Genomic DNA, 135,957 nt, shown 5'->3' on the forward strand with positions numbered 1-135,957 from the left:
AAGAGACGGAGAGCAAGCAGCAAAGTGAGTCGACATTTGAGGAAAGATTCCTCCGTTTATGGGGAGCTCTTAAAATTGGGGGCTAGAGAAATACACCAACGTGGCAGGTAAGGTAGAAGCATAAGGGACTCCAGCTGTGAGAATCGCAAGCTCACGAAAGAATAAGTGACAGAATGGCTGTGGTTAAGAAGTGTGCAGGAAGCATCCACTGTAAGTGGTCTTTCAATGCAAACATGAGATCCTACATCGAACTGTGATCAAAGCACAGGAAAGTCTCCGTCTAACTGACAAATCAGTTTTAAGCAAGCGGAAGGCCTGCAAGTTTTTTCCAAAACATGGGAGGACGGTTGATAAGGAAATTATGGAGTTTAAGGAAAATAGATATAATTTGGTTTCAAATATGAGGAACTCATCGAAATGACTCAGACGATCAGGCATACGCTGTCTCAAGCTGTATGCACCTCGCACTGCATACCTAGAATATTGGAGGGTGTGCCGTTCGAAAGTCTATTTCCTAAACCTTATGAGAACCAGATTGCATTTTTAAGTGGAATACTGTTTGCATTTCCAGTCCCTGGGAGGTCAGGACACTTGTTTCTCCCCAGTCTGTTTTGCCTATTAGGCTGTGAGCTTCTGGAGACCCAGGATTTTGTGTTCTGACCTCCTCTTTCCATGGTCATATTAGTGAAACTTGCATTGTAAACTTTCTCAAGAAAATTTTCATGAGTGAATGAATAAAAATGGAGAGATTTGCAGTAAAAATGAGTGAGTTAAGTTAAAAAAAAAAAAGCACAATAAGCGTATGTTTGTATCCACCAAAAGAACGTACAAGAACCATCAGAGTGGCTTTATTCCTAATAACCCCGAACTGGAGAAATCCAAACGTCAGTAGATGGGCCATCAGCGGCTGAACCATGAAAAACCAACTACCGTTCCCCGTACATCGTGGATGAATCTCATGGACATGTTATTGAGTGAAAAAAAAAAAAAAGTTGGATGCAGAAGAAGATGTACCCTGAGTCCACTTAGAGGAAGTTCAAAAAAAGGCAAAGCTGGTGTGGTGTGAAGGCCAGAGAAGTGGTCCCCTTGGGAGCGCGCTGAGTGGCACAGGGGTGTCCAGTGGGGGCACGGAGAACGCGGTTGTTTACAGGGATGTCTACACAAGTAAAGACTATCTAACTGTCCACTTAAGATTTGGGCGGGTACTGCGTGTACAGGATACCGCAATAAAAGTGCGTTACATGAAGAAAGAAACAGCATGCTTTTTAGCACGTTGCTACTCATGTAAGTTTGAAAATCACACAGGAAACAAGATTAAACATTTTTTTTAACCAACATGAACACTTTATCCTGGGAGCGGCCGAGGCCGGGAGGGACTCCGGGAGGGGCCAAGGAAAACGATGGAGGCGGCGGCGGCGTTGGGCACCCGGGGGGCGCTGCCCTAGCCCTGCGGCCACTGAGGCCGGGTCACCCCCTCTGCCGCCCCTGACCTGACCCCGCTCACCTACCTGGCCATCCCTCTTTCTCTCCAAACTCACCGGGGCCCTGGGTCCCTGAACTCTCGTCTGGCCTCCCTGGTTCCCCAGCCCGCTCGCTCCTGCGCAGGTAGGGGGCAGCGATCCGCGCCGTCCCCGCCCCCGCCGTCCAGGCCACCGCGCCACGCCCCCCTCCCCCCGCCCCCTCTCGGAGGACCCGACCTCGCGAGAAGCTGCGGGCAGTTCCCCCCCCCACCACGAGGGATTCCCACCGCACCTGGGACCACCCGAGACAGGGCCTGGGGCACGCGGAGGCGCAGGCGGGTCCAGAGACCCCAGAGGGAGCGGCTCTGGTGATGGCTCCGGAGAGAATCGAGCAGATGGGGGAGCCCGGGGCGCTGGTGTGTCCCCACACCACCAGGCCTCAGCCCCGGGCTGCCCGGGCTCCCGGCGGGCAGAAGAGGAGGAAGGGGCACAAGGCAGGCTGGGTGTGGGCACCGGAGCTGCCTTGAGGACACCACCCCGGCCCCTCCCCCGGCACACGAGACCGTTGCCGGGTCCCCACCCGCACCTGGCCCGGGGCTAGCTCTCCGGGTGCCCCCTGGCGCTCCTCCAGCCCTGCCTCCACCCACCGGCGGGCTGGGGTGGGCGGCCGGCCCGAGGGTTCACCACAGGCCCGTGCTGGCCGCTCCCAAACCCTGGTCACCACCCCCCAGGCCTCTCTGCCCCTCGGGTTCCATCGAAGTGCCAGAGCTGAGGTGCCCCCGGTGCCCTCTATCCTTCTCCGTCCAGCTGCTACCCAGCCCCGGGCACCCTCCTTTCCTCCCTCCCTCCACCGACCGCCGAGGCCTCCAGGACTCGTGGGGGCGTCCAGGACAGGCCCCGCCTCAACTCTCCCAACCATTCTCCGCTAAGTGCACAGAGCAGCCCTCCCGCGCGCAAACCCGACCGGGTCGCGCCTGCTTAAATCCCCCGTGCTCCCCCATTTCTCCTAGGACCCCCCCACACACAGTTTAGCCCCCGTTCACCCCGCTCCTCTCTGGTCACCTGCAGCCCCAGGACTGCTGCTGCGCCCGGGTTGGGCGGGACCGAACGCCTGGGCTGCCGGTGTCTTGGCAAGTGCGGCCCCCGGCCCCGCCCCCGCGACGCCCCGCCCCTTCCCGGAGAACTGGGCGCAGCCTCCCAGCTCTCCCCGCGTGAGCGCCCCCCGCCCCCGCGGACCCTCGCCGCCCTCTCCCACCCCTCTGGCCCAGCGCGGGTGGACGCCGGGCGCCCCGGGTCTCCACCCCCGGATCCTGCGACCCTCCCCTCCCCGCGGGGCGGGAACCCAGATTCCACCGGCGTCAGCTGTGTTCAGAGGGCTGCGTTTGCTCACAGTTCTGCGCTCCGAGGGCCGCGGGTTAGGGGTTTCCGCGGAGAAGCGCGTTAGCGGCAGGGAAAGAGGGGAGGCCCGCGCGGGGCGCTATGGCGGAGCGACGCCGCCAGGTGGCGCGCTGGTTGCGGGAACCAGGCGGCGCTGCCTCTAGAAGCGCCGCGGAATGCTGACGGCGCCCCCCGATGCTGAGAGCCCTCCCTCCGGGATGCTGAGGGCGCCTGAGCGCCGCAGGAAAGGGGCCTCTCCATGCAGACACCTGGTTCCAGGCTGGCGCTCCTCTGCGCAGAGCCAGAGCGCAGGGTTGGCCACTCTGTGGCCTGAGGATGACTTGGGACGCCCAACTTTCTCAGTCCTCACAACTTCCCAAATAGACCAAATCTTTCGCTCAGGAGCCCTCATTTGGAAACTTTAAAGCCCTCAGTTTACCCTGCAGGGCTTGGCTGAGTGAGCCCTCGGGGCGGTGCCCGCCTTGGCCTGAGCGAAAGAACCGAGATCCTCCAGCCTCGCCGCAGACGCCCGCGCCCAGCCCTCCCTCCAGCATCCCCCCTGTACTGCTGTCCTGCTCTATCGCAGCGGCCCCCTCGCTGTCCCCTGCTCCTTCCGTCTTTGCCCTGTGTGCCGTCCACACAGCAGTTGATGCAGTCAGAATCCAGCGGATTGAACCCTCCAGAGGCTCCCACTCAAAGTAAAAATCGAAATCCCTACAATGGCGGCGAGGTCTCTGTGCCCTTCCCTGTCCGCCCCCCCCTCAGCTCCAGACACACTGGCCTCCTTGCTGCACCCGCAGCACACCGACGGTCTCGCCTGTGTCTCTCCCGCCTCTGCGCAGACGTCCCGGGGCAGCCAGCCAGCCCCGCACCTCCCACCGACATGCCCACCTGGCACCCCAAATATTTACCTTTCTATCTGCTTATTGGGCCACGGGATCCTGCCACCTGCCTTCATGACTCCCACCCAGAAGGGCCCTGGGGGCATCCTAGAGTCCCCTGGAGTCCCCAGGTGAGCTTCCCCAGGAGAGCCCAGACCATGCCCCAGAGTATACCTGCACCTCTTTCTTATCTGTGCCTCACCTCTGCCCCCAACCTGGCCCAGGAGAAAGCTGCCCCCCTCCTGACTTCTCAGCCCATCGACAGGTCACTGAGTCAGGCATGAGCAGAGGGTAGGGGGGAGCAGACGGGGTAGCAAAGTAATCCACTGGAGGACGTGATCCAGGTTTCTGAACCTCCCAGAGCTCTCAGGCGACATCCCTGGTGATCCTGCATCCACCCAGTCATCTTCCTGTCCATCCATCCATCCCAAACATCCACCTGTATCAGTTCTTTTGAGGCATCTCAGTCATTAGGGTGTAATGAGCTGTCTCTGTCAATCCCTGTGCTCTGTCCAATCCCCCCTTTCCCTCCCATAATTACATCTCAGGCTCAGGCAGGGTCCACAACATCCAGGCATCAAAACAGCCCGGTTAGTTTAAAATACCCATCTCATACCCAATTTCAACCCCGCTTCCCTCCCTAATCCCTCACTGCTGGCCACACCTGTGACTCACTGGACCTGAGTTGGGCGGGGGGGGGGGGGGGGGGGGGGGGTCAGCTCACCTGCTCTAGAACCTGGGCTGAGGAGAAGCGCGATGGATCTGCCTCTGGAACAGGCCTTTACCTCCCTCTCCCGGCTTCTGGTCCGTCTTGTTTGGGGGCGAGGAGGTGTGGCGGGCAGCAAGGGCCATCGCAGCGGGGACACATCCCTGCTCTTGCCCCTGCCCGGCCTTTATTATCCCTACAACTTGACGTCTCCGCAGTAGTGGGGGGTCGTTTGCGGTTGTCCTGGGGCAGCAGTCAGCTTCAGCCGGACCCGTCCGTTGCTGAGCCCCCAGAGGGCAGCTGTGTGTCCCGTGGGCCCCAGCAGCAGTCCCTGGCTCCAGGCCCTTCTCCAAGGTGGCAGCCCCCAGCCAGCTGACCGCCTGGGTGTCTCATTTCCTGGCCTCCCTTTCACCCCTCACTGGAGCCTCTACCCTGCTCTGTGCCCTGGGAGGCTGGCCCCTGTGGACGGCACCAATGCAGGCTCCCACACCAGCCGGCTTCTGGCGGGTTCAGCCCTAGGGGAATTCTTTGGTAGTTTAGGTAATCTCTCTGAGCTTCTGCCCAGCATGAGTGCCAGGTCTCCGGCAGCAGCCATGCCCCTCCATGACAACAGCCCCTGGGCAGCCCTCCTCCATGGGCCCAGCTCCTCGTGGGCTCTGGAAACGTTAGCTGCTACCCTTATCCTTTCGGCTCGAAAGGTGGTGACGGTTTCCTGACTTTGAGAGGCTCCAGTGCCTCTCTCCACCTCCCCTTTGCTTCCCGAGGCGCGCCCACACCTCCATAAGTAGCACCTTTTGTAACGTTTCTGCATTCAAACTGTCTGGGACGAAGACAGCTTCCTGACTGATCCTGGAAGCAGTGCTGGTTACAGGAGTGTCCCCAGGAAAGAGACCTTCCAAATGGACCTCGGGACTGGTGAAAGCGCGGGCTCCCATGAAGGGGACACGGGGCGCTGAGACTCCATGCCTGCAGTGACCTCAGTTACGCAGGTCATTGCCACAGGTGAGTAAGATGCAGCTGCCTTTCTGGAGAAACGGGCCTGGCCTCCTGACCATCCCTCAATAACGTCCCTGGGGTGGACAGTCACCTACTTCCCTGCCTCACCACTGTCACTGCCGTCCCAGCACACCCCAGGGGACCACTGCAGATGCGGTCCAGGAGGAGCTAACGGGACACCAGGTGAGTTACCAGAGCTGCCTAATTCACATCGGCAGGCACTCCGGAATCATTCTGTCCATGAAAGGATGAGACCAAAGGGCTGAGGCCAGGGAGGGTGGAATGCGACACTGGGTGGGGCCCCGTGGGTGCTCCCGTGGGTGCACACAGGCAGAACTGGGATTTGCCATTGCGGCTGAGCTGCTGGGAGAAGCACTGAGGGTTCGCTTCGTTGTTGGTTGAAGCAGAACCAGGCTGGGGATTCAGGACCCTCCCCCAGCTCCCCCGCGTGCGTCGGGCCATAGACCCCAAGCTCCGTGATTGGAAGGGAGGCCGGGTCCCTCTGAGGAAGAATGCTGCTGTGAGGTCACACGTGTCTGCCTCAAACCTTTCTCCAGGCCTGTCCCAGAGGACCGTGGCCACGAACCACGTGAGCTGGGGAAGGAGAACAGCCTCTGGGAGTGGCCACATACTGGCTCTGAACTAGCCCCTTGGGCCTCCAAGTGCCACCATGTCAGAGGGGAGGCTTAGGGAAGTCAAGTGATAGAAAAAGTTTGACCCAAGTCCATCTCATAGTGAGGCCAGCGGGCCGTGGACTGTCCCGGTCACTTCCCTGCTCCGGATGTATTGGACTTAGACAGACGTGGTACAGGAGTGATTTCCATATTGGCTCCCTGACCTATGGGATAAGAGCTAAGAAACTAGTTTAGGGGAAACTCATTTCTTCTCACAACGCTCTGGACCCCAGGTGTGGGGTTTTCCCACACTAAGCACCCTTCCAGTTCTCAGTGGATACCCACTGGGTGTCCTACAGTTCAACTCAATTCTGAAACTATCTGCCTGGAAATAGCACAGATCCCACAGGTTGAGGGCTCAGTCCCACAGGGCTGCCCCTTACCGTACCAGTCGCAAGTCCACGCTGTCACCTGTGCTTCTGACTCAAAGGCTGTAAGTTGGGGGTCCCACGATGCCCTCCTCAGGTTCAACAATTCGTAGAACGGCTCACAAACCTCAGGGAAATGCTTGTGTACACTTACCAGTTTATTGTAAAGGATACAGGAGAAAAGCCAGATGCAGAGGTCCAAAGGCTGCGGTCCAGAAGCGTCTTGGGCACAGGAGTTCCCATCCCCATGGAACTGGGGTGCGCCACCCTCCCGGCACCTGGATGTGTTCCCGACCCAGAAGTCCATCGCATCTTGTTGTTGGAGAGTTTTCATAGAGCTTAATCTGAAGCACCCCTCCCCCTTCCCAGGAGGTCAGTGGGTGGGGCTGAGCGTTCCAACCCTCTGCCACTGGCTGGGCCTTTCTGGTGACCGGCCCCATCCTGAAGCCATCTAGGGGCCTCAACCCAAATGATCTCATTAGCATAAATCCAGGTATTATCAAAAATGGCTCCTTAGGAAGAATAAAAGACACACTCCTATCACTCAGAAAATTCCAAGGGTTTTAGGAGCTCTGGGCCGGGAACGGAGACAGAGACCAAATACATTTTTTATTATTCCGCGGGTAGAAAGGGCCGAGCAGAACATCCGAGGCTGCACTCCAACCTCGCCAAAACTGTGACACAAACCCACAGTATATCCCGGAGGGGAAGGAAAGGAATGTCACCGTGAAAGTCTTGAAAAACACAGGGGTGGTGATTCTTTGAATAATGGTCCCCCAAAGGGGTCCATGTCCCAATCTCTGAAACCGTGGAACCTGAGGATATGGGACCTTACGTGGTAAAAGGGACTTTGCAGTGGTGATTAATGCAAGGATCTTAAAATGCGGAGATGCTTCTGGGTTACCCAGGTGATCCATAGCAATCACAAGGGTCCTTACAAAAGGGAGGACGGGGGCTTCCCTGGCGGCGCAGTGGTTGGGAGTCCGCCTGCCGATGCAGGGCACGCGGGTTCGTGCCCCGGTCCGGGAGGATCCCACATGCCGCGGAGCGGCTGGGCCCGTGAACCATGGCCGCTGAGCCTGCGCGTCCGGAGCCTGTGCTCCGCAACGGGAGAGGCCACAACAGTGAGAGGCCCGCGTACCGCAAAAAAATTAAAAAAAAAGGGAGGAGGGGGGATCAGAGTTAAAGGGACCAGGGGTTAGGCGGTGCCTTGAGGATGGAAAAAGGGCCTTGAGCCAAAGGATGCAGGTGCCTCGAGAAGCTGGAAAGGACAAGGGGATGGATCTTTCCCTCAGAGGCTGCGGAAGGAACAGAAGCCCTGTTAGGCTTCTGCCCACCAGAGCCGTGAGAGAATAAACGTGGGTTATTTGAAGCCCCTGCTCACCACAAACTAACACACATCCCATTCGGTGTGTTTATTCCCCCTCTGCATCTGCAGGTTGGGAGTGAAGAACCACGGGATATTGTGATAATTTTAATCCGGTGGCGACATCTGCAGCTTTTCCAGATGTTGTGTCTTCATGGAGCAAACCACTGCACCCTTTGCACCCAGCACGCGGCTAGTGACCTGTCTGGTGTTCTGGTTTGCTTTCCCCTCAATCCCGACTAGCCTAGAAAATCAGAAGCCGTCTGCTTTCACTTGGCAGGGGTATCAGTGAACCCTGCTGGTCTCCTCATGGCACCGTCCCCCCCACCCCCTGCACCTGTCCCGGCGTGGCTCCCGGGGAACTGGGTCACACTGACGTGCCACAGTTGATACATTGCCCTGTGCCCCTGCGCTGACTGTATAACCCTAACTGGATCCAGTATTAGGAAGCGGTAAGGACACCAGCTGCCTTGGTAAGACGTGTGTCAGAGGGTGGGAGGTGAGCCTCGTGCAAGTACAGGTGGTGATGTTTCCAGGGTCTGGTGATCTGGAGTGTGGTGGTCAGCCCTCCCTGCAAAGTGAAAGACGAGACGCTATCATGTGTGCCGCTCACGTCGAAAAATGGAGCGCCGTGCTTGGCCAGCCGCGCCTGGCGGCTTCAGGATCTTAGTTCCCCGACCAGGGATGGAACCCATGCCCCCTGAAGAGGAAGCGCAGAGTCCTAACCACTGGACCGCCTGGGAAGTCCCGTGGTGAGTCATTTTGGATTTTGGAGGCAGCACGTACCCTGTTTGGATATGTTTCCCCGACGTATTTACTGAGTGACACGTGGGCTTCCAGGTTTGGGTGGGGCTCAGAGCGGGAAAGAGAGCTCTCGCATGGGGCCAGGCATGGTCCAGGCTGTCCTGCCATCTGGGGCTTATGACTCCTTTGGGGTTAGCGCTGCTGAGGGGCCCGCAGAAGGTGGAGTTCTGTGGGGAACCTCTGGCGGCTCTAACAGGAGAATCACAGGGAAGACCCCGAGATGTCTGGAGCGAGGTCGTGCTCCCTTCAGCTCATAGCTCTCCGTGGGAGAGGCTCCTGGTGAGCTGCTGGGCCCGGGAGATGAGACCGCGGGCCCTGGGGTGACTGCCGCGCTGCCCTCGCTGACCGTCCCTCCACACAAATGGAAACTTGAGCATGCCTCGCAGTGTGCCCATCCTTAACTGAAGAGAGTGGACGTGAGCCCAGGCCCCCAGATCCAGAAGGCGAGAGTGTTTGCCCGAGACGGCTGCGCCTCCCGAGACGCTGAGGCCGCTGCTCAGCCTCCGCCCTCAGGGTGTGTTTGTGGCCTCACGCGGTGCCCAACTGACGGGTTAACAGAAGAGAGAAGACGGGAACGAGCTGACATGGGGTCTGAGCGGGCAGCCGCCCTCACAGCGCTGCAGCCCCCCAGGGAGGGAGGCCCTGGAGGACAGTGGTGAAGCCATTACCAGACAGGTCACAAGGACAGCCCGGGGCACAACTGCCCTGGTTCACGAGGTGGGGCTCACGAGTGGGGTGGCAGGCGGCGCGGAGGGTCGGCGAGAGGTGTCCTAAGGAACCACGTGAAACGGGCAGAGCCTGACGACACCTGTGTTCTGTGGAAACGCCCCCAGAAGCATCCCATGCCCAGGAGACGCTCGAAGATCAGGTCAGCAGAATGGCCCCTTCTGCGGTGTCGGTCCCCTCGTCACCCTCGCACAGCGGGCTCAGGGCGGCAGGCACGGTGGCCGCAGCCTCCACACTCGGCCAGCCCCTGCCACACCCCTCCAGCGGCCCTCACCCCCAGGTGCCCATCTCATCAGCAGAGAGAGGGTCTGAGCCACTGACGTGGCTCCATCCCCAGGGGCCGCCTAGCTTCCTGGAAGCAGGGGGCGTGCCACGGGCCTTCCCGTCGGGGAGGGGTCAGGGCTGGTTGTGCCCCAGGATTGTGTGTTTCCCACCTGGACAGCTCCCCCGCGCGCTGCCATCGCAGATTTGCAGGGTGCCTCACTTGCTATCCTGGTGAGGAGGACTGAACATCTGTGTCCCCCACATCCAGATGTTGAAATCTCACCCCCAAGGTGATGCATTAGAGAGCTGATTAGGTCTGGAGGGCGGAGCCCCCAGGAGTGGGATTAGTGCCCTCATAAGAGAGCTCCCGCAGGGCCCCCGGCTCCGCCCACCACTTGAGGGCACAACAAGAAGACACAACAGGAAGTCGTGAACCAGGAGGCAGGTTGTCCCCTGCCAGCACCTTGATGTGGGACTTCCAGCCTTGAACTGCGAGACATCAGTTCCTGTTCTCTGTAAGCCACGCAGTCGCTGGCATCTTGTTACAGCAGCCCGGATGGACTGACACTTGCATTCTACAAACGGCACTTCTAATCAGGGGATTCATTTCAGAGCGAGGACGTGTGGCAGTGGCCTCGTGTCCACGAACTTCTCTGGGCTTGTCCCACGCCCCTCACCTGACACAGGTGGCCTGGCCTCCTGGGGGCCCAGTGATGCTGAGATGCGTCCGGCAGGACGGAGTACAGTCTCACAACAGGGACCAACGCGTGACGTGTCTGGGAACCACGGGGCAGAGGCAGCACGGCCACTCACTGTGACGTCTAATAATCTAGCAGAGGATCTTTTCCTTCCGTCCTGGCCACGCAGGATCCACAGGACTGGAGGTCCCGGTCCCCAGGCGTCCAGGGAACGTGGACTGTCCTGCACGTGGAGCAGAGACTGCCCGGGGCCGCTGGCGTCCTCCTGCTGTGGGACCAGCGGCTGGTGAAGGGGCTAGTGTGCCAGCCAGGGGGTCAGTCCTCATTGCCAGGGAAATGTGGGGTGGGACAGAGCCCCGCGTCAGGGACCCAGGGCCTCGGGGGCCGCACGACAGCCTCCCGCGTGGTGGTAAAGGGCCGTAAAAACCGTGGGACCCGGAGAGAACCACTGAGGACACGGAGCTTCGCGAACGAGGGTTCGGGTCCCACCATCTGGTAAACACCCCAGCCGGCTGAGTGCCGGCAGCCAGAGAAGTACGCGGCACCTGGCGGAGAGGAAAGAGGCTGTGATGGGGAGACTCGTGCCCCCAGGTCATAGGCTGCAGTGCTGACCCCGGCACCTCAGCATGTCGTCTTGCTTGGGAATAGGGTCCCTGCAGACGAGATGGGTTAAGACAAAGTCGTACTAGAGCGGGCGGCCCTCATCCCACGTGACTGTGTCCTCACAAAAGGGGACATCAGACAAGGACACGCACAGGGAGAAGCCACGTGAAGACTGCGGCAGAGACCAGGGTGGTGCTTCTACAAGCCAAGGAAAACCAAAGACGCCACAACCACCAGAAGCTCAGAGGGACGCACGGGACAGTCTCCCACGCAGCCTCAGAAGGAACCAGCCCTGCCGACAGCTTGAGCTCAAACTTCTGGCCTCTGGGACCACGAGAGAAAAAGCCGTAGCTGTAAGCCACCCAGCGTACAGCACTTTGTTACGACAGGCCTAGCGACCCAACCCAGAGCCTGTGGCCGACAGTGGCCTCACGACCAGCTTCTGAAGTGTGGACTGTGCAGCCGTCGGGCCCAGAAGCTGCGGCCCATCGGGGCTGCTCACTAGAGCTGCCTGCAGCCGGGGGATGTGTCCCTCACGGCCCATCCCCCTTCCTGCCCGACAAGGCACTGGTACCTGGGCCCCGGAACTCCAGCCCAGATGGCCCGAGCTGCTCCCCCGGTTGCCAGGCCCTTCTCTGGGTCTGGCCCAGGGTGGGGGGTGCTCTGGTGTGTGCAGGCGGTGACAGGCTGGGGTGCCGACACTCTTCTTGGGGGACCTCAGGGTGCAGGTTGGGACAAGGCGAGCGCACACACAGTGGGACCTCCCATCTGTGCCTGGTCCCGCACTCAGCAAACCTTAGGGCTGAGCCTGGCGGGACGCAGGCTTTAAGGTCAATCTGCTGTTTCTTTCGACGCCCTCTCTCCCCCCACTTCCCGAGGAGCCGGCAGTGGAGGCCAGCACTCAGCTGAGGGTTCAGTTGCGCGCGTGGCCTCGCTGGCCTTGCCTGGTGACTTCGCTTCCTCCTGCTTGGTGGGGGGGACTTCAGCCCGGCAAGGGGCGGGAATGGCCACACAGGGCTGGGCCTTGCTGGGGCTCTGTCCCTCCCTCCCGCCCCCCGCCCGCCGCCCGCCTGGCTCCCTGGCCGCTGGATTCCCGCGGGTGTGGCCAGTGGGCCTGACGAGCACACGTTTCTGAGCTCTTCTTTAAGAAAAGAAGTCTTTTTAATATATATATAAAGAATATATAAAGATGCAGTTATAGCTGTGGGCTGAATTGTGTGTCCCCCAGACTTAAAACATTCATTGCTGGAGCCCTAACTCTGAATGTGACTGCATTTGGAGATAGGGTCTTTACACAGGTAATCAAGTTAAAGTGGGGTCACTAAGGTGGGCCCTACTCCAGTCTGACTGGTGTCCTTTATTTTTTTTCTTTTGGCCACACCGCGTGCCTTGTGGGGTCTTAGTTTCCCAAGCAGGGATGGAAGCCGGGCCCTCAGCAGTGAAAATGCGGAGTCCTGACGACTGGATGGCCAGGGAAGTCCCAAGACTGGTGTCCTTATAGGAGGAGGAGGTGAGGACACAGACACACACAGAGGGACGACCACGTGAGGACCCAGGGAGGAGACGGCCGTCTGCACGCCACGGAGAGAGGCCTCAGGAGACGCCGTGCCTGCTGACCCCTTGAGCTCAGACTTGCAGCCTGGAACAGGGAGACAACGGATTTCTGTTGTTTAAACCACCTAGTCTGTGGTACTTTGTTTTGGCAGCCCAAGCGCATACAGATATACATAATATATAATGTATATATCTATACGTACACACACACACACATATATATCTTTCATATATACTTAGATTCATTTTTTATACAGCTTTTACAAACTTTCAAAAACATGTGACAATGAGAATGCATTTCTGGGGTCCCTCCCAAAGCCGTGGAAGGGCTGGTGGGGGTGAGGCCCCTGAGGCTGGAAGCCCACTGCCCTCAGAGCACAGCAGCCCAGCTTCTCCGGCCCCTCCACAGAGGGGCCCCCCACCCCGCCCTGCACCCCTATGAACCGCACCCCGACTGCCACCTCTGCATCTGAACCTGCAGAGTGAGCTGTTTTCTGCGGCCCCCGGGGCTCCCCGTGGCCAGGCCCACCTCCCACCCGTTGGGTGCCCTCTGCTCTAAGGGGCCTCTCGCTCTCAGAAATACTCCGGGGAGTGGGCACTGTGTCCCGGAGTGCGGCCCGCCTTCAGGGAGGGTAAACCCAGCCCCTGCGGCTGGCTCTGCTCCGACGGGGTGGGTGCCGGAGGACTCCGTCGCTGGAGCGAGATGCCCGTCTGTCGTGCGGGCACTTTGGACCGTGGAGCCCTCGCCAGGCCCTCGCCTTGCTCCAGGGCTGATGGGAAGCAGGGGCGCTGCCTCTGCCTGGACGCTGCGCGGCTCCCCCCACCCCACCCCGTCTTCTCCGGGCTCAGGCAGGACAGGCCAGGGGCGGGGGCGCGTGGCAGGAGGCCGGCGGCCCTGGGTGGCAGCTTTCAGCGGAACTTGCTTTGAAAGCGCAGGGAGGGGAGTCTGGGTCAGCTGCTCCAGCTCTCCTCAGGGTGTGGGGGCCTCACCGCTAACAGCAGACCCCACCACTCATACCTGGTTACACGTCCATCCGCGGCCCCCGCTCCACTCACCCGGTCACTGTTGCTCGGACGATGGGCTGGGGTCCTTACCTGCTGTATGCGTGTCCTAGGGCTGCTGTAACAAAGCACCCCCCAGCAGTTTATTCTCTCGCGCTCTGGAGGCCATAAGTCCAACGTCAAGGTGTGGGCAGCGCCGTGCTCCCTCTGAAGGCTCTAGGGGAGCATCCTCCCTGCCTCCTGCAGCTGCTGGGGCCGCTGTCAGCCTGGCCTTCTAGGGCCCGAAGCCGCAGCCCCTCCATGTCTGCCTCTGCCGTCACATGGCCTTCTCCCCTGGGGGTCTGTGTCCAAATTTCCCTCATCCTATAAGGACACCAGCATATCGGATTGAGGCCCACCCTAATAACGTCTTCGTAACTTGACTACATCTGTAAAGGCCCTATTTCCAAATAAGGTCCCATTCGCAGGCACCGGGGATTGGGACTTCAGCGTAGCGTCTGGGGAGACACAATCCAACCCATAACAGTTGTGGATAAAGGAATCCACTCTAGCTTGTTTAAGCAGATGTGGATTTATAAGGGGCTGTGAGAGGGCTCGAAGATCTAGCTAAGCTTCCAGGAACAGTACCCAAAACCCCTGCCAGGACTGGTCTGGGTTCAGGCTCTGCTGCCCCCACCACGCCCAGAGCTGCTGTGTCGGCAGCAGCAAGAAGCTGACACCACCCCCCGCCCCAGAAATAAGCTGCCTTTGCTGGGACCAGTCCCGCAAAACGGTCGCCCCAGCAGCCCACTGGGGTCCTGGTGCAGCCACCCTCTCCCGGGTCAAGTCAGACATCTGCCCCTAGTGGTGAGGGGGGGCTGACCAACGTAATCCTTCTGGATTCTAAGTGGGAAAGAATTCACGATGTGGGAACTACCAAATTGCAGAGAGGATATTCAAAATATCCTGGGCGGTCGCAATGCCAGACGTCCGCCACAGTCATAACTCCACGCTCTTCCGCCCTTCTCTCTTCCACTGTAGACACCGGAAAAGCTTAGTGCCCACTCCCCCAGCTGTGCTGCAGTAGCGCTGGTCATGTGACACAGTTCTGGCCAGTGAGATGTCACCGCCGGAAGCGGAATTTTGTTTCCATGATAAAAGAGATAGACATCCCTTTCACTATCCTTTCCCCTCTTTGTCCAGCCTGGGACATGGATGCGGTGTCTGGAGCTGTGGCAACCCTCTGTGAGCACAAAGGAAGCCTGGTATGATTGCAGAGATGCGGGTCTGACATGACTGGGCTGCCGAACTAACGCAGACTTGCCTGTCTCCAGGATTCTTGTTATGGGAGAAAAATAAACCCCTATTGGTTCAAACCACTGCACTTGTCATAATCTCTGCTACTTGAAGCTAAAAGTGCTTCTAACTGATATACTAGCCATCCATTCATCCCACGATCCATCCATGTATCTGTGAAAATTAATCATGGGAAGCCTCACTCAAATGGAATCAGGAGGCCAGACAGAGGAGCTCACACACATGCACCACTCAATACATGTACCACATCAACACAGATTCGGACAGGAGGAGCGGTACCTTCATCCCCAGCAGGAAGTGACACCGCTTTACCACTAGCAGAGGAAGGAAGATTTTTCTCCTCGCCTGGCAACAGCTCAGCCAATAAGAGACAGTCACAATCTGGCCAATGAAAACCCACCATACTCTGATCTCCCAGTTTCCTCCAACAGACTTTTTTTTTTTTTTCTAACAGCCCATCCCAACTTCCCCTTCTCTAGAAAAGAGTGTCCTCTCCTTTGCCTTGCCAGACTTTCGTGTGGTTTGCCATAGTCGCAAGTCCTGAATTTCAATTCTTTACTGCTCCAGAATAAACTTGTTTTTCTGGTCAAGATAACTGGCTATTTTATTGTTTTTGGTTAACATAGCCAACCATCCATCCATCCACCTAGAGTTAACAATGGTTTTAAGGAAATGAGGGACATCTGCTTAAATTTACTTGAGAGACTTGGAGGAGACAGGAGGCATAGACACCAACCGGAAGTTAGAAGTGGGCATGGAGTAGGAGTTCATGCCAGGGATGTCCTCTGTAGCAAGTTGTTTACTGTTAGAGGTAAGATTAGGGAAATGGAAAGTTTTGAAGAATTCCTAGATTTGTACAAAACCAAGCTCTCCGATGGGGATACCACTTGCACTATAGCCCTCTAAAGTAGTGGAGGTTTTTCTCCTAGAGCTCACTTATCTCAGGCTTTGGAGATGGGTCAGAATTCCCCTCCATCCCATTGAGGCCTCTAACATTCTTTTGCCTCCTGGAGAGAAATCCACGCTCCACCGCAGCTTCCTGCAAGCTGGTTCCATCACCCAACCGCCCTGGTGAGCTCTCGGTGAGCCCAGCTGGGGACAAAACCAAGATGTCTCCCCAAAGCCGGGCCCAGTCAGGCCGTGGAAGGGTTCCCATTTAGAGACTTGGACTTGGAAGTAAGAAATGCAGACTGCCTTGCTGAGAGTCAGGACAGAGCTGCCCTGCCCCTGTGCCCCAGGGCTGAGCAAGGACCAGCAGGACCGCACGGTCGCTACTCGTCTGTAGGGTTGGAGCTGCACACGGGAAGCAGGAGGGCTCAACAGGGGGTGCGAGGCCTGAACAAAGCCCTAGACTCAGCAGATCCCATCCGTGGGTAGGCTTTCGGTCTCTCCTCCAGTCACCCAGGACAGGCATTGGCCTGTCCCTTTCTGTCCTGCTGTCCCACGGGATGGCCGCAGCGTGCGTAGGGATGACCCATCTACCATGCCCCCTTATTCACGCCTCCAACATGAAGTGACCGTGCCGGACACTGATGGACAGGCCGGACAAGGCCGGCCACCGCCCGGTCAGTCGGTCAGCGAACGACTGAGCCTTCACTCCCGCAGCCGCCCACACTTAGCTTGCAGAACGTGCCGGGCACGGCGGGAGCCCAGCGGACGGTGGTGCTCAGACCACACACCGCGGCTCACAGCGCCGCGGACGGGCCGTGAACAACACGTGACCTACCGCCCACTGCAGCCGGCCGGAACCCGCCGCCCAGCGGCTCGCGTTTCCGGGGGAACTTCCCGGTGCGACTCGCGCGCCGTCCCACGTGACGCGCGAGCGCCCCGGGGGAGGGAGCGAGCATGCGCGGCCTGCGCCGGTCACTTCCGGGCGGGCTGCGGGCGGGGGCGCCCGGTCGCTGCTTCCCGGGGCTCGCCAGGCCCACTGCCAGGCCCACTGCCCGCCCCGCCCGCCCCGGCTGCTCCTTGCTGTTCTCATTTGGACTTGTCAGGGCGGCTTCTCCAGCCGCCCGCCTTTCGTCGCCACCCGTCTGGCTGCAGGGTCAACTCGGGGAGGGGGGCGTGGCGAGTTGTCCCCTCTCGAACCTCCGCAGGTGGCATCAGAGGACAGGCAGGTCGTTCGTAATAGAGAGTGAGGAGGCAGCGGGTAACGTGGGACCTGGGGGGCGAGAAGGAGCGGGGTCCGCGGGCCCTCGAGCCCCAGTCCCCGGACCCCGGATCCCAGACCCTGGGCCCCAGACCCCCGGTCCCAAATCCCAGTCCTCGGACCCTGGATCCCAGACCGCGGACCCCAGCCCCCACCCCGGCCACCCGTGAGCCGCTGCCAGGACAGCCATCCCCGCCAGAAAAAAACCCAGCCTGGCAGGAAAGCACCCAGCGCGCTTAGGACCTGGGCCTGGGCTGTGACGCCAGGCCTCAGAGAGGAAAGGCTCCGGACGATGCTGGGAAATGAGGTCAGAGGGAGGGCAGGGGCTTGGTCACTCGGGGAGGAAGGAGATAGAATGTCTTTGCCAATGCGATGAGGAACCAGCGGGGGATTCTAAGCCACGGGGGGGATTGTGTGGAGGATGTTGGCGCCTGGAGTAGGGTGTTGGCAGTGGAGGAGAGAGATTGGACCTCTGTTCTGCGGACAGGCTTCAGAACTCGCTCTGGGCCGGGGGGAGTGAGGCAGAGGAGGGACCCAGGGGTGACATCCAGGCTCTCAGCTCGAACAGCAGGCTCGCTGATGCCCTCATTTACCGAATGGGGGCAGCCGGGTGAAGAGTGGGTTTGTGGGGGAAAGTACAGGTCTCACTTTGTGTTCCTGGAAGGCACTCAGGAGTTGTGTGGGTGTTGCATATGTGACTGGGCTCAGAGGGGAGCTCGTGACAGGCAGCGTCAGTTTAGGAGGCCCCAGCAAGACATGGCATCCCGCAGGTTGGGAAAGGATGAGATTCCCTAGGGAGGGGGCACTAACCGTGGCGGGGCCAGGCGTGGTGCCTAGGAGGGCTGCTGAGGAGAGCCAGCACGTGCAGAGAGGGGATCGGGGTGGAGAGCAGCCAGGGAGGAGGGTTGGGGGATGGTCAGCCGAGCCACGCGCTGCTGAGAAGTTGGTACAGAGCACAATGACAGCAGGGCCTCTGACCTGGTGACCTGGAGTTTCGGTGGTGTGTTGGGAGAGAAGCTGTTTGGAGAGGATTACAGAATAAATAGCAGCTCTTCTCCCTGAACTAGATGAGCTGACTTGAGAGTTCAGTGGAAAATGAACAGGCAAAAATAGCCCCTCCCCCCAAAAAAACAGAAAAAAAGAGAAATCGGAGACGCTCGCCCCGCCAGATATAAGAACACGTGACGAGGCCCGTTCAGTCCAGCCCTGGAGCTCGGCTGCGGGGACTGTGGGGTGGGAGAGCAGCGGGAGGGGACAGACCTGGACGCGCGTGGGGATCTGTGGAGGGGCCGCTCTCCAGTCAGCGAAGGGGAAGGTGGACACTGCAGTAAAGTGTTGCTTATGTGAAGAGTGAGAAGGTTGGATCCTCAGCTGAGCATGTACCAGTTAAAGCGAAAGTATTGATCAAAGATATAAGTGTAAAAGAAGTGAAACCGTAGAAATGCTACAAAGGACTGGGTGCATTCCTTAGCCTTGGGGTAGAAATGCCTGTGGGAACGTGGGCAGAGGGGCTGAGCACAGGAAGGCAGGGAACCTCACATGTAACAAGAGAAACGCAAATAAAACGAGTCCGAGAGGCTGCTTTTCACCTGTCAGATATTTTTAAATCCCAAAGTTTGATACCACACCGGGCTGGCAAGGTGGTAGGGAAGCAGGTGCAGGGGGTGAAGGTAGGTGCGACCTCCACGGAGGCAGTTTGGGCCTGATGGGATCATAGGTGCTTTTACCTACTGGGAGTGTACTCCGAATACCCCCTGTGCAGAAGGGTGCACGATCAAGGTTATTAGCCGAAGCGCTGCTTGTGACACCGAAAGCCACTGACAAATAACAGGGTCAAGGAAATTTTTGTGTGCTGACCCGGGAAGGTCTCTATGGTCCTTTTTTAAGTGAGAAAAGAAAAAAAAAGCAACGTGCAGAACAGCATACATAGTATGCCACTTTTGGGGGGTGATAATGGGGGGAAAGAATATTTGCCTGTATTTACAAAAGAAACAATGGAGAATACACACAAGAAGTCCCCTGCCTCTGGACATTTAAGCCGTTTCCAGTGTTTTGCTACATTGAACAACGCTCGGATAAATACTCTTATATACATAAGTCGTCGGCACATATGTGAGCCTATCTGTAGGATAGCTTCCTAGAACTTCTGGGTCCAAGCACTCATTGCCATTGTGACGTGGACAGCAGTTGTCAAGTCGCCCTCCACATCGGACACGTGCCAGCGTGCGCCCTGCCCGTCATGCCCACAGCCTCCCCAAGGAATGGTGGTACCAGGCTGTTATCTTCGGCAGGCGGATGCAAAATGTATCTGTATTTTTTTTACTCTGAACATGTATTACGGGGGACTTCCCTGGTGGCGCAGTGGTTAAGAATCCGCCTGCCAATGCAGGAGACACAGTTTCAAGCCCTGGTCCGGGAAGATCCCACATGCCGCGGAGCAGCTAAGCCTGCGCGCCACAACTACTGAGCCTGCGCTCTAGAGCCCGCGAGCCACAACTACTGAGCCCGCATGCTGCAACTACTGAAGCCTGCACACCTAGAGCCCGTGCTCCACAACAAGAGAAGCCACCTCAATGAGAAGCCCGTTTACCACAAGGAAGAGTAGCCCCCACTCACCGCAACTAGAGAAAGCTCGCACACAGCAACGAAGACCCAAGGCGGCCAAAAATAAAATAAATTTAAAAATTTGAAAATAAACGTATTACGGAAAGTTTCAAATACACAAGTGTCTTTTAAGTACAATAAACTCCCTGTACCCGTCAACCAGTTTCAGCGACCACCCTCTTTCTGCCATTCTAGTTGTGTCTAGACCTTCACCTGCTCTTGTCCTCCTGCAACTGCTTTCGTCTTGACAGTACATGCGTTGAAATGCACAAAGCTTAATTGTAACTCTTGACAAACGCTACACCTGCACAGCACACCCCCAATAAGCTCTAGAAGTGTCCGTCACCCCAGAAGGTTGCTTACATCCTGCCCAGTCCGTCCTTCCCCTCCGCCCAGACCCCCTTGGACAGCTGTTCCTGCCCTCAAGCTTCCTGCCGTCAGTGTGCGTGGCCGGCTGCCTTCTCCCCTCCGAACGGTGACGTTCACCCACATGGCGCCTTACTCGCTGGTCCCCTTCGGGTCCGTTCTGTGCCGTGGTGTGAACGTGCTGCCATCACGTTCACAGACATTTGGGCTGTTTCTAGTTTCCAGATAATAGGGAAAATCCACTGTGAACATTGGAGTCGGGTCCCTTTGTGCTCACGGGTGTCAGTTCTCCCGGGCTGCGCCCTGGAGCAGAGCTGGCCTCGGTGAGAAACGCGATCCCTTTTGCACGCAGCGTGGGAGCGTTCCGGAGGCTCCAAGTCCCCCACCCATGCTTGGTGGTGTCGGTCGTTGAGTTTCAGGATGGGCGTGTGGTGATGGCTCGCTGTGGTTTTATTTCACACTCTTCCACGTGCCTCTCAGCCATTTATGTGTGTAACTTCCCTTGGGACGTGCCTCTAGACCCTGCGGCTACAAACGCACATGTCTGGCTGGTTGCAGCTTCTGTTTTTCAAGGATGGGCTCCTGTCCAGTTTCTGCCTGCTTCACTCACTCTCCAGTGCCTTCAAGGTGTTATTTAAAACATATATTTTTGTCCAGCATTTCTGACTGTCGTCAGTGGGGGTGGGCGGCAGTCCAGCCATGGTCCGCCAGCATCGCAGACGCTGTGAGATTCATTTGCATGTCTCTCTGTTACGATACCGTTATGAAGGAGGTCAGGCAGAGCCATCAGGCCTGCCTTTTCCCTGGACTCCACAGCGAAGGGAATGTTTACAGCCGTCCAGGTTCTGGTTTTGCCCAGGAGTCTGACAGAAAAAGAGGGCCAGTGACTCAAGGTCTGTGCAGGGGGAGTGAGTAAAGAGGGGGGCAGGGCGGGAGACGTGGTGAGAAGATGGGCAAGGTCAGTGGGTTCACAACCACGAGGCCGAAGAATTATTACTGAGAAGCTTGATCAGGTCACCGGGGAGCAAGGGAGTCTGATGTTCAGATCCCAGAGCAGATGCTGTTGTTGGTGGTGACGGAGCCAGGAGTGGGCCTGGGGGGCGATGGAATAGGCCTGGGAGCCCAGGGCAGGGAAGACACTGCGTTTCCTGCACAGGGTTGAATCTCAGAGGCCTTGGCAACTGGAGAGGGAGATGGCGGAGGGGAGACAGGCAGAGGTCCCAGAGGGGCAAGGATGGCACGAGCCTCCAGAGGGCTGGGGTCTTGTGAAGGGCGATGGGGACACATGTGCTTCCCTTCCTGGCCCGGCTGGTGGGGGCTGATGGGAGAAAAGGCTCATCCGTGCCCCCTGAAGGAAAGCAGAGTCTGCGCGGGATGCTCAGGTGGGACCAGGCGAGGGACCGCCCTGGGGAGGAGGAGTCTGCCCTGCGATGGAACGAGGGCGATGGCGGCCCCTGTTGGGGGGTGTGGGCAGAATGGTGTCAGGCCTGCAGGCTTTTGAGGAGGGCGATGTCCCCAGAGCTGTGGCTCTGAGTGCCAGGCGGCCCACAGCCCATGGGTTGGAGGGCAAAAATGGAAATATCAACAAATGTCACTGACAAAAAAACTGCAGTGACAAAAAAACTGCAGTGACAAAAAAACTGCAGTGACTCATCTGGATCCGGGCAGAGCCAGGCTGGGATCTGGGCCTCCCGGCTCCTAGGCCAGGGTCCTCCGGCCTCCATGCCCTTCTGAAACACCAAAGGTGCGGGTTGGACTTTGTCCCCCAGCTTCACATGTAGAAGCCCTGACCCCCGGGACCTCAGAACGTAACTGCATTTGGAGATGGGTTCTTTACAAAGGTAATCAAGTTAAACTGGGGTCACTAGGGTGGGCCCTAATCCAGTCTGACTCACGACCTTATAAGAGGAAGAGATGAGGTCAGAGACACGCACAGAGGGACGACCACGTGAGGACACGGAGAAGACGGCGTCTACACGGCACGGAGACAGGCCTCGGGAGAAGCCAGCCCTGCACCTCCAGGATCTGGGATTCCAGCCTCCAGGGTATCAGACAGTGATGCCTGTTGTCTAAGCCCCTGCCTGTGGTGCCGTGTGACAGCAGCCCTAGCAAACTAGTACCACCAGTGAAGAAACCAATGACAAGCTGTGATATTATGGTTTATAATAAGAAATACAGGGAATTCCCTGGCTGTCCAGTGGTTAGGACTCTGCACTTTCACTGCCGAGGGCCCGGGTTCAATCCCTGGTTGGGGAACTAAGATCCCCCAAGCCACGCAGCGAGCGCAGCCAGAAAAAAAAAAAAGAAATACATATTTGGTCTTCGTCCCTGTTTCTGGCACAGAGCCCCTAAAACCCTCGGCATTTCCTAAGTGAAGAGAGTCGTCAAGGTGTCTTCTGTTGTGTGAATGAGGTGACTGGAAGCACCTGAGGGTGGGGACTGCTTGCCAGGAGAACCAGCCACGTGATGACAGGGGTGGAACTGTCAGTCCCCACCCACCCCACCCCCCATCCCTGACCTCTGGGGAGGGGAGAGGGGCTGGAGGTGGAATCAACGGTCAATGGCCAGGGACTTCCCTGGTGGCGCAGTGGGTAAGACTCTACGCTCCTAACGCAGGGGGCGGGCTCGGGTGAGATCTCTGGTCAGGGAACTAGATCCCAAACGCATGCCACAACTAAGGAGCCTGCGAGCTGCAACTAAGGCCCGGTGCAACCAAATAAATAAATATAAAAAAAATCAATAGCCCATGTTTGCATCAGTCATGCCCACACATGCAGCCTCCATGATACCCCAGAAGGGTGAGGTTCGGAGGGCTTCCTGGCTGGTGAGCCCGTGGAGAATAGGGGAGAGTGGCTCATTCAGGGGGAGCCTGGAGGCTCACACCTTTCCCCACACCTCGTCCCGGCACCTCTTCCGTCTGGCTCTTCCTGAGTTATATTCTTTTATAATAAGCCGGTGATCTAGTAAGTAAACTTTTCCTGAGTCCTGGAGCCACCCTAGCAAATTAATCAAACCCAACGAGGGGTCGTGGGAACCTCTGCTCTATAGCCCAAGGGTTAGAAGCACAGGTGACGACCTGGCGTCTCAAGTGGGTGGGTGGTCTTGTAGGGCTGAACCCTTAGCTGTGGCATCCGAGCTTTACCTGGATAGATAGTGTCGGAATGGAGTTGAATTGTAGGACGCCCAGCTGGTGTTAGAGAATTGCTTGCTGGAGGAATGCGAACGCCCCCCCCCAACACACACACACACACACACACACACACACACACACACACACACACACAGAATGGAATTGGGTCCAGAACCTAACTTTCAAGGCCTCAGCTGTCTGCTCAAGGAGGCAAGGGAACAGGTTTCTCTTTACACAGATTTCTGTTCAAATTGGTGAAAACAAACCCATCTGGGTCCAACTCAGGGAGGCGAGGCCCTGCCCCCGGATTTCGCGAGATCCCTCAGGTCACTGACTTCTCTGCAGGGCTACCCGCTAACCTGGCCGGAGCCGGGGTCAGGGGGCCTGGACACTGTCAGCCCAGCCAGTTTCCTCTCTGAACGGCCCCTGCCCGGCCCCCGCCCTCCTGCCAGCTGTCCTGGACTCCTCGGTCCACGTCGCCCCCCCCCTCCAGAGCCCTCCAGGGGCCGAGCAGGGACAGCTGCGGGGGGTGCATGCGGGGTGGCCCAGGAGGCCTGGGGCCCAATGGCGACGCTCCTCCAACTGCCCTCCCGTCACACTACGACGACCCAGCATGGCCAGCACTCCAGGGACTGGCTTGCCTGCTCCGTGGGGCACTGTGGCCAAGCCCTCCACCCTCCGCCCTGGGTGGGCATTGTCAGCAGCAGCGCTGCCCGTGTGCCCATTGGACGGTGCCCCAGACTCCCCTCAGCAGCTGTCTGCCATGCCTCGGTGCCTGTTCTACAAGTGAGGACACGGAAGGGGGGAGAGGAAGGGACCCGGGGACGGGGACCGAGGAGGGCTTCTCTCCGTGCTGGTGCTGGGAGGCCGGGTGGCCTGCGTCGGGTGGGGAAGGCACAGACATCTTCCTTTCTGAGAGGGGGGTGGGGGGTGGGGGGGGGAGGGGGAGGGGACTGAGAAGGTCCTGGAACTTGAGGGCGCAGGAAGCGGGGCGCAGATGCTGCGGCGCCACTGGGAGGACGTCACCGTCTCCGCCACTTCTCGGCTTGTAGATATCGAGCACCGGGCCCTCAGCTTGGAAACTGGCTTAGATGAAGGGTAGTTTCCGTGGGGACCCGCCACAAAGGCAGTGGTGGTGGTGACCGTGGACGTAGGGGAGGAGGGGGAGGGGAGGTAGAGTGACCATGACAATGACAATGGCCGTGCAGGGTCGGGCGTTGAGAAAGGAACCACGCGGCTGCCGTGGGAAGAGGAGTGCCAGGGGACCAGCCGAAGCTGGGAAGCAGGGCTGGAGCCGTGTCCGAAGCCTGTGCGTCTGTCCTCGGGTGTCTGAGGATGAACCTCCCTCAGCAGCGGGGATGAACCCAGGGAGGGGCGGGACCAGGTGCGGGGGGAGCGGGCAGCTGGCTGAGCCCCCTGCGCAGGATGGAGGAAACTGGGGAGGGAGGCCTGAGGCTGGCCAGAGCTGCCCTGGCCTCTCCCTGCCTCAAAGCCGGTGGCTTCCCCGGAGCGCCCCGGCCGTCACAGCCCTGCGTCCGCTCGCACACGACCCCTCGCTCTGACGCCCCTGCAGCGGCGGCCCTCGGCCTGGAGCACCCATCTCCGCGTCCACCTGGAGCGTCCTGAGCGCTCACCCTGCCAGGGGGCCTTGGGGAGCCCATCTTGCCCCGGAGTCCGACCCTCTGTACTCTCCGTGGGCTCCTCCGTACCGGGGGCCGCGTCCAGCACCGCCGGTGTTCCCGAAGTCTGTGCAAAGAGGGCCTGGCTTTGGGACCGCGGGCCAGCGGGCCCCTCCACGAGCCTCCCAGGGGCCAGGCTGGATGCCCTCCCCCCACCCCAGGAGCGGGGGCGACAGCTTCGGGGGTGGGCGTGTCAGTGCGCAGAGTGCGAACGCGGCTGGGCAGAGCCGCCGGCGGGAGGGGTCCCGGAAGCCCCTCCCTAGTCAGCTCTGCGCCCAGGCACATTTTGACTGCCCTCTGCCCCTGCCCGGCTGGCACGGGGCTCTGAGAAGGCCTGGGCTGAGTCATGGGCCCAACTGGGAACATGACAAGGCCTCCCTGCAGGACAGTGGCTTAGGTCCAGAAGGGAGGCTCCTAGGAGCCAGGCTGGGCCAGGGAGGGAAGGTGCCAGGTACAGCCTCCCAGAAGCAAGGCCTTGCACTTGGGGTCAGGACTGGGGCGGCCTCGAAGCTTGGCCCAAGAACCAGCAGCCCTTCTGGCACCAGCTCAGCTCGGGGCAACTTCTGGGGACCTCTAGGAAAGCAAGGTCCCCCCGCCCTGCCCTTGGGGTCTGTCTCAGCTCTTCCTGGAGGGTGTTTGGCCAGGACTAGGCCTGGGACACACATAAGGCCATCTGCCATCTGTCCCAGGCCTGGTGAGGGAGGCACAGCTCCCAGGAGGCTCAGGGAAGCACCAACTTCACGCCCCTCCATGAAGCCGCGGGGTGGGGGGTGGGGGGCCCTGGAACACCCGTACACACCCGCCCATCAGCCCGGGCACCAGCTGGGCTGGCTCAGGGATCCTGGAACCACCAAGGGGCCAGGCCCGCCCAGCCACCCAGCCAGCCTGACCCCCCGGCCCTCTAGACATCAAGCTGGGCTCCACGGGGTGGGGATGGGGGGCAGCAGGCGCACAGCCCCCTCCCAGGCCTGCCCACCTCTTGTGAGGACCCATCCCGCCCAGAGGGAGGTAGAGGTACAAATGAGGTGTGGAGGGAGGGGAGAGGGCACAGGGTGGGCTCGGGGAGGGGAGGGGGGTGGGAGAGGGCAGGGGAGCTGGGGCTGCCTCTGAATGCAGGGGGACAGGAAGACCCAGAACCACAGGACTGGGAGCCTCAGATCTGAGTCCCAGGGCCTGCGGGTGCTCAGAAGTCACCCCAAGCGAGAAGCCACGAGGCCTCTCACCAGGTCCCAAGCCGCACCCTGCTCCCCGGGACTCCCCTCCCCCAATTCAGGGTTAACGGGGTACAAATCTGGGGAAAGAGTGTCTGTCACCTGTCCACGCCCTGCCCCAGTCCACTCCACCCATGAGACACAGCAGGTGGCATCTGGGACGGGGCGCCCCGACTGCCCACCACCCCCACCTGGGTCCCCCGCAAGACTGGCAGTGCCCCCAGTTCCCACATGCACTCCTGTCCCCAGGAATAATCACGGCCATCTCCACCTGGGGTGGGCTTTATTACCACTGTCACTGAGACGATGATGAGAACATGGGAAGACAGCACTGATTTCCAGACCTTCACAGCAGGCGGGCACGTGCACACAAAAGCTCCCGCGGAACGCTAGGCATCAACTGTCCTCTGGGCACCCAGAGCCACCCCCCAGGGGCAGGACAGCAGTGACCGAGGGGCGGGAGGCTGGGCCGCCCGGGAGGACCCCACACAGCAGGCTCCACCCGAAATGCATTTACACACGTCTGTGCTACACGATGGCACGCGATTAGCGTCTTAAATATACTTGTGTGTGTATGTATATCTATTTTATCTGAACCGCGTCACCTATTAAATGTAAAACTGACCACTTCTCTGTACATTAACTTCACAGTAACTGTTTGCAAAAGACAGTGAATCCAGTGTTGATAACTCGGGGCAGGCTTCCTGCCCCAGGAAAATCAATTTCTTCCCCGGTGGAAACTCCTTGGGGAAAACCAGGCCCGGTGCTCACCTCCCCGCTGCCTGCTGGGGTGGGCGCGCGGCTGCTGGTCCGGCTCAGGCCCCGCCTTCGCTGGACACAGGTGCCCACACAGGCAGACTCACACACACACACACACACACACACACACACACACACACGGAAATCCGGTCATGAAGCACATGATGCCAAGCGTGAGGTCCCACCAGCCCTTCCAGAGGTGGGGGGGGGGGGCGCAGGACAGGCAGAAGCGGAGGTCCCCTTCCCCCAGCTCTCTCTCTGGTCCGCAGGCCAGTTGCCCACACACCGGGAGAGCCGAGGGCTCGCAGGGAGACGGTCCCCGCCTGTCCACCTGCTGCAAAGGCCAATGGTCTTCTCACTCCAGACCAGGCAAACAAATAAATACGACATCAAGTGTTGTCAGGGGCCGAGAAGATCACTTAAACTTGAACTCTGACCTCAGCACCACTTCCAGTCACAGCAGAAAGAGCCCATGCAGCCTGGGGAAACCAGGAGCCCAGGTGGCTCTGCCACCTGCGGGACTCCCAGAAGCTGGGGCAGCCCCACCCCTGCCCACCCCTTTGGGTTCCAGCAGCGAGCCCTGCTGGGTGAGCAGGCAGGCAGGGCGGGGTGCTCCCCACCAAGCACGGATGTGGTGGCCTTTTGCGTTTTAGGAGCTTCAGCCCAGAGGCCCCCCCGCAGCCCCTCCTCGCGAGACGGCTGCTCTCACCCAGGCCCCGCCGTAGGGAAGGGAATCGCTGCAAACATGGCTCCTGGTAAAGACAGCAGCCTTCGGCCCCCCTGCTCAGTGCTCTGGAAATGACCAGCAGCTCCAGGGAGACCCTGAGCGGGCGAAGTGACCTTCGAGGTCAGGCCTACCGCTGGCCTGCGGTACTCAAGGCGGGCAGCTGCGTTCCCAGCCCCCTCAGTCCCGCCCTGGGGAGACTCAGAGGCGCCCTGGTGAGCGGCATGGCCCATCACCCACGGGCAGACATCTGGCAACCTCCGGAGGCTCCTTCTGTATCTAAAGAGAATCGTTTCCAAGTCCCCACTTTCTCTGCCCTGCGATACGCTGCGGTCAGGGCCGAAAGCTCTGGAGGGCCGACCTGCCACCCCAGCGCCGGTAACTCGCAGCTTCTGCTGCCCTGGGGACCCTGCTGGGGCCTGCACCCCCGTCACACCAGCTGTGCCCTGCTGGCTCTCACTGTGCCCGGGGCCTCCCTCGCGGGGGCTTCCACTGCCACCCACCAGGAGTAGCTTGTTCCATCAGAGCTCCCTGTCGGGGTCTCCCACTGGCAGCAGCTGTGAGTGTGCATCCATCACCGAGCGTGGTGCCAGGCTCGCAGGGTACCCCTGAGCCTGCTGGGGAGCTGGTCCGGAAAGCCCCGGGTGGAGGGTCAACGGGCCTGCTCGAGCTGGGGACACGCCTCGGGACTGGCTGAGGGGACGGAGAGGAGGACGGTGTCTGGTCAGGGCACGGCCGGGAGCAGAAGTGAGTTGGCGGAGGCACAAGGCTGGAGAAGAGCTGTCCGTGGGGCTCCCAGTCGGCCCAAGTCTGAGGCCGCGCTCCCAGGGAAGCAGGGCTCTTTACCCCCGGCGGGCCCAGCCTCAGGGGCTTCACCCGCTGAGCTCTGGCCCCTCACACTCCATCCTCACCCCTGCAGCGAAGGTCACACCAGCAGGGACTTGACCAGGCCACAGTGGAACTTGCGGACGTGGCGGTAGAGGTCCCCCGACTGCGTGAAGCGGCGCTCGCACCAGCGGCAGGCGTGGGGTTTCTCGCGCGTGTGCACCACGGCGTGGCGGCTCAGGTTATGCGAGTACTGGAAGCTCTTGCCGCACTGCACACACGTGTAGGGCTTCTCGCCCGAGTGCGTGCGCTCGTGCCTCTTCAGCGTGTAAGTGCAGGAGAAGGTCTTCCTGCAGAGCGGGCAGGTGGGCGCCGCGCCGTCGGGCGAGAGCCGGGCGCGGCCGCCGTCCCGCTCGCGGAAGTGGGCGCTGAGGTGCAGCTGCAGCACGTGGGCGCTGGGGAACAGCTTGCCACACAGCGGGCAGAGGCAGAGGCGCCCGCCCGGCCGCAGCACACCCTCGATCGCCCCCCGCTCTGCCTCCAGCTCCAGCTCCCCACTGCCCACTTCGCTGACCGCCAGCGGCTCCAAGCCTCCGGCCAGGCGCTGGGCTGCAGGAACACAGGGCGGCTGCAGGGGGCTGTGGCGGCACCGAGGGCTTCTGCTGTCCCCTTGCTCGGACAGCGAGTCTGACTCGTCCTTCACGATCGGCTGGGCCCCTGGCTGCATCCGGCTGCAAGGGGGTGTCTGGAGGACGCAGGGTGGGTGGATTGGCTCCCGCCTCGGGCCAGGCTTCAGCGACAGGTCCAGGGCCCGGTCTGACTCTCCAGGAGCCTGCCAGGGGGGAGGCCCCCGTGCCAGTGGAGGGCGCGTGGCCTTGACCCCAGCGGGAGGGAGCCTGGCCTTCTGGGCGGCTGGACAGAGTGCAGGGGACCAGGCAGACAAGGGGCCTGGGGGCTGGCCAGGCAGCTCTGCCCCAGGGGCAGGCGTCTCCAGGGGCAGTGCGCGCTCCTTCTCCCTGAGCCTGTTCTTGCAGACCTTGACGATGTCGTACATGTGCAGGTAGCTGGCCGCGGCCAGGACGTCCTCGATGGGCAGGCTGCGCAGGTCCAGGCGGCCCTCGTACATGAAGTCCAGCAGACGGCCGAAGGCGGGCGCCGTGACGATGTCGCCGTTGAGCCGCACCGTGTCGCGGCTGCCCGCGGGCCGGTCCCTGTAGAAGAGATGGAAGTAGACGCTGCACGCGGCCAGCACGGCGCGGTGGGCCGGGAAGTGCGCGTCGCCCACCAGCACGGTGCAGTCGCACAGGAAGCCCAGCTCACGCTGCTGCCTCAGGCGGCCCAGCAGCCGCCCGCCGTGCTCCGGGAACTCCATGCCGCCGCGGTCATCACCTGGGCACAAACGGGACTCCCGTGAGCGCGCCTGGTGACGCCGCGGCCGCCGCTCACCCCCAGTCGCCCGACCAGCCCCCAGCCCTTCCCGGGTGCGGGCAGCGCGGGGAGAGGGGCGCGGGGCTCCGCGCGCAACTGCCCGCCTGGAGCCGCCCTGGGCACCTGCCCGGAGCAGGAAAAACTCGATCGAAAGTAAACAGGAGCCGCTCCGCCGCGGGGGCGGGTCCCGGGACGCGGGCGGAGGGGGCCGGAGTCGCGCGAACCTGCGCGCGTCCCCGCCAGGAGTGCCCCTCCCCGCCAGGGCGCCTCTGAACTTCACTCCCGGGCGGCCGCCTGCCGCGTCCCCCGACGCCCGAGTCGCCGCGCCACCGCCACCCCCGGCCCGCGCCCCCGCGCCGCCTCCAGCTGCTGCCCGGCCCGCCAGATGCAGCCGCCGCCGCCGTGGGCCCCATTTATGGCAGCGCGGCCGCGGGGAGCGGGCCGGCGGGCGGGGCGGGCAGAGCCGGGCGCCCGCCCCCCGCGCTCACCTCCGCCGCCCCGAGCTCCTCTCCGGCCGCTGCCCGCGCCGCACGCCCTCCCCGGTGCCGCCCCGGCGCGCGCGGAGCTGCGGGCAGCGCGCCCCGGCGGGGAGGGCGCGGGGACGGGGAGGGCGCCGGGCGGGGCGCGCTCCAACTTGGCTGGCCGGGCAGCACCCGCCGCTCGCCCCGCCCCGGAGAGAGCGAAACTCTGGGCGGGGGCTGGAGGGGGCGGGCCGAGGCGACTTCCCGGAGCGGCGGAACCGCTGAGGTCACCCACGCCACCCCTTCCCTGTCCGCCCCGCCCGGCCGGGCCCCGCGCGCCGCCATCTGGGGCGCTGGGGTGGGAGGGGACGCGGGGCGCGGCGCGGGGGGGGGGGGGGGGACGCGGGGCGCGGCGCGGGGGGGGGGAGGGGGCTCTCTCGCGATACTTGCCGTCTCGTCCTCAGGGTACCCCCCCCCCGCATGGGGTCCCAACTGCGCCCGTCTGTTAAGGGACCCCTTCCGAGGACCAGCTCCTCTCCCGGCCAGCGCTGAAGCAAGTCACCCGAAGGCACAGACGGGACACGGCCTCCTGCCACCTCGCGGGGCGCCTGCCCTGGGATGGAGCAGGGGGAGTGGGGGGTCGTAAATATGGCAAAGATGACACCCCCTTTTCGTTGAAAGCCTCGTTTTGAATTCAGGTTAATTTAGCTGGGACCCTCTTCCAAACACTCAGCCGGGTTCTCGACCTTGGAGTCTTGAACAGAGAACTCTCATCTCGTCAGCCCACCCAGCAAAGCCTCTGCTGGGAGCCAGGCGCTGAGTGGTGTATTGGGAAAGCATTGGGGGCTGGGCACGTCCCAGAAGAAGTGATGGGGGTGAGGGGACCATCGCGGTGATGGAGAGAGAGGAATGTGCACCCAGACCCCAGAGCCAGCGGGAAAGCGTTCAGGGAGAGGAGACGCCTTGGAGGGGCTGGGTTGGCGTCCCCCGGGGCTTGGTGATTCAGGTGCAAGGGCACCGTGAAGGTGTGAAGGGACACCCAGATCTGCTGTGTGAAGGAAAGAGCCCGAGAAAAATAGAAGTGGCTTTGGAGAGGTTGGGGCCCCTGGGAGGGGTGTGCTGTTGGTGGGGGTCTTTTCCCAGCCACCCCGGGCGGGCACTGTGGGCCATTGCTCAGCTCTTCACAGCAGTCCTGCTAGTCAGGTGCTCTGATTAGGACACCTGTTTAGGTGGAGGTTCGCTAAGGTGCCCAGGGCCACACAGCAGGCAGCAAGTTGTTGAACCAGGATTCAGATCTGGCAGTGTCCTCAATTCTCACCTGCATAGCCCAGCAGCCGGGGAGGAGTAGAAAGGGGGCCTTGACCAGAAGTGGGGGTGGTCTTGGGGGAGGGGCTGGATTACAAAGGCTGGGACCCCACTGGCCAGGTGTACCAGGGCAGAGGAAGCAGCAAGAGGTGTGGGGAGCCCTCCAGCATGCCCCTGCAAGGCTGGGACCCCTGGGAGGAGGGGGTTCCTGGCTGTGAGATGGGGTGGGAGCCCCCAGGGATCCTGTTCAAACCCTGGTGGGGTGGGGGCCTGAGGAGTGGCCAGAGGCCCCAGGGCCCACCGCAGTTAGGACCGAAAGTCTGAGGGAAGGAAAGCCACATTCTTATACTAAAATACTCTTCCTTATCTACCTGAAATTCAAACTTGACCGGACAGCTTGCATTTTTATTTCCTAGGTTCGGCGGTCTCAGCTTGGAACCCTGGACTCACACTGCGCTCAGAGCCACAGAGGCTGCCCTGGCTCCCATGGCCCAGGCGCTCTGGGGATCCCTTCCTGAGGAGGGCCAACCTCCTCCTCCACACCCACGCCCCCCACCCCAGCGGGGGGAGCTGATTTCAAGTCAGCTCAGAGTGAACCCGGAGGGGACTGCCTCCTGCATCAGAGCCCTGCCCCTGCCCCCTCCCAGCCTTGGGCATGACCCTTAACCTCTTCAAACCTTAATATTCTCACCCGCAGAATGGGTAGATTAACTGCGGGGCCTGGCACACAGCAGGACTCCAGGCCCTTTCACGGCCAGTCCTCAGGTTCCACACTCTTCTCCCCGGAGAGCCCTTCTCGGCTCCTCCCCAGTCCTGTCTCTGCACCAGCGTTACCCCCTGGGAGTGGTCCTTCCTGATCACCCCCGCTCAGGTCCCCCCAAACCCACAATCTCCTCTGTGGCCTTAGCCTTCTCCAGAGTGCTCCCCGTGTCAGTGTGGCCTCGGCACCCCCCACTCCCCGCTGTATCCTCGCTGCTAAGAAGTTGGCGTGGCACAAAGTGTGGGTGCAGTTGTGTCTCTTGAGTGAAAGCGGGGCAGAGGCATCTGTGCGGGATGTCCACGGGTGCCACCAACCTAATCCCACCTCCCCAGCCAGACGAGGAGTGAGGCCCTGGGGCGGGCAGAGTGTCCTGGCCTGCCCTGCTTGGCTGGTGGGACAGAGGGCTCCTTGGGGCCCTGACAGAGGTTGTGGGGCATGGACAGGGATCGCAGCAGCAGCAGGGGACGCTGCCAGCAAGAGGCTGGGGTTGTGCTGGGTAGGGATGGCTAAAGGAGGAGAAACCTCACTGGGAGGAGGGGATGGGGGAGAGAGGCCCCTGCATTTTTCTGGTCGGAAGGTCTTAAGTCTTCCTGGAGTTAAGTCTTCCTTAAGGCCCAGGAGGGGCCATCCCAGGCAGCCCCGAGATGGCACTCGGCAGCTAGCAGCCCCCCGGCTCCCAGATCCCCTCTTTGGCCTGGTACGGTCTCGGGTACAAGGATGACAGGAGGCTGTCGCAGTGGTGGGGGGCACAGCTTCCCTGAACGCAGCCAGCCAGGCGGCCATCTGGCCCGGGAGCTGCCTGGAGGCCCCGCCCTGCAGCTGCTGCTGAGACTGGGCAGCCCGGGGCTCCGGCCCCTGAGTCCTGCCCGATGGCCGGCAGCTGCGGAAGGTGACAGGGCCGGAGGACCCTGTGCTTTAGGAGGGGGCAGGTGGCCTTCCTCCCCAGGGGCCGGTGCAGCAGTTTTTGTTGCAAACATCTGTTTAAGGGGCTCCCCCGCGGCCTGAGCCTCAGCCACGGTGGCCGGTGGGTCTGGGTCCTCTCCTTGACATTCTGTCTGGGGGGGGCAGGCAGGAAGTGTTCTAGAGAGGGACTCTGCTTTACCTCCGGAGGCCAGAGGAGGGCGCTGGCCCTGCCCGAAGAGATGCCCCAGCCACAGGGCAGGCTCATGTAGGCGCTGCACGGAACGGGGTGTGGGGCTCACCGCAGGTCACGGGCCCTTGGTGGGCGCACCAGGCAGGGAGGCCTCCTGGAGATGGGCCAGTGGTGAGGAAGCCTGGAGGTTTTGCACCACCGTGATGACACCTCTGTCCAAGACGCTGTCTTCAAATGGCCAGCAGGCCCGAGGACAGCCTGGGGAGTCACCACGTTATCCACGAGAGGGCGCCCTCCCGGGGCCCCCAGTGGCCCTCGAGGCCACCGGGCCTCCTCTGCCTTCTCCTCAGCGTTGCCAGCGCAGGATGGGTGGTGGGTGCGGAAAACCCTCCTGGGAGAACGGTGGGTGGGTGGGATGGTCCCAGAAGGGGGTGAGCGACGGCCAGGTGCCCCCGCAGCACGCGCCAGTCGGGCCTCTCCCCTGGCCCCTGGAGGTGGGGCCTGGGGGTGCACATTCAGAGCTCACGCAGCTGGCTGGGGTGGGAGGGTGGGGTGCCAAGGGGAGAAGCCCAGAACGGGGTGTCCTCCCCCGGAGGAGCGAGTGTCCCCCCGAGCAGGGGAGGCAGTCCTTCCCTCAGGAGCGGCCTTCTCTCGGTCAGCCCCAAGAGGAGGGGACGGCGGAGCCCCAGTGCCGGCTGCGGACGCTGTCCTGGGTGCTCAGCTGCTTCTACCTCTGACCCAGATGAAGTGTCTATACCCCCCCAGGCTGAACTCTGACCCTGGACGAGGAACAAAAATGTCCTCCTCCCCCCAAATACATACCAACCCCAGAAAGGTAGCCCACAAGTCTTCCTTTTACAAAAGGCTTACCATCAACTTGGAGGCCTCAGGGTTGGGGGGAGGGGCAGCTGTTGGAGAAACTTGCGATCAACAGGGCCCAGGGAGGGGTCAGGGTGGGGAGTTGTCTGCAGTGTCCTGCTGGCCCCTTAGCTGTCCCCCAGTGGACCGTGAGTGCCTGGGGCCCAACCAGACATTAGGGAGGATCCTGGGCTGCCTCAGCCGTGACCGCTCTTCTCTGGAGTCTGCCCCCTCCAGCACCCCCTCTGGGTGTCTGTGCCCGACTCAGGGCGGTCACTCCAGGCCAGGTGTGCTGGATGAAGCGGTGCCAGTTGGACGCCCCTCCACTGGCCCCTGTGGCCCTCTTCTCCCTCTGTCACCACATGAAGTCCCCGTCCACTTTCGCAGCTGCCAGGTGTCAGTATTTTCCTTTTGGGGAAGGGGAGCTCCTGGCAGACCCCAACCAGGGAGCAGGCCTCGCACTGCCGGTCACTCCAGGGCGAGACCCACAGTAGGCCTTCAGCACACAGACAGATGACCGATCGCCCACCTTCCAGCCAGCCTCCTGCACGACCCCCAGGGGACCTGCACTAGTTAGGGTCCTTGGATTGGGTCTTTTAGGACCATCTCGGCCCCTGCAGCCCTCAGCTCCCGAGCTTCAACTACCCACTTGGGGCACATTCTAAAAGTCACACTAACCTACACCCCAACCCCACCCCCGCCCGATGGAGGCAGAAGCCCAGAATTCGTCCCAGACCGGCCCTTTGAACAGAGTCGGGGCAGTCCTGGGCCGAGAAGTGCGGGCTCACCGGACAAACTGGGAAACCAAGGCCAGAGAGGACGTGGCCGGGGGACAGGCCCCGCGGAGGAGCGCAGCGGTCCCCGTCCCCGAGGGCCGCCCGCTGCGCGCTCCCGCTCCCGGCGCCGCGCCCTCGCTCGGCCCACGGTGGGGGCGCCCCGAGCGGCGGAGGCGGATGTGGGCGGGCGGCCGGGCGGGGCGGGCGCGGGGCGGGGAGAGGGCGGGCCGGCGGGACCGAGCGCGGCGGGCGGGCGGCCGGCCCAGCGCAGCAGCGCAGCCAGCGCAGCCCGGAGGAGCCAGCCGGCGGCCGCGCACGAGCTCCGGGTCCGGCGGCGCGCGAGGCCCGCCCGATCAGCGCCCGCCGCGGCCTCCAGCCCGGCCCCGGCCGGCCGGCCCGCGGGGATGCGGAGCGGCGGGCGCCGGAGGCCGCGGCCCGGCTAGGCCCGCGCTCGCGCCGGACGCGGCGCCCGGTGAGTCCCCGCCCGCCCGCCGCCCGCCGCCCGCCGCCCGCCGCCGGGGCCCGGATTTCCTCCCTGCGGCCCGGCCGCTTTGTTCGCGGCCGCCGGGGCCGGGGCCAGGGCCGCGCGCGGGTGGAATGGAGGAGCGGGAGCAGGAAGTGGCCGAGCGCGGCCTGGGCGGGGAGGGCGCGGGCCGCGCCGGCGCTGGGGGTGCGTGCCTCCGGCCCCGGCCTCCCGCATGACCTTGGGGAAGCGGCTCCGCCGGGCGAGGCCCGGGCCGGAGCGGAGGGGTGCGGCCGCGCGCGGGGGGCCGGGGGGCCGGGGCACCGTTGCGGCCGGGGGCTGCCCGGGCGCCCGGCCAGGGGGGCCCCGGCGCACAGTAGGTGCTCAGGGGGCCGAGGAAAAGGCTCTCCCCGGCCCTTGTTGAAGTTTGTGGGTGGACCCTTGGAAGGGACCTCATTTTCCCATAGACAAAAAGTTGTCCATGGTGGCTGGGTGCCCAGGCCCTCCCACAAAGGACTGCAGCCCTCCTGGGTCCTGAGGCTTGTTCCTGAGCTGGGTGGGTTCTGGAGGTGCTGCCCACCCAACCCGGAGGCCCGGGGCAGCTGATGAACTTGGTGGGTGGGATTGGTTCCCGAGTATTGTCGCGGTGGACAGAGCTGGGGCCCTGGGCCTGTGCTCTGTGGCCAGAGGGCCCCCGACATTCACTCCTGGCCCCCTCCCACCTTGCTCAGGCCACCCCTAACTGCTGTGAGCTCTGGTCCAGGTGGAGGGTGGGGTACACTTGTGGGGCTTGGTTCCCTGCCCCCCAGCTGAGCATCCAGTTCATAAACCAGTGTTTTGGACGCAGGGGGAGGGGGCCCTTCAGAGCACAAATTATTCTTATTTTTTTAAGGTTGTGACTTAAGTAATAATAGCAGTAATTCACCTTTGTGGTGAAGTCACTCACAGGACAGAAGCGGCGGGAAGCAGAGGTCCCGTCCGGGCCGCCCACCCTGTGCCCAGAGGCAGCCCGGGCCTTGGCTCGGCGCGTGTATTTCTGGGCACGTGCACACCCTGTGTGTGCGTAGATACACTTTTACACACGGGGCCGTCGGCAGCTGTCTGACTCTGTCAGCACCAGGCCCTGCTCAGGCCCCAGTGGGGGTAGGGGCACATCCAGAGGTCTTTGAGTCCAGCCCTCTGCCTCCAGGCCACGCCTACTCAAGTGTCACCAGAGCCCCCTGTGCCTGCCAGGTGGGGCTCAGAGCCCTGTCCTTGGTGGTACCTCTTCCAGTCTTACTTGCCATCCCTGCCTGTGGGCTTGCTGAGTGTGTTGGGCAAGGAGCGTCTTCCCTGTCCCAGACACAAGGCAGTGAGTGGCTCTTCCTGTCCTTCCAAATTTAGCCCAAGACAGTCAGTGCAAAGCGGCCTTCTCTTGGTGCTTAGCCCATGCCTCAGGAGGCCAGTAGGGTGGGCTGCGGGAGAGTGTCTAGGTGGCTGTAGGAAGACCCATGTTGGAGGTACTCAGGGTCTCTGCCCGGCCTGGGTGTCCCCGAGAGGAGTCTTTCCCGGCCTGCCCTCATGAGTGCCCAACTGGAAGGGTAGCAGAGGACTGCTCATGGGGAGAGTGCTCTGTCCCAGGATGCTCGGAGCTGGTGATGTGAGAACGGGGTTTTGAGGGATGCCTAGGAGTTCATCCAGCAGGGGAGCATTGGGGTGGGCCACAAAGGATCAATGGCCAAAGTGTCCGCTCAAGAGAAGGCTGCTGGTGGGCCTCCAAAGGGCGGGTGCCAGTGCCTCTGAGTTTGCACAGTCCTCCCCATTTGTTGCCTCCTGGAAGCTGTAATTACGGGTCTGTAACCACCCTGGACTGGGTACTCCTTACAGACGGGACTCGTCGGAACCCCTCTTTGTCCCCAGTGCCCAGCACTGAGCCTGGCAAAACCAGAGATGCCCAGCACATATTGGCCGAATGAATGAACCAGATTCAGACCGGCGGGGGCGCTGTGGTTTAGGAGGGGTTCGGCGTTTCTGTGGGATGGGGGTGTGTAGGGGGTTTTCATGTCACCCTGGAGGGCTCCGGGCTCTCATTTGTACCAATTACCTGCACTCCTGCCCCTGCCTTCTTGAGACGTCACGTTTGAATTTCTCTCCTTTCCCAGTCTGGGGCAGGGAAGAGGAGCTCTGGACTCTGCCTGGGAACCCCAGCCTCTGGGCAGGAACACCATGGACAGGGAGAACTGGGCACCCTCACCAGGGGATTGGGGAGGCTGAGTGGTGTGGGCTGAAGCAGTCAGAGGGGCTGCCTGGAAGAGGTGGCCTCCGCTGGGCCGGCAGGTTAGGGAGGCTGGGATATACCAGGAGGGCCTTTTGGGGACAGGAGTGATTTGTACAAAGGTCAGGGGAGGTGGGAATGGGTCGGTAAGGGGGGCAGTGAGCTCTGAGGGCTTGGGGTTCCAGGAGGGGTGGTGGCAGGGGCTTGAAGCCCAGGGGGAGGGGAGGCCTGGGCCCAGGGAGCAGTGTGAGTGACTTTGTATCAGGTGCCGTGGCGGGAAGGCAGAGCGGGGGCCAGCGGGGGCTCTGGATGCTAAGAGGGCACAGGTCGTGTGGGAAGGCACACCCGGGCTGAGTCCCCAGGCGCTACGGGCCTCCTGGGCTCACCTCGAGGTCCGAGGAGTGTCCCCAAGCCCAACACAGCCTCACACTTCCCTCTGCTTCTTCCAGAGGCTGTTGACAGCCCGCTGGGCTCTGGGAGGACCCTGCTAGAGGCGTGTGAGCGAGGTCTGGGCCACGCAGGCCTGCGGGAGCCCCGGCACCATGAATGACGTGGCCATCGTGAAGGAGGGCTGGCTGCACAAACGAGGTCAGTGCCCGCGGGGCCGGCCGGGGGTGAGGGTCCCAAGTGGGCCTGTGGCTCCTCAGTGGCTGGGGGCGGCCTGGGCCGTGGCTGCCGGGCGAGCGAGGCCTCCCTGGGCTCCTGGACCCTCCTGGGCCGGCCCGGGTGCGCTTTGGGGCCCAGTGTCCCCACGGCCTGGAGGGCATGGCCTCGTGGGACCTCCCGGGCGGGGACGTGTGCCCTGGGCCGGCGTGTAGCCCATGAGTGGCTGCCTGGCTGGGGCCGTGGGCAGGAAGAGCCACCCGCTTTCCTGGAAGGCAGTGAGGACGCTGGGGCCGGTCCAAGGCCTGGCGCATTAGTGGCCCGGGGCGCTGCCCGAGGGCTCCTGAGGGCAGGGCAGGGCTGCTTGGCCTGGCTGTAGGCGGGAGGGGGCTCCGTGCCACCCAGTGGCCCAGCTCGGGGCGGGTTTACGCTGGAGCTGCTGAGCCAGCTGGCCTGGAGCCCCCTCAGCCTCCCCTGTGCTCACTCATATGGCCCTGTGCCCAGGGAGGGGCTCAGTGAGGAGCTGCTGGGACGGGAGCTCAGGCCTGGGCCCCTCACCTTCCGGCCCTGCCTGCCCCACGGCCCTCTGGTGCTTAGGGGCCGGTGGTTGGGGGCTGGACAGGCCTCCTGTCCAGGTGCCTGGGTAAGTCACTCCCTCCTGCTCCAGGGCGGGGATTGGCCAGTCACCACCTGCTCCCCCAACTTGCTCTTCCTCCAGACCTGTTCCCTCCTAAAGCTCTGGCGATCCCATGCTAGCTAGCCACTAGCCACGCCACTCTTCATGCACACCCTCTGGTGAGGGTGTCCCCGTCCCCACCTCGGGATCCCACGGGCTGTTGGGAGGGGGAACCTCAGACATAGGTGGAGCACACAGGGAGGCACGGCAAAAGTGGGTGTCACGAGACTGGGTTTTGTGGGATGCATAGGAGCCTCCCAGCAGAGCAGGCTGGGAAGCTGCAGGAGCTGCGGTGGGCAGCACAGGAGTGACGGAGCTGAGACCTCAAGGGGCTGCAGAGGGCACGAAGCAGGGGATCAAGGATGTGGTCTGCTATGTGTTTTTAGAGCTCACTTAGGCGGCTGCCGGGAGGACAGTGCACTGGGCCTCAAGACGGAGGTGAGGTGGCCGCAGGGGCCTGTGGTCCGTGGCGAGCTCCTCCAAGGTTTCCGGCACCCAGCGGCCTTCTGGATCCCCTCCCCCAATGTTTACCCCTTCCTGACCCCCAGGAGTACCACTTCTTGTGCCTGGAGCCTCCCACCCCCGCTCCCCATCAGGTCCTACTCTGTCTGCCTCACCTCAGCCCTCTTTGGTGGCAAGGCTGCCCTCTCTGACCCTGGTCCCCGTCCTCCCCTCTGTGCCTGGTGGCAGCACAAGAGCACACGGGGACCGGTACCCCTTAATCCTTGGCAACTGTTTGTTAACTGTTCGATTAAGGATTGACCTAGGAGATGCCTAGGCCTCAGGGCTGCCAGGGCTCCTGTCCCAGTTACCGGGGCATCCACTGGCCAGCCAGGCTCGGGTGGGAGTGCCCCTCTCACGCTGGGTAAAGTTTAGAGTGCCGCCCTGGGTGGGTGCGCTGGGGGCTCGGGGTGTCGGGCCCAGCGGGGCATCCAGGGAGCTGGGCTTTGACCTGACTCGGCTGCCCCATCCCTGTGTCCTTCTCCAAGGGCAAGTCTGTTGACTCCGTGGGCCTTGGTTTCCCTATGGGTACAGTGGTGGTGGGCAAGGGCCTGGTGGGGTCAGCCCTGGGGCAGAGTGCAGCCAGACTTGGGCCGGGACAGAGGGTCCTATGCGCCCACGTGCCTCCTCTCTTCTTTCTCCAGCCCACGTGCCAGCCCAGGCGGTGTGTGGGGCGGCGATGTGGCCCTGGCCCTCTTGTAGCCCGGGAGGGGCTGTGCCGTGTCCCACCTCCACTGCCTGCCCTCCGCTCCCCGTTCCCAGTGACCCCGTGGGAAGCTCTGTGTGTTGCAGGCTCACCCCACCGCCCCCACTGCTGTCTTGTTCTCTCTGTCCTCTTGTCCGTCTCTCAGTCCGTCTTTTACGAATCTGTGCTTTCCCACAAACGTGGGCTCTTCCTGTGTGCTGGACTTTGGGGTGACTGGGTGAAAGGAACAGGGGTCATGTGGCCGAGGGGTGGGAAATGGGTGGGCTTGGGTTAGATGTTGGGGGATCGAGGAGGACCCCGATTTGGGGCTGGAGGTACGCAGCGGTGCCATTTCCTGAGACTGGGGTGGGGAGGCTCGCGTACCCTTCCTGGGTGTGGATAGCGTCCTGGCCTTGGTTGTGCGCGGGCGGACGTGCAGGCCGAACCCCGCGTCACGGGCAGGAGGGTGGACGGTTTGAAGATGCTTCTGTGTACGTGCTCCGCTCCCAGAACCCTCCCTCACCTGCAGCGTCACACCCACCCCCTGGCCCCGGCCCCGCCTCTCAGGACTGGCTGGAAGAGGGAGCCGGGCCTCCTGTGGGGTGGCTCTGGGTAGAGCTGGGGGGTCCCTGGGCTGGGAGCGGGCGGAGGGCTCCTGCAGCAGTGGTGTCAGGTGCCACCGCCGCCCTGCCCCCTTCCCCCACCGGGGGTCTGATCCCCAGGGGGGTTTGGGGAGCTCTGGCTGTCCTCCAGCTCCTCGCAGACCCCTGAGGCCCCCCACGCTCTTGCTTCTTGTTACGTAGGTTGGGGGGCTGTTGTGGGATGAGGGCCTGCATTGCCCACCGTGCCGTGTCTGCCCTGCGTCCAGCCCAGGGCCTGCACGTGAGGGGCGAAGGAACCTTCGGGGCTGAGTGGGTGTTGAGAGTTGACCCAACAGCCCGTTGGCCAGGGTCAGGGCAGGACAGACCCCCGGCCCCCAGCTCCTTCTCCCGCCCCTCAGGGACATGGGCTCCCTCCCTCCCATCTCTGGGGAGGGCCCGGGGCTGCGGCCCTGGTGTCCTGATGCGTGTACTCTGGGCCAGAGCCGCCGAGGGGCAGAGGAGAGCCCGGGCTGGCGGCTGACGCCACAGCTCGAGTCCCAGCGTGGTGCTGCCCTGCGGCACCCAGCAGGCCCCCTGGGCCTCGGTGTCCCCGGCTGTCCCCAGGAGAGAGGGGTCCAGCCGCCCAAGGCTCAGAAGGTGGTGAGGAGGGCTGAGCCAGGTGGGGCCGCAGGGACCGTGTGCAGATGTCCTGCGAGACGGGTGGACAGCCCGAGCTATGGGTGGGTGTCCCCAGAGGTGGGCAGCCTTCCTGATGAAGCGGGACGTTCTGAGTGAGTGACGGGCAGGCATCCCGAGCGATGGGCAGCCCCCCCAAGCTGTGGGTGGACAGCCCGCGTGGTGGGCAGCTGCCGTTCAGCTCCAGCCGCGGGTGCCGGGGGCCGGTGGGCTCGGTGTGGCTCAGAAAGTCGCCTTTCCAAAGGTTTGGTCTGTTACGTGCACTCTCCTGACGTCTGAAGGCTGACAGTTTAAAAACCTTTCCTCCTTCAGGATGCGGGTCTGGCTGGGCTTGGCCTGCGGCCTCGGGTTTTGTCTTTAGGCTGTGTGCGGTGCGCGAGGCCACGGGCCTGAGTCCGTGCAGCTGCTTTGGGACGTGTCCCCAGGGCCCCATCGTCCCTGCCCACTTGCCCTGGTGCCCGCCGGGCTGTGCACCACCTCGGCTGCAGCCCAGCCCCACCCGCGGGTCCCACCCTTGGAGCCCGTGGAGGGCGCAGGGTCTGTGGGCGTCCTAGTTGTCTCCAACCCATGGACGCGCCAGCTGGGCCACATGGGCCGGGAGAAGGGAGGACGGCAGTGAGATGCTGTCCACGGGGTGAAGGGAGGGGCTGAGGGTCTGGGTGGGGGTGGGGCACCGGCCTCGGGGACCCCTGGGCTCACGTGGGCCAGCTGCTGGCCTGGCCAGGAGGGTCCGTTAGGGCAGCCAGCACGCCGCAGCCCGGCAGGGGGGTGCTGAGGGCCGGGGTGCAGGAGAGCTGGGCTGTGGGCACGGGGTCCCCCGTGCAGGACCCTCCCTGGACGTGACCCCAGGTGAGGTCTGCCCGGTGCGTGCACACGTGGGAGGCTAGCGTCTGTGCGTCACCCTAACTACCCCTACCCCAGGAGCGGCGGGCCTGGTGGTGCCACGTGTTCACGGGGCTCGGTGGGGCTGGTCCCTGGCACGTCTCAGGCCTGGCTGTGCCCCCACCCACCCACCCACACGCAGCCCATTTCTGGCCCAGACCCTCCCCCCCGTTCCAGGCCCTCGCCATCCCGCTGTGCTGGTCCCAGGCGTCCTGGTGGGGGGCGGGCTTCTGGGCTGTGGTGGCTCCTCCCCCCTACCCTCCCTCGGTCCTGGCCAGGTCCTGCTTCTGGCTGCGGCCCTGGGCTTTACCTGCCCCCCCGGTGGCTCTAAGCTGGGGAGCTGGTGGTCCCACTTGCTGACACAGACTCCCACCCATCCCCAGTCCTGGGCTTCCCATGGGGCGGGGCCGTGGGGGTGCAGCCCGGCTCCCCTCCAGAGGGGGCGACGGCTCTGCTGAGCGGACAGCAGGGGCCTGTTGAACCCACTTCTGAGCACAGCTGCCTGGGGGCCTGTCGTTGTGAAGCATCTGTGTGCACGGCCCCGGGCCACTCTGCCTGGGCAAGGGGTCACGGGACCGGCCGTCAGGGGAGGCAGGCTGCTCCCTTGGCCCCGTGCCCCAGGCTGGAGGTTGGGGCTGTCCTGGGCCCTCCGCCCCCGGCACCGCAGCGTCCCTGGCGCAGGCGAGGGGTGCCCAGGTCCCCTCCGGGTCTCGCTGCAGCGGAGGTCCACTGAGGCAGGTGCGTGCAGGCGGCCAGCCCAGGGGTGGGAGCAGGTGCGGGGGCCTCTGCTCCGTAGGACGGTGCCTGGGAGGGGGGCCCGTTCCTGGAGGGGGGCCCCTGAGCCCACGGGCGGTGGCACGAGGCTGAGGCCGAGGCCTGCCGGCCTGTGTGGGACTAAGTTTCCTGTTTTGTGAGCCGGTTGAGTTTTCCCTTCAAAACAAACAACGAAAGAGGAAGCTCGGGCGTCCTTGCGCTGGGGGATGAGGGGTCACCGCTGCCCCGGGCCTGAGGGGCCCTGAGCGGGCCGTGCTCCTGTCCGCTTCCTGGCCCTGTGGTGGCGAGGAGGGGGCCGCTACCGGCCGCCCAGCCACCCCAGGGAGCTGAGTGTGCGCCCTGTACGTGGAGGGGAGGGGGGCCTGGGCCGGGTCGCGTCAGGCCAGTTCCTAGAAGTGCCGTGGGAGGGTGGGGGCGGGGGCGCTGGCGCGGCTGGCATCCCCTCTGCCTGGGCGCACCCGGCCAGGCTCGCTGCCAGCGCCCTCCCCGTGGGCCCTCCCCGCGGGCCCTCCCGTAACTGGAGCCGGCGGCCGCCTGCCGCCTCTGCACCCGTAGCGGTGGGTGCCCCGGGCCCCCGTCCACTCACCCCCACGGGTAGGCCCCCAGCCCGGCCCGGACCTGGCCCCCAGCAGCTTGGCAGAGGGCCGCGTGCGCTCACCCGGCCACGCCCCTGCTGCCTTTCTTCCTGTGTCACGCGGGGCTCCTTAACCGTCCGAAATAACGCTCGTGTTTCAGGAATGTTGGCACTGATGGGGGGTTGTCTGGTGCCTCTTCTGCCGCCCCTGGGGGCCTTGGGGTGCGGTCCCCTGGGCACTTGGTTTGGGCGCCCGGATCCCAGAGCAGGCCCAGGACCACAGACCCCCGGCCCCCAGCCTCCTCCCGGCTGGTTCCGCCGGCCCAGAGGCCTCAGCCGGTTGTTCCTGGCAGGGGTGGGGGCCCCATGCTGGCGCTCCACCCCGGGCTGGGGGGGCGGGGTACGCTGTGAGCTGGAGTTTGGGGGCTGTGATGAGCTCGATCGGGGCTGGGGCCAGGGTGGGTGTGGCCGGGAGCATGAGGTGACAGGGCTGGCAGCTGGGAGGATGCAGCCTGCCACCGTGTCACCGTGTCCCCACCACGTCCCTAGCCAGGTCTTGCTGTCCTCACGGCTGTCGCACCACGACGTGGCTCCCAGTTAGGGAATAAGTAAATAAGAGCTGGGCGGCTGGGAGCTGGAAGGCCCCCTCTCTGGAGGGTCCCCCGGACCTGTCCCTCATTCCCTTGCCCCCTCCCCTGTGTAGGTGGTGCTTTTTCCTGGGGGAGGTGGGGTTGGTGCTTGGAGCCCCTCGTCCCCCGGGGAGGGCCCTGGCTCACGGAGGCTGGGGGTCACTTAGACGCCAGGGTCTTGCTCTGCCTCTTCTGAGGGTCTGCAGGGAGGGGGTCTGGACAGGGCCGGTGCCCGCGGGGCTCTCCTTTCCTGTAGCTATGTCTGCAGGGAGGGGTCTGCTGCCACCCCACCTGCTCTCCCGGGAGCCCGTGCTGCCCGTCTGTGCACTCTCGCCCCCCCCACCCTCCTCCTTGCCTCTGCCTTGCCCAGGGAGCCCCGACACCTCCCTTGGTTTCATTGGGTTTATCCTGGGCTCTCAGCACAGGAGTGAGAGGCGTGTCCCTAGGGAAACATTCTGGAAACCTAAAACTTAAGTGCCGTGTGGCTTTGGGCAGACGCTGCCTGAGGGCCTGGGCCAGGACCGGTGGTGGCCAGAGTCCCCTCTGCCAGGGCCTGTGACCCAAGGGGCCAGCAGATGGGGGGAAGCTGGTAGACTGACAGGCCTGGGGGCTGCCTGCCCTGCCTTCCAGGCCCACCCGGCCTGGAAAGTGTAGGCCCCAGATGCCCCTGCAGGCAGAGGTATGGCTGTGGCTGCCCTGAACCCTGGACCCAGCCCAGCTCTTTCCAAGCAGCCCCCCTGAACCCTGCAGTGGTGAGGCCAGGTGCACGTCAGGGGGAGAGCGCGGGGGAGGTGGGTGGCGGGGCGGGCTGGGGTCAGGGGTGGCCCCTTTTTCTGGCCTGTGATGTGTGGTGCCCAAGGAGGAGGGTTTCCGAAGATGGCCAGGAGGGGGGGGGACGTCCAGGCCCAGGTGATGTGCGGGCAGCTGCAGCGAGAGGGGCTGTCGGTCGTAGCTGGTGAGAGGCCTGAAAGCTGGCACCGTCCTGGGGCAGCAGGAAGGGGCAGGGAGACCCCAGGGCCACCTGCTGCACCTTGACGGAGGGGGGCGGGGGCACAGCGCTGCTCCCTGACTGCATCCCTCCCTCTCACCCCGTCTCCCCACGTTCCTCTTGAGTCTGTGTGCACTGGGCTGAGGCCTTGGGCCCCTGCCTGCTTGATGGCAGAACCAACGACCTGCGAAGAGTTCTCGGTTTGTGTCGAGGAGTGAGCCCCGCCTGGGCAGCCGGACCTGGGACTCTGGCCACCATCTGCCTCTCTGTGACCTTGGGAGCCCTCTCCCTTGGGCCTCGTTTTCCCCCAGGAGTGACTGGTCGTAATGATCCCACCTTCTCGGCTTGCCAGGCAGCTTGGGGGCGGCCCAGCTGGGCTCGGGGGGCTGTGTTAGGGGAACCCTCGTCCTCCACCTGTCCCCCCGCTGCCGGGCCGGGAGTGGCCACCTCTCCTCTCCTTTTGTCCACACTGGCCGTTCGTGCCCCCGTGAGGACCCCGAGAGAGCTGCCCTAGGAAAGCGTCCCCAGGAGCAAGAAGCAGGCGGCGTGGCTCGCCCGCCAGACCTGGGCTCCGCCTGAGTGGGCGTGCCCCCTCCCGGCACCGGTTCTCGGGCTTTTGCTGACTGTCCGTGGTCTGGTGTCCTGCCGGTGGGACAGGGACACAGGGACGTGGGGACACGAGACGAGCCAGGCCCGCGCCCGCCCCACGTCGCTCGCAGCGCCGGAGGGGGTGATGGCGTGAGGCAGCTGTCCATGAGCGATGGATGTGGCAGTGGCGGGGGACCAAGTGGTGGCCGCCGTCAGCTGGCACCCGCTCCCCCGGCCTGCTGGGGCTCGCTTCGCTGTGGAGAAACAGCTCAGCGCCGCCTGGCTCCCTGCCAGCCGCCACCTGCCACCGCTGCGGCAAAGCGTTTATCCAGCAGTTTCCCCAGGAGCTGGGGACTCTGACCGTCCATGGAGCTCAGGGTGTGGCAGCCAGCAGCCTGCGCTTGGGGGCTTGGAGGGGCTGAGGTGCCAGGCAGGGGAGGACTCGCGGGTGGCAGGCCTGGGATGCGGGGAGCCTGCGCGCTGCGCCCCTGGGGCCCCCAGCGGCTCGGGTCCTGGCCTCCGCGTCTCCTGCCGGGGGTGCCCTGACCCACAGCGCGGCCTGGGACCCGGGCTGGGAGGTGTAGAGGCACAGGCTGTCAGCCGGCACCCTTCCTGTCCCTGATCCTGGCTGCGTGGCCCCGTCAGGGTGATTTGGGCTGTGGGAGACAAGTGATGCTGGCGAGGAATCCCCCTTCCTTGAGGGTCCTGCAGCCCCTTCCTGGGGATGAGCTGGGATGGTGGAAGGGCCCTCCCGGTGGACGACACACGGGGACGCTGAGGGGGCCGGGGCTGGGGGCTGGGAGTCCCGGGGGGCAGGAGGAGGAGGGAAGCCCTGCCCTGGGCATCCCCCAGCACCCACCCCACCCAGGGCAGTTGCCTCCTCATCTGGAGCCTGGGAGGCAGGTGGGCAGGCCTGGGCATTCGGGGTTCAGGGGGCGTGGTCCCCTTTCTGGTGGCCGGGTGGGGCGCCAGTGTCTGGGAGGGGTGGGTGTGGTGCCGTAGGGCCCCTCCCCTGCCCCGGCCCAGGGCTGGGCTTCTGAAAGAGCCCCCCACCTCGGGGGGCACTGAGGATGGACCCTCCAGGTGGGGGTGGGCACCAGACCACGCGTGCCTCCAAGTGCCCACCCCCAGCTCCGGTCTCCCGACCGGGGTGCTGCCCTGCCCTGCGCGGAGGGGAGCTGGGCCAGCTGTGACGTGGGGCTCCAGGGCCCCGGTCTGAAGCGTTCGCTCAGGTGGGATGGGGTGGGTGGGAGTCCTGGGCTGGGCTTGGGCGGGAGTGGCAGGGACGAGGGGACCCGACCTGGGCCCAGGTCCAGGCCAGTCCCTGCTGACCCCTGGTGTGGCCACTGCTGGGAGGCCACCCGGTGGTGGGCGGTCATCTGGCCCCAGAGACCGGGGACACCCCTCCCCCCCCACCCCCCCAGTTTACGGCGTGGCATCTGAAGAGCAGACTTGGGCCTTCTCGCCTGTTCCCAGCATGGGCTGTTTGTGTCTGTGCTGCTTCATTCCCCTCGCTGGCCCACAGGTGTTGCAGCCGAGAGAACAGAGCACAGCCGTGGCCAGGCATAGGGCGGCCACCTCCTCCCCTCGCCCCTCCTGTGTACCCCCCGTCCCTGGGCCGGCCGCCCACCGGCGTCCTGTCCGCACTGAACTCGTTCAGATGGAGGCCACGGCCCAGGTTGCGGCTGGCGGTCACTCGGGGGCCTGGCTGGATGTCTGCAGGCGGGAGTGCCCCAGAGGCTGAAGAAAGGGGTCTGTGGGTCTCAGCGCCGTGGCCCTGGCCGCCCCGGCCTCCCCCGCCCGTTCCCACCCCCCGCCCGCCCCCGCAGCGGTCCTGGCTTCTCCTCCGGGGGTCTGGATGCCGGCTGCTGAGGGCCAGGGCCCGAGTGAGGCTGCCTCCCCGCCTGTCGCTTCCACCCGTGTTGCCCGGCTCCCGTCGCCTGGCCCCCCTTCAGTGCCCTGGGTGGGCTTGTGGGGTGAAAGCTGGAGGGTGGGTGCAGGGTCATGTGGCTGGGGGCGGGTCCCCCTCCCAGGGCCTCAGCCACAGTGGGGTCCGAGGCCCAGGCTGGGGCGTGCAGGTCCTGCCGAGCGCGGACGCCTCTGTGGGCACACACGTGCCGACTGCCCGCGTGGGGTGCGGCGCTGGGGGGCCGCCGTGCTGGGCACGGTGGGGGCCGCCAGCAGTTGGTGATCAAGATGGATTCTCGGGGCTGCACGGATGAGGCGCTCATCACTCTCCCCGCGCACTTAGCGTCCCGGGGAGCGGCAGCTGGCGGGATGGGAGGCACTCCATCAGGGGCCGACAGCTCCAGACTGGAGCGCAGGCGGGTGGGAGCGAGCAGCGGGCGCCCGGGATGGAGCGGGGTGGGCCGCCTTCAGCCCCCGGAACCAGCTCTGCTCCACCCTGCACCGGGCGGGGGAGGCTGGCTGGGACCAGTGGCCAGGGGGCGGTCCCCGGGCCCAGGACGGGAGGCAGCATTCAAAGGTGGCCTCACCACCTTCCCAGCCCACGTCCCCAGGAGTCTGGGGGGCTCAGACCTGGGTGGAGACCCCGCTAAATGCTGTCGGGGTGAGGGCAGGTTACCGGCTGACGCCCGGGTCCTCCCTGGCCCAGTGGTGTCTGGCCCGGTGGGGACCCCTGCCTGGGCTCCCTGGGGAAGGAAGGGAGTGGCTGGAGGCCCCGACTGCCCAGCATCCCCCAGAGGCCCTGGGTCGTGCAGGGTGGGAGCTGGGCGGTGAGGCGGGGGGAGAGGCAGAGCGGACCGAGGCGCGGGGCGCTGGGCCTTTGCTCGCCTTCCAGGTGGCTGCGTGCGGGGCCCAGCTCGTGGGGAAAGTCCGGCCCCCTCCCCTCCTGCTGCCCGGTGGCCCTCTGCTGAAGCGGGCACCTAATTAGTAAGCTCTTTGGTGGTGTTCAAACTCCTGGCTCGGCAAAATGTAAATGAAGCGTTTTTTCTGGGTGTCAGTATGAAAAATGGCACCGCTGGCACGTCGCAGAGGACATCTGCTCTGATTCCTGAGTGCGAGCGCCTGTTCGTGGCTGATGCTAGAGCTTCAGGGAGAACTTTCCTGGGCACCTGGGTGACCCGTGGGTGGGATGCGGGGGCCCAGGACGGCAGGTCCCAGCCCGAGGACCACACAGCCGCCTTCTGGGTCTGGCTTCACAACAGCGCTCAGGGCCCCTGGACAGCAAGTGTTGTCACACGGGCAGAGGGGGCTCTGTCCCGAGTGCCCATCCTGGGGACGTGCTGCAGGTGGGCTCGTGTCTGCCAGGCAAGCCCCCGTGAGTCGCACTCTGAGTGTGAGGCTGGCCCCCTCACTGCTGGATGCTAGCTAGGCTCCATCCTCTTGGCAGGGGCCAGCTGCGCTGGGCAGCCCAGTCGCCACGGTCATCACAGTAGCTGCCGCGTCCACCGCCTGGCGGCACCCAGGGTGGGTGGGGAGGCCTCTTGGCCCTGAAGCCCCTGGCGGGTGGCTGTAGCTGGTCCCCACGCTCTGGTTGGAGACCCGCTGGTTTGGCACCACCTCCTCCAGGAAGGCCCTCTGGATCGGGCCGGCCTCCTCTCAGTTGTACCGCTTCCCCCAGGTCCAGGTTCAGGGCTGGCACTTCATCAGAGGTGATGCTTTCATACAGTGAAACCTGTCTGCCCACCCACCCTCTGCCTGCCCCAGGGGAATCGGGGTCAGTGCCCGGAGTTGGGGCATCCTGGGCGCAGCTGTCCCGGCACAACCAGCTGTGACTTACCCCGGGGAGCGGGCTGTGTAGGGGGACGGGAGCGTGGTCCGGCGGCTGCAGCCCCTCAGTGCCTGCCCGCCCGCCTGTCCTCAGGTGAGTACATCAAAACCTGGCGGCCCCGGTACTTCCTCTTGAAGAACGACGGCACCTTCATCGGCTACAAGGAGCGGCCGCAGGACGTGGAGCAGCGCGAGTCGCCCCTGAACAACTTCTCCGTGGCGCGTAAGTGTGCCGGCGGCCGCCCTGGGTCGGGATGAGGGCGCCGGGCTGGTGGGCGGGGCGGAGAGAGCCCTCTGGGCCCAGCGGCCCCACGTGGGGTCCCCCCGGCCGCGGTGTCTGGGGCCAGCAGCCCTCCGGGGACCAGGCTGGGCCAGGGGACCGCTTAGTGGTCGGCTCCGGCTGCCAGGGACCTCCGAGCCGAGCCCGACGTTGTTCCGGGTGGGCTTCTGGAGGCCGGAGGGCCTGGCCTGGGGCAGCCGGCCGACCTGGGCCCCTCCTCCAGTGGGGGCCAGACGAGCCCACCAGGGCCCTTTTTCCCCAAAGCCCCCGGCAGAGGCAGGAAGAGAGTGTGGGGGTGGGGGGCAGCCCGCTTCCCGGGGCCTCCGTCGCCCCAGCACGAGTGCCCACCACAGGTTTTCAGAGACCCCAGCCCACCGTGGCAGTGCGTTTGTTCCCACCCTCAGCTGGGGTGCCAGGGGGGTGGGTGCAGCACTGCTGGCCTGGGGCGTCTCGGGACGCTGAACAAACTTGCACGTTTTCTAAACCAAGTGCTACTGTGGCCTCGTTACGTACCTGCAGGGGGACGGCAGGTGTGACCCTACCCATGGTGGGGGGCACCCAGGCATGGGGACGGGTGGGTGGGTGGGATGCTGGGCCGGGCGGGCCTTCCGGCCTGGTCCCTGTTCCCGGTGCTCTGCCCGGGCTGGCCCGGGACACGGGCCTGATGGGTGAGTTAGTGATGGGCTTGTCGACCAGCACACCCCGGGGTCCACCTGGGCTGCTGTCTGGGGTGCAGAGCACAGTCCTGGCCCCACCCCGGGCTCCTTCATTCAACCCCCACCCTCCGGCTGGCTCTGCCCTCCCTGCCACGTGCCTGGGAGCTCGGGGTCCTCTGGCTGCACAGGTTCTGGTCCAGGGTCTCAGGAGGGGGCGTAGCACAGGTGGCCCGTCCTCGGCTGACGGGGAAGGATTCCCAGCCTCCACGCCTGCAGATCTTCTGAGGTGGGGGCCGTCCTGCCCACCCGCCAGTGTGCCTGGCCCCGTGCTGCAGGGCTTCTAGTGGGAGGAGCAGAGGCCCCGCGCCACAAGGGAGGCTCCCTTGGGGGTGCTTTAGCAGGGCCTGGTTCCTGTGAGCCCTGAACCCCCTCCCAGGCTCCTCAAGTCTCAGCAAAGCAGCAGGTAGAACGGGGGCCTGGGGGTGAGGGGAGGCCAAGGAGGCAGACCCCCGTCCCCGCAGCCTTGTGGCCGCGTGGGAGCCTCACTGCAGTTTGTCCGGCTCCCCGCAGGGCCTCCTGGGTCAGCCTGGGGGCTTCCGGGCTTGGGAAGGATCCTCGGCCAGGGGGATGCTGCCTTGCTGGGGGGCTGAGGCCCCTCGGGAGTGTTCCCCAGGCTGAATGCAGGGGAGCACGGTGGGGGGGGGCTCTCGGGAGGCGCATGGGAGGTGGGCACCGCCCAGAGGGGCTTCCTGAGCAGTGGGTGGGACTGGGGCCCTGACCCGGGCATTAGGCCAGCAGGGGCTTCAGACGCAGGAGCAGAGGCGTGCGGGAGGGGGGAGCGGCTGTGCGGGGGCCTCTGTAGCAGGGGCTCTTCCTTGGGGATGGGTTCCAGGGTGGAGAGATGAGAAGTCAGGCCCTGGGTGGGTGTCAGGCGCCCGAGCCCTGGGGGCTCCCGGTGGTCTCCGATGGGCTGAGCGAGTGGGAGGGGGCGTGTGGGGACCCGGAAGGCTGGCCGCACAGGTTTTCCTCTCTCCCCTGCCCCGTGTAGACACAGGCCGCCCTCCGCATAAGGCTGGGCCCCCAGCCCCCTCCTGGCCCCGCGGCCTGGCAGACCATTCCTCGCTCCCTTGCACTCGGCTGAGGCCGGCCGGGGCCCCTCGCGGTTGCCAGGGCCTAGACGCTGGAATGTCGGAGACCCCTGCGCTGGCCCCGCGGCCCCCTCCCGCCTCATACAGGCTGGGCTGGAATCCAGCCCCTCTCCGGGCCTGGGGCACCTCCACGGTTCCTCGGCTGCAGGTGTGCGTGTTCCAGGTGTGCATGTACCTGTTTTCACTCCCGTGTGCACCTGGGGGCATGGGCAGCAGTGTGGGGAGGGTGCAGCCCCAGTGGCCTCGGGGGTGGACAGGCAGCTTCTCCGGAGGGTGAGTCACTATCCCTCTCCGTCCCGGGACTGGCCCTGCGCCGCGAGGGGGCCGGCAGAGCTGGTCATCGTGAGGCTGGGAAAGCGGTGGGATGGTTCTGTTCGGGGAGGGCGAGCTGCCCTCGCAAACCCCTCACCCTCCGGCTGGTTGAAGGCCGTGTCCTGGCTGGCAGGGGGGCTTGGAGACCTAAGGAGGGACCACGGAGGGTTGACCGGCCCCCAGACACCCCCTGAGGGGCGCTGCTGAGCTCTCTGAGCAGGGTCCCAGCTGGAGTGGGGGTCCTGGCCCCCTTTTACAGGGCGGGAGACCGAGGCTTGGGGAGGGCTGGGCTGTGGCGGGTGGGCCGGGGCTCAGTGCAGACAGATGCTCGCCTGCCCCCAGAATGCCAGCTGATGAAGACGGAGCGGCCGCGGCCCAACACCTTCATCATCCGCTGCCTGCAGTGGACCACGGTCATCGAGCGCACGTTCCATGTAGAGACCCCCGAGGAGCGGTACGCGCTGGAGACGAGTCCCGGTGCCCCAAGCCCAGGGACCTCGGAGGGGGAGGCCCCAGACCTGGGCGGGGCTGGGGCCTCAGCCGACTGACTGCCCTGCAGGGAGGAGTGGACAACCGCCATCCAGACGGTGGCCGACGGGCTCAAGAGGCAGGAGGAGGAGATGATGGACTTCCGGTCGGGCTCGCCTGGCGAGAACTCAGGGGCCGAGGAGATGGAGGTGGCGCTGGCCAAGCCCAAGCACCGCGTGGTGAGGCCCGGCCCTGCCCTTGGGGCCCTGCCCCGCCCAGCTCCTCGCACAGGAGTGAGGGAGGGACGCCAGGTTCGGGAAGGCCCCGGGTGCCGTTGCTCCCACCGTCCCCCCGAACCCCAGGGCTCCAAGTCGGGGCGCACAGCCCCGTGGTCTCCCACGAGTCCTGGACCTCTCGGGCCCCACCTGTGCTCGGCCCCGAGGCTGGCCGCGGTGGCCCCGGCCTCTGGCACCCCTCACCACTGTTGGGCCTCCAGCAGTCACCATGCTGCCCCCTGACCCTGGTGCCTGCCCGCTACCCGCAGACCATGAATGAGTTTGAGTACCTGAAGCTGCTGGGCAAAGGCACCTTCGGGAAGGTGATCCTGGTGAAGGAGAAGGCCACGGGCCGCTACTATGCCATGAAGATCCTGAAGAAGGAGGTCATTGTGGCCAAGGTAGGGGCCGGGGCCGGGGCCGGGGCCGGGGCCGGGGCCAGGCCAGGCGGGGCGGGCGGCTCAGTGGGCCCTGTTTTCCAGGACGAGGTGGCCCACACGCTTACGGAGAACCGCGTCCTCCAGAACTCCCGGCACCCCTTCCTGACGGTGAGTCCCCTCTGGACCCCGGGGGACGGCTCGGGCACCAGGTGCTGGGGTCGCGCGGTCACTTGCACCAACCCCTCCTCCCCTGTGAATCTGGTGGGCTCAGGGCCCCGTGGACGGCGGGCGGGCCTCCAGGAGGGGCGGGTGGAGGTGCGTGGTGTGGGGTCGCTGGTGCACAGAGAGGGCAGGAGGCCTGGCCTGCCCTCTGGCCCGCTGAGACCCTGGGGGGCCACGCTCCCCATGCCCACCCTTCTGCACGGTCTTGCACTGCTTCCCCTTTGAGGCTCACTCCGGGGGGTCCCTGTCCTGGGGGAACCCGGGCCAGGAGGGGTGTATGGAAAACCCCTGGCCTTCTGGAGCAACAGGGAAGTGCCCGGAATTAGGCTGCCAGGCCCAGCCAGCTCCGCCCCCAGAAGGTCAGCAGTCAGGCGGATGGGGCTCAGGACTCAGGCCTTGGGCGACCCGGCGCCGGCCTCTGACCACCGTGGGCCCGTCCCCTCCGCTCAGCACAGCTGTCCTCGCTCCAGGGGACGGTCTGATCCGAAGCAGGGGCAGAGCACTGGTCAGACTTGCAGCGATGTTTTTCCTGACACGTTTTCTTATGAGAAACATGACTTCAAGAGCAGACATCGTGTTTGTTCGTCCAGACGTTACTCGTTACCGTGGCTTTGCCTTGTCTGCTTCATTTTGCTCTTTTTCCCTCTGTCTGGCTGGAGGATTGTGAGGAAAAGGCCAGGCAGGCTCTGTCGTGCCCTCCACCCTCCAGTGGGTCCCTGTACGGGACGCTAACGTCGCATTCCACACATTCCCTGGTCGGTGCGGCCGGCCTGGCCGTGCAGGAGCCCAGAGCCGGGGAGGATCTCCCGTCCGTGTTTCTGTGAGCAAGCAGTCATCAGCGGGCCTTTCTTTTAAAGCGAGGCCGCCTGTGGTTTCAGGTGTGAGGGCAGCAGGGCCGGCCCTAAAGGGGCGCCGCCTCTCGGTCCCTGGACCTGCAGCCACTCGGCCTCGGGCGCGGCCGGTGGGGCAGCAGGGTATCCCCTGCCCTGAACAGGGCGAAGCTCCCGCCCAGCTTGAGGGCCGGGTTCCAGCTCTGCTTCCCTCACAGGCCCTGAAGTACTCCTTCCAGACCCACGACCGCCTGTGCTTCGTCATGGAGTACGCCAACGGAGGCGAGGTAGGGCCCGGGTCCCGGGGCGGCCCTTTCTGAGCCTCGGGTGTCTGGGTGGCTGCCCTCCCCGCTCCCCGCCTGGTTAGGGTCTCCGCCCCGTGACCCTGGCCCAGGTCACCGGCCCCGCTCAGGCTCCCCGTCCCGCAGCTCTTCTTCCACCTGTCCCGGGAGCGGGTGTTCCCCGAGGACCGGGCCCGGTTCTACGGCGCCGAGATCGTGTCTGCCCTGGACTACCTGCACTCGGAGAAGAACGTGGTGTACCGGGACCTCAAGGTGGGCGGGGCCGGGGATCTGGGGCGGGAATGGGGGCGGGGCGTGGAGGCGGCGTGGAGGCGGGCTGACCCGGAGGCCGCCTCCTGCAGCTGGAGAACCTCATGCTGGACAAGGACGGGCACATCAAGATCACGGACTTCGGGCTGTGCAAGGAGGGCATCAAGGATGGCGCCACCATGAAGACCTTCTGCGGGACGCCTGAGTACCTGGCCCCCGAGGTGCGCGTCTGCCGCGCCCCGAGTCCCCCTCCCCCCTCCCGACCCCCGAGTCCCCGTGTCTCAGGTGCCCTCTGAGCCCGTGCCCTGCAACCCCAGGTGCTGGAGGACAACGACTACGGCCGGGCGGTGGACTGGTGGGGGCTGGGCGTGGTCATGTACGAGATGATGTGCGGCCGCCTGCCCTTCTACAACCAGGACCACGAGAAGCTTTTCGAGCTCATCCTCATGGAGGAGATCCGCTTCCCACGCACGCTCAGCCCTGAGGCCAAGTCCCTGCTCTCAGGGCTGCTCAAGAAGGACCCCAAGCAGCGGTGAGCCCTGCCCTGGGCTGCCCCCCGGCCACCTGTCCCCCGAAACCCCCAGGGAACGACCGTGCTGGTGGCCGTGTGTGATGTCCCGGGCGGAGGGCCTGCTCACACCTGCTCGGGAAGAGCCGGCCCTGCCGGCAGCTCCTGCCCACCCAGCACCCTGCACCTGCTGCAGCTGCCCGGGCCGCTGCCTGTGGGGGGAGGGGGCTGAACCTTGGGCCCGGCGGGTGGCGACCCCGTCACCGCGGCCTCCGTCTCCCACAGGCTCGGCGGGGGCTCCTGCCCACCCAGCACCCGGCACCTGCCGCCGCTGCCCGGGCCGCTGCCCGTGGGGGAGGGGCTGAACCTTGGGCCCGGCGGGTGACCGCGGCCCGTGGGGGAGGGGCTGAACCTTGGGCCCGGCGGGTGACCGCGGCCTCCGTCTCCCACAGGCTCGGCGGAGGCTCCGAGGACGCCAAGGAGATCATGCAGCACCGCTTCTTCGCCAGCATCGCGTGGCAGGACGTGTATGAGAAGAAGGTGCGAGGGGCCTGTGTACGCCCCTCCCCCCACGCCGCTCACACCCACCTGCTCACACACCCCACAAGCACACGTGAGGGGCCTCGGCAGCTGCTTCCTGCACGTGTGCCTCTGCACTTTGCCCTCGGAGGGACCTGGGAGCCCCAGGCCTGGCCCGTGCTGGTGGGGTGGCCAGCAGGCTTAGGACGGTTGCCCCTAGGCGTGCTGGGTGCCTGTCTCCAAGCATGCTTCCACCCGGTTTCCAGCCCGCCCCTCCCCTGCAGGCCACACATGGCCGGCTGGGCCTTTGTCCCTGCGAGACAGGGCTCTCCACCCTGCTCTGCTCCAGCCAGGGTCCTGCCGCCTCCTGGGCCTCCCTCCAAGGGCTCTAGTCCCAGCCCCGACCCGAGAGACCCCCTGCTAGTTCCCAGGCAGCCCTGCACCCGGGCCCGGGGTCGGGGGAGTGGGGGTCCTTCCTCCCGCCAGCCTGTCCCTCTGCAGTTGCCCTTGCATCCTGCGTGGTGGTGAGTCCTCTCTGTGGCCTGACGCTGCCGGGCCACTCTGCCGTCCGGGGGCCCCGCAGGTGGATGGATCCCTGAAGGGCGAGGCCCCAGAGGGGACGTGGGCAGAGGAAGGCCTGGCCCCAGCCTTGGCTCCTGGGTGGGTCCTGAGTTGGGTCCAGGTCCAGGTCCAGGTCCAGGTGTGCCGGGCAGTACAGGGCGAGACCTGTAACGCAGCCCCCTTCCTGCAGCTCAGCCCACCCTTCAAGCCTCAGGTCACGTCCGAGACGGACACCAGGTACTTTGACGAAGAGTTCACAGCCCAGATTATCACCATCACGCCGCCCGACCGAGGTGAGGGGCCCTCCCTGCAGACGCCTCCCTCCCCCCAGGCAACAGAACTGCGCGCTCAGCATTGCACTGGGAAGGCCCCTCACGGGTGGCCGTCGGGGCGGGAGGGCCCCCGGCGCCGGGATCGTGGGGCGGGGGCTCGCTGAGGCTGGACGCGGAGTCTGGGAGGCGAGCCCTGGGGCCGGAGCTGAAGCGCCCCTCCCGCCCGCAGACGACAGCATGGAGGGCGTGGACAGCGAGCGGAGGCCTCACTTCCCCCAGTTCTCCTACTCGGCCAGCGGCACGGCCTGAGGGGCCAGCCGGCACGCTTGGGACGCCGCCGTGGGCAGCCAGGTGCTCCGGACGAGGGCTTGCAAGACTCGGGAGGAAGCCTCGCACGGATGATCTGTACTTAGTGTTTCTTATTTCCGGATGCGTTTGGGCGGAACCATTGCCGTCCTCCAACACGGATGGGAAGACGCCCCGTGCTGTGGGCAGGGCTGCCCGCCTTGGGGGCGGTGTCCTTTCCGCCAGCCCGGCCGGGAGGAAGACATCCTGCGGTTTTTCTTAATTTATTCATCCAGTTCTCCAGACGTGGCCGCGGCCTTCGGAACAATTAGATTCGCGTAGGAAAACGTTGAGGACTTCTGCAGCCAAGTGCAATCGGGCCTGGGTGGGCCCTGCCCGCGGCCCCTCCGTCCCTCTCGCCGGCTGTCCCTGGCTGCCCCTGCCTCGGCCCGGCCCGCGGGCCCCAGAAGCCACCTTGCCGTGGTGCGCTGGCCTGGCCCCCTCTCGCTCTGGGTGGGGCACGCAGCAGCCCCAGCACCGAGGCTGGAGGAGGGTGGCCCCTGCAGTGGGGTTGGGCCGGCGTTCGCCGGCAAGATAGAGGAGCCAGGTGACATCTGTTGCCGAGTATCGCGCTGTTCGCGTGCATGCTGGGGCTTCTAACCTCAGGAGAGGGCCCTCGCTCCGCCCCCTTCCCCATTGGGACGGTCTCACCCGATGGCTTCCCCTGGTAGCACCTGTCCTCGTAGAAGCTTCACGCCTGCTGTTGCCCTGGCCCCACCTGACACCCTTCGGAGGGGCCGTCGCTGCAGCCCCGTGTCTCCCGGCCGGACGCTGCGCTGCAGCGTGGCGTTTTTTTATACTCAGCTTTAGTATTTTTACTATTATGAGACTTTCCCTCCAAATTCTTCAATAAAAATTGCTTTTCAACTCTGTGGCTTGTTTTGCTGGGTGGCACGTGAAGGAGCATGTAGCCGGTCCGCTTGAGGGGAGCGCCCTGTCCTTCCTGCCCGGAGGCCCCAGGGATGACCTTCGAGGGACGATGTCCCCCCACCCCACTCCGGCGGGACTCACCGGAGCGGGGGATGCCCTGGCCGTCCCTGTCTCCACCTGGCTTCACCCCAGCCCCATGCCCCAAGGAAGCCACCCAGACTGCACAGCCGCCTGCCTACCAGCTCTGTCCGTGCAATGCCGCAGACCCCGACCACCAGGAAGCTGGCCAAGGCCGAGACTCGGGTCACTGCCAGGCCCTAGGGCCCGAGGAGGACCGAGAGAGCGGCCTGCCGGCGGTCACACCGCAAGCCTGGGACAGCCGGGAGTGGGTCCGGGGCGCCCGAGCAGCCCAGCGGGACGTGCCGTGGGCGCCACCTGGTGGGTGCGGGGAGGAGCCGGCTGCCGGCGCTGGCCCGCGCGTCGGCCTCCAGGCGCCTGCCCAGAGAGGGGTGGGCGGAGCCTCAGCTCCTCCTGTCTCACGGGGACTCAACCCCGCAGGCGTGGCCGGGACGGACCTCTCGCTGGGCCTGGCGCCTGGGCCCGGGGGAGGGGGCAGAGCAGCCTGCTTCTCCGGGCTCCGGGGCCCGTGACCCCGACGAGACATTCCTTGGGGCGGGGTGGCTGCCCCTTCTGCTGGAAGGGGCGCCTGCGCGGAGCATGAGGTGGGTGGGGTCAGTCAGGCCTGCGGGTGCCTCTCTGGGCGGTGCCTGATGGCTCAGTTTTGACAGGCTCCCACAGCTTTTTTGGAAACCACAAACACACCAAATGTTACCTGCTAGATGATGCTTTGGATCCAGATTTCAGATACGTAAAAACGTCCTTCAAATTGGAAGCCTGTGCGCTGTGGGTAGGAATGTAAAATGGCTCAGCCTCTGGAAAACAGTATGGAAGTTCCTCAAAAAGATAAAAACAGAACTACCACGTGACCCAGCAGTTCCACTCCTGGGTACACATATACCCCAAAGAGCTGAAGGCAGGGTCTTGAAGAGGTGTGTATTTTAACACATAAAAAAAGGAAAAAAAATGTATATTGTAGACACCAGAACCTACAGCAGTACCTTTCCATTATCCTCGAACTTCGAGCAAACGGTACCCCAAAGCGCCAGATGTGGTGTGGAAAACCGGGAGGTGCCTCTGAAGCTGGAGCTGGGGCATGTTGGGGGGGGGGGTGGCGGCCAGCTGGCCGGGCGGAGGGGCACGAGCTGCGCTTTCTCGTGGGGCCTCCCTGGCTGATGATGGGGGGATGGTTGGGGGATAACTGGGGGATGCGGGTGATGGCCTTAGGGACGTTCCTTGGCCTGGGACAGGCTTCAAGGTCATGGGCATGGACATGAGCACAAACTTACCCTGATGGTGTGTCCCATCCGGGTGGGTGGGGCCGAGAAGGAATGAGCCGAGGCCGGAGACCCCAGAGCCTCCCGGCCTCCGCGGAGGTGGGGCTGCGCAGGCGCCTCGGGGCGGAGTGGTAGGGGTGCAGGGAGACCGGCACTTCGGGGAGGAAACTCCTGGGCGCTATCCGGTCCCGGCCGCAGGGCCAGAGCAGAGCCGGAGGGGCCTGGTGAACAGCGGCCTGGGGCAGCGAGGACCAGCAGGGTGGAGGTCCCACGGCCTGGCCTGCACGGGGGCCGAACGCCCTGCCATGTCGCACCCGGCCCTTCCAAGCAGCAGGCCGGGCCTCCGGAGGGACAGCAAGACAGGAACAGAAGTGCCTTTAGCACCTGTAGTGCCCACGTTTCAGCAGGCATGGCTGGGTGCTGGAGGCCCTGGGGGCTGCGGGTAGGTCGGCAGCTCCCAGCAAGGGGCCAGCCAGGCTGGGGTGTCGGGACGGCATAGGGGCGGGGTCTGCCTCCCAGTAAATGCCACTCCGGGGATGTCTGCTCAAAGACGGGTCATCATTCAACAGATAGTCTACCCTGTCCCTTTGAATTTGCTTGTGTCTTCATACTCAAGGTGAATTTGTTGCAGACAACAGAGTTGGCTGGGTCTCAACTGTTGTTTTGACGATCTGTGGGTCTCCACCCCTCGGGGGTGCTTAGGTCACGTACAGGAGTGGGATCTAGACGTGGCTGAGCTTAAACGTCGCCTTGCTGTTCCCCTGTGCGTCCCTTTAGTTCTTTGTGCCTTCCTTCCTCTTTTTCACCCTCATTTTGGATTAAATAACTACTTTTTATCAACCCATTTTATCTTTTTAAAAACATTTTTCTTCATGTTTTTGGCCACGTCAGGTCTTAGTTGCGGCACGTGGGCTTCTCTCCAGTTGTGGCGTGTGGGTTTTCTCTCTCCGGTTGTGGCACTCGGGCTCCAGGGCGCGTGGGCCCCGTAGGTTGCAGCACGTGGGCTCTCTTGTTGAGACGCGAGCGCCAGAGTTGTGGCGCGCAGGCTTAGTTCCTCCTCAGCATGTGGGATCTTAGTTCCCTGACCAGGGATCGAACCCACGTCCCCTGTATTGGAAGGCGGATTCTTCACCCCTGGACGACCAGGGAAGTCCCCCATTTTCTCTCTTTTATTGGCTTATTTCGATTTTACCAACTCTCTCACTGATGTTCCTTTTCTGTTCCAGGATCCTATGTGGAACTTAGAACAAATCTCTCCCGAAGGAACGACTGTAGCCACGGCCTGTCGGATGTCAGTCCATAACTCACTCAGCAGCCTGCCTTGGAGTGAAATTCAGCCCTTCACACGCACGGTCCTCAGAACACACACCTCCACTTGCCGTCTCCGTGCTGTGGTCACTTTTGTTTCCACATGTTCAAAATCCCCAACACACATTATTAGTTTTGCTTTCAACAACTGTCTTTTTAACATTTTAAATATTCTTACTTGGTAGAATATATGTAAAACTTACCGCTTTAACCATTTTCAAGTGGCCAGTTCAGTGGCATTAAATGCATTTACGTGGCTGTGGCACCAGCACCACCATCGTCTCCAGAACTTTTCATCTTCACAAACTAACTCTGCTCCCGTTCAACACTCACTGCCCCTCCCCCGGCCCCACCCTTCCCCTGTCTGTCTCCGTGAACCCCACGGCTCTAAGGACCTCACAGGAGTGGAATCACACAGGACCTGTCCTTTGTGACTGGCTACTTCACCCGGCCTGACGTCCTCAAGGTCCATCCGTGCTGCAGTCTGCGTCAGGATCTCCTTCCTTTTTAAGGCCAAATCATATTCCATCGTATGGATGGACCACGATTTGCTTATCCATTCATCCCTTCGTGGACAGGTGGTTTGTTTCCACATTTTTACTCTTGTAGACGCTATTGCGATGAACACAGGCGTACAGACATCTGCTCGAATCCCTGCTGGGTATTTGCCAGGAGTGGGGTCGCCAGGCCACGTGAGCTCTACTTTTCAGTCTCTGAGGAACAGCCATTCTGCTCCAGAGGCCGCGTCACCCTGCATCCCCACAGCAGCGCACAGGGCTCCCGGGTCCGCACGGCCCCGCCAGCACTTGTTCTCTGTTGGACAGCAGCCCCCTGCCGGGTGTGAGGCAGCATCTCCTGTGTAACTGAGCTGTGTTTCCCTGAGCATCTCTTCACATGCTCACTGGGGTCGTGGTCTGCAGGTGGACACTGGGACGGAGGCCCAGGGCCTCTACAGGAAGCCAGGAGAGAGGAGGTGACCCCACGATGAGGGCTCGTGCTGCTCTCACACGGCCGAGCCGGAGAGGCCTCTGAATGTTCTCAGCTCAGGAAGACCCATGGGGTCACTTGCAGCCGCCCCCAAGACCTCATGCCTCCCTGTGGCCCACCCCCGCTCCTGCTTCAGGGGTCCTAGGCTCTGCACTTGGGGGCAAACCCCAGCCTGGCCCAGCCCCCTCCAAGAGTCAGTCACTTGACCCACCAACAGTGGGTGCCCCCGCTGCCCACCCCAAAGAACCTCTCTTCTCCTCCAGGGTTTCTTGGAGGGGCTGGGACTGACTACCCACGGATTCACCCTGAGGGCCTGGGCCCACGGCGCTGCAAGGACCCCGCGCGTGGGAACCGGGCCCGAGACCCAGGTGAGGAGGCCCCGCGCAGGGCTGCGCCCCTCCCTTCCCCCTCTCGTCCACTCCCCTCCCTCGGGCCACACGGGCTGCACCACCCAGACGGAACTGACAGGCAGGTCACCCGGGGCCCGGCCACCCAGACAGCGGCGCATGACAGTGGCATTTCAGGGACAGCCTGGGACGCGGCCCCACCCCCGAGGGGCACTGGAGCCCCACCTGGGCTCACACGCTCTGGACTTCAGTGTCCCCACCTGTCAACGGGGCGATTGGCAGCACCTGGCATGGAGCTCAGGGCGCTGCCAGGTGGGAGCCGGGCAGACCACGGGCCCCAGGGGTGCTGACGAGTGAGTCCTCTTGTCCAAATATAAAGGGTTTATTCTCTTCTGTGGTCAGGAGAAAAAAATACAAAGTAGAAAGGCTGTCCCTTCCCGCCCCTCCCCCCAGTCCCTCAGCGTGGACGGCGGCGAGGTCGTCCAGGCAGGGCTGCCGTCCTCTCCTGGCCTCAGGCCTCGAACATGGCGCAGCTGGCGCACAGCACTTTCTCGTGGAGGTCACTGCAGCTGCGACAGCGCGAGGTTGGGGGAGAGGAGCTGGCATTAGGGCTGAGTTCCACGGGAGCTGCCGACCCCACCTGGTCCCTTGACTTTATCTGGAGGCGGGGCCGTTGGCCCAGACAGAACCAGTTAAGGAGAGGCCCCACTGCCGCAGGGGGCCGGGCCCACAGGGCCGGGTCCTTGGAGAAGGACACCCGCAGAGGGGGGCGGTTCGAGGGCCCGGGGAGAGGCTGGAGCACGGAACCCGCAGAGTGCGGGACTCCAGGAGCAGACCCCCGCGGCCTCCCTAGAACCAGCCCCCCCCGACAGGTATCTGCCTCGAGCACGAGGGTAAACGTCTGGGGTGCTTGCTGGAGCCGCCCTCACGGACTGACAGCTAAGGAGCCCCCGGGGCTCAGCCCAGGTCTCACGGCGGCCAGGTGTGCAGTAGGGTTGACTGGCCCCGGATGGCTCACAGGGGCAGCAGCTCAGGTAGGGTAGGGACATGGCAACTCAGCGAATGGCAGGGGACACGCGTCGGGAGACATGCTGAAAGGAGACGGCAGCACGCCTGAGGTGCAGCGGCAAAGGGTCCACGTCCAGGGCTAGGAGCTTGGCTCCAGCTCCTGGTGGCGATGCCCCACCCGCGGCCGTGCCTGACCCTGGGGACGAGGCAGCCACCAGGTGCAGGCAGGATGCCCGCTTCCAGGGTGGCGCTGAAGCTCGGAGGCCTGAGGCGTGGCCTCCAGAGGGGACCCCGAACGTGTCGTCTGTTTCTCACCCGGGTCAGAGAGCCCCACCCGCCGGGGCCCGAGAAACAGGCAGGTGCGCGGCGGGCTCTGCGGGCGCTTGGGGGCCAGGCAGCAGACAGCAGGGGCGGGGGAGGCTGCCACGGAGTCCCTGAGGATGCGGACGGCCCCGGGGAGGGAAGCAGCTGCCAGTAGGTGGGGCGCCCACCCGGCCCCTCAGCTGGCCCTTGTGCTGTGCTCAGCTCCCCCTCCAGGGAAAAGCCACTGGCAAGGCCCTGCCCGTCTCAGCTTACATATAAATAGGAAGAAAAGAAAAACCGAGTTGGCAAAATCAATAGAAAGAGTCTTCCACACTCATGACTCGCCCAGCACCTGACCCCTGAACTGGCCAGCACGGGAGGCCCACGCCTGGCCTCCGTCCTTCTGTCCAGCGCGTCCCAACCGTGGAGCAACCCACCTCTCGGGAGGCGTGTTTTTAACTTTCCACGGTTGGGGTTGGTTTTTTTTGGCGGTGGCGGGGTGAGTTGGTTTTAAAGGCCATTGGGACTAAACTGGTTTGAGATCTGCAGAACTTTTCTTACGGGGCACTGCCCATCCCCACCCGTCAGCCGGGAGTGGCGCTGGGACGAGGATAACGCCCGAAACCTCCCGGGCAGGGATGGGGCCCACCGGCTGTGGCGGACACGCTCACCCAAGCCACAGACGAACGCTTGTTTTCTGCCCTCACCTGTCAGGTGTCCTCTGCTAATGAGCGCGCTACACAGGAAGGCCACGTGAGGCTTCCTGATGGCAGGGCTCAAAGGACTAGAGCACAAATGGTCTGGGACAGACCACAGACAGCGCAGAGCTGACCTACAAGGTCTGGACTTCCTCCAGAAAGGATCTCAAGGTCTTGGAAAAACTCAAGCTGAGCAAAGCATTTACTGGCATCACATCGTCCCACCGGGCAATGTGGGATGGGCCTGCCGCCCCCACTCCCCGACAGGGCCCGCACTCACTCCACGAGGGCACACAGGGCGCAGGCCACTGCCCCACAGCCGCAGCAGGTGCGCACGCAGCGCCCGCACAGGGCCCGCTCGCACTGGCCGCACGCCGCCTTCCCGTCCACAGCCCGCACGCACGACGAGCAGGCTCCCGACGCCGCCATGGCTGGGTCTGTGGGGAAGAGACACCCATCAGCCCGAAGGGGACCTGGAGCGCCGGGGCTGGGGGCCACCCTCCCTCCTGCGCCTGACTGGCCACTAGGTCCTAAGACGATAACCTGTGCATAAGCATGGCACCCAGCCCCGTTCACCAGGGAGAGATCCCAGCGGGCTTCCGTGACTCCCACCTACAATTCCCACCACCCAAATGTCGGTACCTAAGGGTCAGCCCTTCTCCTGACCGCTGCATCAGGAGTCGCTAGGCCTTCGTCCCTTGTGTGTCTCACAGCTGCGTCTCAAAGCGTGGTCCCTGCATCACGGGTTAACACAGGGGTCCCTTTGCCCCACCCAGACCCGGGGGCGGGAGAGTTTTTAACCAGCGACACAGGTGACAGTCTGAGACGCACACCACGCTGCACAGGGACCCGAACGGGCTTTTCCCACCCAGCCAGGTGGGACTCTGTGGGAGAGCTTCAGGTGGAAAGCAGGCAGGACACCCAGAAGGGTCACCCAGAGGGGTCTCTGTTCCTTTCTGATCCAACAGCTAGAAGCTGTCTGCAGCTACCAGACGTGGATGGTGGTGACAGCAGAGCCTAATGTCAGGAGCCTGCAGGCCCTCGCCCCGTTCATACTGTCAGACTCGGGCCCGGCCCCCTCCAGCCCAGGTCCTTAGCACACAGCTGGGAAGCGCCTGCCGTGGGCCTCACTCACCAGCTTCGGAGGCCTGGGCTCGACTCCTGGTCAGTCGGCCGTCGGGCCCGATCAGCATCTGCCCGTGCGCGGCCCGAGGGGCTTCTGTGGGGCCAGGCTTCGGGGACTCCGGGGTGTCGACGATGGCGCAGCCTTCCTCCCACGCGGGGTCCATGCAGGCCTGGGCCCCGCGGAAGAGGAGCTGCGTGGTCTTTTCTGCGGAGGCAACCATTTCCCCGCTTATACCGCTGCAGCACGGAAGCACCTGCATGGCCACCTCGTCCCTCGAGCTGCGCGTGGCCGGGCCTCTGGTTACCCAGCCACCCCAGAGCACGCTGCTCCCTGGTGAGCTGGGTCCCACCCTGACCTCCTGCCCGGGCTCAGCGGCCACCTCCACCAGGGAGGTTCTGGACCCTGCAGCCCCACCTGGGCTCCCTGTGCTATCACTCTGCTCATTTTCCACGCGTGTGGCCTCACCTCCTTGCCGTTCGTCTCCTCCCCAGCACCCACAAGCCGGCTTTGTCCAGCAGACGAAGCTCTGCGCTGTGGAGTGCTAACTAACGCACAGCCAGAGACTCAGAGCTGAGCCCACACCCCAGGCCAGCACGCACCCCTTCACTTACCACAGAGCTGCTAGCAGAAGGCGTGGCAGCAACCAGCTCCGAACAAGGTACCCCAGAACTTTCCAAACCTCTGTGGGCCCTGGATACCCCCCCCACCCCCTGACCCCAGAGCTGAGGTGGTTTCTCAGCAACCAGAGCAGTGGCTTTCCATCAGGGCACTGGGGGCTTTCACAAGGTCAAATGCCAGGCGCCAGCCCCAGAAATGCTTTGTTTGTGGTGTTCTGCCCTGTCCCAACAGAGCCGGGGTGGAGACCTTAGAAGCTGTTGGTGCCAAGTGAAACCGACAGAAACACACAGCTGGGTAACTCAAATGGAGTGGCTGATGACAGCCCCGTCACACCCAGTTCCTCCTCCTCCAACCCCCCCCACCCCCACTTATAATAGGGTGGGACTCGGGGGAGGTCATGTGGTGAGGCTAAGACTTGCCTTCAAGGGCCTGTGGTCCGTTCAAGATAAAGAGACCAGGGTTCAGGCTTGGAATTCATTACACACGAGCTCACGCTGGCCTATGTCCTGCCCTTCTTAGATGCCCAGGGAGCCTCGCACTCCCTCTGTGACGGGGCCCTGCGAAGGACAAGCCCCTGCAAATGCTCCAGAACATCGTGGTCAAGAGCTAGACTGACTTAGCCCCCATTTATTTTTAATTCTTCTGTCTGCAGTGTTTACATTTTTTGAAGGTCCTGAGAGGATAACACTTGCAGTCTGGCCACAGTACTCACAGCTTCACTCATTTTTATCACCTGCACGGCCTCGAAAGGCATTTGCATTTGCAACCCCGCATGTGCAAGAAAAGAAAGGGCACAGCAGCTGCTGATGGGGGCAGCGGGGTGGGGAGCAGCAGGACAAAGAGAAGCAGGGTCTCCCCAGGCTAGGCGCTTCCCCACATCCCTAGTGCACGGCAGCACCACTCAGTCACAGACACCCAGGTAACCATCTGACTCTTCCACACGCACAAACCTCGTGCCTCCAGCCACTAGTTAAGGTAAATTCCACTCTGTAGTTACCCCAGGGTATTAACCCCACCAAAGCGATGATCAATAATATCAATGCGCCCAAAAACCTGCATGAAGAAGCCAGTGTCCTTACATCTCTGGAACTGGACACTCCAGCCACAATGAACCGGACAGCACTCTCCGGCTTCCCGGCTTTTGCATAGGTTGTTCCCTCTGCCTGGAATTCCCTTCCTCTCCCTCTCTGCCTGCCTAACCCTGAAGGATTCGCCTTCGACCCTGTTCCTCCACGAGACCTCTGACAGCCTGCAGGTGGTCCTGCAGCGACCCGTGCCTGCCCTGATGACTTCTGGAGAGTCCTTCTCTGGCTGGCCCCCCAAGTAGACAGCAAGGCAGGGTCTCCCGCAGCCGCAGCGCCTGGCAAGGAAGGCGCGCTCCACAAACGCCTCTCGGGTCAGAACGGGTGCTTCTACCGGCTTATTCCACAGGGACATCCCACTCCCCTGCCTCTCGCTGGGCTGGTCAGACAAGGGCTGGCTCCTGCGCGAGTCCAGCATTCCCAAAGGACAGAGCCACGCCTCGGCCCCAGGCGGAGGCCGCCTGTTTCGGGAAGGTGGAGGGCGCGGACAGCTCGTGGACGCGGGCGCATTCACAGCGCCCAAATTGCTGCTCCCAAACCCGGCCGGGCGGCTGGCCCCGGCCCCCGGCTCCAGGGCGCGCGGCCTGCGGAAACCGCCTGCCCGACCCCGCTACCCCTCACTCACCGAAGATTTCCCGCGTGAGGCGCTCGGCGCACACGCCGCGACTCAGCTCCCTCCGGCCCACACGCACCTTGAGCTGCAGCGGGGCCGCATCCGCGAAGGGGCAGCCCCGCTTGGGCATGGCCGCGGCCCGCAGCGGCGCAGCTCCGCGGCCGCGCCTCGCCTGCCCGTGACGTCACAGCCGTGCGCCAACCCCTGCGCGGGGCGGGGGCGGGGCTGGTGCGCGGCGCGACGCGGGATAGGCCCGGGAAGAGGGCGGGGAGGGGCGGGGCTGCTGCACGGCGCGACGCGGGATAGGCCCGGGGAGGGGGCGGGGCTCGTGTGCCGGGAGGCGGGACTCGGAGACGCGGGAAAGTCCGGGAGAGGTCAAGGGTCGGAGTGGGCGCCCCGGGGGCGGGGAAGCGGGAAGGCGGTGTGGTGCGCACGCGCCGCAGCATGGGCTGGGGGCGACATCGGGGGCGGGACTCGTGTGAGGGGTGGCTCGTGATAGGTCAGAGGCGACATGAGGGCGGGACTCGTACGAGGAGGTGCGGAAGGGAAGGGCGTCTCGGCTGTTTTATTTTTTTTTGCGGTACGCGGGCCTCTCACTGCCGTGGCCTCTCCCGTTGCGGAGCACAGGCTCCGGACGCGCAGGCTCAGCGGCCATGGCCCACGGGCCCAGCCGCTCCGCGGCATGTGGGATCTTCCCGGACCGGGGCACGAACCCGCGTTCCCTGCATCGGCAGGTGGACTCTCAACCACTGCGCCAGCAGGGAAGCCCTCGGCTGTTTTAAATTTTGCTCCCCCAAACAACTCTCGAAACTGGTTATACTTCTCCGTTTAAATCACCAGAAGTTCGCGGATCATTCACTTTTCTGTAATTCTTAATTTGGAGGACTGCCCCGCCCTCACAAGTGGAGAGTACCGCATGAACGCACTGGATACACGTCACGGGCCGGGTTTCGGGCCCTGCTGGGTCATGCGGGGCAGGCCTGACGTAATGTCGGGCTCTGACAGAGCCGTGCGGCTCCGGCCCCACCTCGGCCTCTGCCGGCCGCCTACCCGCCCGACCCTCGTCCTGTCCGCTGCCCCCGGGGTCGTCCAGCCCGTTCCTCTGTCGCCTGAATTTCCGCAGACAAGCCGAGGGCCTCCGTCTTACAGGCCACGCCCCACGCGATACACCCCTCACGTGACACCACCCCACGTGATGCACATCACAGCCCAGGACACCCGCAGGGATGGGGCACAGGGCCAGCCTCCTGTCCACCTGCATGGCGGGTCTAGGGAGACCAGGCCGAAAGTGGGGCTTCGGCCAGCGTTTCTCCTGTTGCGTGACCGCATGATCGGGTACCATACCCGTTAGCGGTCTGCAGTCACTGTGACAAAAAGACGCTTGACTGGTTTTATCCCAGAAATAGATGAAATTCCCAGGAGTATTGTTTTTAATCTTACAGGTCTTGGGAATTTTAAAAGACTTCTTTGCGTTCGGATTTAAAACTGCCTTAGGATCTTTTAAGACACAGTAGATAGATGCAAAACATTGTGATTAAAAGAGAATCTTGTTAGCTCTTCTTTTTCAACCTAATTTTAATTTAAGAAATATTTGTTGAAGGCCCAGTCAGTGCTGGATTAGTTTTCTAGAGGTGCCATAACAAAGCACTCAGACTGAGGGCTTAAACAATAGACATTTATTCTCTTACAGTTCTGGAAGTTGGAAGTCCAAGATCAAGGTGTGTGCAGAGCTGGTCTCTCCTTGGCCTGCAGACAGCCGTCTTTTCCCTGTGCTCACGTGGTGGTCCCTCTGTGTCCTCATCTCCTCTTCTGATAAGGACGCCAGTCAGACTGGATTAAGGCCAACCCATATGACCTCTTTAAAACTTAATTACCTCCTGGTTCCTCAAAAAGTTGAAAATAGAACTGCAATGTGATCCAGCAATGCCGCTTCTGTGTATACAAAGGAATTGAAATCATTATCTTGAAGCGCTATCTGCACCATGTTCCCTGCAGCATTTTTACAATAGCCAAGACATGGAAACAACCTAAGTGTTCATCAGTGGATGAGTGGATAAAGAAAATGTGATATTTGCAATATACATATAATGAAATATTATTCAGCCATAGAAAAGAAGGCCATTCTGCCAGTTGCAATAACGTGAATGAATCTGGAGGACATTTTGCTAACTGAAATAAGTCAGAGAAAGAGAAATACAGTACTGTATGATATCACTTATATGTGGAATCCAAAATCATCAAACTTGGGACTTCCCTGGTGGTCCAGTGCATAAGACTCTGTGCTCCCAATGCAGCGGGCCTGGGTTTAATCCCTCGTCGGGGAACTAGATCCCGCGTGCACGCCGCAACTAAGAAGTCCGCATGTGGCAACAAAGATCTCGCATGCCGCAACTAAGACCCAGTGCAGCCTAAGTAAGTAAGTAAATAAATAAATATTAACCAAAAAAAAATCATCAAACTCATAGAAACAGAGTAGAATGGTGGTTGCCAGAGGCTGGGCTTGGGGGAAATGGGGAGCTGTTGGTTAAAGGGTACAAACTTCCAGTTATATGGTAGATAAGTCCCAGGAATCTAATGTACAGCTCAGTGACTATAGTTAGCAAGTATTGTGTACGTGCAGGTTGCTAAGAGTAGATCTTAACTGTTTTCACCATAACAACAAAATGGTGATTATGTGAGGTGAAGGATGTATTATCTAACCTTATTATGGCTTGCAATATGTATGTGTGTGAAATCATCACACTGTACACCTTAATGTTGTAAAAATTAAGAAAGAGAAACCCCCTTTAAAATGGAGTCAGAGGGAATTCCCTGGCGGTCCAGTAGTTAGGGCTTCGCACTTTCACTGCAGAGGGCTTGGGTTCAATCCCTGGTCGGGGAACTAAGATCCTACAAGCCGCACAGTGTGGCCAAAAAAAAAAAGAGTCAGGAGGCCAGAAGAGGGAGCAAGCATGCCCTACTGAACTACGTTAATTGCGGACCCAATGGAAAAAGAGTACCTTGCATCTACAAAGAAGAAGGTTACTACTTTACTACCCAGCAGGAGGAAGAATTTCTCCTCGCCCGACAACAGCCCAGCCAATAAGTGTCTGTCACAACTCAGCCAATGAAAGACCACTTACATGTCAAACTCCCAGTTTCCACCAATGGGTTCTTTGCTCAGACTAGCCCCTTCCATCTCCTCCTTCTCAAGAGTTCTCCCTCCTTTGTTCTCCAGACTTGCCTATGGTTAGCCATAGATTACACGTCCCGAATTGCAATTTTTTGCCGTTCCCAAATAAACCCATTTTGATGGTCTCTTTTATTGTTTTAGTCAACAGTGTACAATTAAGGTGTACATTATATGTCAATTATATGTTCTATATCAATTATATCTAAATATATGTCAGTTATACCTCAATAAAGCTTCGGAAAAAATGACCTCTTCAAAGTCCCTACCTCCAAATACAGTCCCATTCGGAGGTACTGGGAGTTGAGGCGCCAACATGTGAAGTTTAGGGGAACACAATTCAGCCCTTAATAGATACCGCGCTCTGTGCTAGGCCCTTAGGGGTGGTGTGGAGCAGAGCCAGCGGGGTCGCTGCCCTCTGGTGGGACAAATGTCACAAAAGGGGAAGGACGGGAGCTGTGGAAGCAGAGTAAGGAGAACTGCCTTGCCCGGGGCGGGGCGATATCCCAGGAAAACCGAACTCATGCAAAGCATTTGCGGAATGGCATAATTTGACCTTAGAAAGTTGGACATTCTGGAAGTGAATATGTGTCAGACGAGGAAGGAACACGCTTTCTGTTTTCCCACGAGAAGTCCAGCAAACTTCCCCTCCAACGAATGCACAGTGGGTAAGGCCGGCAGGAAACGTATTCATTAATGTGTTTCATCAAAGTTGCCTCAGGGTCCTAAAATTGTGAGTAATTGTCATCTCAGTTATGTAAGATGGTTGTATGGTTACTTTGAGTAACTTTTAGACTGGGGTATAGTTTACTTACAGCGCGGTCGTGTGTCTTTCCACCAGTGGACTGCCCAGATGGTAAATGTATACAATTCTGCCAGTTACGATGACCCCGTCGCCCCTCCCCCGCCCCGGGCAGAAGTGACCGTTGCTCTGTTTTCATCCCTACAGGGACGCTGCCGTCCTAGAACCTCACAGGCTCGGTCTTATTCTGCACGTGCACCTTTGTGTCTGGCTTTTTCCCTCAGTTCGCTCCGAGACCGGCCACCGTCCTGCACTCCTCAGTGGTCCATTCCTTTTGTTGCTGAGTGTATTCCGTGTGTGGATGGACCACAGTTTGTTCACCTGTCAACTGACACCTGGGCTGTGCCAGGTTTTGGCTCTGATGAGGGCAGCTGCTCTGAACGTTCTCGTCTAAGGCTTTTTCTGTACATTCGTGGTCATTTGTTGTGGGTCGGTGCCTAGGAGTGGAATGGCTATCTGATGGTAGGGTAGATGAATGTTAAACTTCTGAGCAAACCAGCAGCTTTCCAAAGTGTTTGGGAAAACACTTTTTTGTTGTTTTAGTTTTTTTTACATTTTGGCCGCGCCCCGCGGCATATGGGATCTTAGTTCCCTGACCAGGGGTCGAACCCTTGCCGCCTGCAGTGGAAGCACAGAGTCTTAACCACTGGACCGCCAGGGAAGTCCCTGGAAAAACACGTTTTATCAAACAACGTTATCAAATCACTTACTTGTCTTTTATCCATGCATTGACCTGAGACCACTGTGAGCTCGTGTACAATGGGGCTGTGTTATTGGTGCAAAGAAGAGAGGGCACCTTATTATAATTACTCAGACCCTCACAACATCTGATACTGAGAAAAAGGGGGCTGTGTGTTCTAACCCAACCCAGAGGACAGAGCCTCCCATCCCTGGGCCACACGGGAGTGAGGAAGCTGGGGCCGGGAAAGAATGATTTCCCCTCCAAACTGGTGTCTTTTCACCTTGTGTAACACCTGCAGATACTCAAATACATCGCCTGAGGCTGCCTCCCCAAGATTTTGTCCAGAGATCAAAGGAAAGGACAACTCGTATTCGGGTGGAGAATTTAGCAGCTACTAGTAATACAGCGGCTTTGTGCAGCTTTGTCATTTATGCAGGTTGAACTTGCCAAGCCAGGGTTGCAGCTTTTCATGCAGAATGAAATGATTTCTTTGGAAAATGCCCACTCTGGTTGATGGCCCAAAGCGTGCATCCCTCTGTTGTAGCAGAATGGTCATCTGGTCAGGAGAAGCACAGTATCCCCGGGGGCAGGGAGAAGAGCTGGGGCCCACCTCCTCTTTCCTTAAGAACTCACCCTGCCTTCGGCCTCTCCCTTCGCCCCTCTTGCTCTGTCGAGGAAGGAAATAATTCTTGGGAAACGCCAAGATGAGCTTCTGCTGGCGCTTCTCACCTGTAGCCCTGCTGCCCGAGGAAGCTGGTCCGCACGCATGCCCCTGACATCTTTCAAACCACTGAAGGCTGTTCTCGGCACTCTTTGGAAAAGTTCGCTGGCAGGTGTGGAGCCACACACCCGATCTGTGGCCCTTTCACCCAACATGCTGTCACATGAGTTTGGGACTCCGTGGTGCAAGCTGGTGACACCGGACCCTGCGGAACTGCCCGGGGCCGGCAGGGCCCATGGGAAGCAAGCTGAGTTGGCAGCGGCCCAATGTCAGTGAACCCAGCTGGCATCCTCAGCTCTAAAAAGCTAGGATTTAGGGCTTCCCTGGTGGCGCAGTGGTTAAGAATCCACCTGCCAACCCAGGAGACACAAGTTCGAGCCCTGGTCTGGGAAGATCCCACATGCCGCGGAGCAACTAAGCCCGTGCGCCACAGCTACTGAGCCTGTGCTCTAGAGCCCGTGCGCCACAACTACTGAGCCCGTGTGCCTGTGCTCCGCAACAAGAGAAGCCACCGCAATGACAGGCCCGCGCACCGCAGCGAAGAGTAGCCCCCACTCGCCACAACTAGAGGAAGGCCGCGCACAGCAACGAAGACCCGACGCAGCCAAAAATAATAAATAAATAAATGAATCTATTAAAAAACAAAAGAAAATGTGTGTCACCCAGACTGCTGATGTGGCGAAGTGGCGCCTTCCAGCGTTCAAAAGTCAAAATGACGACGACAGAGTCAGAACAAAACATGCACTGCTCACTACCGTTCAGCGGCAGTCGGATTTGTTTATTACTAAATGGCTCCAACCGGGCATACAACCATGTGACAATTCACGTGCCATAAAAGGTCTCTGTTTTGAGCGCTTCGGCTCACTGGAAATAGCAGATTTTAAAATGTACCCAACACTGGTTTTCAGATGTTTCAAGCTGTAGAAATCAGTGGGTGGAGCTGAAGGCTTAAAGAGAAATACAAAAGTACAGAAAATGGTTTTCAAATCTCTGTCTGTGGCATTGGTTCTGCTGGCTGGGGAAAGGACGCTACTGTGGCCACTGGCGTGGGCGTGGCCTGACGGGATCGGCTCTGTCTTGGTCTAAAACAGCTGGATCATCGAATCTCTGGATTTGCCAACGCCAACCCATTTCACTGAAAGGGAAAGGGGAGGTTCAGCCCAGGGCACGGCGGGGAGAGGGGGCAGCCAGGGCTCAGGGCACCCACCTGCCACTCCAACGTGGTTCTCCACAAACCGGATATAGCTCTGGGCCTGCGGGGGCAGGTCCTCCCACTTCCTGGCGCCCGTAGTGTCCACCTTCCACCCAGGCAGCGTCTCATACTCCACCTCCACCTTCTGCAGAATCTCCTGGTTGGCTGGGGACACACAGGGCGGGGGTGAACCACGTGCTGTGGACAGTTGCTCGGCCACGGGGCCGGGACCCCCAGCCTGGGGTCCGCTTGCCCCAGGGCTCAGAGGCGGGAAAGGCAAGCCGCCCTGCTTGGTTTACTCAGGGGGTGGGGGTGGTTCTTGGACACTGGCTGTACCCCTTCCAGCCCAGGGGACATGCCACCCTGGACACGGACTCACTACGCACTCTGCTGCAACATCCACAGCGATCATCAGGGGAACTCTGAGGCCCCCGCTTGGAAATTCTAAGGGGGTCTAGGGTCCTGAAGGATCTATATCCCCCTCCTCAGGGCAGGGACCCCACTTGGCGGGGCCTCCAGGGCTACAGCAGACACCAGCCACCCCTTATCGTCAGAAGATGCTGCAAGGGGCCGTCCACTGCAAGGGCCCTGGATGCACTCCAAGTTCGAATGCTCCCCTGAGCCCTCTCGAAGCTCAGGGTCAGTAGGGCTGGGGCACACTGGCCGAGAGGACGCACGGGGCTCCCACAGCCGCCGGTGCTGGCGGGTGTACCCACGTGCTGGGGGTGGGGCAGCGGGGGTCAGCTCGCCCATGGCCACTGGTGAGGGTGGGGTCACGTGTCCCCGGTGCAGATGCACAAGTAACTGTGACCCCAGGAAAACAGCACTGCCTTTATGCTTTTTAAAAGAAAGGATGCTTCCTTGGTCACAGAAACTCCAGTTAGAAACTTAAGGAGTCTAACCAAAAATGTATGTTTTCTTAGGTCAAAGTCATCTTCCTATTATTTGCCCAGAGCTTTGAGCGTCCAGACCTGACGTCGGGTATTTCAGGTGAGTCCCCAGCTACCGGGAGGTGGGCCTTGACCCCAGGCTCCTGAGGGTCCCCCAGGGTCCCGGGGTCAGGCCGGTCCCTCTGAGCCCTTCCCAGACCATGGATGCCTGGCAACTGCCCCAAGGCCCGGCCAGGCCTCCCATCGGGGTGAGAACCTGCCACAGACAGAATCGGGATGAGTCTCCCAGACACGCACTGACCCCGCGTGTTCAACACGTACACCCTGTCCCCTCGCCCCAGAAACCACGGGTCACGTCTGTTCCCAGGTCCCGCGAGACAGGCCAAGGACAGGAAAGCCGCCATGCTCGCACCTGGGAAGTAGGGGATCCGCTTCCCGCTGAGCTTGTACGCGATGCCGACTTTAATCTCGTCCAGGACGTCCAGGATGTCCAGCTTCGTTAAGGCCAGCCTGTCCAAAACCACAGCGAGAAGCCGAGCGGCGCTCAGCTACGCCGTCATTTCTCCTGTCGGGTTCCACCCCTCGCTTCTCCTCTACTTGCCAGGAATCGAGAGGAGGATGGAAAAGGCCGCCTATGGCCAGGCTGGAACCCAGTTCCAGCCACCTGGCCCACCTGGCCCTGAGCACCCCACGGGGACCCCGATCTGGTGGCCTTGTCCTTTCTGCCCTTCTCACGGCCGCGTTGAGGGTCTGGGCATGTGAGCCTTGTGCTCGTCCATGCCCCTCTGACCCGGGAGACCCTGAGCCCGGGCCGAGACCACTGGTGCCCATGACGTCGTCCACCCCTGAGGGTCTCCCGCACCGTCCGCCCAGGGCCAGGGAGCCCGGGCTTCATGCAAGTTTCTCCCTTTCCTTTCCTCATCTCTGCACGGCCAGGCCTCAAGGGCCTCTGGGTGGGTGTCCCTGGGCTTCCCGAGCCCACGTGGGTCACCGTGCGCAGCGCCACTGCCCTGACCCGGGCTGGGCTGTTACCCTCGGGGCCCCGGGAGGCTGCATCTCCCCGTTTTGCACACAAGGACTGCGGGCCGGGGGCCTCGGACCCCGTGTCCTCGGCCACTTCGTCCCTGTGCCTCCCGCGGACGGACGGCCCCCACACACCGAGCGCGGCTGTGGTTAACTCGTGGGCCGTGCGCTGTGACAAGCGTGCACCTCGCACCCTGGCCCGTCTTTCTGGGGAGGAAGCAGGAAGTCCTCCGTTCGCATGAAGCCCCTCATTTCCCAGGGCAAGGTCTGAGCCGCCGGAACCACAACCATCACCAAGAGCAGCCCGGCTGCCTGGCTGGTCTCGGGGGCACTGTGGGGGGCCCGCCCTGCCCCCTGGGGGTACTGCTTCAGAGGAGGGGGGCTCCTGCTTCCGGCCCCCTCGGGGTCATCTTCCTGTCCACAGCCTCACAGACCGGGGCCCCAGAGCCGGGGGGACCTGCGGAGGCCCCCGAGGGGCTGTAAACCCAGCTGGCCGCTCTCCAGGACCAGTGCAGGCTGCGTCCCCACGGCCGCCTCTCTGCGGGGTCTCGCAAGCTTCAAGCGTCGCCTCTCCTGCCAGGGGTTTGTTCTGCCCCCTCCTTAGGAGCCCAGTGTCACCCTGGGGGTTTGGGGGAAGTGAAGCGATGGCGTTTGCCGCTGGCACAGCTCGTGCGGGAGCCCCAGCCCTGTCTGTGCTCAGGAGGACATGCACGGCTGGCCGCAGGGCCAGCTCCAAGGTGCCCCGCGTGGGCCTCCACGTCACCCCACTGTGGCCACGCCGTGGAGAAGGGTCTCCCTCGGGTGACATCACCCTGCGTGGGGAGGTGGTGGCCCTGAGCCCCGAGGCCCAGCTCCCCTGCTCCCATCGTGTCTGGGGACTCAGGGTCGGACCCCGGGGTGGGCGGACCCCGGGGTGGGCGGGCACCCAGTGGGCTCAGTAGCAGATGTGCCGGGAGTGCCACTTACGCGGTGAATCCGTTGACCATGTGGGCGTATCTGAGGGTCATCAGGTCCAGCCAGCCACAGCGCCTCTTCCTGCCCGTGGTCACGCCCCACTCGTGGCCGCGGCTCTGCAGCAGGTCACCGATCTCCTGCGTGGGGACAGAGAGGGCCCCGGTGCCACAGGAAAGGGAGCATGCGCGCGGCTGCCTGGCGCTCACAGCGCCTCCCCTGCCCTCCCCTCCGACCCCCCTGCAGCCCCTGACGATAACCCCCCACGCCTGCTTCCCTGGTCCCCGGCACACCTGCCCCAGCTGAGGCCCCCACGGGTAGGGCCGCGCCGACCAGCGCCTACTTCTTGGGCCTCGTGGGCAGGTGAGGGTGGATGGGCCTGGCCCTGCAGCTGAGCATCGGGCAGGTGTGTGTTTATTTCTCAGGGGTCCTATCCCTGTCCCTGCACCTCATTCAAGCCCCTTCCCACTCTGGCTCTCAGACATCTGCCCAGGACAAGAGTCTCGGGTGCTCGCCGGCCATGAGGGCACAAGGCCAGGTGAGAGGAAGGCCGGCGGTGTCCTGAGCTTCCAGAAACACCCACGAGGCTGGAGAGCAGCTTGCTGGGCGGGGTGGGGGCGGTGCTTCTGGCCCTGCTCTAGCTTGGCTGAGACCAAACCCAGGCGGGCTCAGGCCCCCAAGGACGAAGGTGGCCTGTGTCGCTGAGAATGGAGCAGAGACACAGCTCTCGGTGCCCTTCCCGAGCCGAGGGGCTCCACTGTGTACGGCCACGGCGCGGCAGCGTCCTGCACCTCATTAGCCTCCCCAGGCCCCTCCACCAGGCGCCCACGCGGTCCCGCGGGGCTGGGGACTCACGTTGATCTGCTCGGTGGGGAAGGCGCCGATGCCCACGCGTGTGGTGTAGGCCTTCACCACGCCGTAGACCTCGCCTATGTTCTGCGGGGGGATGCCCAGGCCGGTGCATACGCCGCCCACCGTGCAGTTGGATGACGTCACAAAGGGGTAGGTCCCTGTGAGACAGCCAGTCAGGCCCCCACCCCGCAGATCACCTGCGCCCAGGGGTCCCCCTTGGCAGGGTCTCTGGGGGGACCATCCCGGGGGAGTGGCCGGCACAGGGCGCGGTGGGTATGAGCTGGGGGGGGAGGGGAGGGAGAGGGTCGCTCGGGTTTGGACGGTGCGTGCCTCCCCTGCCTGCGCCTTGCGGCCTCGGTGCTGGTGTGTCCCTGGGTCAGGGACAGGGTGGACAGAAGCCCACGTTGGGCAGTTGGGGCCCTGCCGGTCTCTCTCGCCCTCCCTCCCTCCCCTCCAGCCCAGCTTCTCCCTTCTCCTCTCTCGGCTGAAGTTAGGGAAACGAGGGCAGTACGTTTCCGGGGCACGGCCGGCAGCGCGGCCATGGAGGGAGGCCGCACCACGCCTGTCTCTGAAAGGCGGGGTTTGTGGGGAAGTGGCCGGGACGTACCAAAGTCAATGTCGAGGAGGGCTGCGTTGGCGCCTTCCACGAGGATTTTCTTGGGGGCGCCGTGGAGCGCCTCGTACATGAAGTAAACGCCGTCTCGGACCATGGGTCGGATCCGCTCAGCGAAGCCCTGGGGGAAGGGGGAAGATGCAGGAACTAGGGTGTCCACCCAGCTCTGGCCTCCTCCCCACAGCCTCTCTTTTCCAGCAAATTCCCGCCCAGCGAGGGGCTCGGTCTGCAGGTGTCCCCGCTCGTCCCGCCCTGTCACATTTACAGCCCCAGACGAGGGTGGAGGAGCTGGGGTCCCAGCCCTGGAAACTTCCAGAAGGGCTCTGCGCTGACATCCTCCTGTCTCCCGCCTGCCCCTGCCCCAGACAGACAGGGTCGGCCTCTGTCCCCCAGCACATCTGGGGCAGTTTCCTCAGAGAGGAGGCGAGGGCCCAGGCCAGCAGGTGAGCCCCCGGTCTGCTGAGAAGACCGCCATGAGCACGGCTGGCCAGGAGGCGCCCACGGGAGGCCCGCAGCCCCCAAGCCCAGGCGACCTGTGATAACGCGACAGGTGCACTGCACGAATGTGCACGGACGGTCGGTGGGACGCGGACCCTCGGCGGGGTCGGCCCTGACGCCGAGGTGCCCGGCTGTACCTTGAGCCTTTTGAGTTGACCTTCAACGTCTATTTCCAAAGTGGGGAACATGGACTGGTGCTGATGGGCTAGATTCTTGAACCTGCAGAAGCGACAATGACTGAGACCCCCGGCTCCCTGGAGCCCTGCGCCCACCTCCCTGGCCAGGCTCCCCTGGGGTCACGGACAGGTCAGGTACCGGGTGGAGAATTCGTCAAAGTCTGACAGGAGGTCACAGATACGGAGGCCCGTGCGGGCCGCTTTGGATGAGTAGGCCGGTCCAATCCCCTTCCTGGTGGTGCCGATGCTAAAAGACAGGCCACAGGCTGTGAACTCGGGTCGCCCAGGCCAGCCTGCCCGGGGCCTGGGGGAGGAGCCTGGGAATGCGGGTTCCCTGGCCAGCCCCTCAGGCCTCAGTTTCCAGCCCCAGAAATCAAGGTCGAGCTGGGTGGCATCTGAGGGTCTCTCCCGGCAGCAGCACCCGGGGGTCTGGGACGGCCATGAGAACCACGGGACATCTCACGGGGCCAGCTTCCAGGGACCCGGGGCTGTGGTGGTGGCACCGGGTCTGAGTCCCAGCCCTGACCCTCCCCTACCCACCTCTGAGGCCCAGTGCCCAGTGGTGCCCTCCCCGGCCTGTCTGCCTTCTGCCCTGGCTTCCCTCTCGCCTGGCACGGAGGCTGCTGCTCCGGGACTGGAACCCAGCTGTGCCCATCCTCTACCCTCTGCCCGCCACAGCCCAGCCAGGCTCAGCATTGCCACCTGCATGTGGCCAAGCCCTGTGTGTGTGCGTGCATGTTTGTGGGTGCATATGCTCCTACGGGAGCGTGTGCCGTGTGTGGTGCAAGCACATTTGTGTGCAGACACGCGTGCACCGGTGTGTGTGTGTGTGTGGTACATACATGTGTATGTACGTGTGCGCTTGTGGACGCGTGTGTGCACGTGTGTGTGAGAGGCAGTACTCTGGCCTGCTGCATCCCGGTCCCGGCTTTGAGAACCGTCCCCGGCCCCTTCTAACAAATATCTCTGGAGAACCAGTGAACGGCCACCGAGAGCTGGTGGGCAGGACGGGGTGCCGTGACGGAGCTATGGTCAAGGCTGGCTTGCGATCCCAGCAGGGGTGGGGGGCGCAGCAGGCGACAGACAGCACGGGCACTCCGCGGGGTGGAGGCCGGGGAGGACGGCGCGGCCCCGGGGAGAGGCGGCTCACTTGGGCTTCAGGGCCAGCGAGGCCTGGGGTGAACCGACGGGCACCGTCCTCGGGGGCTTCGGGTGGACGCACGCTCCCCACCCCACACGCCCCCAGCTCTCCATCCATGGACTCGAGGGCCATGAGCTGAGCACACGCGCTACTCACTTCTTGCCCTCCTGGGCCTGCCTCTGCACCTCCTGGAGCCCATCCACCGCCTGGTGAAAATCGAACACTGCCGGCCGGGCCAGCGGGGGCGCCACGAGCGGGAGAGACAGACGGTTACAGGGCCTCCGGGGATGCACTGGGGTCCCCCGGGCCTCAATCTCCCCATCTGCCAGTGGGGGCAGTGATCCCGACCTGGCACCCCCGGAAGCCCTTGGAGAAGGCCTGGGGAAGCCCCAGGCCATGGTGGGGATGGGGGCGTCATTCACAGGCGGGCAGGGAGGGCCTGAGACTCACCGAGGTGGGCCCGGTCAGAGAGGATGAGCCTCTTCTCCCAGTCCTTCAGGCCTGCGGACACGGCACGTGGTTGGCCACAGGCCACAGAGTCACCTCCAGTCAGCGGCGGGCCCTCCCCATGGTGGCCTCTCTGGGGGGGAGTCCTGGGCCCTCCCCCCAGGGACGTCCACCCACGTGCCCACGGGCGAGCCTGTCTCCCTGTGGGGTCTCCGTCCCGGCACCTCCAGGTGCCCACGTCCCAGGGCCAGGGTCCCACTCGCTCTTTTCATGCCTGCGCTGAGCCCTGAGGCTGAGGCTATGCTTCCTCCACGGCATCTCAGGGCTGCTGTGTCATCATCTTGCCTCTAAACAGCCACTGAGGTCCCACTTGCCCAGATGCCTGGCTGGTGGCCTCGGTCACTGCCTGCCAGCCTCCTGCCCCTGAACAGCCCCCAGAGACCACATTCTTCCCTGCTTGCATGGTCGGTCCAATGGTCCCCAGTCTCAGCCGGACATCAGGGACATATTCCAGGTTCCAGGGCTCCTTCCTGGACAGCCTGGTCTTTATCTCCCAGTGCCACCTGTCCCCAGTGTCACGAAAGCTCCCCTGTGACACTGAGGCTGTGGCCTGGAGCCAGAGTTTGGGGCCGCTGGACTGCCCGCTCCCGGCTTCCTGTACAGGCAGAGCCAGCAGGCCCAGGCAGGGGGCCAGCCGTGGAAGCCGCCCCACCTGCCCACCTGCCGCCGCCCTCAGGAGAAACCACATGGCGAGCCACCCGGCAACTTGGCCGCTGGGAACATGCACATGTCCTGGGCGGGGCGGGTCTGCGGGGACACGGGCCTACCTTTCTTCTCATTCTTTTCTGCTTCTTCGAACAAGCCTGGTAAGTGGACAACCACTCCGTTGCCTGCAACACAGACACAAGACTGAATCGCATCACGGACGCGGGGGCCTTACGTTTAAAACAGCACGGGGACTTCCCTGGAGGTCCAGCGGTTAAGACTTCACCTTCCAATGCAGGGGGTGCGGGTTCAATCCCTGGTCGGGGAGCTAAGATCCCACATGCTTCATAACCAAAAAACCAAAACATAAAACAGAAGCAATACTATTAACAAGTTCAATAAAGACTTTAAAAGTGGGACTTCCCTGGTGGCGCAGTGGTTAAGAATCCGCCTGCTGATGCAGGGGACACGGGTTCGTGCCCCGGTCCGGGAAGATCCCACATGCCGCGGAGCGGCTGGGCCCGTGAGCCATGGCCGCTGAGCCTGCGCGTCCGGAGCCTGTGCTCCGCAACGGGAGAGGCCGCAGCAGTGAGAGGCCCGCGTACCGCAAAAAAAAAAAAAAAAAAAAAAAAGACTTTAAAAGTGGTCCACGTAAAAAAAAAAATCTAAAAACAAAAACAGGGGCTTCCCTGGTGGCCTAGTGGTTAAGAATCCACCTGCCAACACAGGGGACACGGGTTCAATCCCTGGTCTGGGAAGATCCCACATGCCGTGGAGCAACTAAGCCCGTGCGCCACAACTACTGAGCCTGCACTCTAGAGACCGCAAGTCACAACTACTGAGCCCACGCACCACAACTACTGAAGCCTGCACTCTAGAGACCGCAAGTCACAACTACTGAGCCCACGCACCACAACTACTGAAGCCTGCACTCTAGAGACCGCAAGTCACAACTACTGAGCCCACGCACCACAACTACTGAAGCCTGCGCGCCTAGAGCCCTCGCTCCGCAACAAGAGAAGCCACCGCGATGAGAAGCCCACGCACCGCAACGAAGAGCAGCGCCCGCTCGCCGCAACTAGAGGAAGCCTGCGCACAGCAGTGAAGACCCAACACAGCCAAAAATAAATTAATTTCAAAAATAAAATAGCCTATTTTTAAAATAAATAAATAAAAACAAAAACAGCATGAAATTCGCGCTCCCACATTCATTGCAGCATCGTTCAAAACAGCTAAGATGGGGAAGCAACCCAGGCGTCCATCAACAGACGGATGTGGTTCATCCACATGATAGGATATTATCCAGCCTTAAAAAGGAAGGTAATTCTGACACAGGTGGTAACATGGATGAGCTTCGAGGACAGTATATAAAGTGAAATAAGCCAGACGCTGAAGGACACATTCTGTGTGATCCACGTGTATGAGGTCCATAGAGAAGTCACACTCATGGAGACGGGGCAGGGGCTGGAGAGGGAAAGGGGGCTTGACTATGCGACGGGGACAGAGTCTCTGTTCAGGGAGATGACACGGCGCTGCAGACAGATGCTGGTGAAGCCTGCACACCGTGAATGCGCTGAACGCTGCCGAACCGTACGATTAGAAATGGCGAAGAGGGTCAGTTTATGTCACGTACGTTTTATCACAATAAAGAAAACGGCCAAAACAAAACAAAAGCCGTCGTGAAGCATTTACGGAGGCGGCAGATCAGTGGTGGGAGGGGGTGGGGGGGGGGGAGGAGAAACTCCTCAGGGGAGGAAAATGTTCTAGAACTGGATCGTGATGGATGTAGTCGTACCCTCCAGGGGTGAACTTCATGGTACGTAAATTATACCTCAATAAAGCTGTTATGTTTCATTTAAGTGGCATAGAAATGGGAAAGCAGGAGGTGCGGAGAAATGCAGCCTCCAGCCGTTCCTGGGACCCAAGCAGGGCCTCGGGGGAGCCACGCTTCCCCATCCACGTAAAACTAAAGTAGGGTCTACAGAGGGCGGAGGTTGAGGCCAGGGAAGGAAGGCGCTCACCAAGGTCATGAGGTCACCGTGGGCCCAGGATAAAGCCAACGCTGGCCCCTTCCTCTAAGACCAAAACCAGCTGGGCAGGGCCCCCGCTGCCTTCCTGGGAGGAGCCCGTCCCCTGAGCACCAAGATTGGCCGAGGGAGATGGGTCATGGGTCCAGACGGGGGTGACTCAGAGACGAGACGATGCAAGCCACGCGGAGCACAAAAGGTCACCTAAATGCCAGGAGTCCTGAAATGACCACGAGGCTGGGCCTGGGGCAGTGACCCGGGCTGGGGGGCAGCTGTGTGAGCGCCAGCCCGTTCTTCCCTCGCTAAGGGGCTTCCCTTGCCGTCGCCGTCTGGCCGTGCTGACCGCCAAGCTGAGCCCTCGCCCGTGCTCCCCGGTGACTGCTGGCCCCCACCCAGCCCCAGCTCCTCGGAAACCGGGCAGAGCGCCCCCTGGTCGAGCGGTGCCTCCTTGGCCTCGTTTCCCTCCCAGAGGGGCCTGGGGCCCAGCAACCGAGGCTGGCGCTGAGCAGCTTCCTGCAGCAAAGCCCCAGCCCCTGGGCGTGGGGTGCCGGGTGAGCGGCGTCCTCGCTGCCCTGTCCTCACACGGCGGAGGCTCCGGGAGACCCTTTCCTCCTGCTCAGCCTGACTGCCCACCGCCCTGCGGCCCCTCTGCCGCCGTGTCCCTGGGCCCACGCACAGGGCCAGACCCCCTACCACCGCCGGGCACACACCTGCCGCGCCACCCCGGCTTCCCAGCCTCCCAGCCAGCGAGCGGGCGGGGCAGATAAGTCACGAGTGTGGGCCTGCCCAGGCGTGGAAAGAGCCAGAAGGAAAAGTACCAGAAGCTGCCAGAGCGTGTCCCATGGGGGGTGGGCAGCAGAAGGCAATGGGAAGGGGCCGAGGGGAGGCGCCCGCAGAGGGGCCCGAGCAGGCCAGGAACAGCTTCCCTGCACAGACCCATCTCCAGCGACGCGGCAGGGGGCCAGGCCCGACCCCGCGCGCACGCTCACTTAAGGACACGCACGCACGCACGCGCTCACACTCACGCACCGTCGCACGCAGACTCCTACACGTGCACACTCGCACGTGCGCTCACTCACGGACAGGCACACAGGCCTGTACACACACACTGCGGGAGTCTGAGCGCTCAGAGGGGCCTCCTGCACTCTCCCTCCCTCTGGACCAGGCTGGGTGGGGTCCTGGGCTCTGGGAGGGGCTCTGAGGACAGGTCCTGGGTCAGAGGCCTCTGCGAGGGCTCCCGCTTGAGGCGGGGACCTCGGACCTTGAACCTCCCGGCCCAGGGCTGAGGCCCGGCTGAGGTTATTCCCTCCTGGCCAGGAGCACCTGGTCCTCACGCTGGGCAGGGCCGGGGGGACGGGGGTCCAGCCCAGCTCTCCGGCTGCGTCCAGGCCTCACACCGGGCCCTTGGGCTGGATGACGTCCCGGGTCTCTCCTGCTCACACACTCAGGATCCCAGGCTGGGGCGGGGCGGGGCGGGGCGGGCACTCACCAATGAAGGACATGGCCTTGGTGTTGATGATGCCGCTGGGTAGCAGATGGAAGTCATACTCCTTGCCGTCCACCACCACGGTGTGGCCAGCATTGTTGCCCCCCTGGGAACAGAAAACAAACTGGCTCAGCATCCAGGAGCCCAGGGGCCTGGACCCACCCTGGGAAGGCCTGCCCGGCAACCGGCTTCACTCCAGGCAGCTCTGAACGCAGGCGCTCAGGAGTGCCCTCTGGGCTGCCCGGGGTGGTGGTCCTGTCCCCCAAGGAGTGTGAGGTGCCGTCCATGCTTGGACTTGGGGAGTTTGGTCCAGTGGTCGGCTCTGATGCACATCTGGGGTGCTGGCTTAGGGCCCTGCTCCTGGGATGGGGAGAAGGGGCCTGGCCAGGGGACCGGGTCCAAGAGAAGGGCTGGCCCACACCCAGGACCGTCACGTGCCATTGCTCCAGGGAGGCTGGCTAGTGCAGCCCCGAAGCTGCGGACACACTCAGAGCCCTGCCTGCCCTGCCCATGAGTCCCTCTGGGGGTTCGTCCTCTGATGCAGGAATAAGGGGGCCCAACCATCCCGGGAAGCAAACCCAGGCCCCCATGGCCCTTGCTGCCACACAGCCCGAGCTCCGGGGAAGCAGAGGGCAGGCCAGGTAGCACAGCCCTTCTGGGGCCGGGTGAGGGGACTGGGTGCTGGCATGGGCCAGCAGGGACCCTCCCTGGGGCCTGTGTCTCCCATCTAAGAATAAAGAGGGAAAAACCACTCTGCGGCTGTCGGGGCTGAGTCGGGGGAGCCAGGGGAAGGCCCTGCCCTTGAGGGGCACCGGTCTCCAGTTCCAGTTCCGGCCACTAGCGGACAGCGTGGGCCCCAGCACGTGGGTCCCCAGAGCCAGTGAGCAGGGCCCAGGGAGGGGCACGTTCCGGCTGGTGCCAGAGGCTGTGGGCCTGCTCTGTGGGGCCCTCTCTGTCCCCAGAGCCTCGGAGCCCAGCCCAGCTCCACCTTCCCGGCTGAATCTCTTGCAGAAGCACACGCCTGTCTGCGGAGGCTCTCCACGGCTGGGCCTCCATCCTCCACGCCCCGCTGTCCTCCAGCCTTGTGGAGGCGGCCGTGGCTGCTGGCTGTGAGGGCTTCAGCCCCGCCTCCGCAGGGCCCGGCAGGGTGGGGCTCCCCCGATACGAGGCCTCTCCTCCCCCCCGTGCAGGCAGGGCTGAATGAGGGCGGCCCCCTCCCGCCGGGAGCACCTACTCCTCAGCCTGGGGATGGATGAAACTTACACGTCTCCCGGGCCCCCCCACCGAGATGGCCCAGGCTGGGGGCGCAGGCGCCAGGAGACCCGGCCAGGGCCTCTTCCCCCTGGACCTCACCGTACCCCCGGGTAATTTAAGAAGCGGGGCCAGAGCCCAACGTCACCCACGATACCCCCTTCGCCCTGGGGCTCGGCCGCGATCTGTGCCAGACGGCCCCACCACGGCCCGGCTAGCAGCCCCTTCCACGGGGGTCCCTACACACCCTAGCGTTCCACTTGTCAAACGCACGCGGGGAGGCCTGTCTGGCCTGACACGGGGGTTGGGGGACTGGGGTGGGTTTGCCTCTAATTGACTCCTGGGGTCGCTGGGATGCTGCTGCACCTCCCTGAGGCCCTGCTGCGCGATGGCGCTGGCTCTCCCGGCTCAGCCGCCCCCCGAAGGCCCACAACGGCTGGAGGCCAGACTGCCGCCTCCCCAGGTGCCCCGAGCCAGGTGGTTGGCTGCGGGAACTGAGCGCAGGCTCTGAACAAATGACGCGGAAAGCAGAAGGACAAAGGGCACGACAGGGGGGGCTGGGGGCCAAGGAGGGGGTGCCCTGTGAGCAAGGGCGGGCAGGCGGTGTCAGGCCATGGGGGGCTCGGATGCAGACTGTGCTGGGGGGTGAACTGGGGGGGGCCGCCACGGAGGGAGACAGGGAAGGGAGCTGATGCTGACGAGGTGTGGGGGGCAGGGGAGTAGGGCGGTGGGCTCGGCCTTGACCATCTGAGTCACCGTGACTGATGGGCCCCGGGTTTGGGGGTCAACTGTGCCCCCCCCGAGACTTCTGTCCTTGCTCTGCCCTTGCCTCAGTACACGTGCAGCGAGCCCCCTCACGTGAGGTTCTCCGCGGAGTTCACACCCAGGGTCAGGTTTCCCACTGTAGGTGAGTCAGCCCACGGTGCGTGGCCTCCTTTGACAGATGGGTAAACTGAGGTCCCAAGAAAGGAGTTTGCAGCAGAGCCCAAGCTAGACCAGATGGCAGCTTGCAGACGCTCTCCCCGTATGCCAGACATCCCCCCCCAGCCGCATCCTGCCTGCCTTGGTGGGGGTCCAGACGGCCCGCCTCCCTCCCCTGCTCTCGAGTGCCCAGTGCCAACGCCAGCTGGCCTGAGCACACATCACATTTGTTTGGGGTAAACACCAGCGCCTAGGAACAGGCGCAGGCCACTGTGGGCCTGTGGGAGGCAGGTGGCCCTGCCGGCTGCGAGGCCCAGGCGTCAGGTCACAGTCCGCTTGCAGGGCCGTGAGCCAGCCCTGGACGCTGAGCCCGGGGTCTGCTGCCCCGCAGGGCGTACCTCCCAGCAGCTCTGCAGAGGTCCAGGTGACTGCTGCCAGGTGACCAGAGAGACCCCCGTCTGCCCTCTCCTGGCCGCACAGTCAGGGGTGAGGTCGGGGCAGGGACACCCCACCTGCCCTCCTAAGGCTCCAGCCCCGCAGGCCCAGCCCAGCGGCCTCTGCAGGGCCTTCGTTCCTGGGTGGGCAGGTTCTGGAAGCTCCATGCCCGGGGCCCCGCAAGCGTGACTGGAGCTGGCCTCACCCCTCTTCCGTGTCCCAGGGGGACCCTCAGGGCTCTGCCAGCCTCCAGGTTCTCCACTCCGTGATGCAGCTTTGGGTCAGGCACAGCTCTGAGTGCCCAGGGATGCTGAAGCCACCCCTGTGGCCTGGCCGGTTACTCAAACTCCCTGGTGGGCGCTCCTGCCTGTTGCTTCCCTGGCCGCAGGGATCTAAGAAAGGGCGGCTCTCTCGCTCAGGGACACAGGAACGGGGCCAAGGCCAACCCACTGGGGTACCTGACCAGCCCCGACGCCCCTGCCTCTGCCGGTGTCCTTCCAGCCCACCCTCCCCCCACCCACTCTGGGGAAGAGACAAAGGCGGCAGAGGTTGAGCGCGGGGGACAGTGTCTCAGAGGCCATGAAGCTGCTCCCATGCCGCAGGGTGTGGCCACGGGCCGGGGAGGAGGCCTCTGGGCAGCGGCAGGAGCTGCGGGTGTTATCAGGGGCGGGTGCAGCGGGCAGCAAGGGGCCGGCTCTCCGCTGGAGACCCTCGTGAACCGGCCCCACCCCCAGCAGGGTCGGTGAAACCATGGAGTGCACGCACCCAGGCCGCCCTCAGCTCCCTCTGTCTGCTCTGCTGGCGGGCTCCTGCCGTTCATTTGTTCACCCACTCATTCACTCATCCCAAACTGAGCTACTCTGTCCCATGAGGCACTGGGGTGAGGCCTGGAGAGAGGAGGCCGCGGGCTCCACGTGGATGTTCCCACAGCCACGAGGGACTGGGCGACCCTGTGGAGGCCCTCCTCCTGGAGCACTGCTGGGGGGCCGGTGTCATTGGAGGGTGTACATGTGGAAGGGGGGCTGCTTCTGGAACAACACCAGGTATCTTCCCCACTCTCCCTCCCCCTCGGAGGCTCCTGGTCTAGCCTGGGGCTCCAGGTGAGGCATTTCCCAGTTGCCCTCGCAGGGAGAGGGGACCCAGAGCACCAACAAGCCGCAGGACGCGGCCCCCAACGAGTGAGACCACCGTGCCCATCGCCACAGCTCCCTGGGGACTGACGGTGGCGCTCCCCCAGGGAAACCCGCCCGCGCCCTTGTGCCAAGCCAAGCTGTCTTACTGCCCTTGGAAGGAGGGGAATCTGAAACCCTGCCCAGTGCCTGCGAAGGCCTTGGGGTCCTGGGCGGGGGCCCAAAGCCTGATGAAGGCAACTCTGGGAATGGAAGGAGGGCTGGCACCGAGGCCTGACGGCCAGGCCAGGTGTATGAGCTCTTAGGCTCCTATCTGGACCACAGAGGCGGGGGGGAGGGGGGGGGGCGGGCGGAGGGGGATGGCAAACAGCAGGAAGGACGCTCAGCAGACATCGAAAGTCGGAAAGCTGGAGCCCAGAGGAGGGGCGGGGACTCCCAGGGAGCGAGCGGAGCCCTCGGCCGCTGTTTGTGCAAAGAGCAGAGGGGGTATGAGGCGCCAGCGCGGGGAGGCCGCTGATGGATGGGCTCTGGGGTCTCTGCCGCGGCGGTACGGCAGGAGCTGAACCAGAGAGAGGAAAGGGGGAGGCTGCGCGGCCATCCCTGAGCCCAGGGGGCTGGGCTGCGAATGAGGAGAGAAGGGAGCCAGCCCTGGGGCAGACCGGGGACCCAGGCTGCAGAAGGGCTGCTGCTGGTGAAGGGCAGGGCTGCGCACCCTCCATTCGGGGAGAGGGGAGGCTGCCAGGAAAGGGGGCCTAGAGTCAAAGAAAACAGCAGGAGGGGCCTAAGGCCTGAGCCTCTGGACCGTAAGGAAGGTCTTGGGGGTCTTGGGGTGCTTGCTGACCACACGCCCCAAACCACTGAGATGGGAAGAAACGAGGATGGCCGCTGGGGGCATGGGGGGCTCTGGGCAGGAGGAAAGTGAGTCCAGGTGAGCCAGGTGGACAAAGGCCACCAAAGGGCTTCCCACTTGTACCAGAGCCAAGACGGAAGACAGGCCTGCTGCTGGCAGAGGGTGAGCAGAGGCGAGACCAGAGCCGGGGCCCAGGGCAGCCATGGGGGCAGCGGCTGCCGCTCAGGATGGCCCCAGGCCCAGGTGACAGGCCAGGGGACCCTTCCGGCCACTGGGGCCAGCTGGCTTCAGCCCTTCTAGGCGGCCACCCAGACGGGCCCCAGCCCAGCCCAGCCCAGCCCGCCAACAGCTTCCCTGGCCCCTTGCTCCCGAGCTCGGACCAGCTCCTGGGGTCAAGGTGCAGTGTGAAGGCTAAGACCCTGGGCTTCACGCATACACGCTCTAAGTAAAAGCAGCCTTCCTGGGGCATGGGCTGGACCCTCCCCGTGCCAGCCCCTGACGCCCAGCGCTGTTGCCATGCGGGTGTGGCACACGTGAGGGCCCGTAAGTGCTACTTATTCCAAATGCTCAACTCCTCTGAGGCCCCGCCTCACCAGCTTGTTTGGAGGCTGGAGAGGAGAAACCCCAGTGGGCTCCTAGGACAGCTGGGAATTATTCCCACATGTTGCAGAGCAGAGGCCTGCAGGTGGAAATGTACTGATGTCAGTTGGAGAATATGGGTGGGGGAGAGGGTGACTAGGGGGCCCCCCAGGCGGTTGGGGGGTCCAGCCTGCTCTGCCCTTGGCTGGTCCTGTCCAGCGATGGAAGAGGGCAGGGCCTGGCCTGCTGCCCCAGGTGGTAGAGCAGGGAGGGCCTCCTTCCAGAACCATCTCCACAGCCAGGACATCCCGGTGGCTTCAAGACGAGGGCTCTCACGGGTTCCTGCAAAGCCCCGAGGTCACTTCGAGGAGGGGAGACGGCCACAGGCAGGTGGGCGAGGCTGACCAGAGCTGGCAGGTCACACGGAGGGCCCTGGGCAACATTGCTGGAGCAGACAGGCCCCAGGAGGGGATGCCCTGAGCTGGGGAGGGAGGAGAGGGGGCATGGACCACGCGCCCGGCTGCAGGGTCCAGGCGAGAGGCGCTGACTTGCTCGCCGTGGCTTAGGGCAGAGAGAGGGTGGGAGACTTCTCGCCACCCCAGGAAGCACCTTCCAGGAACCCACTGTCTGCGTCAGGCAGGAGTGGTCCGGATGGCAGCGTCTTCCCCAGGCCCGGCACGTTGGTCTCCCCTGGGGCACCGGAGCCCCAGGCCGCCTGGCGGGAGCTCAGGAATGAGGCCACAGAGCCAGGGAGGAGGAGCTCGGAGGGCGCCCCTTCCTTACTTTTGGCAGCGTTCCCGCCCGTGGCTGCAAACCCTGGCAGCGCCAATGCACACACCCCAAAGCTGACCCCTCTGCACCCCGAGCTGTAGGTCAGCCCATGGCAGCAAGCATGGCACGGGGCCCCAAGGGACTGCCCGGTGGCAGTCAGGACAGATGGGGTGCAGAGAGCAGCCCGCAGCCGGCAGAGGCCCCGCCCCTCAGGGGACGGAGCTTGTGTCTGGCCTCCTGGCTGGCACTGCCAGCCACGGGGTCGCCCCCGGCCGTAAGTCCGAGGCTCCCCGCTCTCTTCCTTGTTCCTGCTCTGCCTGCCTTCAGGACCTGGCCCTCTGTCCTGCCCTGGCCTCTGCCTCTGCTTGGCTGACCCTCCAGGGCCACCCCTCTTAGAGGGGCCTTGCTGGCTCCCACTCTGGGCTCTGGGCACTCTGCCTCCTCGGCGTGCACTGACCCCTTGTGGTCAGCCAGCCCTGTCCCAGACCCAGACAGAAACAGGAAGGGAGGGTGTCTCCGTGGCCCTCAAACCACTGGGAAGCTGGGGTCCCTGCCCCCACACTGCAGGGCCCAGTGTCACACCCACGGCACACCCCACCCCCTGAGGATCCGGTGTCCCCAACTCAGCGACTTGTATTTATAGCTCTGCCCCTGGCCCACTGCCCTGGGGGGTGGGGCTGGTGGGGAAGGCGGGGTCCCTGGGGGAGGCAGTGGGGGAGGGAAGCGTGTGCTCCCATGAGTGGCAGGGGCCTGTGAGTGGGTGGTGTGTGCGTGTGAGTGGGCGGGGTGTCCCGGGAGGGGAGGCGTCCAAGAGGCGTGTCCCAGGAGGGCTGGAGGGCAGGGAGGACAGGGTCCGTCTGGGTCCGAGGGGAGGGGAGGGGAGGGGAGGGGGGCTCGCTGGGCGGGTGGGGGAGGGACCCGGCGTCCGGCCCGCACCTGGAAGCGGCTGATGATGTCGGCGTCCGTGGCCAGCAGGTCCACCACCTTGCCTTTGCCCTCGTCCCCCCACTGCGCGCCCAGCACCACGGTCACCCGGGAGCCGGTGGTCGCCGCCTCGTGCTGCAGCCGCCCCCGCTTGACGCCGCCTGCGGCGGGGGGCCGGTCGTTGGAGGCTCGGGTCCCCGACATGCTGGCTCAACTCTTCCGCTGCGCTGGGCCGCCCGAAAGCCCGCCGCACCCGTCCGCCGCGCCATTAAAAGGAACCGGCCGGGGGCGGGGGGCGGGGCCGGGGGCGGGCTCTCGGGCGCCGTGACGCGCCGCCGTGACCTCCAGGCCGCCGGGTCCCGCCCCCGCAACCACCCGGAACAGGGTGGGGCCGCGGGCCGGGCCAGGGTTTGGGGGGCGCAAGGCCCGACGGCGCGCTCCGGGGTGCCTCCACGCGGCCAGGCCGGGGGAGCCCCGGGAATGCTCTTGGGGGCTATCGCGCTCGCCTTCCCCGAGGCGAGGCCTGGACGCCGCGACCAAGCCCGCCGGCCACGCTAGGTCCAGGACCTCGGCTTTCCAGAAACCGCGGGGGTCCCCTCCAGGGCGGGAGTGCGGTTTGCCAAAGGGGAGCTGCCTCTTTCCTCCCCACTCGGGGTGTACGGGGTGCGCACCTGCCCCGCGGTGAACCCGGGTTCTCCAGACTGGCGCCGGCGCCCTCTGGTGGGCGCAGAGAGAGGACAGAGTGTCTCCCCCACCAACGTCCCCCCTCCCCTCGCCCTCCCATATGGGCAGGGGCCCCGGCGTCTGGCACTGGGCACCCTGGTATCACAGGCGGGCTAAATCCAGGAGCCCGGCAGCCCTCGGGTCTCAGGGCCCCGAGTCCAGGGAGAAGGGACGGTGCCGTCAGGTCACCTGGTTGGGCACCGGAGTGGCCAGTGATGCACACCAGCCGCACTGGGCCTGGGTGTCTAAGAGGCCCCACCAGACCTCCTCGCTGCCCCAGCCTGTGCAGGGACTGGGTGCCCAGAGAGGGTGCACCATGGGCTGCTGAGCTCCTGTGTTCCCAGCGGAGTGAACGCCCGCTCTACTCTGCCACCTACGCACCCTAAGTGGACTTGGGCTTGGACACGACTGGCCCTACGGATCGGAGAAGGGGCGAGGGATGGGGCCCTGGGGGTAGGAGTGTCCTATTAGGTCCCTGCCCCAGAGCTGGGAGCCAGTGCCCCTGGTGCCTGTCCTGGGGGGACTCTCAGCGCAGAGGGGCCTGGAGCCTGTCCACTGGCCTCTGCCCAGGGCTCAGAGAGCCACTGAGCTCCCTGGACTTCCAAGCCAGAGGCAGGGGACCAGATACTCCCCAGGAGCAAGCGAGTGGACCCTGGGCTTGTCACGGACTCCTGGAGAGTCAGTGCTTCACGCCCCAGCACCGCTGCACCTGCTCCTCCGCCCCCATCCCCCCACCCCTGCACCCTCCAGCCCCCTGGGCTCCTGGCCAGAGCCCTGGCGCCGACCCTAGGCAGGGCTCTTGGCCCCTCCGTGCGCCAGTCCCTCTTCTCTCACGTGGGAACACCAGGGCTTACAAGCAGGGTGTGAGGCCTCCTTGGATGACAGTGATGGAGTGCGGGTGGGCAGCACCCCTTCCCCCCCACCCCCGCCCTTCCGTGGGCCACCAGCCCTGGGAATCGGCTGCAGCAGGGTCAGGAGGGCCGGGTGCCAGGCTCTGAAGCCACCGAGGGCTGAGGAGGCTGAGGATGGGGCGAACCGTGGGCTGGCCAGGGGGGGCTGTGGCCGGGGGGCGGAGTGTTTCAGGGAGTGAGGGCGTGGGAGGCTGGCTGTGTCAACAAGGAGGAGGCGGGATTGTAGCAGGAGGGACCAAAAGAGTTCTGGGAGATTTCTTTGTTGTCTCCGGATGCAGGAGTTGAGCTTTAGGATGGCCACCAGGAGCCCTGGAGAGGGCTTTGCTGGAGTCACATCAAAGGGGGGCGGTGGTGATGCTTCTCTGTCCACCACTGGGTGGTGCTGAAGGCCCCAGGCGGGGACTGCTGGCTCCGAGCCCTTCCTGCGGGAGACCGGGGCTCTGGGCCAGCAGGTGTGAGATGGAGGCTCAGGGGGGCCCAGGGGGCACCATGGGGGTTCAGATGGGCTCTGCAGGGCCAGACGCTGGCCGGGGCACCAACTCCCCCAAGCCTGAGTCTATAAATAGCAGGCCTGGGGGGAGTCGGGCTTTTCTATAAACAGCCCTGTCCAGGCCCAGCAGCTGGGGCCCTGCCAATCACATGGCCCAGCCCAAATTAGAACAGCCCCCTGCAGAGGCGCACAGGCTCGGCTGCCCAGGGTTCCCACTCTCTGGGGCCTCACCTCACGTCATACGTGGTGCCCCAGGACACAGGTGCCCCTGGAACTTGAAGCAGTGCACCGGCAGGAGTGGAAACGGGCGCAGCCGCTTCGGAGAACAGTTTGGCAAATTCTTAAGAAGCTGAACAGAAACTTGTCATATGACCCAGCCATTCTCGTTTCAGGAATCGAACCCTGAGAAACGAAAGCACACAGGCAGCCCACACATGCTCAGGGCAGCGCTGCTCACAAAGCCTCACGTGGAGACCACCGGAGCGTCCACAGACAGGTGAACGGATGAACAAAATGTGGTCTGGCCACAGAACAGAACATTCTTCAGCCACACGAAAGAATGGAGTCCTGACACACTACAGCCCGGCTAAATCTCAAAAACATGCTGAAGCGGTCACAGAAGGCCAGTTATTGTCTGATCCCGCTTCCATGAAATGTCCACGGGGAGCCAATCCGTAGCGACAGATCCCGCTTCCATGAAATGTCCACGGGGAGCCAATCCGTAGCGACAGAAGGCACTTTAGTGGTTGCTGGGGTTGGGGGAGGGGGAACGGGGAGCGGCTGCCACATCGGGGATGCGGGGACTTTGGGGGCATGATGGAAATATACTAAAAGTGGATCACGGTGATGACTGCAGGATCTTGTAAATCTGCCGGAATGACATACACTTACGACAGGTGAGGTTTATGTCTGTAAATTACGGCCCCGTAGAGCTGTGCTCATCTCACCACTGTCCTGGACCTTGCCCCGATTCTAGGGGCTCTGTGGGAGCAGGCAGGGCCCCTCAGGTCCACCCCTCCCGCTGTCCCCCCCTCCCCTGATCCATCCACCTGTCCACCCATGCACACAGCCACCTATGTGCTAATGAAGCCATACCCCCCTCTACCCATTTACCCACCCTCTCACTCCCCCCCCCAGTCTGTCCTTCCCTTCCTCCATCTACCCGTCTGTCCATCATCCATCCATCCATCCACCCACCCGCATCATCACAGCCACTGTGATCAAACCACACTCACCCACGGCTTCTGAATACAACATAGTCACGTGCTGGGCAAGCTTTGCTCTTTATTGGCCAAAGTTCCTCCAGTCTCAGCAGCACACAGAGGGGGATGGGGAGGATGGGGGGGGGGTGGGCGAGAGCGCAGTGCGGGCAGGGGGCCCACGGGGTCAGAGACGAGAGGCGGCAGCCCCTCTGGCTAGATCCGTCCGGTCCCCTAGGCCTGGATCCCGGCCTCCCCTCAGCCCAGCCGGGTCTGGAGGTGGGAGCAGCAGCTCGCAGGGCGGGTTGTGCTGTCGATGAGGGGACCAGGTCCTGGCTGTGGCCACAAGGGCAGACCCCTCCCTACCTCAGGGCTGGAGATGCTAGGATGCGTGTCAACTCCATGGGGTCCCCCCCTTCTGAGTAGAGGGACGCTGGCCCTCCCATGCACTGTCAGACAGCCTGCCTCCACCCAAAGGCCCTGGGGTCCTCTCACCCACCTACCTATCCCCGACTGGGCCACCACAGAACTGTAGAAACGCATAAACAATCCCATTTCAGTTAAACACGACTGCCTCAGACCAACTGAGTGGGCTGGGGGGACGAACTGTGGCGCCGGGGCTCCAGCGCCCCCACCCGCCCCGGCTAACCGCAGCTTCAGGGGGAGGGGGTCTGTGAGGGCCTGTCCCCAGAAGCAACTGGGTGCCGGGTGACAAGCTCAGTGGTGCTGGGCCCGCAGCCACCTAACCCTGCCCCCTGCAGGCTGCGGGCGGGCGCCGTGGTGCATGCGGTGTGGGGTCGGGGCTGGGCATCGGCGTTTAGAAAGCAAACCGCGAGGGGCTGGGGGCATTCAGGGAGGCCAGGAAGGCGCCAGGCGGGCCGGGCCCCAGTGCCCGTTGGGGTCCCAGCCGCAAGCCCCTGCCAGGGCTCCGGGAGACCGCGGCACTGGCTGGGTAAGGCACAGGGTTTTGGTTTCCCGGGGGCCGGTCCCAGCCTGGCCCCGGAGGAGCCCCGCTCGGCAGCACGTCCAGCGGTCCTGCTGTGGGTCCTCTCACTTGGTTCTGGGCCGGGGTCTGAGGCCTGCGGGGAGGGAGAGCAAAGAACTCGGTCAGGAGCAGCCTTGCTGTGGGCGGTGGCAGGGGGCCCGCACCGGGTCCCCAGGCTCCTGCTGCCCCGATGCCCCCTGCCCAGGGGGCTGCACCGCGTGTCCCCAGGTCCACTCGGACAGCTCACACAGGAGGCAGGTGCCTGCAAGATGGCTCGTCCACCTGTCCGGACCGGGTTTCACAAAGCACGTCTCATCACCAGGCGGGCGGGGTCTCCCCAGGTCTCACTCCGTCTATACTCACGGGTCCCCACTGTCACCAGCTCTCCCTGGAGGCCCCAGTCACTTCCCCACCGGCCCCTCATGTGGACGCCTCCTGCCGTGTCTTTCTGCAGCTCCATCCTCAGGGCACCGGGCCCTACACCTGTGGCTCCTGCCCCAGGCCGGCCCTGCGCCCACCCAGTGCCCTCCATGCTCTCTAGTCCAGGGGCCCTCGCCTGGCTGTTGCCCCCAGATGCCCTGCGCCCACGGCACCCCGGAGCCAGGCGGCGGCATGGGGCTCGGGGACCAGAGCTCAAAAGAGATGGGCCAGGAAAACGCATGGGGCAGGAGCAGAGGATCCGAGTCACCCACACTGTGGCTGCAGGCCCAGGAGGGACGGTCAGGTGGGCCTGGGCCGGGCCGGGGCAGGCAGAGGGAGCGGGGGCGGGGCCGCACCCAGGAAAGGACCAGAGGAGCCGGCAGAGGCGCCCTGACGCCACTCCTCCCACTCTTGCCGTGGCCACGAGAGCACTGCAGCAGAGGACGGAACACACCACCCACGCTCGACACTTGCACGACTGAAAGATGGCACGACAGAACAGAAATGCTGGTGCAAACTGGGAGCCGTCACTCTGAGCATCAGCCACCTGCCGCTTACTAATCGGGGTGAAACACTACTTGTGCAGCGGGCTCTGCCACAACCACCACCGTAACACGTCTGGGTCGGCGTCGATGCCACCGACACCGGGACAGACAGGCCCCTGAGCCCCTCCCGCGATGCTCTGGGGGAGGACTCACGTCACGGGTGTAGGATTCCTGCCTTAAACGCAACCTGGACCCAGGTGGGGGACAAACAGGACACCTCCAAAGTGACTTTGTGTCTGCGGTGTTATGCAAGACGAGGGGCTGGACGTGTGGTCCTGGGCAGGACTTTGTTTCCAGAAAAGCAAAGCAACGACTATGACAGGTAGACTGGGACCAGGGGTCACCCCGGCCGGGGCTGCGGGTAAAAACAGCTCGGTGTCCGGGTGCGCGGGAGAATGGCCCTGACCTGGGGGCCCCAGGGACAAACCCCGGCACAAAGTATCCTGATGGCTATAAGCAACCCTCACGTCGGTCCGTAAAGCTGCGGGGGGTGGGGGGAGCAATGCAGCAGATGTCAGCAATTCTCCTATGTTTTCCACATTTTTGTAATTTCAGGGTAAAGGGTAGGTGCTGTTCATTAGGACCCCCTCACAAATTTCCTGTCGAGTTGAAGTTTTTCTCCAAATAAGAAGTTGGGGAGACAAGGAGGGTAGGGGTTCTTCCTCCCGTCCTAACACTGGGATGACAGGGCCCACGAGCCTGCAGACTGGGAGCCCCAGGCCTGGCCGGGGGTGGGGGTGGGGGACTGGGGGAGCGCAGACCCTGCACCGGGCACAGCGGTCTTTCACCAGACAGTGGCCACACATGGTTGCTGTCCCCGAACGAACGGACTGCATACTCCAATGTCCCCCACACGTAGGGTCAGCAGCTGGGGCTGCAAGGACAAATCCTGGCCCCGAGAGACAGGCGGGTGCCCTCGTGAAAGCAGACAGCCCAGCTCAGAACCCCCCGGGGGGCAACACCCCACAGCGCAGGGTGAAGGCTGAGCCCCGCAGTGAGGCTGAACTAGGTCGCAGCTGCACTGGACCACATCCCTGCCCTGGGCTCCGGCACCAGCCCCACCTCACCTCGATGTGCCCAAGCCCCAGGCACATCGGGCAGCAGGTGTGTGAGGAACAGAGGGCGCCCCCCCCACAGAGCTCCCACCCAGGTGGGGCTCCGGGGCCCTGCACCAGATCACGGTCCACAGCACGGGCCGGGACGCCATGGGGACCCAGGCCCGTCACTCCGGTTGCAGCTGTGAGCCTCGGCAAAGACCCTGAGTGTCCCACCCCATCGCGGGAGTCCCAGGAGGTGCCCACAGACCCACCCACTGCCTCCAGGGAGAGGACGCCTGTGCATCCCCACAGGGGCCGGTGGCCTGCCTGTCCCTGGCAGCGGCCTCCAGGGTCTTCCCTGTCCCTCAACGGTCTCCCTGGGGACACGTGTGGCTGGAGCCAGGGCCAGAGGAGGGCCGGGTGCCCTGTGGATAGACTCGGGGGAAGCGAAGCCTGGGGGCCGGGTGTTAGCACGAGGCTCCGGCAGGGCGACCTCAGCCTGGTGGCCGGGCCGAGGGCCACGCCGTGCCCACCCTCCGGGCCCTGGAGCCCTGCTCCCCGAGGGCATCCTGGCTGGCCCTGTCCACCCCGCCGGCCCGGCGGAGGCTCTGAGGCCGCACCTCCCCCAACTAGGCGAAGCACAGCTCCTGCCCTTCTCCGAGAGGGAGGGGAAGCCGGGCAGCGCAGCCCGGGGGACGCTGGCTGGAGAGCTGGGGGAGCTGGGTTAGTGTCCAGGAGGGCCGGGCGCGGGCCCTGCCTCGGCTGCCACCGTTAGTAATGAGTGCCAGGCTGGTACGTACCTTACTGGATCACACAGAGTCTTTTTGTTTTATTATCGTCAGGGTCAAGGGCAACCTCTGCTTCCAAATAAAAGAAACGTGCTCAACAGCTCGCCCCTCACGAGCGACCCTGAGCTCAGAGCGTGGACGCTGAGCCGGAACACAGTCGCACCCCAGGCCCCTCGCCGCGCCCTGCTGGAGGTGGCCCACGTAAGGCAGGCGTCAGTGGGTTAGTGTGCTGGCTGGGCGGCGCCCCCCAAGGCTGCCCCTTCCCGGAGCAGAGGCGCTGCCACCTCCTCTCTGGCAGGACACGGAGATGCCCCGGGAATCGCCCACACTCGGGGGGGGAGGGGGGGCAGCGGCCGGCCGCAAGGGGAGCTCCAGGGCCCTGGCGTGTGACGAATGAGCTCCAATCACACGCCAATGCCCGGAGCCCTGCCGACTCGCCTGCCTGGTACTCCTGCTCGGGGTACAAGGAGGGAGGGGGGAGCCCCAAGTTACCTTCCTGGCTCCTGGAGGGGCGCTTCTTCCTTCGCTTGCCTGTGCCCTTTGACGTCCGGCCCTGGGCCCTGGGGAGGGCGCCAGACCCTGATGAGTCAGTCACGGCATCCTCGGAGAAGGACCTGTCCAGGGAGGTGTCCAGAGCGGAGTCCGGGGCTGTGTGCTCATCATCTTCGTCTCCGTCCCCGCCACGGCCTGCGGCAGGGAGGCCAGCACCGCGGCTGCGGGCAGCTGCATCCCCTGTGCCCTCGCCTGTGGTGTCAGCCTCGGCCTGGCAGGCGCCCGGAGGGGCCGTGGGTTCCTCGGTGTCTTGGCTCAAACCCGTTGCTTCGGAGGGCTTGTCACTGGAGAAGTTGAGCGGCTTCAGGGCCTGAGTGCCTCCCAGCACCAATGAGGGCCGGGGGCCCAGAGGGTCGTCGGTGGCCAGGACATCACTGGCATCCATGTACCAGGAAGAACGCCTCTCCAGGGACCCAGGACCACCCTTCTCTGATGAGTCTCCAGCGGGCTGGGGGCTGCTGGGGGCGGCATCCGCGAGACCCCAGCCGCGGGGCTCCTTGGCCGCTGCAGCGTCGAGACCAGGCTCCGACGTGGGGAGGCTGGTGCCTCCCACAGGATCCCTGGTGGTCGCTGTGGATGGAGTACCCATCAGTGGAGGGCAGGGGCCCCTCAGTGATCCCAATCCCTAGAGCTTGCCCAAGTCGAATACCACCCACCCTGCAAAGCCCCCTCCCCGGGAAGCTTTTCCTGGTGGCCGAGTGTGGGTTCCCACAGGGCAGGCCCGGGCCTTGATGTCCACGGTCTGTCCACAGTGGGGGAGAGCAGGGGACGCTGGGCCCCGAGATGATGGCACATCGTCACCCCTGCCCCCAGAGTCCCCAAGGAGCCCAAGGCAGCCTTCTCAGGAGTGGAAAGTCCCACCCCAGGGCCTCATGCCTGCCTCCTCCACCACCACAGAGCCCCTCTGAGCCCCAGGGCATCTGTCAGAGGGCCCAATGGCCCGACTCCTCTGCCGGCCTGGGGGCTGGACGGGCGGCCGTCACACCAGCCGGGGAGCCCTCTTGCAGCAGAGACATGTGGAAGCATTGTGGGGGTGAGCTAGCCCTTAGAGCAGCAAGGAAGAGGAGTGGGCTCTCCTGTGAAATCAAGGAGGGCTTCTTGGAGGAAGGGAGGCGCCAGGCTGCAAGGATGGCATAGCGCGGGGGTGGCGGGAAGCAAGTGGTGACAGGGAGGCGGGGGAGGGTCTCACCAGGTGCCTTGTTCCTCGGGGGGTCTGCGGCCGTGTCTCCTCGGCCACGGGCCGTCTTGCGCAGCTGGAAGCCCTTCCTGATGTCAGCCAGCAAGGCGTCGATGACACACACCTCCTCCTGCTTCCCGCCTCCCTGCCTGACTGAGAAGCCCAGAGACGCGGCTCAGAGGGTCCCTGGAGCCCACCCGGGGAATCGCCCCAGAGGAGGGGATGTAGTGCTGACTTCCAAGGAAGGAGGAGTGGCCATGGCCCAGGCCTGCCCCACCCCCCCACCCCCCACCCCCCCACCCCACCCCACCCACGCCCCCACCCCACCCCCACCCCATTCACCCCCCCCACCCCCCCCACCCCCCCCACTGTGGCCCGTCCCGCTGCCCTTCGCGCAGCCTCACCAGGCTTCCCGCCCTCGCCCCGCAGCCCGCGGGCCTCGTCTTCCTCCGCCAGCTGCTTCCTCCTCTCAGCCCTGGCCGCCCGCTCCTTCCGGTCCCTGTTCTCCTGCGGGACAGATGCGGCCCGTGAGCCCGGCCCCCCATCACCCCCATTCCGCCCGCCCTACCCGGCAACGGCGGGGGCCCACCTTCAGGGCGCGGATGAAGAGGTCCCGGAAGGCCTTCATGGTGCTGAGCGTGTCCTCCAGGGACAGCTGCTGGGCATCCTCACACAGGTAGGCGGCCAGCTCCAGCTGCTTCTGCCTGATGGCCTGGAACACCTCCTCCACCTCCTGGGAGGCCGTGATGCCGGCCTGGGGGCACAGGGGCAGGGTCATGGCCCTGAGGGGGCCCACGCAGGACACCACCTGCTGTCATAGGGAGATGCCCAGGCTGGAGCCCCAGGGAGGGCGCGGTGGGGCCCATGGCCGCAGGAGGATGGCCACCGGCACAGGCCCTGCAGGCGTTGTGGTCTCTGAGCAGGACCGAGGGTCTGAGTGCTGTGGCCGCAGGATCAGGGACCAGGAACAGGGGGCCGCCCTCCCGGAGTGGGGGTCTCTCACTCTGGCTCTCTCCTCCCCACGCTCACCTGTCCCCCGCCCAGGGCCCCACCCGCCCAGCACCTGCCTGGAGACGTTGGGAGTACTGCTCCTGAACCTCCGGGATGGAAGAAGACACCTTCCGTTCCATCTCCAGAAGCTTCTTCAGGTTACTGCTGCACTCCGAGTGGATGATCTCAAGGTTTATCCTGAAGGTGCCAGAGGGCCGGTAAGGTCAGGTGACGGCTGGTGTCCAGGCTTGCTGGGACAGCGGGGGACCCCGGACTGCTCACCCTCAGGGACAGCGGGGACCCCCGGACTGCTCACCCTCAGGGACAGCGGGGACCCCCGGACTGCTCACCCTCAGGGACAGCGGGGACCCCCGGACTGCTCACCCTCAGGGACAGCGGGGACCCCAGACTGCTCACCCTCAGGGACAGCGGGGACCCCAGACTGCTCACCCTCAGGGACAGCGGGGACCCCAGACTGCTCACCCTCAGGGACAGCGGGACCCCAGATTGCACACCCTCAGGGACAGTGGGACCCCAGATTGCACACCCTCAGGGACAGCGGGACCCCAGATTGCACACCCTCAGGGACAGTGGGACCCCAGATTGCGCACCCACTGGCTGCCAGAAACACATCAGAGCTTTCAGACGGGCTAAGTGGTGTTGGGATGAAGTGCCCACCCTAGAAGGTGCTGCGTCTGTGGCGTTAGGACAGTAACCCCCACGGATCAGCCTGTCCTCTTCGCCTGACCCTCCACGGTGGCGTGGTGCCGGGCAGGGCCTGTGCTGGGAGTGTGGACCCTGCAGGTGGATGGCCTGGACTGCCCTCCCAGAGCTGCACCTGGGCTATGTGACCCCATGGACCCGGCCCTGCTTCCCCAGGCCTCAGTTTCCCTCCTTGTACAGTGGGGTGGCATGGCCTCGTCTTGAAGGTTAACCTTGTGAAGAGGGCGTGTTAGACCAGCCCCTGGCGTGACCGTAGCCAGGACGCTCCCCAACATCCTAGGCCTCGGTTTCTTCCTCTAGGTCACACGGGCACAGGCCACGGTGGACGCGAGGTCTCGCCCAGGGTGAGAGTGTCTATCAGGCAGCAGGGCCTGGGGGCCGGGGTGGTGCCGCAGCGTGCGACCCAGCCTAGTCCAGCCGCCCCACTGGCCGGGGAGCGGGCGGTGGCGGGCAGGGCAGGAGGTACCTACCCTGCCGCTCGGGAGGGCGGCTCCAGGTCCTGGGGCAGCTGCAGGAGGTCTGGGTGGCTCTCCTCCACCTCCTGCAACACGACGTGTCCGGTGAGACCCGCTGAGGCCACCCTGCAACCCCCCACCGTCAGCAGCTGTGGTTCGCGGCCCTCGGAAGCCCTCGGCACCCTGGGCCTCCAAGGCCTTCCCTCGGGCCTGGCCGGATTCTGCCGGTTTTGCTCTCCTTGGGGTCTGGGGAGGGACGGAGGCCAGTGGAGTGGGTGAGGACTGCGGGGGGTGCAGTGGTGTGAAGGGGAGACGAGGGGCTCAGATGGGAGCCTAGAGGGGCTGCGGGCAGAGCGGGGCGCGGGCGCCACCCTGAAGGCCCCCAGGCCCGCGGGCACCTCCAGCACGTGGTGCAGCAGCGTGACGCGGCTCTGCTGGGCCTTGGTCTCCGTGAGCTTCAGCAGCGTGCTCATTTTGAAGCCGTCCGCGTCCCCGGTGTGGCTGCCCTGCGAGGGCAGGAAGTGAGCCTCTCGGCCTGGGCCCGGGGCCAGGCGGGGATCGGGGAGCGAGGGCGGGCTGCGTGCTGCCCACTCACGTAGTTGAGGAAGTTCCCGATTTTCAGGATCAGCAGGCAGAAGACGGGCAGCCGGTGGCTGGCGAGCAGGCCTGCAGGATGGCGTCCCTTCACTGCCTCCCCGCACCCCACCCCACCCCCGCCTCCCCGCCAGGCTCCAGGGCACGAGGGAGTGGGCAGGGCAGCGGAACCCTGACTGAAAGCAAGCCTGGAGGCTCCGGAAGCAGGAGCGACATGGGCGCTCACCGAGCCTCACGCCCCCGGGGGTAGGTGACCACTGCCCGTTCTGGGGGCGAGGACAGAGGGGAACCTCTGCCACCTGCAGCCACCCTGGCTCTCAGTCTGTGGCCAAGACGACAGGGGACACCCCCACCCGGCGTGCGGCCCCAGCGGAACCGAGCCACGCGTCGGTGATCAGGCCCGTCCGTGTCCCTGCCCGGTGGCTGGGGACTCCTCGCTCAGGGAAAGCGGTGCGCGTGTGTGTGCGTGTACGTGTGTCGGCGTGGGCACGCGTGAGTGCATGCACGGCTCAGGCTTCAAGACGGGGCGGTGGTCCACAGGGAGGGGAAGGTTGGCACCCCAGGCGCCTCCGCAGCCCGAGGGGCGCCCCCAGGACCTGCCCGCCCCCAGCCAGGTGCCCCACTCACCCTCGCAGGCGGCAAGCAGCAGCTGGGCCTTGGGCCGCACCATGTCCAGCACAGCGGCCGAACCCTCACACAGCAGCATGCAGTCGACCCGGAGCTGGTAGCTGGGGCGGCAGAGCGGGAGCTCAGGGCCTAAGGGCCTCCAGCCACCTGCCCTGGGCCCGCAGGGTCCTCTCGGCAGAGCTGGCGGGGGGTGGTCCCACGGCCTGGCCCTGTTCAGCATGCAGCTTCCCGGGCCGGGCCCCAAGTGGGATGCAGCAGGCCTGGCGTGGGCCCGGGAAGGGTGCCCTGGACAAACCCCTGGCTGCCGAAGATGAGGGCAGGCGCTCCCTCGTGGGGCACTCCTCGCTCCTAGAACAGGGGCCTTCCCGGGGGTCACACAGCAGGGCCTGGGCCTGCCTGCTGGAGGCCACACAGCCCTGCCCACTGCCCACCCCCAATGCCGTTGCCGGCCGGGAGGGAGGCCCCGGCCCACAGGGTCCCCTTGGAGGGCCCCGCGGCTGGGGGCAGCACCAGTGATATCTGGACTGCTCTTCGTGGAACCCTGGGGACGCGTCTACACAGCCCTGCTCTGTCCTCTGGGTCTGGGCCCAGCTCCCACCCACGGGCAGGCCCTCGGGTCTGGGGCTGCCGAGCTCACCAGGGGATATCCAGCAGGAGTAGGTAGAACTGGTCGGCACTGGCCAGCCTGGCCCAATCCTCTGTGAAGGAGCGCAGGTGTTCAACCTGCAACAGGAGGCCCACGCGTGCTCACCCAGACCTGCGGCGGCTCGCTGAGGTGCCCGCTCACCGGGCACAGCTCTGGGTGGCGCTGCAGGCCCCTTGGGCCCCCCCGACACACACCGCTTGGGTCCACTCACCTCGTGCTTCTCGGGAAGGAGCTTGCGGAGCTGCTTGAGAACCTCCACGTCAAACTTGGTGGTGTCCCCAGCCCGGATCATAGCGGTGACCTCCTCGTTGGAGCTGGAGGGGTGAGAGGACGGGGGTGGTCACACGAGGCACCCCACTTGGCCTCCTCGGGACCCTGCCAGCCTGGGATGGCCCTTGGCCCATGACACCTCTGCTGGTCATGCCCAGGTTGCCTCCCACACCTAGGAGGTCGCAGGGGCCAGGGCTGTGGGGCACAGAGAAGGCAAGCCACCTGCCCGGGGTCACACAGTAATGACGCTGGCAGCTGAATAGAACACTCCGCATCTGCCAGAGCACCCTCTTCCTCCTCCTTCCAGGGGGCTGCTCAGGACACAGGTGGGATGGCTCAGCGGTACCCAGTGAGCTCCCGGGCAGAACACCTGCTGCAGGGAAGGACTCAAGGGCTGGGAGGCTGGGCCACGTCCTCGGCCTGGCTTGGCCACCGCCTGTCTGTGGCTTAAAGGGTCCCCACCACTCTCTGGGTCTCATTTTCCCCAGGGAGTCTGGTCTAGTGGTCTCCAGAGCCCCCAGCTGGGGTCCTCTGTGGCTATTACCCGCGCTGTCTCTAGCCCCAGGGATGGGATGTGAACTTCCCAGGGTGGCCTGCAGAGGGCACTGCTGAGCCCAAGATGCGGGGCCGGGTCAGGCAGGGCCTGGGAGTCTGACTGGGGCTTGGAGGGAGGGGCCGGCCCTGCGACACCAGCTGCTCTCAGATCCTCGCAGCTCACCATCTAAACTGCTTCAGGAAGATGTTGAGGTTCAGGCTCTTCTTGGAGTCCAGAAAAGTGATCTGGAAAACATCGTGACCATCAGTACCTGGAGGGCAGCCACGGAGCCCTGTCTAAGCCCTGGCCCCGTCCCTACCTCCTTGGGCTCCTTCCTGGCTGGGGCCACTGCTTGTTCCTTGGGCTTGGCCACGGGGAAGGAGAAGAGCCGCTCGATGCTGGAGAAGTCAGGCTCCACCACCTCAGCGTCCGGGCTGCTCAGTGACGCCCACATAGAGCTGCGCTCTGCGGGCAAGGGGCCGCCAGTCAGGCTCACACCTACCCCGGGAGTCTGGCGTGCAGGTGGCCTGGGCCTTGGAGGGCTGGCAGGGATGCCCTGCCTGGGGCCCAGCCCAGGGCAAGCAGACAGCGGGCACTTAATAAATGCCTGGCAAAGGAAGCCCTCCAGCTGCTGCCATGCCACATATGTGGGTGTGGCTGCACTGGCGGAGGGGGGGGGGGCTGCGTCCAGGCTGGCAGGTGACCGGGCCTCTAGCCAGCCTCGGCCTTGACCTCCTCTGAGCCATCAGCACCCTCAGCCCCTGGGCGGCATCAGAGACACACACTGGCCTGCAGCTGTGCGAGGAGAGGGGCCTCAGAGGTGACCCCTGACTTGCCCCTGCCCCGGCTGTGCCCCATGGCGGCCGAGCCCCTGCCCTCAGAGGGGAGCCGCCTGGGGGCGTGGACTCACCTCGGGCCACGCTGGGACCCCTGACCTGTCCCTGCCCCGGGTGCGCCCCATGGCGGCCGAGCCCCTGCCCTCAGAGGGGAGCCACCTGGGGGCGTGGACTCACCTCGGGCCACGCTGGACGGCAGCTTCTGCCAATTCAGCTTCTTCATGCGCAGGGTGGGGGGCTGCACCCGCCGGTGGCTGGGGACCCAGGCGGAGCCCAGGCTGTGGGCCACGGTGATCTCCTCCATGCCGCCCGCTGCAGGGGGCCCGGAGGTGCCCGGCAGGGGCGGGGGCGGGGGCGGGCACCCCAGGCCTGGGGGTGGAGGTGGGGGGGGTATGGTCCCACTAGGGCCAGGCAGTGGGGGAGGTGGGGGTGAGGGAAACGCGGCCCCCAGGCTCGGCAGGGGCAGGGGTGGAGGAGGTGGGGGTGGGGGGGGCGGGGGCGGGGGACAGGTTGCGGTGCCAGGGAGGGGGGGTGCAGCTGGGGGCGGGGTGGGCTCCAGCTGCTCCGGGGCTGTGGGCTGCGGCGCCATCCTGCCACTCTCGCCCTGGACGCTGGCAACGTGCAGGCCGGCGAGGGCTGCTGCTGGCTGCTGGCCCCCGACACCCACCGTCGGGGCACCGGTGTTTTGGGGGGAGCTGCCCCTTCGACTCTGGCCGAGGTTGACCTGGACACCCTTGTGGGCCTTGTCCAGGGAGTGAGGGCGGGGCCGCCCCTTGATGGACAGGAGCCGCTCGACCATCTCCTCCAGGGTGCACTCCTGGGCTGGGGTGGGAACATCCAGGTCAGGGTAGGGTGCATCCGGAAAGGTGCAGCCCCCTCCCTCGGGCAGGGGCGGGTCAAGGACCGAGGCTGGCCCCCTCCCCCCACAGGCTAAGAACCCAGTGTGCCCACCAGGCTGGGGTCAGGGAGGGGGACACGGGCAGGGGCTAAGGGCACAGGGCCCCTGCCCGCACTCCATCCCACCCACTCACTGTCACTGGCCAGGAGCACGGCCCGGTTCACCAGGCTCTCCAGGGCCTCCCAGAGCAGCTGGCTGGAGCGGAGGGTGGGCTCCAGATGCAGGAGGCCCTGCAGCACAGACAACAGGTGGGCGGACACCGGGGAGCAGCTCACCTGGGCGGGGTGGGCAAGGAGTACGGGTCACAGCCATCGCCTCCCCAGGAGCGTCCACCCTGTCACCCCTCTGTGCCCCACGGGGGCCCTGGCGATGCGCCTGAGTCAGGGTTCCCTGACGGGCACGCCGGTGACACCTGGGGCCAGGTGAGCGTGCGGGGCGGTCCGGGGACACCTGGGGCCAGGTGAGCATGCGGGGCGGTCCGGGGACACCTGGGGTCAGGTGAGCGTGCGGGGCGGTCCGGGGACACCTGGGGTCAGGTGAGCGTGCAGGTGGTCCGCGCACTGTGGGACGTGCGGCAGCATCCCTGGCCTCCACCCACTCGGAGCCAGTCGCACCCGTGCTCAGTTATGGCAACCCCAGATGTCTCCAGATGTTTCTGGATGCCCCCGGGGACGCTGGGCCCTGGCTGAGAGCTGCTGGGTTCGGTGAAGGGAGGGGCTGAGCTGGACCAGAACCCAGCGCCCCGACTCGCTGGTCCCGAAGTCCCCTCGGTACCCCTCACGGTGGCCGGTGGGCTGGGCCCAGGACAGCGCAGCCAGCCTGTCCTCCTGGGTCCTGTGGCCCTGGCTCTGGCCAGAGACAGCCCAGACCCGGCCCCGCGCAGCGGGCTCCAGCCTCTGCCTCTCTCCAGCCCCCCAGGCCTCTCAGCTCTGGATGTGGCTCCCGCCGGCCCCAGCAGGGCAGGGTATGACCAGGGCAGGACGGGAGGCCCCTTCCAGCCCTGGGCCCACCGGCCCCTCCCCCAGACAGTCCCGGGAGGGGCTGTCTGCCCGGCCCACCTTGTGGAAGAGGGAGGAGAAGACCTCCTGGTGGCTGCTGACGTCGACGCCCCCGAAGACCCGCAGCAGCTCCTCTTCATCCTCGGCCTTGGCCTCCCTGAAGGCCTCCAGCTGGATGAGCAGGTCCTCGTCCTCCAGGTCTCTGCGGCGGGAGGGTGGGAGGGGGGCGGGCGGGCTCAGCGGGCTGCTCCCCCAGCCTCCCTGCCCCCGACAGGTGCGCACACACCCCTGAGCAGGGCCCGTGGCCTGCAGGTGGCCGCCGTAGCCAGGGGCAGCCGGCCTCTCCGGTCAGCTCCGCGCCCCTCGGGACAGGAAGCGCGAGTTCTCACACTCGCAGGGACGGACGGAGGGGCCGTGCCGCGGGGGGCACGGAAGGGGGGGCAGGCCCTCCTCTGGGTGCTGGAGGGCGGCACCAAGGCTGCCCCCGAAGGGTCCCCCCGGCCTCTGCGAGCAGGCGTGGGGCTCTGGCCTGAGCGGGGTGCTGTGTGTTCACCGAGCCCAGCACAGGCCCGTCCTCAGCCTGGGCAACGAACCGCCCCCTCAGCGCCCAGCAGACTTCTGGTGGAGGCCGGCGTAGCACCAGTCGCACCAGCTGGGGCTCCTACTGCTGGGGTCGCGCCCTGCCCACTTCCCTGGCGGTGGAGGACCCACCCTGGACAGTGGTTCTGATAAGGCCTGGGATGGGGTTCTCAGCTACACGGGTTTCTAGATGTCCATTTAAATTTGAATTTTAGGTAAACACTGAACGATATTTAGCACAAGTATATCGTGCGACACGTGGGACGTACTTATACTAACAGAGCGATCTGCTGTCTACGTACGATCCAGTTTAACTGGGCGTCCTGTGCCGTACCTGGTAACTTAGTTTCTCGGGGCAGCTCCCAAGCCCCTGGGTGGGAAATTCTGCTCAGTGGCCTGTCCAGCAGCGCTAGGAATGGCTAGCTGGGTTCTCCCTGGGGCCTGGCCCCAGGAACGGTGGGCCTGCTGGGGCCGCTCCAGGAAGCCCCCTCCCTGCCCATCTGGAGGCGCTGCTTGGGACCCAGGGGGAAGGGGGGCCTGGCTCTGGGGAGCGGAGTGGGGACTCACCGCAGCCGCGTCAGAACGTCCAGTAGCTGCAGGCCTGGGAACGGACGGGTGCGGTGAGTCCCAGAGGCTGCGGCTCGGGCAGCCCACCCCTGGGCCACCCGCACCTTTGACACCTGCATCTCCACCCCTTTCCCTGGGCTCACTCCTACCACCCAAAGCACCCCGCCCATTCCCTCGGGACACTGGGGATATGGGGCTCTCGGGGGAGACCACACTGGACGCACAGTGGTCCCAGTAAACGGTCCCTGGCACAGCCAGCAGGGCTGGAACTGAACGCCAGAGGACCCGCCTCCCTCCACTGCCCGGCAGCCTTGCACAGAGAGCCTTCCAGGGCTAATGTCCAGGGGTCCTGAGGCCCTCGGTCCACCGAAGGGAGCAGGTGGGGGCAGGAGGACTCCTGGGCCCACGGAGAGCCTGCCTCTGGGGCCCTGGAGTGGAGGGCACGGGGCGTCTCCCCAGAAGGGGGCAGCGCGGGCTGGGCGGCCAGGGCCCCAGTGGCGGAGGTCCGGGCGGGGTTACCGATGAACTCGCTGCGCAGCTGGGCGCGGGCGCGGACGTCCTCGGGGCCCAGGATGATGGCGTTGACCACGCTGAGCAGGGTGGCCACATAGGGCACGTTGTCACTGTCCGAGAGCTCGTTCATGATGACGCTGAAGCGGTACTGCTGGCTGCACACCGTCTGCAGGGTGGACAGGGGTCAGTGTGCCCCCAAGCCCCACCCAGGCGCCAGCCACCCACCGCTCACCTTGTAATGGTCCAGGGCGTCCAGGGTCAGGGCGTGGCCCTCGGGCGAGTAGACGCACAGGGCCGCTAGCAGCTCCAGCACCTGCTTCTTGACCATCACGTTGGATGTGTCCAGAGCTGCCAAGGGCAGGGGGCCTCTCAGAGGGGCCCACCGACCCCCAGCCCGGGCTTCTCCTCCTCCCGCCCTTCCCCCACCTGTGCCCACCGCCCATCCTGGGCTCCCACACTTTAGCTGCCAAGTGCCCGGCTGGCAGAGGCCAGGGGTGCTCTGTATCAGCCCACCGCCCACATCAGGCGCTGGCCTCTCCAGACGCGCTGACCGTCCCCGGGACCACGGGGAGGGGTGTGGAGGCAGGCACGGCCCCAGTCACCCGGGGTCGACTCCCGCTGGCCCTCAGGTCTAAGGGGGCCCCTGTGGGCTCCGGGCCCAAGCCAACATTGGCAGCCCTCCCAGGGCTGAGCCCGTGTTTTCTCCAAACTTAGACCAACTGTGTTTACAGCAGACACAGCCTGCGATGCCTGCTTGTCCCCATGTACCCCTGCCTCCCACTGCATTCCCGGAGCTGGGAGAGTTTTGGGGGTGTCTCTCGGCCGGCCCTGCTGAGACTAAGGCACAAAGGACTCTATAGATAGCAACAGCCGGGCCTGGGCCGGGTGGTCTCTGGTTCGCTCGCCCACACAGGCCCTGCAGCCCCGGAGCCCCGAGCATCGTGGGAGCAGCACAGCCTGGTAGGCAAGAGCACGCAGTGACCACTGTCCACCAAGGGCCGCTCGCGGTCTCTCCCAAGGGCTGAGGACTAAGTTGGCTGCAGTCCGGGGAGACTTCCTAAAAGAGGTGACAGTGAGCCAGAACTTGAAGGGCAGGCAGGACTTGGCAGGCACACGAGGGCACAGCAGACTGAGCGGGGGGTGGAGACGGGGGGCACCGGCAGCTGGGGAAGGAGAAGCCCCAGGTGGCCAGAGCAGGGATGGGGGCGGGGAGGGGGGTGGCGGTGGAGGACGAGGCCATTGGCAGGGGCCGCAGACCTGAAGGGCTGAGGCCGAGGAGCTCGGAGCCCGGCAGAGTGGAAGCGGGCCCCTCAGGTGGACGTGTGTTTCTGACCCAGGTGACTCCAGCTGCCACGGTGTGGACAGGGGCCCGGAGGCCAGAGACCGGGGAGGGGGCAGGGCCCAAACTAGCACAGGGCTAGGTGGAAAAGCAGGGCAAAGGCACAGAACAGAGGGGGTAACTAGGCGCAGCTGGTAGAGGATCACGGCTCCAAGGTGACCTGGAGGCTTCAGACTTGGGACGATGGGAAACTGGTTCCTCCTCCAGGAAGTCCTCCCTGGCTGCCGGGCCGAGCTCCTTCTTCCTGGGCCCCGGCCCTCCCACCGCCTTTCCCAGCCCGGAGCCTCACCCTGGGAGAGCTGGCGCACGTAGGCCTGGTTGCTGAGGATGTACTGGATGCCCTCCTGGGAGTTCATGACGGCACGCACGCAGCTGATGCAGGTGAGCTGCAGCAGGGCGTCGGCGATGCGGGCCACGCCGCGGCCCGACAGGCGCGCCAGGGCCTCGAGCAGGAGGTCCAGGCCGCTCTGCTCCAGGAACTGCACCATCCAGCCCCCGTCGCTGCTCTCCAGCCGCTTGCGCAGCCCCGAGTAGTTGACCACGGAGGGCACCTGCAGCAGCCGGATGCACAGCTCGGGCTCAGCGCTCTCCAGGTTGGCCTCCGTGGGGTCCGCGTCCTGAGGCCCCAGCTTCTCCTTCAGCGCTGCCCACTTGCGCTGCGCGCCCTCCTTCACCGACATCTTGCTGAACTGCGGGGCCAGAGGAGAGGGGTGTCAGCCCGGAGCCCGGCCCCGGGCCCGGAGGAGAGCCACAGCCCAGCTCGGCCCCTGGCTGGTCAGTGGAGGCAACGTCCCCTGCTCCAGGCCTCCACCTGCCAACTGGGGACCCGCTGCGTTCCTTGCTGATGCCCAGGCCCGCCCGGGGGACACACTACTGGCAAACCCTCATCCCACCAGGGCTGCCACTGCCCACGGGCTTCCCCTGTGCCAGGCTCTGCTTATACCCATCCCGGTCTCCATCATCACGGCAACCAAGGAGGCAGCACCGCTGTCCTCACTGAAGGCACCAGGACCCCAGAAGGCTACACTGGCAGGAATACCACTGACCCAGCGGTGATCAGGCAGCAAAAATGGGGTCTCCGGGGCTCCCTCATCTGGCCCCCAGGGTGCTTCCCCTGCCCAGTGGGCAGAATCAGATGGGGACAATAGGGTGGGCGGGGACAGTTCCAGACCCTGGTCATTTCTAGCCCGCCCACAGCATCGGGAATGTGCCTGGGGAGGGGGGCTGACTCGAGGGTCATGTCCACCGCCCACCCAATTCGGGGCAAGGCCAGGGCCCTGTGGGGAGCAGCCCTGCCAGGCCCCAGTTTCTGTGGGCCTCGCTCTGTCCGTCTGCGTGCAGTGGAAGACCGGCGTCCCCCAGGCCTGTGGCTCTCGGAGACTGACCCGGACGCAGCTACAGGAGGTATGATCGCAGCCCAGAGAACATCCCCCGGAGGCCGAGGGGTGGCCCAGCCCAGAATGACCCCCAGACGTGCCCTTCCGAAAACGGAACAGCGGGGCAGGTGGGCTGTGCTTCTGTGTCATCACCACACCCACTGAGGCCCCTCCCTGGGGCCCTGGGCTGTGATGCTGTCCCCGACCACAGACCCTGGGACCGGCCCCCAGAGATCGGGGCAGTCCAGGCTCTTCTGCGACCATGTATGGCTTGGGTCTTATATTTAGCGTGTGAGAAGGGCAGCGTGGAGGGAGGCCTCGGGGCAGGGCACGGAAACACCACCGTGCCTCATGCCCAGGGCCTGGTGCCAGCACTGCCCACCCCGACCCTTGGCCTCCCACCACCCGGCAGCGGGCACAGTACGCCCCCACTTCACAGGAGGGGACACGGAGGCAGCACCCAGGGAAGCCAGATCACGTGCCCATGGCCCCAGAGATGGAGGTGGCGGAGCTGAGGTCGGAGCCCGGAGGGCGGCCTGAGGCCTCGAGATGTTGGATGTCCAGTGCAGTGCCACCCTAAGGGCTGCTGGCCCTGGTAACTTAGAAGGGAGACCCGCGGGGCCACCTGAGGTCACAGGAGACAGGCTGAACGGGGCCAGGAGCCCAGGGGCCTGTCCCCGGCGGGGCTCGCGGCCCCAGTGCTCGCTGCTGTCTCTCTCGGAGGTCCTGCTCCCCCTCCGCCTGGGTGAGGGTCTTGGGCATCCTCGCCCCTCCTCTGTCTGCAGGGGATCCGCAACAGGAGTCCAGCACCCTCCCCCCACCCTTCATCCTCCCCCTGCCCACCTGCCCTGCGGGACTCATGGGGTCCTTCCAGGAAGCAGCCTGGCCGGGGGGAGAGGGGGCTGACCCCCAAGTGCCCCCAGCTCTGCTGCTCCCAGCAGCCCCTGGCCGAGCCTGTTCCCTCATCTGCACCAGCGTCGGGCTGCTGGCAGCATCCTGAGGGGTGGGAGGCGAGGGGCCTGTGGGGTGCCCCTCAGCCCTCTCCCAGGGGCCCCCACGGCCTGGGTCCTGTGCTGGGCCAGGCCGGCTGGAGAAGCCGGGGCCCGCCCCGTGACTGCACCCTCCCAGGCCCGGCTGCCTCAGACCCCCAGGCGCTCACCCAGATTCTCAGGACCTTCCGGCTGCCTCGGCCCATCGATTCTGGGCCTTGCCACTGGCTGCCCTTCACACTCTCCTGGCTTCTCATCACTGCTGACCACTGAACTGCCCGGCACCAGCCGTGGCCCTGATCCCTCCCAGGCAGCCTCTCAGTGGAGGGGAGGGGGCCGCTCCCACCAGCACCACGGAGAGCACGGCAGACGGACCTCCGCACACACTGCCACCCGCCGCGGGTGCTGCCGCTTAAGGAGGACCCAGAACCGACCCTCCCTTCCCGCCCCGCCTCCACTGGCCCGAGTCCCTGGCTGCTTGGCACAGGCTGAGTGGACAGAGCGCGAACTCTCCCAGGCCAGCACTCTGGCCTCCAAGTGTCCTCGCCAGCCAAGAGTCCCAGGGGTCCCTGGATGCAGAGGCAGCCCATGTCACCAGAACCACCCTTCCCGGTGCTGCCCCATCCTCCCAGTACACACCCAATTCCCGGGCCCACAGGCTTGCTGTCCTGAAAGACCCCCCACACGGGAGCCCTGGGTCTGCGGGAGCCGAAGCAAGGCAGGGGACCAGCCCTGCCCGCCACCCATCCACGAAGGGTCCTATGCCACGTGCCCTGGCACCGAGCTCTGCCCCAGGCGCCGCGTGGGGCAGCGAAGGTGCGCAGGGCTCGGCTGGCCGCGGCCCAGTGAGCACAGGGCATCCAGCTGGGAGAGCAAGCTCAGCTAGTGACCCAGAGGCTTAGGTGGGGCGGCTTCTCTCCCTCCGTGATGCCCACCAGGGTGCCCAACATCATCCAGGGCCGTCAGGCCCTGGGCCAAGGACATCCTCCTAGAAACGTTCCAACTGCTTCTCAGGATAAAGACTGAATACATAAATGGACCACGACCAGACCATATATAAACACGGAACTCTGAGCCACGGCTGCAGCCACCATCCCAGGAACCAGCGCAGGAAGCAGCCTGCTCCCTCCGCGCCAGACCTGCAGGAAGTCAGACCTCCATCTCTAGCGACAGCCCAGGAAGCCCTACAACCGCCCTGTGACACCCCCCACGGCCGGGACTTGATCAGTAACCCATGGCTTCCACTATTTTTGTCCTCACTTCCAACTGAGGACCAACTGGGTAAAACCGGATGTGCCCCCGGCCATGTGGACGCCCCGCGTCTTATGGGCCGTCCAGCTTCCCAGTCCCGCAGCCCCCATCATGACCGAGGCCCCCTTTTTCCTGTAAAGAAGCTTTCTGTACACAGAAAATATTTCAGTGTATTAACATATATTATATAACACGCGTGTAGATGGGTATGTGTGTATCTAACATTCTATGTCTGTAGTAACCAGCCAGCAGACAACTCCCTGGCTGCAGCAGCTTGGAATAAACAGCCTTTGCCTGTTCCCGTCCGCGCGGTGGCTGAGCACTTCCGAAGCGAGCACCGGAGGAAGTCAACCTTTACTGCTCTCAGGGGCACAGGCTGTGGGGACGGCCCTTCCTGACAACACCCGGGACGCTGCGTGGGAGGGAGCGTGGTGGAAGGCTGCTGCCTCCTTCCTGGGCTCACCGGCTGTGCGCCCAGGGAAGTTACTCTGCCCCTCTGTTCTCCATCTGTGAAGTGTCTCAGAGGGCTGCAGCGGGTTTCCGTGTAGAAGCTGCATCCGGTGGGCAGAGCGAGCGCGCAGGGCTCTCCCGGCTCTTGTCATCCTGTCCGTGGATGCCTGCCTCTCTGCCCTCGGGCCCCGCTCAGCCCTGGCCCACCGCGCAGCCAGTCCAGGCGCCGAGACCTGGCGGGGCCAAGGGGACCAACCCAGTGTAGTCTAGTCAGGGCGGGGCCCCAAGCTCAGGAATGTGTTCCCAGTTCTGCGGGGGGTGCCCCCCACCCCAGATGAGGGGTGTGGCCAGCCTGCCCAGAGGAGGGCCAGCACAGGAATTTGGAATGGCAGACCGATTTATGCAGCCAGCGCAGCAGGCTTAAGAAGAGCACGACCACGTGGGGCTCCCAGGGGTTCAAGTTCAAGTGGCTCAGGCCAGCCCCCGTCCCTTGGCAACTGAAGCACCCCCATCTGTCCTCCAAGCAGTCCGCCCCACCGCTGCACCAAAACTACAGGGGCAGTGACCCTTTGCAGAGAGAGCCCCTGAGGCTCTGCCATTAGTGGGATGTTGCCCGGGGATCCTTAACGTTCACCCTTTTCCTTCCATTAACGTGGAGTTTCCACTTGGACCGGGTCATGCCTTCCCCTTCGGACGGGGACTCCAGAAGGTAGGGTCTCCCTCTGAGCTTTCCCAGGGTCAGCCCAACGATCCGGGTGTCCCGCTCATGGGCACTCGCCCAGCCCACACAGATGCCACTTCGTCAGACACCCATCTGGCTCTCCTCCTGCACCTGGCCAGCCTGACACAGTGATGCTGGCACCTCCACCTGGGCACCCTCATGCCTGGGCAGCTGTGCACTCTCGGGAAGCCACCGCCCCTGCTTGGCAGTCATCAAACTGAGTGCGTGTGTATGGCGGGGGCAGGGTCAAAGCTGGCCTCCCAGACCTCCCAGACCAGCCCCTGCAGATGGAGAAACTGAGCCAGAGAGGGCGAGCTGGTCCAGGCAGGCACTGGGCACTGAGCTGTGTCCTGGGCACGGCCGCTGGGAGGCCCTGCACGGATCCATCGGACTTTGAGCAGCGTGGTAGGGTGGGGAAGCCCAGACTTGGGGTAAGCACTTGGCACCTTGTGGAGGTGGGTGAGGCCTTCTGTTCCTCAGTCCCTGCAAGGGCTGGTGGAGGAGGGGCTCTGGGGCCGGAGCGGGGGCCAGGGCTAAGGAAGGTGCCGGTGAGGGGGACTGGCTGCCTGAGGCTGGGGAGACAGCTTTGGGGTAGCCCTGCCAGCATCAGCAAACGGGCTGGGGTGCTTCTGGGCCCACAGCCAGCGAGGGCGGGGGCGGGTGCAAAGAGTTAGCTCGTCTTCCCCCGGGGTGGGCGTAAAACGGCAGGAGGGGGGTTCCGGAACTGGAAGGCAGGGGCTGCCACACTATTTTTAGCTCCTACAAGAACCCAGATTTTTCCACTGCCTGGCAGCTCCTGGAGCTCAGGGGCAGCCCGGGCCCTGCCGGGTAGGAGGGGGAGCTCAGGCTGCCCTGCTGTGACCCCGTTACCCCTCCTTTCCAGAATCTCGGCTCCTGTGTCACTTTCACCAGGCCCCGAGCCCTCAGGGTGCCTCAACTCAACTGTGTGGGTCACCTCCCATGGGCTCATCCCAGGCAGGGGGTCCGGTGCACAGTGGGCCCCCGGGAAGGAACTGCGCATCCGCCCATCGCCTGCCCGTACCCGGGCGTGGAGCGCGCAGGGTCCTCACGGGTCCCTGGCCCGTCTCCCGTCCAAGGAGCCCTCCTGCCCGCCCCACCTGCCGTCTCCAGGATGGGGTGTGAGGCCCCTGCCTCTGGAGCCCTCACTGCATCCAGCAGCGGGACAGAGCGGCCCGCTGGGAGGTGGGTGGGCGCCAAGACATTCGCGGCAGCACCAAATTAAAACCCAGAGGTGACAACCGGGGTGCCAGGCGCACCGTGTGGGATTCCAGCCACGTGAAATGTGACGTGTCGCACGAGACACGTGCCGAACGCTAAGAGATGATGCATCCACGGTGAATACGGTCGTTTTCATAATTATAAAGGGACAGAGCAAGCAAAATGACAGAAGGAGACCAGCAGCATCTCACAGAGGGAGCTGGGCTTCGAGCAGGTCCACCCCCAGCTCGGGTCACCAGGGGTGAAGGGACGGACCTGGGAGCTGGGTCTTCTGTACGGTTAGTTAGTGGAGAAGGGCCGGGGGCCCGGGTGGCCCACCGTGCCCAAGGATCTGGACCAGGTTGGGGTCACGACCGACGTGGCCTGCTCACACCCTCCTTGTTAGGAGCGGAAGCTGGTGGGAGCCGCACAGGGAGGGTCCTGGTGCAGGGAACTGACTCGGGTGAACAGGAAAAGCCAGCCGGAGCTGGGGCAGGTGGTGCCGCCCTACCCTGGGCTCATTGGAAGGAGGGTCCCTGCAATGCAGCCCTGAGCTGGGCATTGTGGGTGTCTGGGCTTCTGGTAAGGGGCTGGGGGTGATCTGGGAGCCCTGTTCCCTGGGGATGAGCCAGCTCGGATGCAGGGAGAGGACAGGAAGGGTGGAGGTACCCACACCGGGAAGCCAAGCTTTTGCTTCCAACTGCCCTGAAGGCTCACAGGAACCGGGTCTGTCCTCGCCTCCTGCTGTCACCTGGTCTCTGGGCCTCGGCCTCCCCAGGTGCACACAAGCAAAGCCAATGGGGAGCGCCCAGAGGGCCTGGCCACCTCTGCCAGTCTCAGGGCTCTGGTCCAGGTTCTGGGGGATCCCAGGCCGGGAGGGAGGGGACCGGCTCAGGGGCCAACGGTGACAGAGGCCACTGCCGCCTTCTGGCGGTGAGTCAGCTCTGACAACGAACACTTGAGGAAAGTGATGGGTGCAGACCTGCGGTCAGGGAGTGAGCGAGGGCGAGGAACTTGGTGGCCCCGTGGGTGGCAAGGTGGCGTCTGGCCACAGCTTCCACCTGCAGGGCTCCGCTGGGCCGCACGCAGACCTCAGTCTCGCCACCAGCGTCCCCTCTGCATGGGTTCTCTCCCCCAAGACCAGACAGAGCTCAGAGCAGCCTCCTCCAGGAAGCCCCGTGTCCCTCCCCCCGGCCCCCTGCTGCCCTCAGGAAAGGCCTCTCCCAGCAGGGAGGAGGACCCTTGGTGTCCAGGGAAGGAAAGGGGTAGGCCAGCTTCAGGCCCTGATCGCCCTGTGCTTGTCTAGGCCTCAGGGTCTTGGGGTAGGACATGAAGGCCACCCACTGCCTGCCCCAGGGGGCCCCCCGGGGCCCCACCCACCCACCCACCCCCGCCTGTCCTACGTCCCCATTCCAGGCTGCCTGCCCAGAGTAGGGAGAACAAAGCAGCAGACTGGCAGGGAGGGGCCCAGCCTGCACAGCCTGGCACTGCCAAGGGCTGCAGCCAGGGCCTGGGGGCAGGGGACAGCTCAAGTTCTAGCTGAGGCCAGGCTCTGCCGCTGACTGGCCGTGTCCCTTGGGCAACACACAGGACCTGCTGGGCCCTGGATTCTGTCCTCACACAGGGATGAGCATGTTGGTGCCACCTCCCCACCCCAGTCTGCCAACAGATCCACGGACGCCACCTGCAAAGTGGGCCCGTAGCTGCCAGGAAGTGCTGCGCCCCGCTGCCTACCAGTCCACCGTGCGTGACGTCGCCTCGGCCAGGCTGCCGTGGCCGACACTGAGCTGGAATGGAGCATGCCTCTTCTCCAGTCCCGCTCAGCGCCCCTGGGCCAGCCACCCCAGAGCCAGTGCCAGGAGCCCGGCCCTACCGGGTAAGTGGGATCCTGAGCATCGGGCACACGACGCTGTGTGCTGTTCCTTGCCGGGCACCGAGGGGCCAGGCCCATCCTGGACTTGGTTTTCTCATCTACAGAATGGCCAGAATGTTGTCCAGGGACCGTGGGTCGGCTGGGCCGGTACCGTTTGCACAGGCGCCGGGCCTGGCCAGTAAGGCCCCTCCCAGGCGGCTCCCCTACTCCTCTCGGAGGCGCCCTCCTAGGTCCTACCCCTGGGCCTTCGTCCCGGCCGTCCCTCCCATCGCTCTGCCACCTGCCACAGGCGGCCCCGACTGCTCTGCCTCCAGCTGCACGGCCCGGCCCGGCCCCTGCGTCGATAGCCTGGAAACACCAGGCAGGGGCCATGGATGTCCCCAAAGCGGGCAGCCTCCGATCTGGGCACACGGGGCTGGCGTTCTCAGGCCACTCACGCCTGTGCACGTGGGGCGGCGGAGCCAGGCGGGAAGGGGGGCGGGCAGCACCCCCGCCCCACCCTGGGGCTGGGTGAAGAGCAGATGTCTGTTTCCCGGCGGCAGTGCGCAGGAGGCAGTGCCGAGCTGTACATACTTGGAGCAAAAATGGGGACGCGGGCTCGGGGACATGGATGGTGGGAGAGGCAGGCTGCACACCGAGGCCACATCCCAGGGCCCCAGAGGACCGGGACCAGGCCGGACGGGGAGACCGAGGCCCTCTCACCCAGCTGGGCAGGGCCCATGCTGGCCCCCACGCCCACATCCACCAGCACTTGGCGAGGACCACGGTCAAGCTCAGGGATGGAGAAGCCCCTGCCCCGCCAGCTGGGTCTGCGGGGACTGTGACGCGTGTGGAGTGGGGGAACCAGCGCCGTGTGGCGCAGCGGGGGCTGGGGCCGGCCTCTGCTCACACAGCCCAGCGGGGTCTCAGAGGACACGCAGGGAAACCACGGCCCAGGGCTGTGATGCGGCCAGCGTGGGCCGCGCGGCCCCGCCCCTCGCCCCTGACCCACTGCACCCTCTAGCCGCAGCGCTCCCCTTCGATGCTAGGCCTCGGTGGCACCACCTGCAAAACAGGAAGCAGAAACAGCCTCCACCTCCCCAGGCGTGCGCCTCCCACCCATGCAGGGCTTCGCTCAGTGGCCCAGGCCAGCCGGGCCTCCAGCAGCGCTGGCCTTGCACCCCTTCCCAGGGAGGCCTCCACCTTCCCGAGCGGGTGGGCCCAGGCACAACCTCCTGGGAGCCGGTGGTCCTCCAGTCTGCCCTCCCCCTCCCTTCCCCCTGGGCCCAGCTCACGGGATGGGGGGGCGCTGAGGATGCTCTGGCAGCCTGTGAGCAGGGGCCGCTGCCCAGGGCACCCGGGAGGGCAGAGGGCTGTGATGGGGCCGGCCGGGCAGGCGGAAGAAGAAAGCGGCCTTGGCCCTTGCCCTTCTGCTTCAGACAGCTCAGGGAGAGGGGCCTTTTCGTCAGTCACCCACCTGCGACTGCTTCCGCCCCTCCCGCCCCCGGCCACTGCCAGGAGGGTCCACCGCCCTGATGGGCCGGCGGCTCCCAGGCTCCAGGGCAGCTGTCCGTCCGCGTTGGCTGCTCTGCTCTGCACTCACACGGGTGGGTGCCCTGAGGGTGCGCCGGCACCCCCTCCCCGCATTGGGGGCCAGGGGCAGGGGGCGCTGCTTGGCCAGGACAAAGCTCTCCTAACTCCTAGGGCATCAGGCCTGGAACCCAGAGGCTGCTGCACCCACGTGCTTGCTCTTCCTGTGGGAACTGCGGTGGTGATAAGGGGCGGGGGGACAGCCCTGGCCTCCAAGTGCTCCCCAGGGGCCGGCCAGTTCTCCCCTGGCCCCCGGGGCAGCACGTCCCGCACGCCCAGCGTGGTGGATGCCACGCTCCGGCTACCACAGCGGCGAGGGGAGCCATGAGCCTGACGCACACAGCAGGGACTTCACAGACATCTCTTGCCAGGAGCACAGCACCGGTTCTGTCCCCGAACCACCCCGTGTCTCAGTCTCCTCTTCCCCGTGAAACAGACAAGAATCCCAAGACCCACCCTTACCCAGGACGGCGTGAGGGTCAGAGATCACAGTGGGAACGCAGCAGGCTGGTTCACTTGGCCCTCCTCTCCTTCATTCATTCAGCCCACAGACCCTCAGACCGTGGGGGGACCTCGCCTCTGGGTTCCTCCTCTGGGTGCCCTCACAAGCCAGGGGCTCGAGCTCACGTCAGGGAAAGCCCCCCGCCAGGGTCCAGGCCAGGCCAGCTGGTCACACCTGCACCCAGGGCGGCGGCCTATCATCAACCAGTTACCATCCATCCCTCCTGCAGTTCCACAAACCACTGACTTTTCCAACCTGGAAAACAACTGCACTTTGACGAAAGGCAACTGGAATCTATTCAGGGTACAGCTTCCAGGTCCCAAATGTGAGGCATGTGCAATTAGCTCCGACAGCCTGTCAGCACCTCCACAAAGCGGGGGCCCCCACCCGACGGTTAACTCTTTGCCGCCAAGGAGCGGAGCCTCAAAGGACTTGAGGCCTGGATGGGTCACGGGAGGGGCGGCCCCACCTGGTCACCTGGGTTCACGCCCCCCGGCAGTGCCCCCTCCGCCTGCCCACCCGCCCCGATGACCTGTCAGCCCCGAGCTGGGGGCCGGGAACTCTTGTGGAAGAGACGGGAGGGTGGGCCTGGGCAGTGGTCGGGACGGGCCTACCGCACCAACCTGGCCCTTTGAGCAGAAAGTTGATGCCGGCCTGGAGAGGAGTGGGGACAGTGTGAAGTCTCAGACTCCAGACCTGGAGCCAGACGCCCACCCACAGCTGCCACAAGAGGGCTGCAGCGAGCACTACCCAAAGCCCCCCACCCTGGGAAGCACCATGACGGGGTCTGGGGCTTTGTTCTGGGTCCCCACCTCCCTCACCGCTGGGCGACAGAGGAGGTTCACGCCTGAGCAACTGTCCCCACCCTTCAGGGTGCAGGTGGGGAGACTGAGGCCCAGAGAAGGCCGGAGTCCTGGTCGGTTCTCACTGCCAGAGGGAGAAGGGGGCGGGGCTGGTGGGGAGGGGACTTCCCAACTCCAGCTCCTTCGTGGCTGTGCCTGACCTCTGGCCTTGTTCCTGATTCCCAGCTGGGGCAGGGTCATGGCCACCTTAGGTGCTCTGACTCCTGGTGTGTGTGTCCAGCTGGGGTGGGGCACTAAAGCTGCGGTCACAACTGAGGCTGGCCACCATGCAGCCTGGGGCCCTGGGTCACAGAGGCTCAGGAGGCCAGACAGACAAGTCTCCCTACGTGTCTCCCCAGGAGCAGCCAGTGTTGGTGGAAGCACGGATTCCCTCCTGAGGCTACGGTCACTCCCGGGTTCCTCCCCAGGAAAGGGGCCCAGGAGTGGGACCGGAGCAGCACAGGGCCAGACTACCAGCCCCATTCTGGAGGAACCCGGAGTAGTGACGGGGGCTCGCTCCCCCAAGGCCTGCCTATGGGGGTGCCAGGGCCCCGTGTGCGCCCACCTGCATCCAGGCGGCTGCGGCTACAGACCCAGCAGCCCAGGCGGGGCCGCAGGCCGCCGCATGCCTGTGGTGCCACTTGAAGTTGAAGTTTATTTCCCCAACTGTGGCTGATTCATAGTCAGGATGTAGCAGCCGCGAGGCGGGTAAATTCTGCCGGCACCGGACAGGGCAGAGGCCCGGCCGACCCTCGGCCCCACCACTCGAGGGCAGCGCGCGCTCGGGCGGCGTCTCCGCACCGGGGCCGGCAGTCCGGGGTGGGGCGCGAACCGTCGGGGCCGGGGCGCCTCAGGGTCCCCGCCTGGGAGCCGGGATCCCGCCGCCCTGGGCGCGGGGCTGCTGGGCGCCACCCCGGGCGCACACGCCGCTCCCCCAACCCCACTCCCCGACCCCAAGCGCCCCCATGGCCCGGACTCAGTTTCCCCGCGGCTCCTGGCCGGCCCAGAGGTAGCCGACTTACCGGGAGGGGACGGCGGCGGAGGGCGGGTATATCAGGCCAGCGCTCGGTCCGCGTCGGGTCAGGAGCCGCGGACTGCCGGCCCACTGCTGGGCTCCGCACCGCTAGGGCTCCGGCTCCGCTGGGCGCGCGGGAGGAAGAAGAGGCACCGCCCAGCCCCGCCCGCCGGCGGCCACGTGGGGAGCGGGCGTCGGCCGGGGCGGAGTCTGCGCGGGGGGGGGGGGGGGGCGCCGGGAGAGGCCCCGCCCGCTCTTGCCAGTTGGGCTGGGGCGCAGAGGGAATCTCCTCGCGTCTATAAATACCCGGGCCGCCTCCGCCGCGGCTCGACAGGTTCCCGGCCCTGCCAGTTTCGCTGTTCGTGGGCCGGGGTGGCGCTGGGGAGTGAGACACACAGAGCGGGGAAGGGGTGGGGGCGTCCTGGGAAACATCTGGAAGTGGTCTCCCCACCTCAGCCCTCACTGTCCGCCCCCCTCCCTGGGCTCCACTGCTCCCCCATTTGTAAAACAGACTGACAATTACGCCTAAAGGTTACCAGGTGAGATGAGCACACGTGGTGAAGTGTCTCCACTGTGGTTTTGTCCTGCCAAATCTCTCCCGAGACCTGCAGTGTTTGCACCATGGTGGGGGTAGTGTGGGTGGAGAGGGCTCATGATGGGCCGTTCAGGGCAGAGGGAGCAGCGCCAGGTCCAGGCGGCTCCACAACCTTGCCCCCGCTTCTCCCTGGGGCCAACCATACCCCTCGGCCCCCAGCCTGCCCCTGTCGGGTGGGGATAAGAGCAGCGTGTACAGCGCCTGGAAGTCTCCTTGGCTCGGCCCCAGTGAGGGAGCACCTTCCGGCAACAGGCCGGTGTGGAACGAGGGCCTCTGAGGGCTGGGCATGCCCAGGTGAGCCGCCAAGGAGGGTGCACTGGCTCCTGGACACCCTCCAGCCAGGGGACGTGTGAATGTGGAGGCCGCTCCCTGCTGGGACGCTGCCGGGACTCTGCCGTTCTTGGAATGCGCCAGTCGTTTCTCTGAGGGCCGGGCCTGCCTCTGCCTGGAGGGCTGGCCAGCGCCCCTACTGGCTCCCGACCCCTCTCCTCGACCCTCCCGTGGAGCAGGTGTGGCTTCCTCCTGGAAGCCTTCCTATCCTCCTCGAGCTGGATTTCAGGCCCCTCCATGCCCTCCTGGATCCCAGCAGTTGGCACCTCTGGGGGTGACACCAGTCGCTGACTCACTGCTTCCCCAACCTGGCTCCTGGCTGCAGCCGGCTGTGGTCAGTGGGTGTGTCTGTGGATCCAGTGGATGGAGAAGTGCAGGGGGGGAAGGTGGGGAGTGACTTTCCAGCCTTCAGGCCGGGCTGGGGAGGGTGACCCAGCTGGGAGAGCAGCGTCGAGGGGGGCCTCCCGTGCCCTGTGCCCCCAGCTCTTACCACCTGGGGCGGGGAGCAGGCAGAACCCTGAGTCTCCCCCAGTCGCTGAAGCGGGAGGCCTGGCTTTGGCCAGGGATCTATGGCTTGGCCACTGGGTCAGCCCTTCTGTGGCACACTCAGGCATGAGGACCCCTCCCCTGATGGAAAAGAGGGAAGCTCTCTTGCCCCCAGAGCTGGCTCCTGCCCAGGGCTTTCTCCCTTGTGCTCCAGCCTCGGGCAGGTGGGCACGGTCCCGGCTGTCCCGGTCTGGCGGGTGTCCTGCATGGCCTTACCCGAGGGTCGGGTCCGTTCACTGCACCCGGCCCCCTCCAGCATACGCCCACGGTGGCACTCGCGCAGGCCTGAGACTGACCCGCAAAGAGCACGCACCCACGGCACCGTGCTTGGGCCACAGTGAGCCTGCAGAGAGCCTGTCACTGCCTCCCGCTGGGATGCAGAAAACAGAGATCCGGAGGAGGGAGCAGAGCAGGCTTTGGGCGCTGACGCTCTGGGAGCAGCCACGCAGGCACAGCAATTTCTCAGAGAGAGAGGCCTTCCAGCCCCATGTTTGATGCCAGGGCAGACCTGAGTGTAGTGAGCGGGCACTTGTGGGCCAAGAGGGGAGCCTGGGGCCCACCCGGGCACCCCAAGCAGCCACCTGGCCTTGGGTTTCATTTCCTGTGTCAGTTCAGCACCCAGGATGCTTTTCAGTATTTGCCTTTTGAAATGTTTTTCCTTTTTTTATCCTGTTGGGGTGCCCTGATGTGACCCCTGATACTGCTACAGAATGAATTCAGCAGAACTGTGCCCCCCATCCATTCACCCACCCACCCACCTACCTACCTACCTAACCACCCATCTACCTATTCACCCATCCACCTACCCACCCACCCATCCACTCACCCACCATCCACCCATCCATCTTCCCATCCTTCCTTCCACCCACGTACCCACGCACCCACTCACTCACTCATCCATCCATCCACTCATCCACTGCAGGACTAGGTCTATCTGGTGAGTAAGACCTGGGGTACCTAGCTCTGCTACAGAGCAGCTATGGCACCTCGGGCAACCGTTCTGCTTCTGCTCTTGTTGACAGGAACCTGTCACGCTGGTCACCTCCAGAAAGGTGGGCTGTAGTACGGCCCACGCTGCAGGCTCCGGCCCTGGGCCCCGCTCCTCTCAGCATCCCTGTCCCTCCTTCAGCGCCTTTTTCCTCTGTAGCCCGGCGGCTTTGGCCACTGTAGCCTCAACACGCCCTCTGGCCAGAGGTGACGTCAGTCAGGACCCATCCCTGGTCTGGAGAGGGGAGGTGGGACCCGGGACCAGATTCTCAGAAGGGACAGTGGGTGGGCCGGTCAGTCAGAGGCTCGGGTGGGTCAGTAACCTCCAGCCTCTTCCTTTGAGTAGCGGTCACACACTCAGGAGATCTCATCATTTGCAGATCTGTATTTGCGCACTTGCCTACTTGTTAAAATCTATTTGTGACCCTAAAAATCACTACTTGTTTTGCAGTCTTTTGCTGACATGTGTAGACCGGCAAAAACTCTGTGAGTCCCCAGCTGAGGTCGGACGAGGCGATGCTCTGTGCCTTCTCGTTTAATCGCATGCTGCAAACACGGCCAGTTTAGTGTTCAGTGTTCCACATTTCTGTGCTTTTCCGGGAGGAGATTTCCCCGTTTAAAGTGGCCCCCAGCACAGCCCTGAAGTGTGTCCGGTGGCTCTTAGCACAGGGAGGTTGGAGAAAACACCTGTGCCTGAGGGGCATCCCGTCCACGTGAGCTACAGGGCAGCCGCCGCGGGTTCAACACTCACGAACAATACAGTCGTAACAAATACAGTGTCTTTAAACAAGAACACAAGAAGATGTAGAAGCAGCTTCCGTATCAACTGGCTGAAAGAATGTGGTCCGAGGCTGGTGGGACCCTGACCCTGGGCTCCCCCTTGGGCAATGGCTCAGTTCTCCAATATTCAGTGTTTGTGGCGACTCTGCAGACCAGAACCGCTGCGCCCTGGGGCTGGCCAAGATGTTGTGTGGCTCCCGCATCGGAGCAAGAGGCCCGTGGGCTCCCGCGTGGACCTCCCGGCATCTGCAGGCCCGTCCAGCCAAGGAAGTCTCGATGCAGAGGGGCGGGGGTGTCGGCAGAGCTGGCCGACCTCTGGACTCCTGGTCTCTCTGTCCATGGCCACTTCCCCTCTGGTGCCTCTCTGAGCAGCTGGGCCAGTAGTCCTGCAGTCCCCTAGGGCTGTGGGTGGCCATCCCTGGGGAGTGCTGGGGCCATGCCCAGAGATGCGGCCTGCAGAGCAGAGAGGGGCTGGCCTGGGGCCTCCGCTGACCCACCAAGACTTGGACTGTCCCTCGCCTCCTGGACTCCCTTCGTTGCCTCAGTTACCCAGTGAAGGTCTAGTTGGGACTGTGGTTTTCTCCTTGGTTCTGCAGAGATAACCCAGTGTGACGGGGGCACACAGCAGCTCAGTGTTGACTTCTTTATATGGGGTGTGGGGAAGCATCTTTAACTCAAGATAAAGGTTCTGCAGGAAAAGAGGCAAGAAACCACTGGGCCGTGCAGCCCTGGCTCTGGGAGTGCTGCAGGGGGCAGGGGAGGCTGCCGGCAGGCACACCCGCTGGAATCCCAGGGGCCTCCTTAGGGCTTCGACGGTGGGGAGGTGCCTGAGACCCACCCTGCCCCAAACCCAGTGTCTCCGTCCACGTAGCAGTTTTCGACTCACCTTGCCCTTGGCCTTGAAGCTGCAGACTCAGAAGGTGGGTCTCCCCTCTCCCCTCTAGAGAGGCAGGGCTCTGGGCAGAGGGCTGAGGGGCAGAGGTGACTTGGGGGGAAGGGAGGGGACAGGGCATTTAGGCTGAAGAACCGGGTCCCCCCCTGGTGTTTGCTGAGAGGTGGAAATCAAGGCCGGAATCCTTGATGCTGGTTTTGGCCACTGGGCTGTGTCTCTCAGAGGCGCAGCGCCAAGCCTGGGCCTCCCAGGTCTTGGAGGTTTTGTCCTGGCGCACCTGCCTCGCTGCGTCCCCCCCCCCCCCACCCCCGCGGCAGTCCCCTGCTCCTCCCAGGATAACCGGTTCCATTCGGCTCCCAGCCATCCTTGAATTAGGCTCCCAGCCTCTTCTCCTGTGTGGAAAAGAACCCGCTGGCATCTGAGCTTTCCCGGGGAGGAAGAGTTCACAGATTTCAGGCGGGGATGGAGGAGGGGGCTCCACTCCCTCAGCGCCCAGGACAGGGCTCTACTCCACCCCCTCCCGCCCCCAGCCCCTCGCTGTCTCCTCCTCAGCATCTTCCTGACCCCGTCACAACTCTCCTTTTCTCCTCCAGCCCAGTGGGGAGGTTTAAGGGTTAAAAATAACCCCCAAACCAAAACCCGAATATGGTTCCTCCGCATACACCGGCCTGGCTTGACGATTCCTAGCCCAAGACCTCGCGATCTTTCCAGTCCCTCTGCACAGGCCGTGGGCTCTGCACGGGCTGCCGCCCACTGCCCTCGTCCCCCACCCCCACTCCCCAGGAACTTCCGCTGGCCCTGAGCAAGGACCCCCTCCACGGGGACGCTCCACCTCTCCACGCCCTTCCAGCCCCAGGAGGAATCACTGTGTTCCCCCCTCTCCCAGGAAACTTTGACCTCTGCTCTCCTTGCACAGGCCCGTGTGGGCGTCCGTCATCAGTGTCCCTGATCGGACTGTGAGTTCCAGGCGGGGTGTGGCTGAGAGTCAGGGTGCAGGCGGCCCTGGAGTGTCCGGTGCGTGGGGGTGTGGGAGGTACGAGTGAGCTCCAGCCCCTACCTCACCCGCAGCTCCCCCCACTCTGTCTCTGCGGGGTGCCTCAGAATGGGCCCTGGACTGGCCGCACTCCGCGGAGCAGCTCAGGCCCCCGCCAGGCTCTCCGTGCCCTGCGCGTCCTCCAGCCTCCCGCGGCTCGGCACCCCGCCCCTCCCCTCCCCAGGGAGGCCCTCTGTGGCCGTCCCGGGCGGCGTCACCGTTTCCTTTCATCCATCAGTTCCTTAATTACCTTGGCCATATTTTTTTTTCTTGAAATTAACTAGAAATCAAGTTCCAATTTGAGGAGCGGCGCGGGGACTGAGCACTACCTCGAGCAGGCGGTAACTCCAAGGGGTTAGGGACGCGGTGGGAGGCTCCGCGGGCGCGCACGTCGGGGCGCGCGGGGTGCCGGGTGCTAAGCCGGGGCCCCTCTACAATGAGTCCTACCCGACCCTCCCCAGGCCACGCGAGCCCAGCTGGGGCGCAACTAGCACCGCATCTGGTGCCACGAAGGCGAGGGACAAGCTTTCTCTTGATGGTTCTCAAGGGATTTTCTTTTTCGCATTTTAAATTGGATCAGTTTCCTAACTGAACACTGAATACGTTCTCAAGAGCCAGAGTCACCAGCCGGTAAGGGGCGGAGGAGAGGCAGCAAGGTGCCCCCTGCCCGCTGCAGCTTCTGGGAGGCCCTAACCCCAGCGCTATTTCTTCCCGCGATGCGTCTGTGGATCCCCCCACCCCCACCTGCTGCCCTCCCACCTCGCACCTCCCAAGGCACAGCTCCGTTTCCTCATTTGCTCCTGTGCCCAGCACGGGGCCTGGCTCGGAGGGCGCTGGGTGATGGGCAGGTAGCGGGGTATGGGTTGGGGTCATGTGGCTGATGAGCCCAGAGAGCTCCTCCCCGGGAGACCCCACCTCACTGTCCCTGGTTCCTCTTCCACGGGCTGGGCTGTCGCTGGGCCGGCCCCACCTCCCGCCCAGGGTGGGCCTTGTGTGTGTGTACGTTTTCCCCGGGAGAGGCCTCCAGGGCTCTGGGAAGGGGCAACGGTGTGGTTGGTTCAGTCGCGGCCAGGGGTCCCTGCTGATCCCAGCTAACAGAGCCTGGGCGCTTCAGCCCCCGCCCGCCCGCCCACCCACCCTGCCACCTCGTGTTGGCAAAGAAGTGGCCACGCCCTTCTCCTGAAGCCGCTGCCTCAGGCCTGCATCCCCTGGAACAGCAGCTGAGGGGGGAGGGGCGAGTTGGGGGAGGGGCAGGCTCCTCCTAGGTTGGGGGCGTGCAGAGGCCCTGGGGGATGGGTGCAGCCTCGCCACTGCCCAGCAGGGCCCTGTGCGCCGCCCACAGGCCAAATTCCAGAGCTCTGAGCCTGTCGTGGCCTGTGTAGGGAGGACCCTGCTGGAGGCCAGGTACACCCCTGTGGGCAGTGGGCAGTGTGGCTCAATGGTCCAGCCCAGGAACCCTGTAGCCAGACAGCCTGGGCCCAGATCCTGTTTCTGCTGCTTGGAGCTGGGGGTCCCCCGCCTGGGGCTACGGAGGCTTGAATGGGGTCCTCTGAGCCGTCCCCTTACCGTCTGCACATGGAGCTGAGTGTCGTGAGGTGTGGGTGGGAGATGGGGCTGAGCTGCCAGCAGCCCTTCGGTGACCTGGCCGAAGTCCAGGGGTGGTGGTGCTGGGCCACTTTGTTGGGGGCAGGGAAAGTTCCTTTGGACACACCAGGGGGAGGGAGAGGCAAGAATCAGTGCGGATATCAGGCAGGCGCAGGGCGAGGAGAGTAGGTTTTACTCTGAGATCGGGGAAGGAGTCAAAGGGGTTTAAGCAGGGGTGGGCGTGGGGCACCCTGACTTATGGTGTGAAAGATCTCCCTGGCGTAGGGACAGACGGTGGGGGGCAGGGCCAGGCGAGGCTGTGACTCAGGGGCCTCGCTGGCAGGCCTGGTGGGGGTTAGACATGAGTGCACGTGTGGGAGCCTGTTGAGAGGTCAGTTTTCCGGGGGCGGGGGGCGAGGAATGGACGCAGGTGCCCAGCGGTGGAGGCTGCCAGGCCCTTGGTATTCACTGAGGCTGAAGTAAGCTGAGGACTCTGGGGACAGTGGGCAGTTTACAAAGGTTGGGGATACTTGGGAGCCTGTCTCGACTACGGTGCCGCCTTCCCCTGGGGCCTCAGTCCCCGCTCACCCCGTGACCGCCGCCTAGAGAAAGGCCAGAAGCCCCGGCAGGGGTGGCCGGCTCTCCCACAGCCCTCGGCAGGTCCTGGACTTAAAGCCATCAGAGCGACAGAAACATACCAGGCCCGGGACCCTGGGAGCTGGGTTTTTCTCTGGCTTTCTCTGGGTGGCTCAGTGTGGCCTGGCTTCGTGGTTCAGCTCATTGATGGATGTGGGCCAGTACCCAGGGCCCCAGAGCGTGCAGGGGGCAGCCAGGTGGGCAAATGAGACGAGGCCCAGCCCTGCCCTGGAAGGGCCCTGAGCTGCCGGAGGTCTCAGTGGTGGCCCAGAGGTTTCCGGGTTCCCACCCAAGAGTGTCTTTGGGGGCTTCCAGGGAGAGGACTTGGTGGGGGGAGGGGACACTGTCCTGCGCTCAGAGCAGTTAATGACCCAAGGGGATTCCTGGGTGACGTCTGCTCCCCTCTGACCCACATTCTCCCCGGAGGAGGCCAGCCTGCCTGCTTCCGCGTGGACCCCTGCAGGTCAGACTTCTTGCATCTGGAGGCTTCTCTGGTCCTGGCTTGGGACTCCCCGCGGCCCTCCCCTCAGCCCTCCGCCGGGCCAGGGCAGTGTCCCTGAGTACCGGAGCTCAGCCCAGGCACCTGGTCCAGTCCAGGCCCTTCCACTGCCCTGCTCCCCAAGCCTCCCCGCCTGCCTCAGACGCCTCGGGGGGCCTAGAACATTCCGGTCTCCCTACTGCCTGGGCGTAGGGTGCTGGTGCCAGGGGGTGAGGGGGGCGGGAGAGGCCTCCGCAGGGTCAGCCCAGGTTGGGGGGGACACGCAGCCCTTCCCCGCCCCCGGGCCTGGGGTGGGGGTCCTGGCGGAGATTTTCCAGCTCCTCCGCCCTGCGGCCCCCAGGTGGAGTCTGGGGGGGCCTGGGAGCCCCTGGGCCCCTGCTGGGGGGGGGGAGGGCAGGCTGCAGGCTGTTGTGTGGGGCTGAGTCATGCTCCGGGAAATGAGAGGCCGCTTCCACCACCATCTGGCTCCTCGGGTAGAGGAGGAGGAGGAGGAGATGGGGGGCGCGGAGAGGAGAGGGCAGAGGGCAGGGGGAGGGGGAGGGGGAGGGGCCGCGCCTCGGACCCTTCTTCCCTGTCTGTCCCTGGAGGCTCTTCCCCAAAGCGGCTCTGCCTACGCCCCCAGAGGGACCCCGCAAGTCAACAGGGGCGGATGTCTGATGCCCAGCATAGCAAACCCAGGCCACACCAGGCGCTCCCGTGAAGGGTCTTTTTGGGGGACTACCTCACCAGGGACCCCAGAGCCTGCAGGGCTCTCCTGAGCCCAGCCCGGTGCAGGGTGCCAACTGCCCCGCCCCCACCCCGACCCGATGTCCCCCCTCCCCCGGGCTGGGAAGCCTTGACTCAGAGCCTTTGAGCAGCCCCAAGCCTCCCATTCAACACGTCCCTGAGACCGCCGCCCTGGCAGCTCTGCAGGTGGGGGCTGGGTATGAGTGGGGTGACTCTGTGGCAGCCCCTCCCCGTGGGGCTGGGTGGGTGGAAGGGATGCCCTTTCTGACTGGGGCACCCCTTAGGCTGCACTGCCTTCCCACCCTCCTGAAATTATGACAGATTCCCCTTGCCATGGTATATGCAGACGGGGCAGCTGAGGCCTGAGAGGGGAAGGGGCTCCTGGACCCCTGGTCTCACTGCAGGTCTCTCCGCGGCTGCAAAAGCAGGAGCTGGGCTGGATCGGGGGGTTCTAAGGTGTGGAGCATTAGGTGTACTTCAGCAGTGAGACCTCTGTCCAGTGAGAGCATCTATAGATGCTAACGCCTGAGAGCTGAGCTTCAGCCTGCCCTGCGCTGTGCGCCCCCTCGAGCAGACATGGGTGGGGCACCCCTTCCTAGACGTATTCACCTTTCTGAGCTTCGGGTTTCCTGTCTGAAACGGGACTGGCAGGGCAGAGGATGTCCATTATGGTCCTTGCTGCACCTGACGCGGGTCAGAGTCAGCAGGAAGCCACCAGATGGGAATGGTGTCCGCGACCCCAGAGGCCGGGAGAGGCGCTGCTGGGCTGGGCCCAGTCCTGGGGAGGGGCAGCGCCGGGGACCGTTTGTGGTCCCTGTCCAGGGATGCGGAAGTAGTCAAGAGCCTTTTGGTTGCCAGGGTCAGAACCCCAACCTGGTGGAGGAGAGAAAGAGGAGTTGACGGACGGGAGTCACAAGGGCAGGGGTGCGTGGGTCAGGAGGACCTCTCCATCCCCTGGCTCAGCTTTGCCCCGTCAGCGTCGTCCTCCCCCACCTGACTGGTGCCCCAGTCAGGCTGGTGCCACGTCCTCCTGTAGCTGCCTCCCACTATTCCTTGCCTGGGGCCCTTGGAGGAAGAATCCTGGGGATGGACTCTCAGGACAGTCTGGGTCCCACCCCACCCTTGGGTAGTCTGGGGTGGCCTGGGGGGAGGGGAGACAAGGTGCTGTGAATGGGGGACCTTTTCTTCAATGCCTGGGTTTATGGGGGGCAGCTCTCCAAAAGAGGGAGGCGTAGCTGGTTAGCAAGATGCACCTGGCACGGGTCCTTTCCGACAGGTGGAGGTGGGTCTCTCTGGAAAGACCTGGTTCCCGTGGCTCCCGACCCCGAGGCGGGAGAGGTGTATCCTCCCGGACACCAGGACTGACGAGGCCTCTGAAGGGCTGCAGGGTGTCATCGGCGGGCTTGGCCATGGCCACGGGCGTGGTCGGCTGTCTGGGAGCAGCTCCTTGGTCCTGGTCACCTTTGTGTGAAGGTCGAGGCTGGGAAGTCAGGGATCTCAGCGGGGCTTTGAAGGCTGCCGGCAAGTCATGTTACCCCCCTCCCCGTGTCAGGAACACGCAGCCTATGCCCCGGCACACTGGCTTCCTCTTGTCTGGGGCACGACAGAGCCTTCCCATTTACACATACAGAAGCTGAAAAGGACGGTGTCAGAGAGAGTGAGGTGTGTGAGAGCTAGGGGTCTTCCCACCAGCAGGCGCTTCCTTTGCTCCTGTCCTCGCTCTGTCACGAGATACCTACAGCTGGTTAGTGTTAAAACCTGTACAGAACCCAACACCCATCCATCCATCTATTCTTCTATCTATTCATCCATCCATCCACCCACCATCCATCCATCTACCGAACATTTTTTCTATTTATTTTTTTATTTTATTTATTTTTTTTGCGGTACGCGGGCCTCTCACTGTCGTGGCCTCTCCCATTGCGGAGCACAGGCTCCGGACGCGCAGGCTCAGCGGCCATGGCTCACAGGCCCAGCCGCTCCGCGGCATGTGGGATCTTCCCGGACCGGGGCACGAACCCGTGTCCCCCGCATCGGCAGGCGTACTCTCAACCACTGCGCCACCAGGGAAGCCCCCGAACATTTATTGAAAGGCTGCCATGTGCTGGGCATAGGGTTAGTACTGGTTACACCAGGTGAGCAGAAGCATAGCGTCACCCTTGAGTAGAGTTGCAGCTATAGTAAAGAGAAATACAGGACCCCCACCTCGCTCTCAGGCTGGGAGAACCCGGGTGCAGGTATTCCTGACTTTCTGGTCTTGGGGCCCTGCCCAGCACTGAGTGCACCGTGCCCCTGGGGTGGGATGCTGTCTCTGTGTGGTCACGGGCCCCTCAGGAGGCCTGCCGCCCCTCACATCCCCGGCCCTGGCCCACCTCTCCATTCCCTCCTGGCCCCGTTTCTCTGCCCCTCACAGCTGCTCGCTGGCCACCCCCAGGGCAGCAGGGGCTTGACTGGGCTGGGCTTGGGTGTTTGCCCCCATCTCGTGCTGCTGGTCTATAATCTCCTTGCGGCAAAGGCTGAGTCTGTTGTTTTATCCCCTGTTCGCACCTGGCAACAACAACACCCGCTGCTGCGCCGTACGGGGCCTCTCCTACTCTAGGGGTGCTTTGGAAAATGATCTAATATAATTCTTACAAAAATCTGTGAACTCGGTAATATTATTATCTACATTTTAAAGTTGTAAACAGAGAGGCTCAGAGAGGTTAAGGAACCTCCTCAAGGTTGCCCAGCTAGGAGTGGCTAAACCAGGGGCACAAAAGAGCAGTTTCATCATCTTGAAAAATGCTGATTATTAAAATATCTATTAATGCAAAAAATGACGGAAAAGGAAGTCTGCAAAAGTCAGTTGAAATCCCAGCACTAAGAGGTAACCATCGTTCAGTTGCCCCACCCTAACCCAGACATCTTGCTTCACAATTACATAGAGGGAAGAGGGTTGGAAATAGCTGCAGAACAGCTTGGGCTAATACTATAGCGCTTTACTCTAAAATAAAATGTCAGACTTTATTTGGATTTAAATAGAAGGGGTTGCTGAATTTCAAATATATTTTATGACAACAAGAGAGACAGGTTCCTGAAAGATCTGCATGCTTTCCCTAGTCATGCTTTAAAATCTGGGCCTCCTTATGTTTATGTAACCAGGGAGTTGACAGCGATCCAGAGGTACTGAGCCCCTAGGAGCAGGAGGGGAGGCACCTCCGGGCTTCTGGCCACACACACGCCTCCCTCTGCTTCCACGTGTAATAACGTAAGCAGGGCCCCATGCATTTTCACACATCCTGAACTCACCCATAACCACATGCAGATCAAGGGGACCATCCCAGCACCCCTCAAAGCGCCCCTCACCCCTCCTCCCATCAGCACCCCACCCAGGGAGGGCCATGAGTTTCAGGTTCGGTTGCTTTCCCTTTACTGGACTCAGAACCAGGTGTGGGAGTGTCGCTCTTGGCCTCCTTGCCGAATGCCGTTTCCCCGGTGCATGGCCCCGGATTTGTCATCACCCCCCCCATCCCGTTTTAAGGCTGATGGACACTGCAGGGCTTCCAGCTTTGGCCTCTTTTGTTGCTCTGAACACTCAAGCACCTGTCTTTGGTCTGGACCCTTCTGTTGGGTAAATCTTAGGTGTGTGTCTGTGTAGGTGCAGTTTTCCTAAGTGGTCACAACGGCTTTTCCTGTCACCAGTGATCATGAGTTCTACTTACTCCACATCCTCGCCCATACAGTAAGTCCCCTACATACAAGCCTTCAAGTTGAGAACTTTCAAAGATGCGAACGTGCCCCAGTATGCCCGCTGTTGTGCTGTACCGCTGTGCTTTTCAAGGTACTCTACTGTAAGATTAAAAATGTTTTCGTTATTTTGTGTTTGTTTTTTAGGTATTATTTGTGTGAAAAGTATTATAAACCTATTGTGGTACAGTACTATATAGCCGATTGTGTTAGTTGCATACCCAGGCTAACTTTGTTGGACTTACGAATGAATTGGACTTACGAATGTGCTCTCGGAAAGGAACTTGTTTGTATGTAGGGGACTTCCTGTAATTGGAAGTTTTCATCTATATCACGTTGACCACTCTGTGGGTTTGGGATATTCCATTGTGATTTTAATTTGCATTTCCATGGCAATTAATGAAATTGGGTCACTTTTTATATGTTTACAGATCTCTTGACTCTCCTCTTCCGTGAAGTGTCCGTTCAGGTCTTTTCGCCCATTTTTCTATGGAGTTGTCTGTCCTTTACTTGTTGCTTTGTAGATGTTCTTTATATATGTATATGTTCTGGACATTAGGTCTTTGGTGGTTTGCTGCACGTGTATTGCAGATATCCCCCACCTTTATTGTTATGCATGTAGCTTTACTTATATTTTTAAATTCTATATTATGAGGGACTTCCCTGGTGGCCCAGTGGTTAAGAATCTGCCTGACAATGCAGGGGGCACAGGTTTGAGCCTGGTCCGGGAAGATCCCACATGCTGCAGAGCAACTAAGCCCACGCGCCACAACTACTGAGCCTGCATTCTAGAGCCCATGAGCCACAACTACTGAGACCGCATGCCACAACTACTGAAGCCCACGCGCCTACAGCCCATGCTCCACAACAAGAGAAGCCACCACAATGAGAAGCCCGCGCACCACAACGACACTTGCTGCAACTGGAGAAAAGCCCGCACGCAGCAATGAAAACCCAACACAGCCAAATAAATA

General features: G+C 63.8%; 5 protein-coding genes across 7 annotated transcripts; 1 reads left to right on the forward strand and 4 right to left on the reverse strand.

The window, feature by feature from the left end:
- Positions 1–28,322: 28,322 nt before the first annotated feature.
- On the reverse strand, positions 28,323–29,594 carry ZBTB42 (zinc finger and BTB domain containing 42). Its single transcript, XM_065872811.1, has one exon. It carries the CDS (start codon positions 29,592–29,594, stop codon positions 28,323–28,325), a length of 1,272 nt encoding a protein of 423 aa, XP_065728883.1.
- An 8,521-nt stretch (positions 29,595–38,115) lies between these two features.
- AKT1 (AKT serine/threonine kinase 1) lies at positions 38,116–57,397 on the forward strand. The gene is made up of 13 exons (XM_065871868.1): positions 38,116–38,208; positions 49,624–49,752; positions 52,268–52,379; positions 52,485–52,632; positions 52,938–53,069; positions 53,151–53,216; positions 54,319–54,387; positions 54,529–54,654; positions 54,744–54,872; positions 54,969–55,183; positions 55,612–55,699; positions 56,430–56,532; positions 56,741–57,397. The coding sequence occupies exons 1-13, from the start codon at positions 38,163–38,165 to the stop codon at positions 56,818–56,820; spliced, it is 1,443 nt and encodes a 480-aa protein (XP_065727940.1). The 5' UTR covers positions 38,116–38,162; the 3' UTR covers positions 56,821–57,397.
- A 4,876-nt stretch (positions 57,398–62,273) lies between these two features.
- Positions 62,274–67,384, reverse strand: SIVA1 (SIVA1 apoptosis inducing factor). The gene is made up of 4 exons (XM_065872355.1): positions 67,223–67,384; positions 64,907–65,101; positions 64,052–64,208; positions 62,274–62,331 (listed from the first exon to the last, which is right to left on the reverse strand). The coding sequence occupies exons 1-4, from the start codon at positions 67,338–67,340 to the stop codon at positions 62,274–62,276; spliced, it is 528 nt and encodes a 175-aa protein (XP_065728427.1). The 5' UTR covers positions 67,341–67,384.
- A 6,180-nt stretch (positions 67,385–73,564) lies between these two features.
- On the reverse strand, positions 73,565–91,723 carry ADSS1 (adenylosuccinate synthase 1). 2 transcript variants are annotated; one of them, XM_065871060.1, is made up of 13 exons: positions 91,459–91,723; positions 84,589–84,691; positions 81,195–81,257; positions 80,371–80,421; positions 80,077–80,143; positions 78,919–79,026; positions 78,741–78,822; positions 78,100–78,226; positions 77,496–77,650; positions 76,656–76,780; positions 75,079–75,176; positions 73,792–73,941; positions 73,565–73,719 (listed from the first exon to the last, which is right to left on the reverse strand). In XM_065871060.1, exons 1-13 carry the CDS (start codon positions 91,648–91,650, stop codon positions 73,667–73,669), a joined length of 1,374 nt encoding a protein of 457 aa, XP_065727132.1. In that variant the 5' UTR covers positions 91,651–91,723; the 3' UTR covers positions 73,565–73,666. The 2 variants fall into 2 exon arrangements, with proteins under 2 accessions (XP_065727132.1, XP_065727131.1); XM_065871059.1 differs by having other exon boundaries at positions 80,077–80,242; positions 91,459–91,650.
- Positions 91,724–95,819: 4,096 nt separating this feature from the next.
- Positions 95,820–111,523, reverse strand: INF2 (inverted formin 2). Of its 2 annotated transcripts, none has more exons than XM_065871851.1 (21): positions 111,133–111,523; positions 109,737–109,852; positions 109,511–109,670; positions 108,992–109,025; positions 107,906–108,047; positions 106,981–107,122; positions 106,127–106,771; positions 105,433–105,578; positions 105,297–105,358; positions 104,520–104,622; positions 104,300–104,385; positions 103,663–103,763; positions 103,037–103,107; positions 102,840–102,947; positions 102,457–102,527; positions 101,341–101,461; positions 100,863–101,027; positions 100,678–100,780; positions 100,286–100,426; positions 99,037–99,666; positions 95,820–95,848 (listed from the first exon to the last, which is right to left on the reverse strand). In XM_065871851.1, exons 1-21 carry the CDS (start codon positions 111,521–111,523, stop codon positions 95,820–95,822), a joined length of 3,567 nt encoding a protein of 1,188 aa, XP_065727923.1. The 2 variants fall into 2 exon arrangements, with proteins under 2 accessions (XP_065727923.1, XP_065727922.1); XM_065871850.1 differs by lacking the exon at positions 95,820–95,848 and adding an exon at positions 98,558–98,613.
- Between the last annotated feature and the right edge of the window lie 24,434 nt (positions 111,524–135,957).

Source organism: Phocoena phocoena, chromosome 2 (genome assembly GCF_963924675.1).
Source record: "Phocoena phocoena chromosome 2, mPhoPho1.1, whole genome shotgun sequence".
Lineage (NCBI taxonomy): Eukaryota > Metazoa > Chordata > Mammalia > Artiodactyla > Phocoenidae > Phocoena > Phocoena phocoena.

Excerpts from the sequence above, each read along its gene's own strand:
- ADSS1 (XM_065871059.1), bottom strand. The coding sequence starts at position 91,650 with ATGTCGGGGACCCGAGCCTCCAACGACCGGCCCCCCGCCGCAGGCGGC. Across the intron at positions 80,243-80,370 it reads CTCTGACCGGGCCCACCTCG|ATGGGGAGATTGAGGCCCGG; the intron begins GTGAGTCTCAGG and ends CCCCACTGGCAG. Across the intron at positions 73,942-75,078 it reads GCGGATCCCCTACTTCCCAG|CCAACCAGGAGATTCTGCAG; the intron begins GTGCGAGCATGG and ends GTGTGTCCCCAG.
- AKT1 (XM_065871868.1), top strand. The coding sequence starts at position 38,163 with ATGAATGACGTGGCCATCGTGAAGGAGGGCTGGCTGCACAAACGAG. Across the intron at positions 49,753-52,267 it reads GAACAACTTCTCCGTGGCGC|AATGCCAGCTGATGAAGACG; the intron begins GTAAGTGTGCCG and ends GCCTGCCCCCAG. Across the intron at positions 54,873-54,968 it reads CTGAGTACCTGGCCCCCGAG|GTGCTGGAGGACAACGACTA; the intron begins GTGCGCGTCTGC and ends CTGCAACCCCAG.
- ZBTB42 (XM_065872811.1), bottom strand. The coding sequence starts at position 29,594 with ATGGAGTTCCCGGAGCACGGCGGGCGGCTGCTGGGCCGCCTGAGGCAG.
- SIVA1 (XM_065872355.1), bottom strand. The coding sequence starts at position 67,340 with ATGCCCAAGCGGGGCTGCCCCTTCGCGGATGCGGCCCCGCTGCAGCTC. Across the intron at positions 65,102-67,222 it reads CCTCACGCGGGAAATCTTCG|AAAAGACCACGCAGCTCCTC; the intron begins GTGAGTGAGGGG and ends TTGCCTCCGCAG. Across the intron at positions 64,209-64,906 it reads AGCCCAGGCCTCCGAAGCTG|ACCCAGCCATGGCGGCGTCG; the intron begins GTGAGTGAGGCC and ends TCTTCCCCACAG.
- INF2 (XM_065871850.1), bottom strand. The coding sequence starts at position 111,523 with ATGTCGGTGAAGGAGGGCGCGCAGCGCAAGTGGGCAGCGCTGAAGGAG. Across the intron at positions 103,764-104,299 it reads CTCCTGCTGGATATCCCCTG|CTACCAGCTCCGGGTCGACT; the intron begins GTGAGCTCGGCA and ends CTGCCGCCCCAG. Across the intron at positions 102,528-102,839 it reads TGCTGCACCACGTGCTGGAG|GAGGTGGAGGAGAGCCACCC; the intron begins GTGCCCGCGGGC and ends GTCGTGTTGCAG.